Source organism: Salvelinus alpinus, chromosome 12 (genome assembly GCF_045679555.1).
Source record: "Salvelinus alpinus chromosome 12, SLU_Salpinus.1, whole genome shotgun sequence".
In the NCBI taxonomy this organism is placed as follows: Eukaryota; Metazoa; Chordata; class Actinopteri; order Salmoniformes; family Salmonidae; genus Salvelinus; species Salvelinus alpinus.
The window spans coordinates 9,448,611-9,570,506 of NC_092097.1; the positions used below are offsets into that span (position 1 = coordinate 9,448,611).

General features: G+C 43.1%; 2 protein-coding genes across 7 annotated transcripts; both read left to right on the forward strand.

The window, feature by feature from the left end:
* Positions 1–3,426: 3,426 nt before the first annotated feature.
* On the forward strand, positions 3,427–18,357 carry LOC139535460 (RNA-binding protein 5-like). Of its 3 annotated transcripts, none has more exons than XM_071334870.1 (25): positions 3,427–3,873; positions 4,106–4,139; positions 7,970–8,141; positions 8,260–8,415; positions 8,587–8,656; positions 9,084–9,157; positions 9,999–10,082; positions 10,396–10,456; positions 10,963–11,028; positions 11,140–11,300; positions 11,517–11,614; positions 12,690–12,777; positions 12,870–12,941; positions 13,041–13,104; positions 13,204–13,286; positions 13,402–13,522; positions 13,660–13,751; positions 13,873–14,052; positions 14,237–14,377; positions 14,677–14,754; positions 14,877–15,071; positions 15,223–15,297; positions 15,415–15,518; positions 15,753–15,882; positions 17,714–18,357. In XM_071334870.1, exons 2-25 carry the CDS (start codon positions 4,123–4,125, stop codon positions 17,837–17,839), a joined length of 2,508 nt encoding a protein of 835 aa, XP_071190971.1. In that variant the 5' UTR covers positions 3,427–3,873; positions 4,106–4,122; the 3' UTR covers positions 17,840–18,357. The 3 variants fall into 3 exon arrangements, with proteins under 3 accessions (XP_071190971.1, XP_071190972.1, XP_071190973.1); XM_071334871.1 differs by having other exon boundaries at positions 14,680–14,754; XM_071334872.1 differs by lacking the exons at positions 3,427–3,873; positions 4,106–4,139; positions 7,970–8,141; positions 8,260–8,415; positions 8,587–8,656 and having other exon boundaries at positions 8,704–9,157.
* A 377-nt stretch (positions 18,358–18,734) lies between these two features.
* Positions 18,735–121,619, forward strand: LOC139535474 (sodium-coupled neutral amino acid transporter 3-like). Of its 4 annotated transcripts, none has more exons than XM_071334899.1 (17): positions 18,735–18,804; positions 83,335–83,545; positions 84,318–84,338; positions 84,545–84,626; positions 86,991–87,106; positions 103,245–103,318; positions 103,792–103,884; positions 105,282–105,363; positions 111,512–111,594; positions 113,622–113,680; positions 116,241–116,423; positions 116,684–116,763; positions 117,062–117,162; positions 117,839–117,963; positions 118,295–118,439; positions 118,526–118,629; positions 118,831–121,619. In XM_071334899.1, the coding sequence occupies exons 2-17, from the start codon at positions 83,430–83,432 to the stop codon at positions 118,933–118,935; spliced, it is 1,569 nt and encodes a 522-aa protein (XP_071191000.1). In that variant the 5' UTR covers positions 18,735–18,804; positions 83,335–83,429; the 3' UTR covers positions 118,936–121,619. The 4 variants fall into 4 exon arrangements, with proteins under 4 accessions (XP_071191000.1, XP_071191002.1, XP_071191003.1 ...); XM_071334898.1 differs by lacking the exon at positions 18,735–18,804 and adding an exon at positions 59,381–59,666; XM_071334901.1 differs by lacking the exons at positions 18,735–18,804; positions 84,318–84,338 and adding an exon at positions 59,380–59,666.
* The last annotated feature ends 277 nt before the right edge of the window (positions 121,620–121,896 follow it).

Here is a 121,896-nt window from a genome sequence, read left to right on the forward strand (position 1 = left end):
TTCCAGTGCGTCTCCAGAGCCCTGTTCCTCCTCCACACACTAGCCCTGTGGTGCGTGTCTCCAGCCCATTACCACCTGTGCCTACGCCACGCACCAAGCCTCCTGTGTGTTCCCAGAGTCCTGTGCGTCCTGTTGCTGCTCCCCGCACTAGCCCTGAGATGCGTGTCTTCAGCCCGGTACCACCAGTGCCGGCACCACGCACTAGGTCTAATGTGAGTATCCAGGGTCCAGTATGCCCTGTTCCTTCTCCCCGCACTAGCCTGAAGGTGCGTGTCCTTAGCCCGGTACCTCCAGTTCCGGTACCACGCACCAGGCCTACAGTGCGCCTCAGCCGGCCAGAGTCTGCCGTCTGCCCAGCGCCATCTGAGCCATCCGTCTGCCCAGCGCCATCTGAGCCATCCGTCTGCCCAGCGCCGTCTGAGCCATCCGTCTGCCCAGCGCCGTCTGAGCCATCCGTCTGCCCAGCGCCGTCTGAGCCATCCGTCTGCCCAGCGCCGTCTGAGCCATCCGTCTGCCCAGCGCCGTCTGAGCCATCCGTCTGCCCAGCGCCGTCTGAGCCATCCGTCTGCCCAGCGCCGTTTGAGCCATCCGTCTGCCCAGCGCCGTCTGAGTCTTCCGTCTGCCCAGAGCCATCCGTCTGTCCCGAGCCATTAGAGCCGCCCGTCTGTCCCGAGCCGTTCGTCAGTCAGGAGCCGCTAGAGCCGCCAGTCAGCCAGGATCCGCCAGAGCCGCCAGTCAGCCAGGATCAGCCAGGATCCGCCAGAGCCGCCAGTCAGCCAGGATCCGCCAGAGCCGCCAGTCAGCCAGGATCCGCCAGAGCCGCCAGTCAGCCAGGATCCGCCAGAGCCGCCAGGATCCGCCAGAGCCGCCAGTCAGCCAGGATCCGCCAGATCCGTCCGCCAGCCATGAGCAGCCAGATCCGTCCGCCAGCCATGAGCAGCCAGATCCGTCCGCCAGCCATGAGCAGCCAGATCCGTCAGCCAGCCATGAGCAGCCAGATCCGTCAGCCAGCCATGAGCAGCCAGATCCGTCAGTCCGGAGCTACCCCTCAGTCCGGAGCTACCCCTCAGTCCGGAGCTACCCCTCAGTCCGGAGCTACCCCTCAGTCCGGAGCTACCGCTCCGTCCGGAGCTACCCCTCAGTCCGGAGCTACCCCTCCGTCCGGAGCTACCCCTCCGTCCGGAGCTACCCCTCCGTCCGGAGCTACCCCTCCGTCCGGAGCTACCCCTCCGTCCGGAGCTACCCCTCCGTCCGGAGCTACCCCTCCGTCCGGTGGCGCCCTCTGGGATGGTCTTCAGTCCGGGACTTGCTACAAGGGTCGCCGCTCTAGAGGCGCCACCAAAGCGGGTATTGACAATGGTGGAGTGGGGGCCTCGTCCCGCGCCCGAGCCGCCGCCATGATGGGGGCCACCCCGGACCCTCCCCTTCTATTTCAGGTTCTGCGGCCGGAGTCCGCACCTTTGGGGGGGGGGGGGGGGGGGTACTGTCACGCCCTGGCCTTAGTATTCTTTGTTTCCTTTATTATTTTAGTTAGGTCAGGGTGTGACATGGGGAATGTATGTGTTTTTGTATTGTCTAGGATGGTTGTATGGTTTAGGGGGTTAAGTAGAGTAGATGGGTTTGTGTTTAGTGTAGGTGTCTAGCTGTGTCTATGGTTGCCTGAATGGTTCTCAATCAGAGACAGATGTCATTAATTGTCTCTGATTGGGAGCCATATTTAAGACAGCCATAGGCACTAGGTTAATGTGGGTAATTGTCTATGTTGTACGTTTGTAGCTTGTGTGTGCACTTACGTCTTTAGCTTCACGATCGTTTGTTTTGGTTTCAGTTTGTTAGTGTTCATTGCGTGTTTTTTCCTTTTCTCTAAAATAAAAGAATGTATTTTGCACACGCTGCGCCTTGGTCCACTCTCTCTCAGCAAGACGATCGTGACAGCTTCTTTAATCAGAACAGTTTTCAGCTGTGCTAACATAATTGCAAAAGGGTTTTCTAATGATCAATTAGCCTTTAAAATGATAAACTTGGATTAGCTAACACAACGTGCCATTGGAACACAGGAGTGATGGTTGCTGATAATGGGCCTCATATATATATATATATATATATAAAGTATACGACAAAACACACATCACGACGAGACAACACTACATAAAGCGAGACCTAGGACAGCAAGGCAGCAACACATGACAACACAGCATGGTAGCAACACAACATGACAACAACATGGTAGCAACATATGGCAGCAGCACAACATGGTACAAACATTATTGGGCACAGACAACAGCACAAAGGGCAAGAAGGTAGAGACAACAATACATCACGCAAAGCAGCCACAACTGTCAGTAAGAGTGTCCATGATTGAGTCTGAATAAAGAGATGGAGATAAAACTGTCCAGTTTGAGTGTTTGTTGCAGCTCGTTCCAGTCGCTATCTGCAGCGAACTGAAAAGACGAGCGACCCAGGGATGTGTGCTCTTTAGGGACCTTTAACAGAATGTGACTGGCAGAACGGGTGTTATATGTGGAGGATGAAGGCTGCAGTAGATATCTCAGGTAGGGAGTGAGTCCTAAGGCCTAAGAGGGTTTTATAAATAAGCATCAACCAGTGGGTCTTGTGATGGGTATACAGAGATGACCAGTTTACAGAGGAGTATAGAGTGCAGTGATGTGGCCTATAAGTAGCATTGGTGGCAAATCTGATGGCCGAATGGTAAAGAACATCTAGCCGCTAGAGAGCACCCTTACCTGCCGATCTATAAAGTACATCTCCGTAAACTAGCATGGGTAGGATGGTCATCTGAATTAGGGTTAGTTTGGCAGCTGGGGTGAAAGAGGAGCGATTACGATAGAGCAAACCACGTCTAGATTTATGGATGACCCGCAGCCTGTTCAGAATGTCGCTCAACAGTTGAGGGATACTGATACATTGCTTGTAAATTACGTGGATTTTGTGGCGTTTATTGCGCTGCCCAAACAAACAAGAAGTTGAAGAGGGGACATAATTGTAGGTGCGGCTGAAAGGTTTTTGGGTCTGCAGGAATTAACAGCCAAAGCATTGCAGTGAAAACTGAATGAAGATGTTTCCCCCACATAAAAAACATCCCACTGTCAGTGTATATTTTTATTTATTTGTTCAACTTTGTTTATCATTTACTACCCATACAGTAGGTGGCTTATTGCACATAAAATGTGTGTGAACGCCATTAAACTATAGAAGAAGAGAACATTGTCAAAGTATTTTTATTTTTTATAATCCAAGATAAACCACAACCTGTCATTTACAATGGGCGCAAATGAATCATACTGTGCAAAACAATCAAGGAGGTGGGCAGAGCCAAGCATCTTATTGGCGCGATCTATCATATATTTGCATATTTCCATCAGGGAACGTCTATTTTGAAGTGCGCGTGTGTCGTAACTCAACTTGCCCTTGCACTCCTAAACGACGCCATTTTTTTACAACTTCGGCAAAGGGTAAAGTCCACAAAACTTTTTCCACTGTTCATAACATATTTTAGTTTTGGGAAGAGAAACTCTATTGAGCTCAAATGTGTCATCGATGAGAAAATGTGCAGAATTTTGGCCAAAATCCATCTCGATCCATCTTCTCCCACTGGGCTTCCTCTCATTCCCATATGTGGTTGTGAGTGGAAATACCAACCGGATGCTTCAGATTTATACATCCGGTGAAACATCTGGCTCATTGTGTGGCGATTTTGTTTTCCACGTCTCCGCCGCTAAGCATCTTGGGAAGAAGAAGGTGCTGAAGACCAACAACCATTTTTCCTGTGAAATGTGCAAGTACTTGAATTGTTTGCAAAACCTATTTAGCAAACAGATCATCATCGGGAATCTCCTACAGCTTTTTTAAGTTGTGAGTTAATATGCTTCTGTACAGTTGTTACGTTACTGTTTGTTCTTGAGCTAGCTAGCTGGTTCGTTTTAAGGCGTAACGTTAGCTATAACGTAACTTTAGCAATGATAGAGTACTGTCTTATGAGTCACCATATAGCTTCTGCTTCTAGCAGACAAGCCAAATAGCTAGTTAAGTTAGCTGACGATCGTAATAATGTTGTTTTCTCCCCCCCACTTCCAATCTTTGATAGTCGTGACAACCATTGAAATGGGAGCTGATAAGCGGTGAGTAACAAATTAACATAACAATATAACGTTAGTGAACTGCACTGAGGTCGGGAACACAATCGTTACATTAAAGGAAAAATCCACCCAAAACCACTCATTCCTATTTACAGTGTTACATAACACTGAATATTTTTTGTTAAATGTTTCGTTTTGTCGTTTATAATAGGGTTGGTAACATGTGGTTGGGAGCTTTGGGCCATTAATTGAAAGGTCGCTGGTTCGAATCCCTGGGCTAACTAGGTGAAAAGTCTGTAATACCCTTGAGTAAGGTACTTAAATCTAATTACTCCTGTAAGTCACTCTGGATAAGAACATCTTCTAAATTACAAAAATGTTAATTGTTGTAGAAATGTTACAGCCCAAGTCAACTACAAAACCCGCAATGCTCTGTGGGCCGGTTAGTTAGCTACCTAGGGAGGTAGCTATGCACAGTAGTACCAAAGTCAATATCAGCATTTGAAATAACTAAAATAGCCTAAACAAACCGCAAGATCAATTTAGGCGTCTACAGTCTCACCATGTTCAACCTGGAGATTGATGTGCCTGAGTGGAGTCTGACATTCGCAAAGGCACCATGCAATGCACCCTGGACTGACGAGGCAGACAAATAGGAGAAATCTGTTAGACCCTCTTAAATTACACATTTCTGGAGGTAATATCGTAAAAATAGAATCCATGGTTTATTCGAGAGAAGACAACCTCCTGCGTTGACGTCGGCCACTATTGGAACCTGCCATGTATGTTAGATGTTCTCAAAGTCGTATTCCTATTAACGTCCAGTGTCGTGATCGCAATGCTACGTCATACCGACAAAAATTCTGCCTGCTTAAACGGCAATAGCTCAGATGCCCAGGGAATCAATAGAACATCGCTCAGATGCACAAAAACAATAACATTCAAAACAGCTGTGTCTTTAAGACGATGTGGAGCCGGCACAAGAGATGGGTCACAAAACATACATCAATGGGATATGCCACTTTACTCAATTGTGCTTTTATCCACACTGCGCCGTTGAGATTGAAATATTGCTTGTTTTCCCAGAAAACACTCCTTTTTATGCTCTTTCAACCTACCAGTAGCCACTGCAGCCATTATGGGAAGGCATGTCGCGTTTCAAAATTTCAAAATGTCTGCAGTTAGTGCTAGTTAGCATGGGGATGAAAAATACAGTTTTCCAGGACAATTTGTAGTATTTAAATCTTCGATATATCAGTGGCATATCCCATCTGTGCATTGAGGTACATTTTCCCACCTATATCCAGCGTCATATTGTAACCATGATTGCGTTCTGACGTCAGTGCAGATCAGTGTAAACTAACCTCTGCCGAGTCCCCAAGGAAAATGGAAAGAGAGCCCTTCGGGGCGAGTTCAGCTTTTGGACCTTAACAAGGCGCCACTCCATCTTAACCCCCTCCTCCACATTTAATTGTTTGGTTGAACAGTGCAGAGGAGAATCTACCCTGACAGTTTATTTTCTTCTCGTCAAGACCAATATGTAGGGGGATCTAGGTTCAGGTTTTCCTTTGACGCCTACTTTGTTTGGTTAGTGTAAACAAGCGTTTTGGTAGGGTCTGTATCTTCTGGCAAGTAGCTTGCTAACTAGCTATAACATTTATAACACTATGTATTGCTTACATTACCATTCCACGGTTTACTAGCACTACAGAGTAAACAACTCCCTCCTAAAAATGCAATGAAAGACATCTGGTAGGGATGTGTATCTTTCCCTTTCAACATGAATTGATACATAGCTAGATAGCTACATGGGCTCCGATACGCGATATGATTTTGTTTAAAAGGATTCAGTGCGATTGTTTGATTAGAGAAATGAATTGATGCAATTTGGTGCGATATGATTCGGTGCCCCAACATTTATTGCATGAACACATTCATTTTCCATTCTAAATTAAAATCTGCTGCTGATGGAGTTCATGAGTTGGGTGTCTGAGCTGGATCTGTCTGAGCTGACTTCTGTGTGTGTAAATGATATGTCTATCAGTGGTGTAAAGTACTTCAGTAAAAATACTCTAAAGTACTACTTAATCTGTTTTTTGTGGTATCTGTACTATACTATTTATATTTGACAACTTTTACTTCACTACATTCCTAAAGAAAACAATTAACTTTTTTACTCCATACATTTCCCTGACACCCAAAAGTACTTGTTACATTTTGAATGCTTAGCAGGACAGGAACATGCTCCTATTCACGCACTTGTCAAGAGAACATCCTTGCTCTCTCTAATGCCTTTAAACTGCCGGACTCACTAATCACACATGCTTCATTTGTAAATTATGTTGGAGTGTGCCCCAGGCTCTGTAAAAAAACAAAATGGTGGCATCTGGTTTGCTTAATATAAAAAATCTTCAATTATATATACTTTGACTTTTGATACTTATGTATCTTTAAAACCAAATACTTTTAGACATACTACCGTAGTAGTATTTTACTGGGTGACTTTCACTTGAGTTTTTTATTTTTTATTAAGGTATCTTTTACTCAAGTATGACAACTGGGTCGTTTTTCCACCACTGACGTCTATGGTGTATGTAGGCACCTGAGCTGAGCGATAAGAGAAACTGGGCATCTACCCCCCCCCCCCCCCCCCACACACACACACTTTTGATCTGAAATCACTGTCACCCACTCATAAAAAAAAATTCAGATTAAAAGTGTTAGTAATGTATCAATATTTATCTTTAAAAAATAGCTATGGCACAACTTTGGATTTCACTCCGGTCTCATAATTGAATTGTTTCGACCGTTTGGAAGTGTTGCGCATAGCAAAAGTGATTTCAGTCCTCTTTTATGAAATTATCAACTTTACCCTATCTAAAAATGACCATTATATACTTATTGTTTAAAGCAAAACTAACAAAAGTATTGCTCATGGTGATCCTGAACAATCGGTAAAACACAATTTTCAGAGTGTTTTGATAAAAATAACCTAGCAAATTACATTGGTTGTCACTCAACTAATAAACCCGAACATTGTGCAAGCAGCCATTTGACAAACATTTGAATGCAAGAATAGGCCAACCTCTCTTTGGCTAGTGCGCACAGCGGCGCGTGCAGGTTGACTAGGCTACTGATATAGCCTGGGTTTGTTTGGCATCCAAAATGACTTGTAGATCAATGATTGTCAACATAATGACATGCTCAGTTCGACACTGAAGATGAGGTATTTTTGGAAGGTAGAAAGTAAGTCATTTTTGGAGAAGAAAAAAATTCTAGTGAACTGGCGATTCGTAACATTTCAATCGATTTTCTCACCAATGCGTGCTACATTTTGATCTGTTTTGGGTCCTGCGGACTGATGCACTCATTTCTTAATCATTTGAACCGGGACCGATGCGTATCGGTGACTCTTTACATCCCTAGCATCTGGCAGAAGTAAATTCATCCATAAAACACATATCATTTTTTATTTATTTTATGATCGGGTTTTCATGAATTTGATGTAATCGTCAAGCCCATTCAAAACACCAGGGACATGAACACTGAAGTATGGTGTAGGAATGTGTCACTTGCACAGGATATAAACTGGTTAGGTTAGGCCGTCAGGCAGAGTTTCAGTGGCATTCACAGTATAAGGAAGCAGAGTGGTTTGCAAGATACCTGACTAAATCCCACACAACAATGCAATAGTAGATTTGTTTCTGCTTGAAAAAACATAATTGTAAGGGTTATGTTGTTAAAAATGTAAATAATAGTACTTGGAGGTTATCTTGAGCCATATAATTACATTGGAACCCATTTCGTTATTCCTTGAGTGTGTCAAAATTAGATCTGCGTTTGACTATGTGTCTATGCCTGTGTGCGCACAGGGTGAGTCGCACAGAGCGTAGCGGCAGATACGGCGGCAACAATCAGGGCCGGGGTGAGAGGCGAGAGCGAGGAGACCAGGAACGAGAGCACGTCATGCGCCGCTGGGGTGAAGAGAGACGCATCGAACGCTACGATGGAGGGGAACACCGGGGGAACAGAGCCAGTCCAGAGGTATGCCTTCCGAGTCAGACGCCCAGTGACATGACTTGGCAAGGGAGTGCAGCCAAAACCAATCTTGTTGACGACTAGGAGAATACACTGATCCACGCTGTTTTATCCGCGCCAACAGAGAGACCGGAAGCAGAGGAACAACGATAGATCTGAAGAAGGCTACCACTCTGATGGAGATTACCCGGAGCAGGACTACAGGGGGGAGCCAGGGGAAGAGAAGGAGAGTAAGACCATCATGCTCCGGGGCCTGTCCCTTCACGTCACAGAGGGAGACGTAAGTTCTTCGCTCTCTGCTTTAGACCCACCAACGGTCAGTAATGTGGTTCGTGCAAAGAAGAGTAGATTATACAGTGAAACTAAAGGAGACGTTAGCAATTGTATAATGTCAACTGAAATGTGTTGCGGAACTGAGGGCTACGGATTTAAATGTTCTTGTGCCTTCCAGATCCGAGCTGCCCTGGACCAGCTGGAGGGACCCCAGCCAATAGATGTCCGGCTGATGAAGAAGAGGACAGGTGAGACCCAGGCGTTCCATGGAGTCCCTCCTTTCCCCCGCGATCTTTGACCACAGGGCCAATCTGCTTCAATTGGCTTCAGTTTTGCCATAGCAACATAAAAAATCAGATGAAATCGTTATGAATTAATGTCAAAAGCAAAGAAACAATATTTTACATTCTGTTAAGTTGTGGAGCGAAAAGGTAAGTAAGAGCATCAGCCAGTCAAGCGCTGTTTCAAATGAAAGAATAAAATAATGCATATAGGCACACTGAGGATGTATGGTCCAGTGTCATCCTGCAGGATTTCTTGCTATGGCAAAACCCAAAATGAAGGGCCCACTGTTTGCCATATTGGGTCCTGAAGCAGTTTGTGACAGAGTTTGAATGTTGTGCCCATGGACTCTGACTAACACTCCTCCCGTCTATATTTGAATGCTGTCTCTAGGTATAAGCAGAGGTTTCGCCTTCGTGGAGTTTTATCACTTGCAAGATGCTACCCGATGGATGGAGACCAATCAGGTTGCTTCACAATCGCCAAGTCTAGTTTTTACCTTGGAGATCTGGGGAAAAAAAGAGAACCAAATGGCAACCAAAGTGAACTGAATAAGAACAAAAAATGATTTGAAGGAAATGTGGATTTAAGTTGGATTTTAGTTGGAGAATACTATATTGGAATCTTAATATGGTATCCATAAAGACTGCATGGTTTTAGAGGTTTATTTAACCTTTCACTGATAATTCTTTAATCTCACTGCCCCCCATATTTTCAGGGTGTAATACTAAGGTTTTAAGACGTTCGATGTCAATAGAATTGAGCCATGTAGCCTAATTTAACGGAAACTTACCTTAAACCACTTTGAGATTATAGTACCCTACAATCTGACTGGTAAGATAACTCAGGAAGACATTTTTCTGATAAAAGATAGTCAAAGGCCATCGGGGAAAATAAGGAATTCTGTCTCCTAGCCTAGTGTCCTCTCCAAATTTGAGCACTTACTTGTCAGTTGATGTTTTTTTTTCTTTTTAGTGATTGATTCATGCTGTACTTCTTAGCAAATTAATTTGTCTGTTGGAAGCATATCCCTGGTTCTAGGGAAGCCGATCAAAGTATCTCTATCATGTTAACATACACTCTGCTCCGGCTCAGTCTGGACACTCGGGTCCCAAACACATTAAGAACCCTCTGTACACAAGCTCACATACACATCCTTCCGTCTTTCTTTGACACAAGCGCCAACCGGGGGTCCCTTTCCCCCTTCCCTCCTTGCCAACACTGCTTGTATTTTGGGTGCAGCTAGAGTGAGACGTGCGCCAGCCAGGAAAGCTTGAAATGACCAACATTTTGCCCCCCCTCTTACAGAAACTCCTGGTCATCCAAGGCAAGAGTGTGGCCATGCACTACAGCAACCCCCGGCACAAGTTTGAAGACTGGCTCTGCAGCACTGTAAGTTTCTGCTGTGGCTTGACTCCATATCCCACCCTGCCTACACTGTTGTCCCCTTCCACTCCTATCTGAAATGCTGTAGTGACAATGTTAGGCAATCAATTGTTACCTTATAGTCCAGAATGAGCTCCTGCCAAATGACTTTGAGCACATTGTTAGGTGTAGGAATGCCTGATTGCATTAGTTGCCAGTGTGAGCGTTTGGCTCAGGTAAGCACCCTGCACTGCTTTTAGTTTGCTATTCATCTGAGGCAGCGGTGTCCTAGACCTAAGTAGCTGTATTTTCAATAAAAAGTGTGACCGGTTGCTTGCAGTGCGGCCTGTACAATTTCCGGAGGAGGCTGAAGTGCTTCAGGTGCGGAGCATCCAAAGCTGGTAAGTAGTTCCTGAATCAGGAAGCCACTGCTTGCACCCATCTGGATGGTCTGACACAATACCATGGGGCTACGCACTGGTGCAGGCGCAATAGAGAATACAGATACAGGGCTCTACAGTGCGACCATTCTACTCTCATATGTGCCAAAATATTTTGCTGTGCGACCTGGAATAAAAAAAAAAAATATATATATATATTTGTCATTGTGCTACTAAATTTCTTTGTGTGGGCCTACATTTTTCAACTTAGCGCACATGTGCTCCTAGTAATAAAAAATGTATTAAAAAAGGTCCGCGTAGAGCCCTGACTAATCATATTTCTTAGTATTGTGAACAAACCAGATTTAGCTGAAAATGTACTTGAGAATTGACAGGTGGAATAGCGAGGATGTCAAATCCCTGTGGAGCAGGAACATTTTCTAACTCATGTCCTGGGCTCTGTCATGGGTACTGAGGGCGAGGTGACGCTAATGCCCTGCTCTCATTCTTCCTGCTTTTCCCAACAGAGTGTGAAACTAACAGCACCACTGGAGTCCGAGAGACCCAGCAGAGCGGAGACTACTACGGCGACAGTGAGTACCTCTCCGCCGTCATGAAACTAAGTCCTGTCAGATAACCTGAGGGGGGTCTGAGAGCCAATGGGATCATTTTATACTGAATATTTGTGTGTGTGTCCTCTCCAGCCATCATCCTTAGGAACATAGCCCCCCTTACCACTGTGGAGGCCATCATGACGGCCCTGGCCCCCTACGCCAACCTGTCAACCAGCAACATCCGTCTCATCAAGGACAAACAGACGGGCCAGAACAGAGGCTTCACCTTCGTACAGCTTTCCTCCCCTCTGGTATGCCAGCCTTTCAGCAGAGCTCAACATTTTATTTGGTTTGAGTATCTTTACAGAGCGACCTCTGTATCTTCAGTGATGTTCCCCTTTTTTGATTGTTAATGGTCAACTGGTGTTTCTCATCTTTGGCTTGATTTCGTGGAGTCTGTATACACTTTTCTCTGTAAGTTAAATGAGTATGTTTATTCTTAGTGCTTTGTTGTTTCTGCATCACAGGAGGCTTCTCAGCTCCTAACCATCTTACAAGGACTGCAGCCCCCTCTCAAGCTTGATGGGAAGACCATCGGTGTGGACTATGCCAAGAGTGCAAGGAAGTGAGTGTCCCGTCACAGCGATGTCCGTGGTTAGGTTTAACTTATTTCGGATCATTGGGACGCTAGCGTCCCACCTCGACAACATCTGGTGAAATTGCAGATTGCGAAGTGTTATACACCATTCTTTAGTTTAGAATCTTGGTAATCGAACCGCTTTGTCCGATTTACAATAGACTTTACGGCAAAAGCAAAGCATTTGATTGTCTGAGGACAGCGCCTCACCCACGTCCTGCATTAACATGAATTCATAACCTGCACAGGTGTCACACAACTCAAAAATAGCGATGAATATATCACTTACCTTTGAAGATCTTCATCTTTTTGCAATCCAAAGGGTCCCAGTTACACAATTAATGGTTTTGCTCGATAAAGTCCTTTATATCCCAAAACTGTCTGTTTATTTTGCATGTTTGATTCAGGAATCCACCTGTTCCAACTCGCCCAACATGCCTACAAAGGCATCTAAAAAGTTACCTGTAAATTTCGTCCAAACAATTCAAACAACGTTTCTAATCCAACCCTAATATGTAAATAATCAATCAAATTTAAGATGGAGTATCCTGTGTTCAATACCGGAGAAAAAGAATGAGGAGCACGCACTCATTCACGCGCACCAAAAGACCTAGAGTCCTTCTGAGGGACACTTTTTTTAAAGAAGTCTAGTGGAAGCTATATGAACTGCAATCTGGGTCCTAATTATTAGACTTTCCCATAGAAAAGCATTAAAGTCCAATGACCTCAACAACAACAAAAATCCTGGATGGATTGTTCTCGGTGTTTCGCCAAATCAGTTCTGTTATACTCAGACATTATTTTAACAGTTTTAGAAACTTTAGTGTTTAATATCCAATACTACCATGCATATGCTTATCCTAGCTTATGGGCCTGAGTAACAGGCAGTTTACTTTGGGCACCTCAATCATCCAAACTTATGAATACTGCCCCCTAGCCTTAAAGTTGAGATGTCAATGGTTAGGGTTATAGTGTTCTCAGCATAATTCCAGTGGAGGATGTTCTCAAGAGGGCATAGGGATGGAGATGTCTCCCTAATCTCTACTCTCCTTGGTCTCTTCAGGGATCTCTTGCTCCCAGACTGTAACCGGATCAGTGCCTTCTCTGCGGCCAGCACAGCCATCGCTGCTGCCCAGTGGTCCTCCAGCCAGGTAAACGCGCACAAACCCACATCTCCTCACGTTCACCGGTGACGTTTTGTTTTCCCGATGCACATGCTAACAGTCAGTGTGTTCCTTCCTAGCCACAGCAGGGTGTTGAAGGACAGCTGTCGGAGTACAGCTATCTAGAGGAGGGCTACGTTCCCTACACACAGGTACGGTGATGGTTACCCCAGTCTGTAAATACCTGGGATGCATTGTAGACGCTGCTGCTTCAATGTGTGACTTGACTGTGTGCCTTGCTGTGTCGATAGGACTACCAGGCCTACTACCAGCAGGCAGCCGGAGACCTCTCCCAGGGCAACGGAATACTGGGAGGTGAGAGGCAACATTTGCATTCAGTGTCCATGCCTTTTTAATAGCCTTCTGATTTGAGGAGAACGTGTGTAATAAAGCCTGGGTGTCTTTTATTCACAGCGGCCCCAGCTGCTACAGGAGTGGTGATCTCACAGGTTGCACAAGTCTACCAACCCCGCCTTATCAGTCACACTGCCACACAGGTGAGTCTCTGTCTTTAATCTATGGGGCTGGCAATACACACACCGTTGCCTTTACTGCACCACGGACAGTATGCTTGCCCTAAAGATTCCCCACAATAGCCAATTATCTCTGCAGGCACTGCAATTGGCCCAGCAACTGGAAGCAAAACAGACCGGCGTTCACTCGGCAGCTGCAACCATTACAGCGCCGGTTTCCACAGCAACAGCAACACTCTCTGGACTGGCCACAGACACTGGTAAGAGCCTCCCTCTCCTGACAAGTTCCAGTGCAGAATGAAACTTAGTGGAATGCTTTCCGATTTAAAATGATCTACTCTATTCAAGCCAGGATTTGATTGTTTGTAATCTTCCATACTCTTGTCTTCGTCCCCAGCTGTTCCCGACACCTCCACCTACCAGTATGACGAATCCTCGGGCTACTACTTCGACCCTGAAACTGGCCTCTACTACGACCCAAATACCCATGTAAGTACCCACACTCCGGTCAATGTTTTCTGTTGCCATTTTGAATGGTTCCACCATGCCTCGTGAGTTGACTGAAGAAGGGGTATGTATGTGTTTTTGACAGTTATCTTCTCTCCTCCAGTACTACTATAATTCCCAAACACAGCAGTACCTGTACTGGGACAGTGAGAAGCAGACGTACGTCCCTGCCTCAGCCGCCGACCAAACTGAGCAGACGGCAAACGCAGCAGCAGCTAGCAAAGAGGCTAAGGAATCCAAGGAGAGGAAACAAGAGAAGCCCAAGAGCAAGACGGCTCAGCAGGTAGGCAGAGGAGACCGGGATCGCTTCAGATGTCAAGGCGGTACAGATGTATATGAGAAAACGGGGGGGGCGTTGCCGTCTACATTCTGTTGGTACCGGGACAATGTCATGAAACCCTTGTTGCTGTCAAGGGGTGTTGTATTAAAGTGTGTGTAGTTTGACTGAGTTGTCATGCTCTTTCCAGATTGCTAAGGACATGGAGCGCTGGGCGAAGAGTCTGAACAAGCAGAAGGAGAACTTCAAAAGCAGCTTCCAGCCCGTCAGCCAGGAGGAGAGGAAAGAGGCCGCGGCCGCCGACGCAGGCTTCACACTCTTCGAGAAGAAGGTAGCCATTTTAGGTCTATCCATGACGATTAGAATCCTTTAGAGCGGCGTTTCCCCGAACTCAGTCCTCGGGACCCCAAGGGGTGCATGTTTTTGCCCTAGCACTACACAGCTGATTCACATAATCAACTAATCATCAAGCTGTGTAGTGCTAGGGCAAAAACGTGCACCCCTTGGGGTCCCGAGGACTGAGTTCGGGGAAACGCTGCTTTAGAGGACTCATGCAGTGACACTTTTGACTTGATGGCGTCAGATTGAAGAGGTGACTTGATGGCAGTGACTAGTGTTGTGACTTTGCAGCAGGCTGGAAGCTTGGAAATGCTCATGTCAGAAGCAGTGCAGCGCCCAGAGGAGCAGGCCCCAACCAACTCAGCCAAGGTAACATATTGATACTAGACTCAAATGTAAGCTCAGAAATGACAGATCATACATTTTATCTTCCAGTCTTGTATGGTACCTACTTGGTTGTATGGTAACTATCTGGTTGTGTCTTTCCCCAGGTTGGTCTGGTGGCAGCCTACAGTGGGGACAGTGACCCAGAGGAGGGAGGTGCAGCAGAGCCGGAGCGCGATAGTGGTGAGCAGGGCCAGGATCAGCTGACCGACTGGAAGAAGATGGCCTGCCTGCTGTGTAGGAGACAGTTCCCCAATAAGGACGGCCTGGTGCGCCACCAGCAGCTCTCTGACCTTCACAAGGTGCTGATCACTGACGCCCAGGAAGAACCCCACTTTAGTCTACTCGCTAAACTGTTATGAAAATGAACATCTATTATGTGAAAGAAGGAGCTTGTTTATGTATGAATTTAGTGTGAAGGGGTCTTAATCTTTATTTGTCTTCAAATCCCAGCAAAACCTGGAGGTCCACCGCAGATCTAAGCTGAGTCAGGCTGAGCTGGAAGAGCTGGAGAGGAAAGAGACAGAGGTGAGCCTCCGACATGAAGACTGTTGGTCTAATGTTACTGGTTGACTTTTGGTTAATAGAAACCCTGTTGTCAGGTTTGTTTCTACATTCATTTTCTATTTCCCTCCCTGTGAACAGATGAAGTACAGAGACCGGGCTGCAGAGAGGAGAGAGAAATACGGCATCCCTGAACCCCCAGCACCCAAAAAGAAGAAATTCACAGCACAGCCAGCACCAGTCGTGTAAGCTGCTACTGTGCTATAATCATGCTTATTCTTATTATCATTGTTACCCAATCATTTGTATACATTTTGTGTAAGAATTTTAAGATGGGCACGTTCTTTCCCCACCCCACCCCCTTTTTGCTGTGGCAATAGTATTTTGTCGGCATGTTATAAATGTACACTGTGATGTTCTGTGAAGTGAGATTGGGTAACAATGATTGTGTTGTGTCATTTCCCCCTTCTCCTCTGCAGTAACTATGAACAACCCACCAAAGACGGTCTGAACAGTGACAACATTGGGAACAAGATGCTACAGGCCATGGGATGGCAGGAAGGCAGAGGTCTGGGCCGCAACCAGCAGGGCATCACTGCACCTATTGAGGTGAATCTTGTCCAGTTTAAACCAGTAATAGTGCTGCTTCAACCCAAAAGCAAACCCTGTGAAGATATCTTTCATATACAACAAAGTCTGTTAAATTTGCTCTTTTATCTTCTCTAGGGTATGTGGGACGGTAGCGTCCCACCTCGTCAACAGCCAGTGAAACTGCAGGGCGCCAAATTCAAAACAACAGAAATCCCATAATTTAAATTCCTCAAACATACAAGTATTTTACACCATTTTAAAGCTACACTTGTTGTAAATCCAGCCAAAGTGGTTTTATGACGAAAGCACACCAAACGATTGTGTTAGGTATGAGCCAAGTCACAGAAAAAGACAGCCATTTTTCCAGCCAAAGAGAGCAGTAATAAAAAGCAGAAATAGAGATAAAATTAATCACTAAGCTTTCATGATCTTCATCAGATGACACTCATAGGACTTCATGTTACACAATACATGTATGTTTTGTTCGGTAAAGTTCATATTTATATCCAAAAATCGGAGTTTAGGCGGGACGCTACTGTCCCACTTGGCAAAAAGCCTGAGAAAATGCAGAGCGCCATATTCAAATTAATTACTATGAAAATTACTATAAAATCAAACTTTCATTAAATCACACATGAAAGATACCAAATTAAAGCTACACTGGTTGTGAATCCAGCCAACATGTCAGAATTCAAATAGGCTTTTCGGCAAAAGCATACGATGCTATTTTCTGAGGATAGCACCATTGTAAACAAAGAGATGTGCATGCAGGGTTGGAATATGCTCGACACAAAACGCAGAAATAAAAATATAATTCATGCCTTACCTTTGACGAGCTTCTGTTGTTGGCACTCCAATATGTCCCATAAACATCACAAATGGTCCTTTTGTTTGATTAATTCTGTCGATATATATCCAAAATGTCCATTTATTTGGCGCGTTTGATCCAGAAAAACACAGGTTCCAACTTGCTCAAACGTGACAACAAAATATCTCAAAGGTTACCTGTGAACTTTGCCCAAAAATTTCAAACTACTTTTCTAATACAACTTTAGGTATTTTTTTAACGTTAATAATCGATAAAATTGAAGACGGGATGATCTGTGTTTAATACAGGATTAAAACCAACCGTAGCATGCCTTCTGGTCATGCGCTTCAATCAAACAGGACACCTAGAGTGACTCGACTTCAAGATGGCCGTATTTCTTCATTACACAAAGGAATAACCTCAACCAATTTCTCTAGACAGTTGACATCCAGTGGAAGCCGTAGGAACTGCAAGCAGGTCGCTTAGAAATCAGGTCGCAATGAAAACTCATTGAAAAGACAGTGACCTCAAAACAAAATCTGAATGGTTTATCCTCGGGGTTTCTCTTGCTAAATAAGTTCTGTTATACTCACAGATATGATTCAAACAGTTTTATAAACTTCAGAGTTTTCTATCCAAATCTACTAATAATATGCATATCTTATCTTCTGTGGATGAGTAGCTTTCAGTTTAATTTGGGTATGCTTTTCATCCGAACGTGAAAATGCTGCTACCCTAGAGAAGTTAAGTGTAGAACCGCGTTGTAGTGGTAACACTCTCCTTCACATATGCACCGGAGACCAGGGTTACATTTTTGGGTACACTCTAACCACTTTCTCCCTCTTGCCTGTCTCCCCACCTAATTATTTATTCATATTTATTTACATATAATATTTATTTATATAATATGTATTTATATAATATATTTATTTATAACATATCTTTTATTTATATTTATTTATAATATATATATATTTTTTTTAAAATACGCCAGTGTTGAACGCCTTTACTTATCTCAGACATGCTGTTATCTCCCTACAGGCCCAGCTGAGGGCGAAGGGAGCTGGTCTGGGAACCAAAGGCAGCAGCTACGGCCTGTCTGCCTCAGACACCTACAAAGACGCTGTCCGCAAAGCCATGTTTGCCCGCTTCACTGAAATGGAGTGATTTGCCAAATATACCTGCCTTCCAAGAACAGCCATATCCTACTGACCTGGTGCTATGTTCCCTGTGTTTCTGTGTGGGGCAATCACCATCCCTGGGCATCTTAACATCTCTCCCTACATTCATCCATAAACAGACGCCTTGAGATAAAGGGATTGTAATGGCAGCATGGGGAAGTTGCAGAGATTACATGCTTTATTGAGGGATTGGATGGAGGGCCTTCCTTTGCTAAAAGATGTGCGTTTCTTTGGATTAATTTCTGAGTGCAGTCACATTGTGTCATCAGTCTGCTAGGGAATAGGAAAACGGAGAAAGGACTTGTCTATTGGAGAAATGTAAAATTATGTAGTTTATGATTTGTATATATTTGATTGTGTAAGAATTTTAAGATAGTCACGTTCTTTCCCCACCCCCCTTTTTGCTGTGGCAATAGTATTTTGTCGGCATGTTATAAATGTACAGTTTGTATGGTATGCGTTCTCATTTTGTACAGAAAATATTAAATGAGATTGATCAACCAATTCATGTGGACTTCATTGTGGATGCTGAGCATAATTCTATGACTTTTGCAATCAGATGTGCAATCTCTAGGTAAACGGGCTGTTCAATTGCAGACTTTGCTTTAGCTCGCACTCAAATTACTACTTTTCACAAACTTGGTGAAAAATGAAATCTAGAAGCGCATTCCAAACTTGGGTGTCGCTCAGTAAAAAAAAAACATTGGGAAACTCAGGCATTTGTTTATAGTTTGTGGGCTCTTCAGTCTACATCCATCTTGGGTCGAACTTCTGAAGCAAGGCCCCTTCATTTGATTTCAACCTAAAGTGAATGTTTTGCAGATGCAGTCGACCCCTCCCCCTGTGTTTCCTCCCACAGGCATGGCCATTCTACCAGAATTGAGATGTAGAGTACTGCAGACTACCGGCTACCCCTTTGCCATTAGGACCTCCCTGGTGTCTCACTACGAGGTAAGCAACCCGGTGGAGCTAATTTACTAGGTTTAGCATTGTTGAAAGGATGTGTTTTATTACAGCTCCCTTTTACTCTTCTGGATCTGACTAGATAGTTGTCTTTGCTTGATATCAATTGCTGTCCAATGGACTGGCTAGTGTTGCGCTGTAGTTTGTAGTCTGGTTCCAAAGACTCTAGAGGTCCCATTCTTCACACAGCTGGAACAAGAGCAGTGACAAGTGGTAATCGTTTCGAGCGAAGGCAACATTGAATTAATTACGAACTGTGCTCTATTGTAAACCTTTTTCTGACCGTCGGAATCGTCTTCTAAATAAGAGAACCATGTCTCCTTGTATGCAAAATTAATATTACAATTTTGGAGAAGTTGTCTGACAACTGTCTGCAGTAGTGGTCTGTAGCGTTCTATAGCGGACTCATGTTTACTAATACAGTTTGTAGATTTGCTTAATGAACTTATGTCATTAGTTGAAGCACATAGAACTGGTTCAGTTACTGATAAACTAAAGCCAAGTCACAAATGCACTATTGGAAACATGTAAGGAGCTGCTGGGGATACTATTTAATATTCAAAATGTAATATTCCCCCCCCCCCCCCCCCAAAAAAAAAATTATGGTAGGCATGTAATACCATTGACAGCCGTTACAAATAACCATCCCACAATAAGGAAGTGGGAGTTTAAGGTTCTGGGTCCCCCAGATGATCTCTTCCTCTTCAGCCCACTACTTTGGTGTGCTGGACCCACAAAAGCAAACTAACATAAATTGCCCTAAAAAACTACAAGAAGACAAACAGGAATTACGTAAAAAAATATATACATGCATACATACTAAAAACAACTAGATTTTTCATATGGCTGGCGATCAGGAGCACGTTTCCTTTGTATATGAAAATCTGGCCCATACCTCTTGACGAGTTATTTGGTCCCACTTATCAGTAAAATGTTGAGACCTCTTACTTTCTTTTGCAGTCAATCCTTCTAGTGTATAATAGTGTTTGACAGTTATTTTGAAAGAATCCAGTACTAACATTTGTTTTCTGAGTTTAAAAAAAATCTAACCTTCCCCAGCAGAATCGAGAGATTGTATATCGAATTGCTGCAAGTAACGGATTGTAATTATGATTTGTACATAGTGTACAAAACATTAGGAATACCTGCTCTTTCCATGACCGACTAACCAGGTGAAAGCTATGATCCCTTATAGATGTCACTTTTAATAACCTCTCAAATCACTGTAGATGAAGGGGAAGAGACTGGTTAAAGAAGGATTTTTAATTGAGACATGGATTGTGTGTGCCATTCAGAGGGGGAATGGGCAAGACGAAAGATTGAAGTGCCTTTGAATGGGGTGTGGTAGTCGGTGCCAGATGCACCGGTTTGAGTGTGTCAAACTGCAACGCTGCTGGGTTTTTCACGCTCAACAGTTTCCTGTGTGTATCAAGAATGTCCATCACCCAAAGGACATCCAGCCAACTTGACACAACTGTAGGAAGCATTGGAGTTAACATGGGCCAGAATCCCTGTGGAACGCTTTTGACACCATGTAGAGTCCACGCCCTGACGAATTGAGTCTGTTCTTAGAGCAAAAGGGGTGCTACTCAATATTAGGAAGGTGTTCCTAATGTGTTGTACACTCTGTGTAATATCCCCATACATTGTACACAGTGTTTTAAATCAAATAAAATTCCCATTATTATCAATGATTAAAAAAAAAGAAATAAGATCCCCTTTTCCAGAAACACTTTAATCCGTATATTTGAATTCAACCACATGATTAGACTCTGAATTTGTTATTCTTTCTGGGGGATGGCTGTGGTTTTGGACAGGTCTTCCCAGGTGTGTTATTAGGGAGAGAGATGGTGGGGGTCAAGATGGACCAAGCTTGAAGGAGGAGTTTACAGGTCAGATGCTGCACCTATCCCTCAGCAGACTGGAGCTACACTCTCTTATATCAAAGTAACCCAGTAAATAATCTGATCTGTCTCAAATCATTGGCTCTCAATGTAGGTGGGATTTCAACTTTGTTTGAGCACACAAATGCAGTGGTTGGTGATTTAATTTTAAGGACGAGACTGCATATCCGACTTTTCTGGACCTTCTCGACAGCTAAATGTCCCAAAGCTGCTGTGCATGTGTGGGATTCTCTACTTTACTCAGGCTCTGCTCTACTTGTAGAGAACCTCCCTTGTGCATTTCGCACTGTCAAATGTGTTTTTTTTTTTTTGTTGTGAGTTTTACCGGTGAAATGTCCGTCTGCATACCAACCATTTGATCTCAATCAGTTTCATGGGGATATGCTTTTAGATCTCCTTGAGTTATAGGCTACAGAAATGCGACCATTTGATCTCAATCATCCTAAAATCTCATAAGAAATTAGGGTGTGTTTTTTTTTTTTGTCTTAACGTTATGCTATTATATTTGGTTCTGTTATGTAGCATACTATCATTATCTGATCCTGCAGACATTGATGAAGCTTTGATCTAACTTTATTTAAAGGCCAGTGTAGCCTGTTCTCAACAAGTATAGCAGATACTGCGTAAAGTGGAGAATCTCACACATATGCAGAAGCTTCGGGACTTTTAGCTGCAGCCTGGTCTCATAGACTAGACGTAACATAGTAAATGTAAATCCGAGACACTAAAATTAGTATGATAATTAGGACAGGAGGGTGCTGAGGGCCAAGCTGGCGGCAGGGCCCAGGTGGCAGCGGTTAGTGCTCTGTAGAGAGGTCCGGTGGTGGGGAGCAGCAGGGGGCAGGGTTGCCTCTCAGACTGGATCATCCTGCTTGCATCCTGCCGCCTCAGTCTTTGGACCTGTCGGGTAAAACCAGAGGAGATTAAGAACCACGATCTCCTCTGGTCTTGACCACATGCAGCTCCCAGACAGTTACTGCATGAGGCTCACAGCCATGGTAGTTCCAGAATCCTGGTGACTGAAGTTAAGTTGCTGCCCCTTGTCATTATCGCTCAACGTTTTCTTAAGTGTCTTAATATCTGAATGTCTCATTAGTTATTTAATTTGCAACAGTTTTGCATGTATTCGCAAGAAGCCATGGCTTACTCACGAGTACAATTATTAAACACTTGTAATAACAACCTGTCTATTGCATTATTCATTGTTGATCACAAACTACCAATAGATGTTTCTTAGGGCGTATGACTACCATGACTCTTTTTGTGTGAAGATTACCCAATTTGTACAACAGGGAAGCAATGGTATTCCTTAACACTTTTCCGGGATCGGTGTCCCTTACACGGGACAGTTGAGCTAACGTAGGCTCATGCGATTAGCATGAGGTTGTAAGTAGCAAGAACAATTCCCAGGACATAGACATATCTTATATTGGCAGAAAGATTAACAAGAATTTAAGCTAACTGCACTGTCCAATTTACAGTAGCTATTACAGTGAAAGAATACCATGCTATTGGATAGTGTGCAGTTTAACAAAGTTATTAATTAACAAATCTGGCATATTTGGGCAGTCTTTATACAAAAAATTTAACAGAAATGCAATGGGTCATTTGATTTAAAACTTTGTACATACACTGCTGCCATCTAGTGGCCAAAATCTAAATTGTACCTGAGCTGAAATAATACATTATGGCCTTTTTCTAGCACTTCAAAGATGATGGTACCAAAAAAATACAAAATAATGTTTTTTTTTTTCTTCTTTGTATTATCTTTTACAATATCTATTGTGTTATATTCTCCTACATTCCTTTCATATTTCCACAAACCTCAGTGTTTCCTTTCAAATGGTACCAAGAATATGCATATCCTTGCTTCAGGGCCTGAGTTACAGGCAGTTAGATTTGGGTATGTCATTTTAGACGAAAATTGAAAAAAGGTGCGAATCCCACAATAATTTGTATAGTAATTGCCCATTTCAAGGAGGAGTGCAGTGCCAGACAATCTTTGTGATTTTGGTGTGTGTCATCGTGACACAGACAGTCACGGTTTGTCTTTTCACAGGTCATCTGGAGTGTGTGTATGTCGTGAAGACAAACTGAGAGTGAGAATTGAATAAGCTACTGAAGGTTCTCTATCAGTCAATGATGGTGTAGAGAAGGACACACAAACAAAGACACAAGTAACTTTGCCTTTTTCTTTCTCTATAATACCTCAATTGTTTTCTTTCTCCATCCCTATTCCAATAGTTACATCAGCAGTTCAGCGAAGGGGATCAAGGCTGCTTGTTTGAGTCACTGTTGTTTTTGGCATCACTCTGTGAATTTGAGAGAGCTTTCAGTTAATACGTGATAGGGCATTTTGATAAGGCATTTACTATTCACATAGGGCCCGATTCCGACTTAGAAAATGTACGCATTTCTCAGTAGTTGGTATTCAGACTTAGCTTATCAAGGTGTGTAACATGCTTTGCAGGCGCGTGGTTCCCTTGTGTACTCTGAATATATTTTAATTAAACCGCTGAAAGCCCTCCCACTTGCTGGCCAACTGATTTTTATCAGACTCACTAGAATACATAGAGAACTGTTTCAGAATATAGAGATCAATGAAAGCAAGCCATATGCATATTGGTCTCGGTTTCAGCACCAAAGGGGTAGATTTAAAAATAATGATTTATTATTATTTAGGCCCATTTTGGGGTTAGGAAATATGTTTGAATCATTACAGAAACAGGTTTGGCGAGCCTTTACACACAAAATACATTGATGAATCCAAAATGTATGTTTGATTCATCCTGAAAGTTGTCATAGTCAAGTTCAATCCATGAAATATTGGAGGTGGAAAAGGTACACTATAACCCAGGTGATTCAGCAGTGCATTGTACACTACACTATAATTCTAAATGGTAGCACATAGTGACTCTTTCCCACTTAATCCTATTGAAGCACACTGGCTGATGGAGAATGATGTGGTATTTACAGCCACATCCATATATGATTTGGATTTACCTTCCAACATAAATTGATGTCAAATTGATACATTTATGAGATGAAAATATAGAAATGTACAGTTTTCAGCAGTTATCAAACTATATATGACCTATGTCATTTTGGTTCAGTAGTTACTAGTTTTGAGCAGTTTGGTTAAGTGTATTGTTAACACATTGCAATCAAAAGTAGTGCAGTTTGCTTTTTGAGAAAGTTACTTCGATGTAAAATGTATACAAATTGAAAGAGTATTTTGGTGCACTGAACAAGTGGCCTAAACATCAATCAATTCTATGTGAACTCAGATTTTGAGGTTATCAACAGGGGCGAGATTTGGTTTGGAGACCCCCCCCCCCCCCCCCCCCCATCTACATTTTACATTTGAGTCATTTAGCAGACGCTTGTATCTAGAGCGACATACAGGAGCAGTTAGGGTTTTGTGCCTTGCTCAGGACACATTGACAGATTATTCATTGGAGGTCAGGGCTCTCACATACAGCATGTGCCCAGTTGTTTTTTGATCATGATATCTGGCTAGACCAACCCCCCCCCCCCCAAAAAAAAATGGGTTGACATGGCTAATTGAGTGACTGTTAGTGAAAGACATTACTTTTTTTAACTGTTTTTTAATCAACCCCCCCTTTGGATGACAAATCTTTTTTCCTTTTTTTCACAACTTTTCTGCTACATATACATAAAGATGAAAACCTTTCCTACGAGTATTATTTATTGACTATGGCATCGCCCAACACTGCTATTTGTAAGGTTAATTTTAAGTGTATGTTGTGATTTTTTTTTTTTTTTTTTACAATTCCTGAACTTGTCACCAGAAACAAGCTACATAGGGGCAATACCAGAATAAATGATCTATTGATTCTGTCTCTTCGCAGTAAAATCTACAGAGCTGAGATTTTTGTATGCCCTATATATACACTATTTTTTTGAGCAAAGGGAACACTAAAATAACACATCCTAGATCTGAATGAATGAAATATTCTTATTAAATACTTTTTTCTTTACATAGTTGAATGTGCTGACAACAAAATCACACAAATTATCAATGGAAATCAAATTTATCAACCCATGGAGGTCTGGATTTGGAGTCACACTCAAAATTAAAGTGGAAAACCACACTACAGGCTGATCCAACTTTGATGTAATGTCCTTAAAACAAGTCAAAATGAGGCTCAGTAGTGTGTGTGGCCTCCACGTGCCTGTATGACCTCCCTACAACGCCTGGGCATGCTCCTGATGAGGTGGCGGATGGTCTCCTGAGGGATCTCCTCCCAGACCTGGATTAAAGCATCCGCCAACTCCTGGACAGTCTGTGGTGCAACGTGGCGTTGGTGGATGGAGCGAGACATGATGTCCCAGATGTGCTCAATTGGATTCAGGTCTGGGGAACGGGCGGGCCAGTCCATAGCATCCAGCCAGAGTTGGGTCCTTCAACAGTTGGAATTTTTATTCACCCGTAACCTGCATTCAGAATGACTGACAGGGTTAGGAACATTGCTCTTCTTCTTATGTGGCGTTTTAGGGCGGACTACACCAGAAACATGTATTGCCGTCCTCTACTGGATGCTGAAAAAAGTGGAAAATCCAAAACGGAAAAGGGAATTACACAAAAACGTTTAATCCACTCAAACATCCGAATAACAAAACAAAAACATAAATCCTTCAGATCCGGTAACCTGAGAGGACAGAACTGCTGCTCCAATCAATACGCCATGGAGCTCCTCACCCGTTACATCCTTCATTCCCAAGAAGCGTTCAGCTGCAGATACAGTGATATCGATCTTTGAGTTCTCATCCACTCCTACAGTGCAGTTTATCAACATAGCAATAAATGTACTTTACAACGGTATATGGATCCTGCACCTTGCGAATAGCACCCACAGCACTGGTCTGCTGTGACTCCACGGCAACCGAACCCTTACAGCACAATCAGGGAACTCATGCTTCCCACCACCACATAATCTTCCGCAGCCAAATAATCACTCAGGCCATACTCTCTCCAAACACTTGACACCTGCCCAAACGCCTTGCAGTTGGAACACTGGAGTAACCTGAGGACAAATGCCCTCACAGAGTAACTCACCCATCTTGACATGTGTAGGGAGCGACTCATCAAAAAACAGCAACACAGATGTACACTATCTTCTCTCCATTGAACATAAGCATCAATTGTCGACCCCCAATAACTCAGGGAATTTTCATCTTGATATTCTCAGCACCAACTTCCAAAGAGACTCCAGAAATCACACCCTTTATTGTTGCCCTGCTCCTAAAATCCAAGACAGTAACCGCTTTCTCCTTGATTCTGTTGAGGCACAATGCGTGCTCCTTATGTTCTGCCGACACAAAAAAACCTGCAAAATTCCACTTCTGGTCACCCTCACAGATTCCACAGTACCCAAAACTCTCTTCACCATCTTGCCAATATCAAACGGATCTCCCAGGTACATCTTCTTATCCTCAAACCGCACTCCTACTACAAATTGTGAAGTAGTTGAGCCATGAGTAGTAGGCTTACTAGACAGCATTCTAATTTGCGATTCTAGCTCTCTGTAGTCCATCCAGTGTTCTCACCATTTTCAAGCTCATCTTTGCTAGAGCCATCAGTCATACTCAGTATCAGCTTGCACCATTCTCATGCCACCTTCATGCTCCCATGTCACCGTCTTGAATTCATCACAGCCATTGGCCTCTGCATGCAGTTAGAAAAATAGTGTGGACACTACCTAAACTATTTTAACTGGAACAACCATTTCAGGAATGGGTGCAATATATCTAACTAACTGATTGGATTAATTTACAAATTGTATTTTATTTATCTTTGTATAGTATAATGTGCGTGCAGAAACACAGATATTAAAAAGAATCCTAAAAAAATCTACCTGCAGTAGAGCATGCTGGGAAATCGGATAATGATAGGCATGGTTTTGATGGGAACGTTTTAAACCAGAGAAGAGGCAAAGCGAGCAAATAACTTTGTCCAAAATCTGTCTTCTCCAACAGGTGGTGTTCTTTTCTGTTTTTTTACTCACCAAGCGAGGACTTTTTGTATGGAGAGTCAAATTTGCTTAACAAAAAATGGCTTATTTTCTCGAATATAAGTTTTGTAATGCTTAGGTTGTTACGAGTGTACTGATATAAGTAGGACACGTAAGATCCCAGCAACTTTGAGAAAATAAACTTTGTGTCGGAGTTGGGCCTGTTATCACGGTTGTATCTGCCCTCTCATTGGCTAGAATGATTCCACCTGCTCTTGCCTCCTTCCATCCTGCTCTTGCCTCCTCCGCCTTCCATGTTTGAAGACATGTATTTTCATTGTTAGAGTAGCCAATGGAGTATCTGGTCAATATGATGATAATCTGTGGTAAAACTAACACAATCACACTCAACACTGGTTAATGTTACACTGAAAAATAAGCACTTGGTAACACTGGCCAATTTTGCTGTGCACAAATGTTTGTGCAATTTGTTTACAACCCTTCTGGACATGCAATAACATTGTCATATGTTAGATAACTCGGTCTGCAATGGCCTGTTGTGTTACGACTACACTACACATGGCAGTGAGATTAGAAGTCTTGCTATTGAAATAAACAAGACAAGTCCTGTGGAAATGAAATAAGCTTGACTAACTGTACACACTATTTAAACCCCTCAAACTCAACTCTGGACCTCAAAGCCAGTTCCTCTGTGTTTTTTCATTGTTCCTCTCTAATCAGGGACTGATTTAGATTTGGGACAACAGGTGGGTGTAAATAAGTATCAGGTAGAACAAAAAAACAGCAGGCTCTGGACCTCACAGGGTAAGAGTTGAATACCCTTGCTCTAGACGGAACATCTGCTTCTGATGATTCACATGGTATTAAAGGATGTTGTGTGAATTCAGATAATCTGGGATCCACAGAGACAACATTGTAGGCTTTGAGAAACAGTTATTAAATACATGACGGGTGGTCTGAGACAATACCTAGTCTGTTGGCATTCTAATTCTCTTGACTTCCTTTTGTGTATGCAATTGAAATGGACAGTAAAGTTAGTTGCCTTTTACACAAGTTGCAGAAGATGTTATGTACAATACAATTTGCCAGGAAGTAGGACACTGTGCATTTATGAAATAAGAGAGTTTGATGAGGATTTGGTAACTTTTTTTTAACCCCACTGAGCTGCGCATGTGCCTTTAATTCTTCCTATTGCATGACATGTAAACATTTTATGATTGCACATACTTTATATTTTAGTCATCTGATCATCTTGAGGCCTTTATTGTCTGAAGCCAAAATTATCCTACAGTGCAGTACGTGAATATGTTAAAGCAGAGCTCTCCAACCCGTGTCCTGGAGAGCTACTGTCCTGTAGATTTTCACTCCAACCCTAATCTAGAACACCCGATTCCAATAATTAGCTGGTTGCTTAGCTGAATCAGGTTAGTGACAACTGGGGTTGGAGCGTAAACCTACAAGACAGTAGCTCTCCGGGAACAGGGTGGGAGAGCCCTGGACTAAAGGAATTGACCAAGGGGATTTAGAGACTTAACTTCATAGCGAGACATTATCGTATCCTCCTCTCTATTTACTCCAGTCCACATTCCCATTATATTGTAATAGGCTCTCCTGCGTGGCTTCATTCTACCCAGAGGTCTCAGCGAGCTGTCATTGCCCGGTTTACTCTGAAGCCTGGGTGTGGTGAAGCAAGGTCACGAGGGTTCTGTGAAAACGCTCTCTTATACTCAGTCTTGGGAAACATAATAAACATATTGACTATGGAATGCACCATCCTGGGTTTCATAAAAGGGTTCAGAGGTGTAGCACTTGAGTTAGCAAGTTGATTGAGAGCATATTCACGTTTATAGTGCTCTATATTGTATTGACCCACACAAATGAGCCACGTTACAATTCCCACCAACTGGGTTATCCCTATTGGCATGTTATCCTAGCCTTTCATGCCAATGACCAGGGTATGCATCCCTGTCTCACCATTCACTGCATTCGTTTCAGAAGTGAGATGGCGGCAGTGAGGCCATCGGAATGCACAGCCGGATATGTGAGGAGGCTGAAGTGGTCATAGCACGTGCCTTTCGGTCGCAGGGGGCAGTGTAGCGATCCTCACTAATGAGCCATGTTACAATTCCCACCAAATGGGTTAACCCTATTGACACGATGCATAGAGCGTTTGCCTTTCACGCCAGCTACCTGGGTGCGCATCCCTAAGGAAATCTGCTGCATTTCCCAGAATTCAATACCCAGGCCTCAAAAATGCCTGATAAGAGCCATGTAGAACCCTGTCCCCTCTTTCACAGGAAGAGGAATAACAAGGTTTAAATATTTTCCCAGTATGGTCCCATTCAATTGTTAACCAATCAATAATCAACCCCTTCAATAAAGACATGAATAGAAAGAGCTTTTATTAGCGAAGTACCAAACAATTTGTTTGCGCAATAACCAATTGAATTGATGTCATCCTACCAAACTCTAGACATAAGCAGCTCTGTGACACCACAGTTGCTTACTAAATGTGAATATATCTATATATACAGTACCAGTCAAAAATTTTGACACCTACTTATTCAAGGGGTTTTCTTTATTTTTTACTATTTTCTACATTGTAGAATAATAGTGAAGACAAAAACTATGAAATAACACATATGGAATCATGTAGTAACCAGGTATATTTTATATTTGAGATTCTTCAAAGTAGCCACCCTTTGCACTCACTTGGCATTCTCTCAACCAGCTTCACGAGGAATGCTTTTCCAACAGCCTTGAAGGAGTTCCCACATATGCTGAGCACTGGTTGGCTGCTTTTCCTTCACTCTTTGGTCCAACTCATCCCAAACCATCTCAATTGGGTTGAGGCCAGGTGATTGTGGAGGCCAGGTCATCTGATGCAGCACTCCGTCACTCTACTTGGTCAAATATCCCTTACACAGCCTGGAGGTGTGTTTTGGGTCATTGTCCTGTTAAAAAGCAGCAGGTAGCCTAGTGGTTAGAGCATTGAATCCCTGAGCTGACAAGGTAAAAACCTGTCGTTCTGCCCCAGAACAAGGTAGTTAACCCACTGTTCCTAGGCTGTCATTGTAAATAAGAATTTGTTCTTAACTGACTTGCCTAGTTAAATAAAATGGTGTGTGATTGCAGAATGCTGTAGTAGCCATGCTGGTTAAGTGTGCCCTGAATTCTAAATAAATCACAGTGTCACCAGCAAAGCACCATCACACCACCTCCTCCATACTTCACGGTGGAAACCACACATGCGGAGATAATCTGTTCACCTATTCTGTGTCTCACAAGGACACGGCGGTTGGAACCAAAAATCTCAAATTTGGACCAAAGGACAGATTTCCGCTGGTCCAATGTCCATTGCTTGTGTTTCTTGGCCCAAGAAAGTCTCTTCTTATTATTAGTGTCCTTTAGTAGTGGTTTCTTTGCAGCAATTTGACCATGAAGGCCTGATTCACGCAGTCTCCTCTGAACAGTTGATGTTGACGTGTCTGTTACTTAAACTCTGTGAATTTATAACTCTGGGTCTGCCTTTCCTGTGGCGGTCCTCATGAGAACCAGTTTCATCATAGCGCTTGATGGTTTTTGCAACTGCACTTGAAGAAACTTTCAAAGTTCTTGACATTTTCGGGATTGCCTGACCTTCATGTCTTAAAGTAATTATGGAATGTTGTTTCTCTTTGCTTATTTGAGCTGTTCTTGTCATAATATGGACTTGGTATTTTACCAAATAGGGCTATCTTCTGTATACCACCCCTACCTTGTCACAACACAACGGATTGGCTCAAACGCATTAAGAAGGAAAGAAATGCCACAAATTAACTTTTAACAAGGCACACCTGTTAATTGAAATTCCAGGTGACTATCTCATGAAGCTGGTTGAGAGAATGCCAAGAGTGTGCAAAGCTGTCATCAAAGCAAAGGGTGGCTACTTTGAAGAATCTCAAATATAAACTATGTTTTGATTTTTTTAACACTTTTTTGGTTACTACATGATTCCATATGTTACTTCATAGTGTTGATGTTTTCACTATTATTCTACAATGTAGAAATAGTAAAAATAAAGAAAAACCCTTGAATGAGTAGGTGTGTCCAAACTTTTGACTGGTACTGTATGTGTGTGTGTGTATATATATATATATATATTTTTTTTTAAACAGTTAACTTTTATTAAAGTTTTGCAATCACTTTTATTTGGTCAAACCCTGGAACACGTGACTCATGTGACAAGTCACGGTCCATGTTTGGGGAGCCCCTTGTTTGTAAGTTGAATTGTAAGTTGGGAGAGAACTACTGTTGACTTTACTCTTCTATCATTGCTCTCTGGGTTTCTGAGATCAAGGTCTGTGTTTGTGCGTCTGTTTGTGTGTTAGAGATGGGGAGAAAAAGGAAAAATGGACAGATGGACAGAAAAGGAGGCAGGGACAAGATTCGACATGGGCTCTCGTAATTCTTGAGTTTGCATTGACAAAATGTAACTCTTGGACGGCTATTTAAAAATATTTGAGTAGAATGACAGTTCACACGTGACACGTAGGTGGTCTTGGAAGTCCCGATGGGCTGCAGATATCCTTCTGATATTACTACTTCTCAGGCACAAATGTGCTGACTTGCTTCTCAGCCCACCCTGGGGTTTTCCATATCTCTTTATAATCAGTGGTCTGTTATTCTTTCTCCCTCCTTCTCTCCCTCCACATTCCCAATTCGAGGAAATATTACAAGAGGACGGTGAGCCATAGAACCTTTTCCCATCTGCCTATTAAAAATGTTTGAAGATACTCTACACTGCCTTATTTCTCCAAACAAACAGAGTGAGATTGAATGGCATGGACTCTGGTCCAACTCTGGTCCAGGTTTGAAGCAGCAGGACCTGGCCAGGGTGTGGGGGACACATGGCCCATGTGAGGGAACAGCAGGTAGGCGCATCCCGGAGAGACCTGGACAAAGAGCCTCTCTGTTCACCATGTTGGTTTGCACTGGGGACGAGGAGCCACGTCGGGTAGGACGAGGGGTGTGTCTGTTTTCCTAAGGATCTAGATAGAAGAATCGAGAATGGTTGGGTTCCTACGATGCATCTCCAATAGCTTTCAAAGTTTTCTTGTTTATTCTGCTTCTATACTGTTTCCTGTACTACTGTAGTATGACAGAGATGAACCCAAAGCCGTCAGTGAACTCAACACCACAGTGCATGGCCACATGATGATTAAGCGATAGGCTTTCCAATTTAGCAAATTTTCTATACAGTCCTCACCATACAGGATGTAAAAATGTTTCTACTTCATGTTCATCCTCTCCAGCACCACCCCAACATCAACATATGTATATTGTGAGTTTCTATGTTTTGTAGTAAAGAAGATAGAGGAAAATAAGTGTTTCCAATGACATCATCGGTCTGCAGCGTGTGATTTTGACCAATTGTGAGTAGGCATGGCCTACTATTTGTCTACTAATTGGTTGACGATGTCATAGGAAACGCTTATCTTTATCTTTTTTTCCTACAAAACATAGAAACGTGCCATTTTCCTATATGTTGATGTTGGGGTGGTGCTGGACATGATGAATATGAAGTTGAAATATTTTGGCATGTCCCTTCAAGCTAGGCGAGACAACATATCACAGTCAAATATACAGGATGTAAACATTCCATTGGAGTATACCAAACTTTAGGGACACCTTAAAAAGAGTCATATTTTACACACACATCAGCAATCCTTTCTGATGAAAAAACACAAACATGAAAATTGGTGTATGTATAATTTTGGAAATAAACTCATCAAACACTAACCTGAAAGAGTGATTGCCTCTAAAAGGCAACTTCTTGTTTGAAAACAGCCTACGTGGCATCGATATAAGTCCGAAACATTTATTATTGTGTCCTAAATTGACTATAAAGTATAAATAGGATATTTTTTTATCATAAAGTCAGTCTTGTCCAAAACGGAGATTTGAGAGATGATAGGAAAACATGGTATGTCACGGAATGAAGGGTACCGTAACAGTTTTCCTCGGGTTGGGCTTGTTTCAATCCTGCCTACATGCCCACAGCTGGCAGGACCCAAGTAATCATCAATTCGGCGAGTGCAGCTGCATGCGAACTGATAAGGATAAGTATTTCGAATGTCAAACTAAATTGACCATGAACATTTGATATTTTTATCCTTATCTACAATGTACATAGGACAATATTTGAAATGGTCAATAGCTCCAAATTTCAATGACTTAAAAACCTCAAAGCAATTATAAATTGTAGAAATTCATATACAAATATTGAACACATTTTGTAAGACAAAGAAAAGATGTGAACATTAAAATATTGTTCCATTTACATTGTGTAGTTTATTGACGGTCCCTAACGAGCCTATCCAAAGACAAACCAACTTTGCCATGATTCCACACCTGTTTATAAAAGTAGTTCTTTATAATGTTGAAATAAACATGTCTCCAACCCCATATCACACACAAACTGAAAATATCTGTGTAAATTCAATTGGTGAGGTAGCCTAGCGGTTAGAGCGTTGGGCCATTAACCAAAATGTTGCTGGTTTGAATCCCCAAGCTGACTAGGTAAAAAAATCTGCTGATGTGCACTTGAGCAAGGTACTTAACCCTAATTGCTCCCGTAAGTCGCTCTGGATAAGAGTTGCTGCTAAATTTCTCAAATGTGAGAGAGAGACTCACATACATTTGTACATATCCACTGTATACATGAATTGTGGCAAAGTTGTTTCAGTCGCATTTTCATTTGCGTGGGTCAAACAAAACACCCTAATGATTGGTTGACAAAAGAGCCTCCCACAATGAAGGCGATGGATGCAGGATGAGATGCGGTCTAAGGCACTGCATCTCAGTGCTAGAGGCGTCACTACAGACCCTGTTTCGATTCCAGGCTGTATCACAACCGGCCCTGATTGGGAGTCTCATAGGGCGGCCAAGCGTCGTCCGGGTTTGGCCGGGGTAGGCCGTCATTGTAAATAAGAATTTGTTCTTAACTGACTTGCCTAGTTAAATAAAGATTAAATAAAATGTGAAAAAATGACAAATTCAGCATGATCACTCAGTGGGCACGTTTGAGTGGTAAGGCGAAAGTAGACTGTAGACTGTAGACGGAAGCCGAAGAGTAATGTTGGGAGAGGTACATATGCAGCGACAGCAAGTCTGACAACTTCTGCTGTTTCTAGGAAACGCGACAATGGCATTCACCTTTATTATTGCCGATGAAGTAGATGGTATGTAAATTCCACTTCACCTACAATATATATTCAATTGTATTCACAATTAATAGAAAATCAACCAATTGGAATTTGTTTGGTGAAAATATCACAGACAAGACAAACTGTAGGCTATAACATCAGACACAACGTTACAGTAACATCTAGATAAATACATTAGCTATATTATTCGCAAGTAGGATATTTCATTGATTTATGTTAGAACTGTGGATCACATGTAGCCTATGTAATTAGATTGGAAGGATGTAAGGATGAAGATGTATTTAAGCTCTAAATAGTCATCCACCCCAAAAAATATACATGCATTGATAACCAATGATAGGTGGTGACATCAATCATTTATGAGCATGTAGTGCCCTTTGCTTCCCAAAAAAACAGGTTGTCTCCCACAATGCTTTGTAATCCATAGGTTATTACATTAAAAAAGACCCAGCAGCTGGGTCAAACCAGCATGAAAGTGAATAAAAACCCAAATACCCAAACCCATGTTTGGGTAATCCAAAGGTGTGGCCTACTGGGGCGTGGCTTTCATATAGCTCTTTTTGGCCACCCCATGAAAGTACATGTCATTACTGGTCATCATGTTAATGACATCAACAACACAACCTGGTGCTTTTAAAAAGAAAACAGCCCAACTAAGTGACCCAACAACTGGGTCAAAATAACAATGTGTATTCTGTCCAATATTTACCCTAATTGTGTTGTTTTCAACCGATAATTTTTGTGCAGGCTTGGCTCCATCGCTTAGAGGCAGAGGAAATTGTTTCTTTGCCTGGATAGACCAGAAAATGTGACACATCACTCCCTGACACTTCAAGTCAGCTCCACTGACAGAGTGGTAGCAGAGAGCAGACAGATGGGGCTTTCTGGCACTATAAGGCACTGGACCCTGCGACTTTCACAGAGCGCTCTTTACACCAAAATGTCCGTCGGAACCGGTCCAGAAACGCTCAAAATCTTAAGTTCTGGAGCTTTATATCCAGGCAAGGCATGCTTTTTTAAGGCTTCACTGATTGGCTACATCCAGAGTGGCATGGCTGGTGCTTGGCGTTCCATGGAAGATCATTCCCCTCTTTGTGTGATGGTTCCTTCCCCTGCTGGCACCACAAGGCTTTGTGTAAGCCCCTGTGAGATTGGTCCAACACTAAGACAGAGCGGAGATCAGGGAGGTCATCGGGTACACAGAGTGAGGATGTAATTAAGTCCCTTAGTACAATCATATTACTACAATTAAAGTTTCCATGATGATTTGTCAAATCTCAATTAAGACATCAGTATGGTGATGCCGCATGGTTACACATCTAGGACTTACGTTGGAGTCTGAGATTCATTTAATCTGGCAGCAGGTCAAGAAGTCAACTGTCAAATTCAATCAACACTTTACGTCAAGGTTTATTTAAAAAACATTCATAAAGAGGTTTATAAGTAATTTATAAACTGTTAATTATTAGTTTATAGATAGTTCATGAATATGCAATAAACTGTTAAATACATTGACTGAAATTGTTACCTCAATCAGGCTATTTGCATTGCTGACAAACTAAAACATACAAAGATACAAAGTACAGTGAAATACTACATAAGTCAATTACTGTACTTGATAGGGAGTTAATTACTGTCTTCACAATAGGGACGGACTGGCCATAGTGCAATTCTGGCAAATCCCAAATTGGCTGTTCCCTCTTTAGCCCAGTGGGCCTGTCAATTGGGCGTTTTGCACACAATTATCATTATTTGGCTAATTAGGGATTTGATAGGAAAATATTTGGCCAATTTGGTGCCTCACATCTCTGACTAATTTCCACATTCCTTCAGCAGCCACTTTCAACACTTTCATCTTGTTTACAGTAGTCGGGATTGGTCAAATCTTGGTGCCTAGCTGACCCAGTTAGTTAGTAATGCATGTACTGTATGTACAGTAGCCTTCAGTTCAGCTTTCCAGGTACAGAACAAACATGACATAGTGAGCAAATAAAACCAGTCATTATGAGATAAAAGAACGATTTGACAATGTAGGGTGACGTAGGGAGAGGGACTTACGTTACAGCGCTACACTTTAAAAAAATGCTGCATTAAAAACAACCCAATTTGGGTTATTTGGTAACCCAGCGCTGGGTACATATTGGACAGAACACATGCTGGGTTATTTTGACCCAGCCAGTTGGGCTCTGTGAATAACCCAAAATGTTGGGTTGTTTGGATTACCCAAGCATATTAATTTAACCATCAGTTGGGTATTTTTTACTTTCATGCTGGGTTGACCTAGGATCTGGGTCTTTTTGAAGGTAATACTTAGCTTGTTTTCAGGCGATTTGGATTTGAGATAAATCTTAATGGCAACCCGTGAGAGTAAATGTAATTCCTGTTCATCATTCTAAGTTTACATACGACAAACGTATGTATTCCTTCATTTGTTTAGCATTTTACACATTCTTCTAGAATGTTATGATTATTAATTATAATAAGGTTTATCACCATATTGCATCCCAACAATTGGCTTTACATAGGCTTTTAGGGAACTCACACAGTTCTCTAAGCCTTATTGAAGCTACAAAATTGTCAATGTTTGACCTTAACAGATGAACAGGAATGACATTTGCTCTCACCGGTGGCTAAAAATAACTATCTGAAACCCACGGCCCTTACTAAACTACGCTTCCAGTCGTCTGATCTGACCCCATGGGTCATAGCTCAATAACCCAGCAACAATAACCCAGCATCAACAACCAAACATTGCTCTTTTTAAAGAAAACAACCCAACTAAGTGACCCAACGCCTGCAACCCAGCAGTTGGGTCAACCAAACAACCCAGCATTATTTCGAGTGTACGTACATTGGCTGAAGAAACTCAACGACTCTTCACAAGAACCAATTTGGGTGTTGAATCGATTTCAATATGTTAACTCTGTGTAAGGTCCTATTATGGATTTATTTAATACGAAACAACACAGAAGTGAGATTTTCCTCACCAATAGTCGAATGGAAGTAAAATGAAACAAGAGTTTGTCGATTTTTGTATTCATTTAAATTCAAATGCTTAAAAAAAAGCAGTAGGATAAATACACATGTAGGTAGAGACATTTCATTCTAGTTCTTTTTGTTATCTGATGTTTTTTTCTCAATGGTTCTTGTTTTTTATGCTCAATAATGTGCCGTTTTGGAGGGTTCGAAGAGTGGAACGTCAACAATAATGAAAGTTAAGACCAGACAGAGGCAGCATACAGGAGCAGCTCTACAAGACGTGACATAACAGGCAACCACAATCTCCCTCACTGCTAGCTGTTGGGCAGGCGAGCAGTGAGTACTGGATGGTCCACCTGTCTGAAATTTCATTACCAATGAATACTTTTACTTGTACTTTACTTGACTATTTATATTTTTAACAACTTTTACTTTTACACTACTACATTCCTTAAGAAAATGTTAACATTTTACTCCCATACATTTTCCCTGACACCCAAAACTACTGGTTACATTTAGAATGCTCAGGCAGGACAGCAATATGTTCCAATTCACGCACCTATCAATATAACGCGTTGTAATCCCTACTGCCTCTGATCTGGCGGACTCACTAAACACAAATACTGTGTTTGTAAATGACGTCTGAGTGTTGGAGGGTGCTCCTGTCTGTCCGTAAATAAATAAATAAAATCATGCCGTCTGGTTTGCTTAATATAAGGAATTTAATGCGTAGAATTTACTTTTACTCAAGTATGACAATTGAGTACTTTTTCCAACACAGTACTTAAGTACACCTAAAACCAGATACGTTTAGACTTTTACTCAAGTAGTATTTTGCTGGATGACTTTCACTTTTACTTCATTTATTTTCTATTAAGGTATCTTTACTTTTTCTCAAGTATGACAATTGAGTAGATTTTCACCACTGCCAATAGTATTTGCCTACACTGTAAACTCCAAGGCATTTTAAACTAAAACACTTATAGTAAGTTGAACTCAAAGTCAATGAAGAAGTCACATCAACTGAATTTTTAAAAGTTATGACAACAAATGTACTTTTTTCACAGCATGCCCTACTGCAGGTAGATTTTTGGGAATTATTTTTAATATCTGTATTTTCACATGTACATTTAGTGATTGATTAATTAATCTAATGCAACACAAATATAAAAAACATACTTTTTTCTAAACTAATCCAATCATTTAGTTAGATTCTTTGCACCCGTTACTGAAATGGTTGTTTGCGTTTAAATGGCGTAGGTAGTCTCCTCACAAGATTCCTAAGCCTGGCAGTCATTATGAACTCTGGATGGATTCCAATAGGAATTACAAATCACTTTGCAAGCCAGGAAAATGTGGTTTGCTGGTAGGGTTGCAAAAATCTGGCAGGTTTTTCAGAAATCCCGGCTGGAAGATTCCTGAACATCTTTCAACCATTTTGGGAAAGTTACTGGAATTTTGCAACCCTATGTGCAGGCCTGGTGTGGCCTGTAAACCATGAGTTTCAGACCACTGTGTTAGGGTAAAGCTAGGCCATAAAATAAGGCCTTATGAGATATGTAATAATGCATTGTCATAAACAGTTTCATTATAATGATAACATTAACCTAGGACTTCACTTGGTGATGTCCACAGGACTGAAAATGAACAAATTCAACAACCATGTCTTTGTCACTATCAAATACAGTCATGTGGTAACTCCACAATTCACTCGCAAAGGCAAGGCACGCAGGGAAATTATATTTGAGGCGTGGCTTAGTGGAGGGCGTTACTCAATATTTTCAAGTTGATACAACTCAAATCTGGACCCCCTACAGGATCAAAGTGACTCTATTGGTTTGAGTAATGACTACAAAATCCCTTTAAGTAACTGTTCTTAAAAAAAATGTGAGTAATGACAACATATTGGGGTTTACAGTATACAGTACAGTCAGCGTAATGGTGTCATCCATCATATGTAATCCATTACAGTTGTTGGATGGTTCCATGTTGAGAGGAGAAAATGTATGATCTAACCAATTGTCCCTTGGTGAGGGATTGATTAATGGGCTAAAATTCACAGAATCACTCTGTTGTTTCCTTTTCTTATCCTATAATAGGCTCTGATCAGATTAAATTAAGATATTTCAATATCAAGTATTCTCACACCTTTCCTGAAGTGCAGTTGGCTAGACTGCTGGGAAAACAATATTCGACATTAAAATACGTTGTTTAATACAATTTCTCAGAGAAAAGTCAGAAGCATAACTCTAACTCTGCTGTGGGCTGGTTGGATGGCGGACCATTCTTGATACACACGGGAAACTGTTGAGAGTGAAAAACCCAGCAGCATTGCAGTTCTTGACACACTCAAACCTACTACCGTACCCTGGTGTCGTGACTTTACTTTCATTCATCTGATGACTGTTATTTACTGAATCAACTATATTTAATTGTTACCCGATTCAATTAATCATGTAACAATTAACTCATTAGGAATTTGGGTTACCACGAGAGCGGTTGTTTACCTAGCACATCCATAAAACAGTCAACGTATTAATCATAACCTCGTATCATATCATCATTCTGAACAGTCGTAGCCTCCTGCATCTACAAAAACCCCAGCCTTATGATTCAGTACTACACAAATTGGTTTAATTATTTATTTACTAGCTAACCAAATGATAATACAGAATAAACATACACAATTAATACATTAAAACAGGTCCCTAGCGGACTGACACATATGGCGGCTTTTTACAAAGGAGATGGGAGGGAGAGAGAGAGAAAGATACACTTATTGTTGATACAGTTTAGGAACTATTCTCACAGTATTTATATACTTTGCACACAAACCGCCACCCATTTGGAGTAAGAAATCATGAATATATTTACGTTTAAATGCCTTCGTTCTCCGTGGATCTCTATCGGAACCAGCCCGCCTTAGGAATGGTGTTGCGCCTTTCAACGGCACGCTTATAAGACTCTGATTGTCCTCAGGCCTCCCCCATGTTCTATTGTTGTTCACTCTGGAAGATGCTCCTTGGAAGATAGGCCAGCCAGCCAGCCGTGTCGACGGTTCCCATTGCTGATGGGAGTAGTAGAATACGGTGATTTGAGAAGAGTAGTAGAATAGGATGGTCTGAATAGTATAATGGTCCCACTTAAATTCACTGTTGAAGAGATTTCACTTAGGACAGCTAATCACCCGTACCAGTGATTTTCCGGGAGGTGAGCTTCTCGCCTCTTCCTCGTGTTGATATTCAGAGTTCAAACCATTTTAGACATCCGCTGCAGCTCCCTGTCTTTCCTGGTCTAAATGTTAATTTCTTTACCAATCCTTTTATGTACTCTGGTCGAAAGGGACGGTTCCGTCAGGCCGACACTCTCTAAACTCCCTCGGGGCGTGGCTACTCACTGTGCAAAGTTTATAGGAGACAATTATCTCTTATGGCTCCTAAATCACATTCCTATCTTAACAAAAATACTTTCATAACTGTTAATATTTCATGCACAACGTAAAGGATGGAGACTTCATACATGTAGTGTATATACTTTCAAGTTATAGTATTTCCTTAATACCTTTATAATGACATCACAAAATAACAACCCATATGACATTATTATTCTTTAGATCACCTCTGACCATTCCCCACATTCTTATGTTAGAAATAATGTTCCAGTATTCGCTTTTGAACGTGGGAAAGTTTCTTGAGACAAAGCACATTCCTTTGTGGATTTTGGAGAGGGAAACCCAAGATCTCCTCTCCTTTACGACAGGGTGTGAGCTGTCAACCCCCCACCAGCTCCCTCCTCCCCCCCTCTGTGGTTGAGAGAGGGTCTGGTTACTGTCAACCGTTGCCAAGCTGATCTGACCCATTTGGATCCTCACAGGACAGTCAAGACACTGGTCAAAGACACTTAAAACTTTTGTCTTGCCCATTCACCAATCCATGTCTCAATTGTGTCAAGGCTTAAAAATCCTTCTTTAACCTGTTTCCTCCCCTTCATCTACACTAATTGAAGTGGATTTAACAGGTGACATCAATAAGAGATCATAGCTTTTACCTGGATTCACCTGGTCAGTCTATGTCACATGTACTTGATTGATGAATTAAGGTCACTAATTAGTGAGGAACTCCCCTCACCTGGTTGTCTAGGTCTTAAAACAAAAACCTGCAGACACTCAGCCCTCCGTGGAATGAGTTTGACAACTCTGGGCTATGTCATGGAAAGAGCGGGTGTTCCTAATGTTTTGTACACTCAGTGTATATCAAAGTACTGTAAAAGAAGAACAAAACATCTGCATTCCATGTTCTCATAGAATATAAATACATGTCTCTATTTGTCGCAACCCGAAATTAACATCTGGATTTCAATTTTCTTTGCTGACCGTATTGGTGTGGTGTATCCAGAAGAAGGGCCTCTCATGGGGCATACAAGGGCCCTTGCTGTTCAGACAAGTTGACTTTGGTGCGTTTCTGCGGTCTTTGGCAGGACAATCAGTCTCTCACAGTACAAGATGAAGCACTACTCCTGTGCCAATGAACAAGATCCAAGTGGAAGTGGTTCAAATAGATGTCCTGGATCATTGACCTCCACAGTTCCTTACCTTCCCATTTTGATTGATATTTCAGTCAAGGGTTTGGGGTTTGTTAGCCCATAACCTACAACAAATACCACAGACATGTCTTCCATTCCTATTATCATTGACACTTGTGTATCATTTGATCTGTCTTTCAGACATGTCAGTTAATATGGGTAAGACATCTTCCGTCTGACTGCTTGTCAATGTCCAAACCAGTGAAAAGTATCTGATTCAATGGATAGCTGTAGTTGATTTTGTCCTGTACAATCTCAATCCGTTACACTAACACCAATGGCAATGATCGATAAACCGGGAATGGAAAACTGGATCCCACTGAAGGATGGAGACAGAGGCCAAACTCAAACACTCATACTGGATGATTATTTACTTCTTTCAAGCAGACATAATAGGAAGCGCTATCACATCAAGTATAATACTTTTCCCATAGTAAAATAGAGCTCAACAAGACAAACAATTCCAATCAAGAATTCTGAAACAAATATTCAGCGGTCATTATTTCATCTAATTACACACATTAAAACCACATCAACAGCACAGCAATGTCTAAGCTCTTTGTCTGGAGAGCTTTTGGCTCTGGGGTCTAAGTAGCCCCCCTACCAGACATTCTCAGCACACACACACACACGCACACACGCACGCACGCACGCACGCACGCACGCACACACACACACACACACACACACACACACACACACACACACACACACACACACACACACACACACACACACACACACACACACACACACACACACACACACACACACACACACACACACACTAGTATGTTTTAGGGTTGTTAACCAAAATAACCTACAAGTGCAAGTGTGGCAGCATAATCCAACCAAGCCTGGTGCGGAACCAATCAATTAAATCCAATTCATTAGTGAAGTGTCACACAGCCAGACTATTCATCTGTCAGCCCAAACGGTGATCTCTCCACCTCTGGCTCTCTAGCCTTATTGTTCTCTCTCATATCTCACCATGAGGCATCTGCTCCACTTCCTGTTCCAGAGACACAGCATCCTCACATCAGAGACCTTGGTGTCAAATCTCTCTATGGTACTGTACGGTAACCAATTAGGCTTGCTGATGTGACTGGCAAATATGGGAGTAGTCGGCGTGCCTTCCAGGTCCAAGTCCATGTGCCTTGCATGAAGAGTAAGAATAAAGTTTTGGGAAGATATTGCTTTCCACCCTATGGAACCCTTTCCCGCCACCCCAACATTTTTCAAATGTTGATACTATCTCAAAATGTCTAGATACTATCTAAACATTTTGACATATTAAGTCAACATTTTTGGAGGGGGTATTTCGTGTTACTAACTCTACATTTTGAGATAGTAGACCATACTTATAAAATATGTTAATTAATTTTTTACCCCTTTTTCGTGATTTTTCGTGATCCAATTGGTCTTGTCCCACCGCTCCAACTCCCGTACGGACTCGAGAGAGAGGCAAAAGTCGAGAGCCATGCGTCCTCCAAAACACAACCCTGCCAAGCTGCACTGCTCGCTTAACCTGGAAGCCAGCCACACCAAAGTGTCAGAGGAAACACTGCACAACTGGCAACCAAAGTCAGTGTGCATGTGCCCGGCCCGCCACAAGGAGTCTTTAGAGCGCGATGGTACAAGGACATCCCGGCCGGCCAAACCCTCCCCTAGCCCGGATGATGCTGGGCCAATTGTGCACCGCCTCGTGGGTCTCCCGGTCGGCTGCAACAAAGCTTGGGATCGAACCAGGGTCTATAGTGACACCTCTAGCACTGCAATGCAGTGCCTTAGACCGCTGTGTCACTCAGGAGGCCATGTTTATTCATTTGTAACACTGTGTGATGATTCCAGAGGTGGCACCACAGGAGTGTTTTCCTGGGGCCCAGAGTTATCCTGGCTAACCTAACCAGATAAAACTCCGAACCCTACTCTCAAAGAAATGCTGGGTTTAAAACATCCCAATTTGGGTAAATACAGTAGTTGCTAGAACACATGTCAGATTATTTTGACCCAGCAGTTGGGTCACTTAATTGGTTTATTGAGCTATGATCCACCGGGTCAGATCAGAAGACTGGAGGTGTGGATTAGAAGGAGTGTGGATTTCAGATAATTATTTTTGTCGTTCCAGTTCATGTTCTGTTGTATCTCCATCACATGTTAAGGTTGAGCACTGACATCTTTGTAGCTTTTGTGAGCCTTACACAAGAGTATGAGTTCCTCAAGTGCCTATGCATATCCAAATGTTAGGATAGTTACCACTTTGTTATCATTTTTTAATAATGTTATTAAAATATGTAATGTGCAACATTATTGAAGGACAATTTAAATTTGCAGTATTCAAATTTAACATGATGAACAGGAATGACATTTACTCTCACATGTGCCCGAACAATAACTAATTAAAATAACCAGATTATCCAAACATGGCTTAATTTAACCATCATTTGGGGTTTTATTCACTTTCATGCTGGGTATTTTTTAATGAGGCGTTGGGGGTGTGGCTTTCAGATAGTTATTTTTGGCCACCCATAAGAGTAAATGTCATTCCTGTTCAATATGTTAATTTTCTACACTTCAAACATCCCCTTAAATATTTTTGCACAATACATATTTTAATGTACATTTAAAACATTATTGTTTAAATATTATAACAAAAGTGGTAACTATTCCAACTTTGGGCTAAGCATAGGCAGTTGAGGAACTCATACTCTTGTGTAAGCCTCATTAAAGCTACTAAAAAGTCAGTGCTCAAACTTAACATGTGATGACTATACAACACGTGAACTGGAATGACATTCCCTGTCACAAGTGGCCAAAACAACCCAACTAAGTTACCCAACTGGCTGGGTCAACTGTTGCTTTATACAGGGTTGCATTGTGTAGGTCTTTGCATCTGTAATTAAAAAGTTACTCACACAGTATGTCATCACAATTGTGTTGCTTGATTAATTGGACCATACAACACACTGCTGGTTCACTCATACTCCCTTCTATTCTCCTACTCTCTGCTCAATAAAATCACAGAAAATACTAATTTGAAAGGCAGAAATCATGGCTAAGATATCAGATATGTTAGTACTGTATATGTAAAATGATTTAGGGGATACCAGATACATGCACAAATATTCAATTTTCGCCTAAAATGACATACCCAAATCTAACTGCCTGTAGCTCTGGACCTGAAGCAAGGATATGCATATACTTGATACCATTTGAAAGGAAACACTTTGAAGTTTGTTGAAATGTGAAATGAATGTAGAAGAATATAACACATTGGATCTGGTAAAAAATAATTTTGTTCAATCATCTTTGAAATACAAGAGAAAAGCCATCATCTGACTTAGGACACTAGGCGCTTTTAGATTTTGGCCACTAGATGGAAGCAGTGTATGTGCAAAGTTTCAGACTGATCGAATGAACCATTGCATTTATGTTCAAAATGTTGTATCAAGTCTGCCCAAATGTGCCTAATTGGACAATACTTACATTTTCAAGTACATAACTCTCCTCAAACAATAGCATGGTATGTTTTCACTGTAATAGCTACTGTAAATTGGACAGTGCAGTTAGATTAACAAGAATTTTAGCTTTCTGCCCATATAAGATACAGTTGAAGTTGGAAGTTTACATACACCTTAGCCAAATATATTTCCTCAGTTTTTACAATTCCTGACATTTAATCCAAGTAAAAATTCCCTGTCTTAGGTCAGTTAGGATTACCACTTTATTTTAAGAATGTGAAATGTCAGAATAATAGTAGAGAGAATGATTTATTTCAGCTTTTATTTCTTTCATCACATTCACAGTGGGTCAGAAGTTTACATACACTCAATTAGTATTTGGTAGCATTACCTTTAAACTGTTTAACATGGGTCAAACGTTTCGGGTAGCCTTCCACAAGCTTCCCACAATAAGTTGGGTGAATTTTGGCCCATTCCTCCTGACAGAGCTGGTGTAACTGAGTCAGGTTTGTAGGCCTCCTTGCTCGCACACACTTTTTCAGTTCTGCCCACAAATGTTCCATAGGATGGAGGTAAGGGCTTTGTGATGGCCACTCCAATACCTTGACTTTGTTGTCCTTAAGCCATTTTGCCACAACTTTGGAAGTATGCTTGGGGTCATTGTCCATTTGGAAGACCCATTTGCGACCAAGCTGTAACTTCCTGACTGATGTCTTGATATGTTGCTTCAATATATCCACATAATTTTGCCTCCTCATGATGCCATCTATTTTGTGAAGTGCACCAGTCCCTCCTGTAGCAAACACCCCCACAACATGATGCTGCCACCCCTGTGCTTCACGGTTGGGATGATGTTCTTCGGCTTGCAAGCATCCCCCTTTTTCCTCCAAACATAACAATGATCATTTTGGCCAAACAGTTTTGTTTCATCAGATTAGAGGACATTTCTCCAAAAAGTGTGCAGTTGCAAACCGTTGTCTGGCTTTTTTATGGCGGTTTTGGAGCAGTGGGCTGAGCGGCCTTTCAGGTTACGTCGATATAGGACTTGTTTTACTGTAGATATAGATACTTTTTTACCTGGATGGATAGCTGGAAATAAATGGCCACATAACACTACAAATTAAGAAACATATCCTATATGCAGGGGTTAAAGCAAAAAGAAATCCCATGACTAAAACTTAAGTCGATCTCAGATTGAATGTCTGTGGCCAAGTTAACGTCCCCTTTTATGTAAGAAAGTCATGACCATCATGATTTTAGGGAAAGAGGATACTTTTATACATGTATTAGTTTGACCAATTCCAGTCCTCTTGCTTAGGGGTTCTGGATCCTCCCCGGGATACGTTTTATGTAGAAGGACTGAGAAGCTCAGTTCTGGTTACTTTTTAAAAGGACATTATACTACAAAATGAATGAAAATAAAATGATGCTGACACCATCTAAAATATTATTTCCACCTCCAGAAATGAATCCAATAACATACTGGTAAAAATGATGTTTTTAACATATTGGACCATGCTTATAGCCTTTTCCTGGTCTATATGATCAGATGTTCTATTAGCAATAAGCATTATCACCTGATGAACTGATGTAGCATAGTGGCTATAACATGTACATAGGCTGAAGCATTGGGTTTGTCCATCTGCATTTACCCAATTGTCGTCACATTTTGCGATTGGTTTGCGAGGCTACGTCAGCCGATGTAGGCTACGTCAGCCGATGTAGGCTACATCAGCCGATGTTCGGCTACTTCAATTGCAGCGGTGTATTTGATCTGTGCACGTGCCAGCACCAGCAGCGCAAGCCTCCCTTTACGCTTATGCTTGAGCAAAGTGAGTTTGGAAAAACTGAAAGTATGCATCTTAATAGATTTCACATACAAACTTTGCATGTCTGAACTCAGAATCAAAAATGCTTCCCAAACATAACATGGCAGAATGTTGCATGATTTCAAATGTGTCATGTAATGATTATTATCCCTCTACTGCACACATTTAGTTTTTTCATAAAATAAATATTGGCACTGGCAGAACTTTGTCGGGACCTATGACCGGAAATAGTGGTACTTAATTGGCAGACCTAGACCTGTCACTCTGAATGAGCCAAGACATCTGACAATTGTTTACGCCCCAAGAACATTTTGTCTGGGATGGCAAAATCGTGGCATAAGTCGGCTAAAACCGGACAGTCTGTGCGGGCCTCAAATTCAAATTCAAAATCAAATGATGCGGGATGCAGAGTCTAAAAAATATAATGAAAATACAAATAGGGTAACACTTACCTTTAAGGGGTCCTAATTAAAGTGTAATTACACTGTAACACTTATTGTAGTTAACTGTAACAACTGATAACTACAGTGTAAAAATATGTAACTGGTAGTAATTGCGTCCTGTAATCCTGTGTAACAATGAATGCTTGTTACCATGCTTGTTACAAATGGGCGGAGTCACTGGCTGACTAGTGCTCTTCCATGCCGTCCCTAAGAGGGGTGCGTCACGTCGTGCCAGGATTTTTTTTACTATACTCGATTTGAGTGGGTTGAGTCACTGGCGTGATCTTCCTGTCCGGTTTTGCACCACCTCGGACTTGTGTGATGGAGGAGATCTTTTGTGGGATATACTGAGCCTTGTCCCAGGGTAGTAAGTTGATAGTCTGTTGATATCCCTCTAGTGGTGTGGGGGCTGTGCTTTGGCAAAGTGGGTGGTGTTATATCCTGCCTGTTTGGCCAGAGTGTCCCCTGACCCTCCCTTCTCAGCCTCCAGTATATATGCTGCAATAGTCTAGGTGCCGGGGGTTAGGGTCAGTCTGTACTATCTGGTGAAATTCTCCCAGACCTGCTGTTTTCGACCCTCCCTCTCCCTTCCTCTCCCTCTCTCTCTCACTCTCTCTACCGCACCCCCTGTCTTGACCTCTGAATGCTCGGTTATGAAAAGCCAACTGACATATACTCGTTAGGTGCTGACCTGTTGCACCCTCTACAACCACTGTGATTAATATTTGACCCTACCGGTCATCTATGAACGTTTGAACATCTTGAAGAACGATCTGGCCTTAATGGCCATGTACTCTTATAGTCTCCACCAGGCACAGCCAGAAGAGGACTGGCTACCCCTCAGAGCCTGGATCCTCTCTAGGGTTTTTCCTAGCCACCGTGCTTCTACATCTGTATTGATTGCTATTTGGGGTTTTAGGCTGGGTTTCTGTATAAGCACTTTGTGACATCGGCTGATGTAAAAAGGGATTAATAAATCAATTAAATTTGATTTGTCAGGTTTCCACTACATTCTCCAACTTATTGTTTCGCTTCTTCTCAGCTGCATCCGATTCATTAACAACTGTGACAAAGGTTGGGTTCCCTTGTGGATGCATGTCTGAGAGATTATAGCCAATGGTCAATAGGCTCCAATTACTTAACCATGAATGTGCACTGCTCAAAATATATCTCCAGTCAACGTTGTTGCTAGCACTTGCTAGCAAAATATAGCGTATCGTCTGGGTTAACATGGTTGACTTTGCGAAAACAAATTTAATACGAGTGTAGTCCCAAATGAGGAATACGACACTATTTCAAAGCATAGTACATGTAATGTTTTCTTAAGTAGAATGTAATTACTAGTTGTTACACAGGAGTTAGCTAGTTAAACTGGAGTGTATCTTGAGTGGTACTTGTAATGAATGTGTAATTTGTTCTTAACTGACTTACCTAGTTAAATAAAGGTTATATAAAACATATTAATTAATACTTATGCAGTACATTACCCATCCTGACAACCTGGCCCTCATTTTTTAAGTCTCTGGAAATGCCATCCAAGTGGAAGAATACACACGCAAGTACACAGTAGAGTACATGTAATATTTGCATAAGTATAATGTAATTACTATGTGTTACACAGGATTTAGCTAGTTAAAATAAAGTATATACTTACTTGTAATTCTAGTGTACATACAAAGTATGTTACCCCACCTGACAATCTAATCGTCAGCTTTTGAAAGCGAAATCCATGTGATAAATAAACACACTAGTACACCACAGAGTACATGCAATATCTGCATAAATACAATGTAGTTACTAGGTGTTACACAGGATTGATCAATTTCTATATAATTAGTTACAGTAGGCCTAGAACACATTACAAAGTGAAAATGCCAACAAACAATAGATGAGCTTCTACTTTAGTAAACTTTATTGCAACATGTAAAAATACCTTACATTTCTTACAAAATATATTGTTAGATTAATAATGTGATTAATCAGATCAATAACACAAAAAATAACTATTCTAGTGGTGACTCAAATCTGTCGCCTATAGAATGGTGAGTAGCCTAGATAGCTAATTTAGAAACAAGGGATTGTCTTTTTCTCCCAATTTTAACATTACAAGTTACAATGGAAATCAACAACTCTGTCTTCATATGTTTCTTTCTTGTAAGCAATTTCCCATCCTGGAGTCTGAGACCTGGTGGAAATCTGTGGTAAAGAAGAAGAATGCTTGGCAATTTAGCATTAGACACTAAGTTACTCTATACTTGTTATCATCATCATGCTTTCTATAGTTTAGGCCTATAGCTAGCTCGGCCTAGCTAGTTACCTAGCTAGTTCTTGTGTTATTCAGCTAGCTATAAAAGTGCATGCTAACACCAAAGATTTTTTATAACTAAGTCAAGGTAAACCACACCCTTTTGTTTCCAATGGGAAGCTAGTGAGTCAAATGGGCAGAACAATCAAGGAGGTGGTCAGCGCCAAGCATGAGCTAGCAAGATCCTATTGTCACATTCTAGCATGTATTTGCATATTTCCATTAGAGAATACCCAGTCTGTGAAGTGCACGTGTGCAATAACTCCCTTGCACACCTTGCACTCCTTCTAAACATCGCAATTTTTAAAACTTTGGCAAAGGGAGTCCACTCTGTTCGTAAAATATTATCAGTTTGGGGACAGATAACTGTATTGAGATCAAATGTTTCATTGAGGAGAAAATCATCAGAATGTCAGCCCAGTTTCATCTTGCTCCATACTCTCCCTATGCTTCTGAGCTTCCTCTCCTCACCATATTTGGCAGGAAAAGGAAACTCCAACCTATTGCTTCACATTTATATTTCCAGTGAAACATCTTGGCCATTGTTCTATCTGTGCTAACACTAATAAATTAGCTAGTGTTTAGCTACATTGAATAGGAACACGTAGATGTAACGTTAACATGCTAGGTGTGCTCCGTCTGAGTCACTTTCAATTAGAGGTCGACCGATTAATCGTAATGGCGATTAATTAGGGCCGATTTCAAGTTTTCATAACAATCGGATATCGGTATTTTTGGACACCGATTTGGCAAAAAAAAATTTTACACCTTTATTTAATCTTTATTTCACTAGGCAAGTCAGTTAAGAACACATTCTTATTTTCAATGACGGCCTAGGAATGGTGGGTTAACTGCCTCGTTCAGGGGCAGAACGACAGATTTTTACCTTGTCAGCTCGGGGGATTCAATCTTGCAACCTTACAGTTAACTAGTCCAACGCTCTAACCACCTGATTACATTGCACTCCACGAGGAGCCTGCCAGTTACGCGAATGCAATAGAAGCCAAGGTAAGTTGCTAGCTAGCATTAAACTTATCTTATAAAAAACAATCAATCAATCAATCATAATCACTAGTTAACTACACATGGTTGATGATATTACTAGTTTATCTAGCGTGTCCTGCGTTGCATATAATCGATGCGGTGCGTATCGTTGCTCCAATGTGTACCTAACCATAAACATCAATGCCTTTCTTAAAATCAATACACAGAAGTATATATTTTTAAACCTACAGGCAATATTAACCAGGTGAAATTGTGTCACTTCTCTTGTGTTCATTGCACGCAGAGTAAGTGTATATGCAACAGTTTGGGCCGCCTAATTTGCCAGAATTTTAGGTAATTATTACATAATATTGAAGGCTGTGCAATGTAACAGAAATATTTAGACTTATGGATGCCACCCGTTAGATAAAATAAAGAACGGTTCCGTATTTCACTGAAAGAGTAAACGTCTTGTTTTCGAGATGATAGTTTCCGGATTCGACCATATTAATGACCTAAGGCTCGTATTTCTGTGTGTTATTATGTTATAACTAAGTCTATGATTTGATAGAGCAGTCTGACTGAGCGGTGGTAGGCAGCAGCAGGCTCGTAAGCATTCATTCAGACAGCACTTTTCTGCATTTTGCCAGAAGCTCTTCGCTGTGCTTCAAGCCTATCAACTCCCGAGATTAGGCTGGTGTAACCGATGTGAAATGGCTAGCTAGTTAGCGGGGTGCACGCTAATAGCGTTTCAAACGTCACTCGCTCTGAGACTTGGAGTAGTTATTCCCCTTGCTCTGCATAGGTAACGCTGCTTCGAGGGTGGCTGTTGTCGTTGTGTTCCTGGTTCGAGCCCAGGTAGGAGCGAGGAGAGGGATGGAAGCTATACTGTTACACTGGCAATACTAAAGTGAAAAGAAAGCAGACGTATTTCTCAGTGTTTTGGGTCCAACTGAGTATGGATTGCTGAAAGGTCTCATTGAACCAATAAAAGCAGTGGAGTTGACCTATGCAGAACTGACTGATACTCTTTCAAGGCATTTCAAGCCTAAGCCAATTCTCATTGCAGAACGTTTCAGATTTTACCAACGTCACCAGAGTCAAGGGGAAACCGTGGCAGACTACATCCTTGCTTTGAAAAGGCTGGCAAGTACATGTGAGTTTGCACAATTTCTTGATGATGCTCTTAGAGACAAGTTTGTATGTGGTCTCATAGGTGAAGCATATCACAGAAGGCTTCTGTCAGAGAAGGACCTGACCTTTCGGAAAGCCTGTGATATCGCACTTGGACTCGAGCTTGCCCACAGGGATACTATTGAGCTATCGGGATATGCAGAACGTCAGAAAGGTGTTCATGCCTCCCGGGTGGCGCAGTGGTCTAGAGCACTGCATCGCAGTGCTATGCTGCGCCACCAGAGTCTGGGTTCGCGCCCAGGCTCTGTCGCAGCCGGCCGCGACCGGGAGGTCCGTGGGGCGACGCACAATTGGCTTAGCGTCGTCCGGGTTAGGGAGGGTTTGGCCGGTAGGGATATCCTTATCTCATCGCGCTCCAGCGACTCCTGTGGCGGGCCGGGCGCAGTGCGCGCTAACCGAGGGGGGCGGGTGCACGGTGTTTCCTCCGACACATTGGTGCGGCTGGCTTCCGGGTTGGAGGCGCGCTGTGTTAAGAAGCAGTGCGGCTTGGTTGGGTTGTGCTTCGGAGGACGCATGACTTTCGACCTTCGTCTCTCCCGAGCCCGTACGGGAGTTGTAGCGATGAGACAAGACAGTACTTACTAGCGATTGGATACCACGAAAATTGGGGAGAAAAGGGGATAAAAAAAAAAGATTTAAAAAAAAAAGAAAAAAGAAAGGTGTTCATAAGGTCAGTGATGCACGTGGTGAAAAAGGCTCACAAAAGTCACACTTTTCTCAGTCCCGTCCTCAAGGTTACACAAGAACAAAGCAGCCCACATCTCAAAGGTCTAAGCCAAGTTGCTACAGATGTGGGGGAGATAATCATCAGCACAGTGAATGTCGATTCCAAAATGTAAAGTGCCACAATTGTGGAAAGGTTGGACATTTACAGAAAGTGTGTAAAGCCTCAAAACGCACAGCAAGAGCGCACAAAGTGTCAGACGCAGCACAAGAAGAGGAAGGTACAACTGAAACAGTATTGGAACTGTTCACAGTGTACACAGCTCAACAACAAAAAGATGGAATCTATCTCAACATGGAGTTAGCGGGAAAACCGGTAAAAATGCAGCTGGACACCGGAGCGTCTGTATCTCTGGTTCCAGAGAGACTCTACAAAGAAAAACTGAAAGAGTGCCCTCTTCAGCCAGCGTCCATCCGCCTTTCTTCATACACTGGTGACACTATTCCTGTGTTAGGGCAGATCCAGGTACCAGTCCAGTATGAGGGGAAGGAGTGGACGCTACCGCTTGTCATTGTTAAAGGAGAAAAATCAGCCTTGCTAGGCAGAAACTGGCTACAAAAGATCAAGTTGAACTGGGGAGAAATCTTCAGTCTGAGAAAGGACAAACCAGTGAGTCAGGCTACACTCACTAACATGCTGGAGAAGCACAAAGAACTTTTCAAAGATGGCTACGGCGAAATACAAGACTTCACAGCAAAAGTCAGAGTGCAAGAAGGAACCAAGCCTATCTTTCACAAACCACGTCCAGTTCCCTATGCTCTTAAGGAAGCAGTAGAGAAGGAACTGGACCGCCTACAGAAGAATAACATAATCACGAAAGTAGCGAGGAGCGACTGGGCCGCTCCTATTGTTGTAGTCCCAAAGAAAGACAAGACCGTCAGAATGTGCGGTGACTACAAGGTCACAGTAAATCGCTGCATACTACCAGAGGAATATCCACTACCAAACGCTGAAGATCTGTTTGCCACTCTAGCTGGTGGGAAGGTTTTCAGTAAGCTGGACCTGGCATTCGCTTATCAGCAACTGAAGCTGGATCCGGAGTCAGAACAGTATCTGACCATCAATACACACAAGGGGCTATTCAGATTTAATCGCTTGGCCTATGGAATCTCGACAGCTCCAGCGATATTCCAACACACAATGGATCAGATCTTGGACGGTATAGACAACGTTGTGTGCTTCATGGACGACATCCTCGTGTCAGCACCAACCATTGGAGAGCACCTTATATCTCAGAGCTGAGGTCATTTTTGGGGCTCCTGAACTATTACGGAAAGTTTGTAGCAAACTTGTCCACATTGTTGCATCCGCTTCACCAACTGCTGCAGGCCGATACAAAGTGGAATTGGTCCCCACAATGCGAAGAAGCATTCAAGACTTGCAAACAGCGTCTGCTAAAGAGCAAGTGGCTTGCCCACTACAACACAGAGATGAAGCTGAGACTCGCGTGTGATGCATCTCCATACGGAGTAGGAGCCGTCATCTCACATGTTCTATCGTCAGGTGAAGAACACCCTATTGCATTTGCATCACGGACTCTGTCACCAAGTGAGAGAAATTATGCTCAAATTGAGAAGGAAGCCCTGAGCATAATATTCGGAGTGAAGAAGTTTCACAAATACCTGTACGGAAGGAAGTTCCAACTGCTGACAGATCACATGCCTCTGTTGGCCATCCTTGGACCAAAATCAGCTATACCAACCCTTGCTGCACTCCGAATGCAACGTTGGGCTCTGATATTGTTAGCCTACGACTACGAGATTGAGTACAGACGATCCAGTGATCACGCAAATGCAGATGCACTATCAAGACTACCATGCAATAGTGACTCCGACAGTGAAGATGATAGAGCAGTCTTCCAGATCTCTCTCATTGACGAACTGCCCATATCTGCTTCAGACATAGCAGAGGAAACAAGGAAAGATCCAGTGCTTTCCAAAGTCTTGGACTTAACATTAGGAGGTTGGCCAAACTTCGTAAATGACGATAACCTTCGTCCATTCATCGACAAGAAAGACCAGTTGTCCACTGATCAAGGATGTGTTCTGTGGGGATCAAGGGTGGTGGTACCTCACAAATTCCAGAGGAGACTGCTATCTGACCTGCATGAGGGACATCCAGGGATCACTCGAATGAAAGCACTCGCTCGCAGTTATCTGTGGTGGCCTGGACTGGATCAGGACATTCAACAGCATGTAGGCCACTGCTCACCTTGTGAAGCTGTTCGCAACAAGCCTGCTGCTGCACCTCTTCATCCATGGTCCTGGGCTGCGACACCTTGGGAACGCATCCATGTGGATTACGCCGAGATTGACAAGCAACATTTCCTTGTTGTCGTCGATGTCCATTCCAAGTGGATGGAAGTGTTCCCTACTCAACTGACCACAGCTGAGAAGACCATCAATCTTCTCAGACACCTGTTCGCATCCTTTGGACTAGTCAAGGAGCTCGTATCGGACAATGGCCCTCCTTTCACGTCAAACGATTTTGAAATGTTTCTCAAGAACAATGGAGTAAGGCACATCCTGTCACCACCTTACCATCCGGCATCAAACGGAGCAGCGGAGAGAGCCGTGCAAACCTTTAAGAAGGCCTGGACTAGACTCGAGGTTCAGTCTGTGCCCACCCAACAAAGGCTTCCCCGGTTCCTGTTTACTTACCGTAACACACCACACACAGTAACGGAATGTACACCAGCTGAACTGTTTCTGAGACGCCAACCACGTACCCGCCTGACATTGTTGAAACCAGACTTGTCAAGCACTGTGGCAAAGCACCAGTTACAGCAGAAGAAAGCTCATGACAGACACTCAAAGACTGTCAGAGAATTCAAAGAGGGAGAGAGGGTGATGGTACGTGATTTCAGACACCCCAAGAGCCTGTGGAACTCAGGTGTGATCTTGCAACGCAAAGGACCTTTGACTTACCAAGTCCAAATTGGTCATCGCCAGGTCAACGTTCATGTGGATCATCTACTACGGTCCAACGCCCCAGCAGAGACACGCCGAGAGAACAAGAACAATAACGACCCCCAGGACTATTCTCCTGACTGTGGACGTACGGGAGAGACAGAGCCTGACCTTCCACCCGAACCTGGCCCACTACCGGAAGCCCAGGAGGAGCGGAGATATCCTATTCGACAGCGAAGGGCACCTCAAAAGCTTGACCTGTGAGTTGAGCTGTTTAAGGTAACAGACAGTAAAACAAACAAACACTTTAATATGTCCTAGATAAAAGGAAAGAAAAAGGACATTACCTGGGTTAGTTATTAGGACACAAACTCCATCTTCGGGGCAGAATAATCCCCTGGATTTGTGCTGGGCTCTGAAAAGTCTGCTTCAACCCAGTAGTTGAAAAATGTTAAGAATGCATTGTTCAGATATTGCATTAGTAGTTCCCTAACATATTTACCTTGTTCTCTGGGAGTTAAAAACTATGGGGGAGGAGTGTAGTATCTGGGATCTACATCTGTTTATATTAGTTACTATGCTGTTACTAAGCGGTGATGTATTACGACAGTGTTACGTTACTACACCTAATAGGAAATGCACATGCGCACTAGTGTGCCCGGGAACTGTAGAGCACGAGAGGTTTTGACTAAACGAAGACTAACTGTACTCCCGTCTCCTGCCTGATCATTTCTCCACAACACAAATATTACATAGAACAGATTGGATTCGTAACTTATCTTACGAATTGCACACACAATTTTCTTTTTGCAGGATGTAACATATCATACAAAATGGATGACGTAGTACTTCATTTGACGACGTAGTAAGCAAAAAATGGTGAACTTTTGTCTCATGAGTACCACTTCAAAACTACTGGCTGAAATAAAATAACAAATTGAGAGTGCATCTTCAACTAAAACAACTTAAGTTGTTTTTTTGAGTATCTGTCCTTTACTACTTTAACATTTCCTCCACTACAGTTCTAAAGAAAATAATTTACTTTTTACTCTCAATACATTTTCCCTGACACTCAAAAGTAGTCATTACATTTTGAATGCATAGCAGGACAGGAAAATGGTCCAATTCACTCACTTATCAAGAGAACATCCCTAGTCATCCCTACTGCCTCTGACCTGGCGGACTCAGTATATATTATAGTAGTATATATATATTATATTTGTTTATTGTTTTATTGTTCCGTCTGGTTTGCTTAATATAAGGAATGTGAAATTATTTATAGTTTTACTTTGATATTTAAGTATATTTCAAACAAAATACTTTTAGACTTTTACTCAGAGTTTTTTACTGGGTGACTTTCACTTTTACTTCAGGGATTTTCTATTAAGATATCTTTATTTTTACTCAAGTATGACAATTGCGTACTTTTTCCACTACTGGCTATCAGTACACTATAATTACAAGTAAGTACTCTTCAAGATAAACTTCATTAAAATTAGCTAAAACCTTTGTAACAACTAGTAATTACATTGTACTTATGCAAATATTACATGTAATCTATGGTGTACTAGTGTGCTTTCCCTCCCCCCCTTGGATCGTACTTCCAGAACCTTTAAAATGAAGGCCAGGTTGTCAGGATGGGTAATGTACTGCATAAGTATTCTTTTTTTTTTTTTTAATTGAACCTTTATTTAACTAGGTAAGTCAGTTAAGAACAAATTCATATTTTACCTTTGATGGCCTACCCCGGCCAAACCCTGCCCTAACCCGGACGACACTGTGCCAATTGTGCGCCGCCGTATGGGACTATCAATCATGGCCGGTTGTGATACAGCCTTGGATCAAACCAGGGTCTGCAGCGATGCCTCTAGCACTGAGATGCAGTGCCTTAGACCGCTGCACCACTCGAGAGCCTAAGTGCACATTAGTTACAAGTAAGTACCCCTCAAGATGCACATCATTAACAAGCTAAATCCTGTGTAACAACTAGTAATTACATTGTACTTAGGCAAACATTACATGTGCTTTGAAATTGTGTTTTATTCCTCATCTGGGATTACATTCGTAATAAATCTGTGTTCGTAAACTCAACCAAATTTTATACAATGGGTGGGTCTAACCCTGAACGCTGCTTGGTTAAAACCGCATTCCAGCCGGTGTCTATTCCACAAGTTTCCACCAGCTAAATCTATAATGTTAAAATGCCTATTTACTCTGTTCAATCTGACTGTGCAATCCACTGTCTCAGCCCAGCCAGGCAATTTATAAACTTGAACTCCACTATAAAAAGCATCTAGACATTATCTTAGATTTATTTTAAACTAACATTTCTGAGATTTGTATAAACCTTGCTGTCTGTCTCTCTGACATTTGCAACATTGTTTCAATATTCAAATTTGATCTCCTGCTGTCCAAATAGTAATGAACGTGTCAGGAGTCGGGACGAGATAGATAGGCAGGCAGCATTTCTCCGCCAGTCGAAATCATGAATCAGCTGGAATTATTTTTATGGGTATATACAAATAAATATAAATTGAAAATCAATCAAATGTATTTATAAAGCCCTTCTTACATCAGCTGATGTCACAAAGTGCTGTACAGAAACTCAGCCTAAAACCCCAAACAGCAAGCAATGCAGGTGTAGAAGCACGGTGGCTAGGAAAAACTCCCTAGAAAGGCCAGAACCTAGGAAGAAACCTAGAGAGGAACCAGGCTATGAGGGGTGGCCAGTCCTCTTCTGGCTGTGCCGGGTGGACATTATAACAGAACATGGCCAAGATGTTCAAATGTTTATAGATGACCAGCAGGGTCAAATAATAATAATCACAGTGGTTGACGAGGGTGCAACAGGTCAGCACCTCAGGAGTAAATGTCAGTTGGCTTTTCATAGCCGATCATTCAGAGTATCTCTACCGCTCCTGCTGTCTCTAGAGAGTTAAAAACAGCAGGTCTGGGACAGGTAGCACGTCCGGTGAACAGGTCAGGGTTCCATAGCCGCAGGCAGAACAGTTGAAACTGGAGCAGCAGCACGGCCAGGTGGACTGGGGACAGCAAGGAGTCATCAGGCCAGGTAGTCCTGAGACATGGTCCTTGGGCTCTGGTCCTGCGAGAGAGAGAAAGAAAGAGAGAAAGAAAGAGAGAAAGAAAGAAAAAAAGAGAGAGAGAATTAGAGAGAGCATACTTAAATTCACACAGGACACCGGATAAGACAGGAGAAGTACTCCAGATATAACAGACTGACCCTAGCCCCCCGACACATAAACTACTGCAGCATTAATACTGGTGGCTGAGACAGGAGGAGTCGGGAGCAGCTTAAGAGGTCGAAAACAGCTTAAACAAATGCAAATGCAGCTACTTTGCTGTTATTTTGGGGTTTTGACGTGACTGTAAGTTAGCCGTAGTTGGCTAGCTAGCAAGCAAGGGATAAGAACATTGCCAGTCATAGATACAGAACAAAACGACTGAACGACTGGGTTGTGTCTCTAGCAACCCTAGATTTGTGTTGGGACTATATCTTGTGGAAGGATGAAATAGTATGAATAAATTAATCAAAATAAAGTTTTTAATTAAAATATGTCAATCATTATTTGAATATGTTGGTAACCCCTTGTTATTGTCTAACAACACCTGTGCCAATATATCCTCCAAACACCGGCTTCCCTGGCATTATCACTTAAGTATCTATGAGTTGTTACTGTTAACTACAATACTCGCTACCGTGTAATTACACATGTAATTACACTGTAATAAGGATCCCTTAAAAGGAAGATCAATGTGCAGGGGTACGAGGTAATTTAGATATGTGGCCTACATGAAAGCAGGGTAAAGTGACTAGGCATGGGGATAGATAATAATAAGAGTACAATAAAGAACAGAGTAGCAGAAGCATACGGTGAGTGTAAAATTGTGTGTATGTTTTGTGTGCACGTGTGTGTATGTGTGTTCGTGTTACAGGCAGAACATGAAAGTGAAGTGATGAGCGAAATGAGAGCCAATTTTCCGTAGTCCACCGCCGGTATCATTTTCTCACCGCGCGCAGAGAGTGGGAAGCATGAACGAACAGGATCTAGGGAAGGAGGCGGAACTTAAACGAGGCCCACAGCTCAGCTATACAGTAGATCATGTACAAATGCCGTTAATATCTCAATAGACAATTTTCTGTTAGGCTACTACGAGAGATAATTGAGTGCGCGCGATTACCGAAGAGCTTATACAGAGAAGAGACCTAGGAGTCAAGAAACAGAAGAGGAAAGTATCGAGATAAGGTAGATGTGTAAAATGTCTCATTAATCGCGGAATTCATTCGAAACCAGCGTGGCACTCGACTCAACTGGTAAGATTTTAGCATATTCCAGTGTTTCATATTCCTGTGATTTGTGAAATGTTCGAAAGTTTTGATCGATTGTTCCACAATTTACTAGCCAACATAATTAATACAAACTTTTTTTTTTACATCTTCAAAACTATAGCGCGAGAATTGCATTCATGAAATAAACCCAAGTGAGCGTCAACACATTGTTAAAGACAGTAAAACATTTTTTAATAACCATTCCTTATTCACATGAATGAACAATGCCTTGATATCATATGTACGATTTAATTTGTCTATTTATCCTTATTGTATTTATTTTGATCATCTTCATTTGCCGTGACGCGTAAATTTCACCACCATCTGCTTTCTTCGAAGGAGTCAATTGTAAGTTCATTTCATTGTTTGTAATTGGAAGACTACATAACACTCCCATTTTCATTTGATATAGCCACCTTTCACAATATCTTTTGTGCACTCCGTGTGTGATGACTCAAGTTTAATTGTCGGATAGCAAATGCTATGGTCCCTGATATTAACAAAATAGCACACTGTGAAAATAGAAAGACCCAAAACACCATGATTGTGTAATGGAACCATGAACAGTAGTGCACCTCTCCTGATATTTGGTGTTTGGAGGGGTGTTTGAATCTAAACCCAATGTATGTGTTGTGATACACAGAAAGTTAAAAAAAAACTGAATAGAAGTACTCTGAAACATCCAAAATGGTTCTTCAATCTGAATATTGTTGTTTTTAAGCCTTGTGAAAGTGAGTGTAAAAGGCAGGATCAAAACACAATATATGTTTTTTTTTTAATGTCAGACTGTGTCGCTCCTACAATCAAATGATTAAGAGATGCAAATGGTTTTTCGTCTAAATATTGATTGGCGATATGGAGAATGGAGAATTCTCTATTCTCTATGAAATCTCTATTCTCTATGGAGAATATTTTTGGGTGGAATTCCACCTTTTTCTATGCTTTATAGATTACAGTGGTGTAAAGTACTTAAGTAAAAATACTTTCAAGTACTAATTAAGGAGTTTTTTGGTATCTGTACTTTACTTTACTATTTTTTATTTTTGACAACTTTTACTTTTACTTCACTACATTCCTAAATAACATAATGAACTTTATACTCCATACATTTTCCCTGACACCTAAAAGTACTCGTTACATTTTGAATGCTTAGCAGGACAAGAAAATGGTCCAATTCACGCACTTATAAAGTCATCCCTACTGCCTCTGATCTGGCGGTCATCCATACTGCATCTAATCTGGAGGACTCACTAAACACAAATGCTTTGTTTGTAAATTATGCCTGAGTGTTGGAGTGTGCCCCTGGCTATCCGTAAATAAATCAAAAACTAGAAAATGGGGCAGTCCGGTTTGCTTAATATAAGGAATTTGAAATGATTTATATTTTTACTTTTGATACTTAAGTACATTTTATCAATTACATTTACTTTTGATACTTAAGTATATTTATAACCAAATACTTTTGACTTTTACTCAAGTAGTATTTTACTGAGTAACTTTCACTTTTACTCAAGTATAACAATTTTCCAACTTTTTCCACCACTGATAGATTAGGAACAGGAGGAGATGGAGAAGGAGCAGTGGCGTGTATTCATGGATGCCAAAAACATATAAAATAATTTACAGTGGCTTCGGAAAGTATTCAGACCCCTTGACTTTTTCCACATTTTGTTATCTTACAACCTTATTCTAAAATGTATGATTTTTTTCCTCCTCATCAATCAAGAAATCTTTGCAAATTTAAATAAAAAATGGAAATATCACATTTACATAAGTATTCAGACTCTTTACTCAGTACTTTGTTGAAATACCTTTGGCAGTGATTACAACCTTGAGTCTTCTTGGGTATGACGCTACAAGCTTGGCACACTTGTATTTGGGGAGTTTCTCCCATTCTTCTCTGCAGATCCTCTCAAGCTCTGTCAGGTTGGATGGGGAGCATTGGTGCACAGCTATTTTCAGGCCTCTCTCGAGATGTTCGATCGGGTTCAAGTCCGGGCTCTGACTGGACCACTCAAGGACATTCAGAGACTTGTCCCGAAGCCATTCCTGTGTTGTCTTGGCTATGTGCTTAGCACACGTTGTCCTGTTGGAAGGTGAACCTTCGCCTGGGTCTGAGGTCTTGAGAGGACTGGAGCAGATTTTCATCAAGGATCTCTCTGTACTTTTCTCCGTTCATCTTTCCCTCGATCTTGACTAGTCTCCCAGTCTTGCCGTTGAAAAACATCCCCGACACCATGATGCTGCCACCACCATACTTCACCATAGGGATAGTTCCAGGTTTCCTCCTGACATGACGCTTGACATTTAGGCCAAAGAGTTGAATCTTGGTTTCATCAGACCAGAGAATCTTGTTTCTCATGGTCTGAGAGTTTTTAGGTGCCTTTTGGCAAACTCTGAATGTATCTCACTAGAGAAAGCATCCGAGCCAGCGAAACAGCGCCCCTCTGTCTCTATGTGTAGACCATCTGTCTAATTCTGTCTGGTCAAAAACAGTATGACATTGTTGCTGCCGGTAGCATTTGGCCTTCCTTGATACACCCCCCCCCCCCAACATTAATATCCAATCAGCGTTGAGCTAAACTGAGTGTGCTCAGTGGCAATGGAAACAAGTTTGAATTTGGCTTCAAACCAATCCCAGTACATCAAGCCAAACGTCATTGACAGAAAAAAACTTGAATTGTTGCATCTCGTTGTGTTGTTGTCCTCTGGTGGCTAGCTAGCTAAAATGGACCCTTTCCCAAATTGGCCATGGATGGATTTGGACTTGTGGTTTTAATGAATTATCCATACTGGCCAATGATTATAACAGCAGTTGTGATCCAACCACAAATTCCTACATTGTGCCTCTGGCCTGAGAGGATGGAAGTAGCTAGATGTAGACTAATGTCAACCAGCTGGCCAATTGTTGCACATGAAAGGAAGTTAGGGTAGTGAGCAGGCATTTTAGCCAGGTAGCCCAGGACAACAAAAACCTAAAGCGTGTACTGTATGACAGTCATAGACTTTTTCGGCAACATGAAAGAGAGGGGAGGGCATTGGAGTTCCTCTACAAGTAGGGTGAGTCAACATGTTTTCTACGCATACACACACACACACACACACACACACACAGAAATCAGTACCATGGGAAGCCACATCATATTTACCTTACATTGATTGGACTAAATTGTTTTTGGAATCTTTTAGTTGTCACTGTATTAGGCTAAGCATAGGTGATGTAATGATGTTCAAATGTTGACGTTGAAATGGTGCTAGTGGTGACAGCTCCTGATTTCTTTGCGAGTTGCGGTAATTCTCCGCTGTTCCAAATCAATAGTTGTTTAGTAGTCCGAATATGTCGGAAACATTAACTTGATTGACCATGCACCTTAAAGACCTGCATAGGACACAGAGAGAAAGAACCAATAGTTACTGACTGGACATTTTGTCCTGCTTTGGTGGAATTCTCGCCTCTGTTGCCTACATTCCTCTCTTGCGTTCTGTTTCACATATTTATTGACATGGGCTATAGCAAATAGGAACAGGCAAATTACTCGGAATGTCATTTGTGTGCTGCCCTGCAGTGCGCTGCGATACTCCGTTCTTTACTGCGTAGCACCAGTCAATTTCAAATAGGCTAAACCATCGTCTGTCACATAATAATGTCGTTACCACGATCACTGTCAATCATCGTCAATGGACGATGCCATCATAATATTGCCCTACCCTAGCATCCCGTGGTATTGTCATGAAGAAGGCAACAAGTAACCTAGAGACCATAAAACAGTGCATGCTGGACATCAAGCACATATCCCGAAATGAATGTGGTAATTGACACTAATGGTACACTAATGCTCGCGCCACTTAGGTTAGTTTGAGCACAGTCTGCCACGTGTCAAGTCTTCCTAATTACTGCCACTGAGATGACCATTGAAAGGTATTTTTTTTACATAATCTGTTGATATGACATTTCAGTACATCTCAGTTTGGACCAGTAGATTTCCGTTGAAACTGACAAGTGTTTCTGGCCAGCTGGGGCACATATTTCCTTTGGTGGAGTTTGACTCTAGACCTGCATGATTTCCCGGGATAGGAGCTGGGGTGTGATGCTTTCGACTTTGGCCTTTATCTAAACACTACTAACCAACACGAGGGGCAGGGCCAGGGTTCATGAGGCTGGAGAACAGGGCAGATAAGCAGGGCCACGGTCAATGATCCCCCAGCTAGGGCATGACGGATTGGATTAGATCAGTGGTCGCCAACCTTTTCTGAGTCAAGATCATTTTCTGAGTCCAAAAGCAGGCCGCTCAGATTACATTTTTTTAACAGATTAAATTCAAAGAACATAAGCCTATGCAACATTAACCTATTAAAAACAGTTCTGTAGCAATGAGGTTTGTGCAGTAGGCTCAACCAGGTCACCCATTATACAAGTCAGTATTAGAAGTCCATCCAATTCTGAGGATATCGGGAAATGACTTGGAAATTGGCCACTAGGGGCAACACTGAGCGATGTTACATTCAAGTAGGTTTTGGTTTTGCTAGAGTGTTGTGGATGTGGATGGGTGTAAGCATCTGCCTCTGGTGCAAAAGGTTGCATGTGTTTGAATCCAGCAATAGAAAGTTGTTTTTGAGATTTTTGTTTTAGCCTATCCCAAACGTTAACCCTTGCCTTAAAACTTCTTATGGCTGTGATCCCGTTAACAGGATCGATATGACAACAGCCAGTGAAAGTGCAGGGCGCCAAATTCAAACAACAGAAATCTCATAATTACAAATATTCAAACATACAAGTATCTTATACCATTTTAAAGGTAATCTTGTTGTTAATCCCACCACAGTGTCCGATTTCAAAAAGGCTTTACAGCGAAAGCACCACAAACGATTATGTTAGGTCACCGCCAAATCACAGAAAAACACAGCCATTTTTCCAGCCAAAGACAGGAGTCACAAAAAGCAGAAATAGAGATAAAATGAATCACTAACCTTTGTTGATCTTCATCAGATGACACTGATAGGACTTCATGTTACACAATACATGTATGTTTTGTTCGTTAAAGTTCATATTCATATAACAAAAATCTCAGTATACATTGGCGCGTTATGTTCAGTAGTTCCAAAACATCCGGTGATTTTGCAGAGAGCCACATCAATTTACAGAAATACTCATAATAAATGTTGATGAAAATACAAGTGTTATGCATGGAACTTTAGATAAACTTCTCCTTAATGCAACCGCTGTGTCAGATTTCAAAAAAGCTTTACGGAAAAAGCAAACCATGCAATAATCTGAGGTCGGCGCTCAGAGCCCAAACAAGACAAAAAGATATCCGCCATATTGTGCAGTCAACAGAAGTCAGAAATAACATTATAAATAATCACTTACCTTTGATGATCTTCATCAGAATGCACTCCCAGGGATCCCAGTTCCACAATACATGTTTGATTTGTTCGATAATGTCCATCATTCATGTCCAAATAGCAACTTTTGTTAGCGCGTTTGGTAAACAAATCAAAACTCACGAAGCGCGTTCACTAGTTGCAGACGAAATGTCAAAAGGTTCCGTTACAGTCCGTAGAAACATGTCAAACGATGTTTAGAATCAATCTTTAGGATGTTTTTAACATAAATCTTCAATAATGTTCCAACCGGAGAATTAATTGGCTTCAGAAAAAGCAAATGGAACGGGAGCTACCTCTCATGTGAATGCGCGTGACTAGCTCCTGGCACTCTGCCAGACCTCTGACTCAATCCCCTCTCATTCAGCCCCCCTTTACAGTAGAAGCATCAAACAAGTTTCTAAAGACGGTAGACATCTAGTGGAAGCCTTAGGAAGTGCAACATGACCAATATCCCATTGTATCTTCAATAGGGGCTGAGTTGAAAATTGACCAACCTCAGATTTCTCACTTACTGGTTGGATTTTTTCTCAGGTTTTTGACTGCCATATGAGTTCTGTTATACTCACAGATATCATTCAAACAGTTTTAGAAACTTCAGAGTGTTTTCTATCCAAATATACTAATAATATGCATATATTAGCAACTGGGATTGAGGAGCAGGCAGTTTACTCTGGGCACCTCTGGGCACCTTATTCATCCAAGCTACTCAATACTGCCCCCAGCCATAAGAAGTAACCATTTAGAGTTAATGCCTAACCTTAAGATTTTGGAGTTAATGCCTAAACTCCCCTTAAACACTTCAAAATTTGACGTTTGGAACAACTTCAAAATGTGACGTTTAAGAAACATGGATGAACATCTAATTCTGACCTGAGACTGTGAGAGCTTGTTGGTAGGCTATAGGCCCAATTCATTATCACACCATTTTGGCTATGCTTGAATTGCCCTGCCAATGTTGTTCTTCTCAGATAATGTAGAAATTATTTCCAAATTCTAGGTATATGATCACACTGGTAATAGATCATTTGTTGTATTACTTGTGAGGCACAACTGAGTGAGCGTTATAATTAGCTTTTATTTTATTTTACTGGACTGATGGCCTGCATCTGATGGTCAGTCTGAGGGGAGGGAGGAAGGGAGAGAGCAGCATTGAGTCTGCATCGGTGAGGCTGTCTAACCTTCCCTCCGCTGTCCCTCCCTCCGCTGTGGAAAGGGGACACAGTCTTCCAGCTGATGGCGAAACTCAAGTCGCACTGCATTATTTCTGCCTCATGCACCAATTCATGTTGTTATTCATATGACCAGAGAAAGTGAAATATTCCTTGATATTAATAACAACGCAAGCTTATCGGAACACTTTGCTGTACTCATTCAGTGCTGGTTGTAGTGTGAGTGGAAGTAGGGAGAACAAGCATTTTATGGCTTATAAAATTGTTGAACAAAGTGTTGACAGTGTTTAATAACAACTTAAACATGAACTTACTTATAAAAACAGCAGCTCTTTGTTGTATTCATTGAGTCTCTGTCAAGTCAAGGTTTTAAATGTTTTGAAATCTCACAGTATCAATTTTGCTGTGCGCTCAAGGCTTCTTTTTACAGCCTATGGCTCGGGAAAACTGTGCAGACACGGTGGTCTGAGCTATCTGATTGCCCAGCGGTAGGCCTATAGGTGCACTTGATTTGCTCTCTGGGCCTGCCGGGTTTGCAGAGTTATACCTTCAGACACATGAAATGGTTAAAAATGGAAACACTTTGTCATCCCGGTGCTAGGGTAGCTGAATCAAGTGCACCTACCGCCAACAGCACTAAAAGGAAAAAATAATAATACAGAATTGTTTGATGATCGACTAGGAATGCCTCGCGATCGACCGGTTGGTGACCACTGGAGTAGATGATTGGTTGACCTGGCTCAGTATTCAAGATGTGATTGGTGGGTGGCTGGGGACCAGACTGGATGGGAAAGGGGCCCAGCTGTGCTCTCCTGTCAGTCTTGAAGTGAAAAGCCCTGTGAATAGTTCTGTTTGAGCCAAGCATCCGGCTCCGTTAAAGTGGAGTTTATTCTTATCCCAATCCTTTCTCTATCTGGGCCAGACAGGCCCCCTTCAGATCTGACCTTGTCACATTCTGTATTAACATACACTTCCGTTCAAAAGTTTGGGGTCACTTAGAAATGTCCTTGTTTTTGAAAGAAAAGCACATGTTTTGTCCATTAAAATAACATCAAATTGATCAGAAATACAGTGTAGACATTGTTAATGTTGTAAATGACTATTGTAGCTGGAAACGGCTGATTTTTAATGGAATATCTACATAAGCGTACAGAGGCCCATTATCAGCAACCATCACTCCTGTGTTCCAATGGTACGTTGTGTTAGCTAATCCAAGTTTATAATTTTAAAAGGCTAATTGACCATTAGAAAACCCTTTTGCAATTAAGTTAGCATAGCTGAAAACTGTTGTTCTGGTTAAAGAAGCAATAAAACTGGCCTTCTTTAGACTAGTTGAGTATCTGGAACATCAGCATTTGTGGGTTCGATTACAGGCTCAAAATGGCTAGAAATAAAGAACTTTCTTCTGAAACTCGTCAGTCTATTCTTGTTCTGAGAAATTAAGGCTATTCCATGCGAGAAATTGCCAAGAAACTGAAGATCTTGTACAACGCTGTGTACTACTCCCTTCACAGAACAGCACAAACTGGCACTAACCAGAATAGAAAGAGGAGTGGGAGGCCCCGGTGCACAACTGAGCAAGAGGACAAGTACATTAGAGTGTCTAGTTTGAGAAACAGATGCCTAACAAGTCTTCAACTGGCAGCTTCATTAAAAGGTACCCGCAAAACACTAGTCTCAACGTCAACAGTGAAGAGGCGACTCCGGGATGCTGGCCTTCTAGGCAAAGTTGCAAAGAAAAAGCCATATCTCAGACTGGCCAATAAAAATAAAAGATTAAGATGGGTAAAAGAATACAGACACTGAACAGAGGAACATTGGAAAAAAGTGTTATGGACAGACGAATCTAAGTTTGAGGTGTTCGGATCACAAAGAAGAACATTCGTGAGACGCAGAAAAAATGAAAAGATGCTGGAGGAGTGCTTGACGCCATCTGTCAAGCATGGTGGATGCAATGTGATGGTCTGGGGGTGCTTTGGTGGTGGTAAAGTGGGAGCTTTGTACAGGGTAAAAGGGATCTTGAAGAAGGAAGGCTATCACTCCATTTTGCAACGCCATGCCATACCCTGTGAACGGCACTTAATTGAAGCCAATTTCTTCCTACAACAGGACAATGACCCAAAGCACAGCTCCGAACTATGCAATAACTATCTAGGGAAGAAGCTGTCAGCTGGTATTCTGTCTATAATGGAGTGGCCAGCACGGTCACTGGATCTCAACCCTATTGAGCTGTTGTGGGAGCAGCTTGACCGTATAATACTTAGAAGGGCCCATCAAGCCAATCCAACTTGTGGGAGGTGATTCAGGAAGCATGGGGGAAATCTCTTCAGATTACCTCAACAAGTTGACAATTAAAATACCAAAGGTCAGCAAGGCTGTCATTGCTGCAAATGGAGGATTCTTTGACGAAGCAAAGTTTGAAGGACACAATTATTATTCCAATAAAAAATTGTTATTTATAACCTTGTCAACGTCTTGACTATATTTCCTATTCATTTTGCAACTCATTTCATGTATGTTTTTGTGGAAAACAAGGACATTTCTAAGTGACCCCAAACTTTGAACGGTAATGTAGTTCAACTCACAGGACAGTCTTTGTTGATGTTTTTAATGTATTGTTCCAGCCACTTATAGGGTCACTATACAGTATTTTTTCTAGGTAGGCTAGATGAGAACAAGTTCTCATTTACAACTGCGACCTGGCCAAGATAAAGCAAAGCAGTGCGACACAAACAACAACACAGAGTTACACATGGAATAAACAAACATACAGTCAATAACAAAATAGAAAAAGTCTATATACAGTGTGTGCAAATGAGGTAAGATAAGGGAGGTAAGGAAATAAATAGGCCATAGTGGCGAAATAATTACAATATAGCAATATTGAAATGGCTGCTGGTGTTTGACTGGAGTTGTACTGTAATGACCTGTTGAGGTTTCCATCCCAGAATATCACAAACGATACCATGGAATGCCATAGCCAAAGGAATGCCAAAGGAAGAAATGCTGATAGTTATGACTGTATAATTCTCGTTACAGGACTGTAGTACTGCTATTTTGCTATTTTGCTAAGATCATCATGATCTTCCATGGTGAAAAACTAACAAGATAACTGCTGATGTATCAAGCAGCTCTAAAGATCCTTACTGGAGACTCACAGAGACACTCACTTTCTTTTCCTGGCTGCTGCTGTACAATAAATTCTGATGTACAGGTAACTGCCAGAATAAAGAAAACACTTGAGTAAATGAGGTATACAAAGTATATTGAAAGCAGGTGCTTCCATACCGGTGTTGTTCCTGAGTTAATTAAGCAATTTACACAGTGGCATGTATTCATTGATGCCAAGGGAAGCCAGGCTTCCCAAAATATTCCGTCAATTCTCAAGTGGCTGAATCTGACCGGAGAAATCATCCAAGCGAGGGAAACAGCGCCCCTCTCTCTCAGTATGTGTAGCCCATGTATCGGATTCTGTCTGGACCAATAGATTATAACATGTTGCCGCCGTAGCATTTGATTGATTGATGCCAGCAAGCATTTGGTCTCCCTTGATAAAAAAAAATATAAAATAATTAGGCAACTGGGTTGCCCTGCTGTAGCAAATGCCTCCAAGGGAGGCCAGTTTGGATTTGGCTTCACACCAATCAAATAAATTCTTACGCAAAAAGTCATTTTCAGAGAAACGTGTCTGTTTCTGGTCTGCTTGTGTTGATGTCCTGCAGTAGCTAGCTTGCTAAATCTGCCCTTTTTTAAGCCATGGATGGAGATGGGGATTTGTACTTGTGGTTTTGACTTAATTCTCTTTACAGGCCAATGATTATGACGTCAATTAAGATCTAACCATAAATTAATGTATTGTGCCACTGGCCTGAGACGATTGAAGTTTAGTATGTAGCCTAGATGTAGCCTAGTACTCTCACGTTAACTAGCTAGCTAACTTAGCGGGTTCATTGTTACCCATGCAAGGAAGTTAGGCTAGCAAGCATTTTAGCTAGGTAGCCTATAATTTAACACAAAAAAAGTGTACTGAATGAGCCATTGACCGTTTTGCCAACATGAAAGAGAGGAGCATGGCATTGGCATTCAACTAGTCTACAAGTAGCGTGAGTTAATAAAAATATTTACTTGCGCATGCACACACATACAGACAGAAATCCTTGCCATGGACAGACACATAATATTTAGCGCAATTGATTGGACACATTTTTTGTATCTTTAAATTTGTTTTCAATATATTAAACAAAGCATATAGCCTTGTTTATTTGATGTTTAAAGGTTTAAGTTGAAATGTTGCTGGAATTGCTGGAATTGTTGTCTTTGTGTTGACTTGCGGTACCTCTGTGGTTCTAAATCAGCAGTTGTTTAGTAAACTGTCAAACGGTAACTTGCTTGACCATACTGCAGGTGATATAACTGTTTGTTACGTGCAATATTTGCTTTGTGGGCTTCACCGGACAGATGTTGCTCTCCGGTTTTGTGATGAAACAAACGTATGTGTAGTTGACTTTATCCCGCCACTGTGTCACTGTTGTCTTTTTGTTGTCACGGCCTTATTGTATATCACGGTGGCGTATGAACCAATGGGCTATAGAGCAAACAAATATCACAACATACTGTAGGTTGTAATATGGCTTTTTTACTGGCTTGGCTTCCTCAGTGATTTTACCCACACACCGCTACTGAATTTACATCCCATTAACATGCTTAGGGTAATGTATAAAAATGCTGGCCAGGCCATTGTTTTGTCTACCATGGCTCAAATCAAATGTTATTTGTCACATGCTTCATTATCAACAGGTGTAGACTAACAGTGAAGTGATTACTTACGGGTCCTTTTCCAACAATGCAGAGTAAAAGAAAATATACAAAAATGCAAATATAAAATAGAAATAGTGAATAAATAACAATAACAAATAAAAATACCATGGCTATATACAGAGAGTTCCAGTACCGAGTAACAGCTTCTACCCCAGTACCGGGGGTAGAAGCTGTTCAGGGTCCTGTTGGTTCAAGGTTTGGTGCACTGGTACCGCTTGCCGTGCGGTAGCAGAGAGAACAGTCTATGGCTTGGGTGGCTGAAGTCTGTCAATTCTTTGGATGACAATGCCCCGAGTGGTCACTGAATTGTTTGCTGAGCATGAAAACGATGTAAACCATCTGCCATGGCCGTCTCAGTCATCAGATCTTAACCCAATTGAACGCTTATGGGAGATTCTGGAGCGGCTGCCTGAGGCAGCGTTTTCCACCACCATCAACAAAACACCAAATGATGGAATTTCTCATTGAAGAATGGTGTTGCATCCTTCCAATAGAGTTCCAAACACTTGTAGAATCTATGCCAAGGTGCATTGAAGCTGTTCTGGCCCGTGGTGGCCCAATGCAATATTAAGACACTTTATGTTGGTGTTTCCCTTATTTTGTCAGTTACCGGTATCTGTTCATTAAAACACAACAACCACTGTAATGGATGCAGGTGTTTATTCTGACAGGGGCTTTGAATAAGGGGAGTAAATCAGAGTGTTGCGCAGTGAAAAGTCAATGTGAAATGTGAATTATTATGTCGATTTATAATTAATGGCAAATTTTGTGTGGGTTGATACATTTTTCGTAAGGGAAAAACAAGTCCAACATTTCAAATTACAAACTTCGGAAGCCATTTTAAATATACTACAAGTTTTAGATTTCCTGCAACAGGGTGATCAAATTAAGATCCTACATCTGTAGTTTGTAGTGATGGGAACTTCAGTTAAAATAAATAATATTTTGACTAATTTCATTCATTAGAGTCAGTAATGCCCAGAGCACTCAGGACCCCCCTACCGGTGAACGATGAACTAGCCTCTCGTTCACATGTCGTTCACCATATGGGACTTATTTAAGCTGTCATTTGTGATAGACTCGTAAACGTGTGCTTTAAACAATGTACAAGTGTTCATTGCTAGGCATACAAATACGATTATTTCTTAATAGATTTCAAACGACAGACCCTGGTTCGACCCCGGGCTGTATCACAACCGGCCGTGATCAGTCCGTAGGGTGGCGTACAATTGGCCCAGCGTCGTCCTGGTTAGGGTGTGGCTGGTGTAGGCCGTCATTGTAAATAAGAATTTGTTCTTAACTGATTTGTCTAGTTAAATAAAGGTTAAATAAAGAATGACAAAATAAACAAGGTCTAGTTGTGGCCACAATTGAACTAAATTGTGAGCGACTGTTGACGGAATACATTGCTTGACTGCCGCGAGGCTGATAAGCAAAGTTGTTCGCGAACTACAGCCCCCAAAACGATTTGTTCTCGACTTTGTTGAGCAGAGGCTGTGTATGTTTTGATTCTACAAAGCTGTGTCCATCATAACATTCAATTGGCAATTCATTTGATTTATTCTTGCAACATGTGATCAATTATCAGTTCTAAACATGTATTTTTCTTCTTTATGCTCATGATCTATTTCCCTGCACGCATATTACAGACAGTTGGCACTTGGTGGTTGGATCATGTCTCTGGATCCGCTGAGCCTGGAGGAGCATGATTAATCCTGCTGTAGGACTCATTGCGGCCAGCACTAGCAGGTCAAATGAACGACTAAATTCAACGAGTCTGTCAGAAAAATAAATCATAACTCTCCAGTCAGTAAGGAGTCTTTCATAAAGAATGAATCGTTCGCAAACTGCACATCACTAGTAGCTTGTGAAGTCACAAGTGTAAGCAGAGCCAATGGAGCCATCCTGACCTGGGCTCAGACCCAAAGTTGTGCCTCAAGTGTCAGGAGAAGCGAAGTAGCGCCTGGAGCCTAATTGCAAAGTGGCTCTGTGGCTAACACTCTGTTACCAGGCTGTTACCAGGCTGTTACTTAGAGCAATGTTCCCTCTATGTAACCTCTATAATGAAGTCAGCTCGGGAGGTTTATTTCCTTCATAAGAATTCTCAGCTGGGTATGTGTTTATTTCAGTGCCACTGACATTTTATTTTGCGTACCTGTCCTTTCATGTAGGTTGATTACTCACTTTGCAGTAAGTTGACATTTCGCCCCTGTTGCTTCCAAGAACAATGTTTCAATGTTTTCCTCACGACTCCCTCGGGCTGAGGGATTTTCTTGTGCCTGCGAAATTGGTTTTGGCTCTATGTCCAAACCAGACCATTGAGGAGAGGGGGAGTTTGCATCACTAAATGTTTTGCGTTGGCTTTGCTTCACCAGGTTTGGAAAGAAAGGGGTTAATTTGCGTAAAACCATTTTCACGTGTTTTGTTTTTACCGTGTTTGAAAATGCTTTGGTTGCTCTGTGTCTGCTTGGTTTCTGAGGTTGAATAAATTCAGTTGTGCAACTGACTAGGCATCCCTATTCTAGGGATAGTCTAGTCTTATGACGCTCTGCCTTTTCTAAACCTACTGCGGGTAGACTTCACGTTCTATACAGTGTGCTGTCACAGAGCTTTAGCCATTAGGGGGTGTGTCATTACACCATTCTATCTAATGGTCTATGGAAAGTATCATGGTTTTCCATTACAGTGGGACCACTGTGTTACATATCAAATATCACCGCGGCTTCAGTGCATTTCAATGGTTTCCAGCAAGCTATAACGATTGTCGCCTGACGTGGCTGAATTTGATGAGATGTGGTGTAACTGAGTGGAACAGCTGCACTTGAGATTATCAGCTCTATATCTCAACGTGGACTGACTGCTCATGGCACAGAGGCACCCCGTTCCCGCCGGCTCTGTCGCTAGATTCAGTCCACTTTGCCGTGCTCTCTGTGTATGTATCCCCATGCACACTTCTTTGGGTTCTCTCAGCCCCTGGTACTGTGAGAACGGGATGGAGGATCAAAGATGAAATGGTGGTCAAAACGTCCACGGCACTTTTGTTTTGTGGGAAAACATTTCTGTTCCACTCTTTCTTAATTACAAGGTAACAAACTAGTGAACAACTATGAACAACAAGATTATATTGTGGCCAATAGTAATGAATGGTAACTAATGTATTGTCATTTTGGGGTCATTTTTAATATAATATGTAAACACTTTTACAAGCATATTCTATTCTTATTTACAATAAAAATGATTGAACATGTATTTCAATATGATTGAAATAGGCTTATAGCCTACTGCCCTTAAACTCAACACTGGACCTTGAAGCCAGTTCCACTGCATTTTTTCATTGTTCCCCTCTAATCAGAGACTGATTTAGACCTGGGACACCAGGTGTGCAATTAATTATCAGATAGAACAGAAAACCAGCAGGCTCTGGACCTCATAGGGTAAGAGTTGAGTACCCCTGGCCTACTGTTTATATTTTAATGCAGTCATCTCGGTTTTTATTTGAAGCATATTGTTATATGTCACTTGTTTCTATCAAGTGCAAAGACATTGGAAACTTATTTTGTACTGAAGTTATCGGCGGTCACAGAGAGATTCTATGTATAGCGGAGATCTTCTATTTTTGTTCAGTGTACATACAGTACCAGTTAAAAGTTTGGACACACCTACTCATTCAAGGGTTTTTCTTTATTTTTACTATTTTCTACATTGTAGGATAATAGTGAAGACATCAAAATTACGAAATAACACAAATGGAATCATGTAGTAACCAAAAAAATTCTTCAAAGTAGCCACCCTTTGCCTTGATGACAGCTTTGCACACTCTTGGCATTCTCTCAACCAGCTTCGTGAGGTAGTTACCTGGAATGCATTTCCATTAACAGGTGTGTACCTTGTTAAAAGTTAATGCATTTGAGCCAATCAGTTGTGTTGTGACAAGCGAGCACTTCCAGGCTGTCTGTGCTGGTATCTTGTGGTGGCAGCTCCTGACGTACCGACACACGGACTGGGCAGTGGGCATCTCTCCACGTGTGCCCACTGCCTGCTCCGGCTCTGTGCCCGCCCTGTTTCCCCCCCCCCTGGCCAACAGATGGAGACTCTGAGTTCAAGAGAATGGAACTAAATTGGCAGCATGCTACACTGATGGGTTAAGATTAAGACATCAACCAAGTCATAGAATAAAGAATGTAAAAAGCTAACACGCTGAAGTGTTTTCCAGACAGATGTGGCTAGGGGACAAGGTGTTTATAGTAAGGTTAGTCACATTGAGGATGGCTATAGGATCCGCTGTACACTAATAGAGCTGACGGACAGTGAAAAATAGGTTGGCGAAAATGCTTCCTTCCACTCGGCCTGTTTTTACTCACCTCACACCTGGCAACACTTTTCAAGGGGGTTTATTTTGAGTCAGATTGAGACGGCAACAAGGAGCTCTCAGGTGTTTGTGTGGCTAATGGGTTACATAACAGCACCATGGAACCGTAGGTTAAAGGATGACCCTGCTGTGTAGCATGGTGTGACACGTGTGGTCATACCCTCTGTAGCTGGAGATACATACTGGGGTGAGGGCAGGCGTGTGTTATAGGAAAACACCCCACCCCCCCAACTGCCCTCCAACCACCCCCAAACACCCCCAAACACCCCCAACGGGCCCCAACCGTCCCCTGCCTGTAGAAGTGGATGAGGAGCATGGTGTGGAATGCACACCCCTCCTGAAGCGGATGTGGTACATGGTATAGTATGTCAGAAGGTATTGCTGGCTATTTAAGACATCTGGGACAGGAGCTTCAAAAACCTGAACACATGCAGTAATGCAGAGACAGCAGTTGATGCCTCTATCAATATAGTTAGGGTATCCTGAGTGGCGCAGCGGTCTAAGTCACTGCATCACAGGGTGTCACTATAGACCCGGGTTCGATATTGCGCTGTATCACAACCAGCCGTGATCGGGAGTAACATAGGGTGGCGCACAATTGGCCCAGCGTCGCCCGGGTTAGGAGAGTGTTTGGCCGGGGTAGGCCGTCATTGTAAATAAGAATTTGTTCTTAACTGACTTGACTTCCCCCGGGCAAGTCTTACACTAAAGTATAATTCTAAACCTGCCTCATATGAAGATTACAGGCCGTTGATGGTGTGTCTTTGCTGCTTGACAGGACTAAGTCACCTAAACTTGGGCTTTCTATGGTTGTAGGCCTCAGCGGCCTGGCCCTGTCTTACTAATATGGCCTCCTCCTCTCACTCTGTTCCTCTCCCAGGGTCAGCAGCAGCTGTATGGCAGGGTGCTGCTGATGTTTGTTTGTTATGCCATGTGGCTCTGTGTGTCACCAGAGCCGGTGAAAGTGTTTTACAAGTCACCAGAGCAGGTCAATACTGTCTGATTAACTATGTTGACTTTGGGGTAAAAACAGAAGCTACCCACGGCCACTAATGGTCCCCACTCACCTTCATTCCCCCCTGCTTAACAGGAGTAAACTCAGGGATGCCATTGTAGAATACTAGTAAAACATCTTCCAACAGAAAACGTTTTGCAACTAAAACAAGCATGTCTGGGGCCTCCCAAGTGGCGCAGTGGTCTAAGGCACTGCTACGTAGTGCTAGAGGCATCACTACAGACTCGAGTTCGATCCCAGACTGTGTTGCAGCCGGCCGTGACCGGGAGACCCATAAGGCGACGCACAATTGGCCCAGCGTCGTCCGGGTTAGGGGAGGGTTTGGCCGGCCGGGATGTCTTTGTGCCACCGTGCTCTAGCAACTGACCGGCCGAGTGCATGCACGCTGACTCGTGTCGCCAGTTGTACGCTGTTTCCTCTGAAACTTTGGTGCGGCTGGCTTCCGGGTTAAGCGAGCAGTGTGTCAAGAAGCAGTGTGGCTTGGCAGGGTTGTGTTTCGGAGGATGCATGGCTCTCGACCTTCGCCTCTCCCGAGTCCGTATTGGAGTTGCAGCGATGGGACAAGACTGCAACTACCAATTGGATATCACGAAATTGGGGAGAAAAAGGGGTAAAAAGTACAACAACAAAAAATGGCTTATTAGACAAGTTTAAGTTAGTCCCTTCACGTTTCAGCTGTTTGCTTCGGTTTGGTTCCTAGTAAATACACTCCTGGTCTGTGTGTTGGATTGGGTTGGGTAGGGCGGGCACAGTGACACATACAGTACAGAGTAAATAAGGGGTTATAACAACCCAAGATAAATACACGAACATTGAAAGATGTGTGTGTGTCTGACTGTGTAAAAATGGAAGTGGACTCTTCTAACAAGTGGATTCTGTGAGACGTCTTACCGTTGGACCCATCTCAGTAACAAGAGGACTACAAGTAAAGGACATAGACAGGTTGTACAGCCAGCTGCTCTATAAATACACACACATAATGATTCCATGTGCGTTCATATTCTCCAGAGTGCAGAGCTTTCTGGGAACAATTCACCAAATCCAATGGGACAACGTGATTGAAATTGATTCAGAAAAGCCTATGGCAAACGCTTGTATGATTCAGAAAATCAATTACGATGTACTTACTAACAATGAGTCACAGAGAAAGGAACGTGTTGCTTTTATAAGCCATAGTCAATGATTACGGTTGTAAAGAGTGGACGCTACTCCATTAGTGCAACGGTAATAAATGCATGTACTGGGATCTTCCTGACGTAACACCCCTATCCAATCATATAATTTTCATTTAATACAGTGTTTACGTTGGGAAATAAACTCCATACGTATTCAAATATTTACATTGGGCCTGACAATGAGAACCGCATCTGTAGCCAGAGAGCATCGAGGAAGTGAATGAGAAGAGAAAATGAGCCAAATAAAGTATAGAGACAGGAAATGCACACAGTGGCCATACAGAGACTGGGGGCTAAAGGTGCAGAGCAAGAGAGACAGCAGTATGAGAGAGTCTACAGAAGCCTGAGATACCGTGAAACGTTCTGGAACAAATTCAGACAGTGACAGGTCGGATAATAAACATTGCTTTAATATTCCCATGCTCAAAATGAAAGATGAGGATACTTTGGTAATTAGAGTGTATTTGATGTAGTGGGATAATATATCTTGAACTTGAACTCAACTATAATGTTATTTCTGTCCCCAGGGACACTAAAGTGGCCTAGCAACTCAGCAGAAGCAATATGCTATTATTGAGGGAGATCTTAGCACTACACATTCCATAGACTACTTCTCACCCACAAGGGGATAGGTACAGTCCATGTGTATTCTCTGTGTGTCTCGCTCTTTGTCTGTGTTTATCTGTCTAGTGGAAATTGGGTGTCGTCTTTTCTTTGACCCTGAACTGACCATGTCACGTCTTCCAAAAAGTGTGGTCTGCCAGTGTCCTAGATCATCAGCCAAGGCCATGGATATAAAACGGGGCCTAAATAGACACAGGTATAACATATACAGCTGGCCTTCTGCTGACTCATCTGATCTTTAATAACCTTTGATAGAATAAATCCTGGATCTATCTCCTCACTGCTTGATCCAGCTCCTGCCAGGCAGCACTGCACCCCACCAAGGCAGAGAGGAAACATGAAAGATTGATCTTTTGCAACCTTTCAGATTCGAATTAATGAGTGATGTTACATTTGAACCTTTACTCGCATGTCCCTCATTTCGAAGCCGCTGAGAGACATTCAAGGTCTCCAATGAACCTCACTGTGGCTAGGTTTCCTTATGTTAATCACATATTGTAATGTTCACTTTAAAACTGGAGTGGTGTTGGGTGATCCATTACCAGCTGTGTGGAGAGCTGCGGCTAAAGATGCTCTGCCGGGCAGGGTGACACTTGTTGTGGTGACACAATGGGGCTGCTGTCTTCTCCCAGGAAGCAGCTAGATAACGACAACAGCCCATTGTCTGTGGAACGGACTCCTCCGGGGCCTCTGATCTCACAGAGGAAATTGGAAATGGGGTTAAATCGGTGTCACTGAGGTCATGCAACCCAGTGGGGAGTAACTACACCATCATCGTAGAAAAGTTAACTCCCGCACATAATTAAATATTTGTTATTGGTCACATGCGCCGAATACAACAGGTGCAGACTTTACCATGAAATGCTTACTTAAGAGCCCATTCCCAACAATGCAGAGTTAAGTAAGACAAATATTTGCTGAATAAAAAAGGAAATAGTAGCACAATAAAATAACAATAACAAGGCTATATACAGGGAGTACTAGTACCGAGTCAATGTGCAGGGGTACGAGGTAGTTGAGGTGTAGGTAGGGGTAAAAGTGACTAAGCAATCAGGATATATACCACTGATCAAAAATATACACGCAACATGCAACCATTTGAACGATTTTACTGAGTTACAGTTCATATTAGGAAATCAATCAATTGAAATAAATAAATTAGGCCCGAATCTATGGATTTCACATAACTGGGAATACAGATATGCATCTGTTGGTCACAGATAACTTTTTAAAAAGGTAGGGGTGTGGATCAGAAAACCAGTCAGTATCTGGTGTGATCACCATTTGCCTCATGGAGCGCGACACATCTCCTTCGCATCTAGTTGATCAGGCTGTTGATTGTGGCCTTTGGAATGTTGTCCCACTCTTCTTCAATGGCTGTGCAAAGTTGCTGGATATTGGAGGGACCTGGTACACGCTGTCGTACACGTCGATCCAGAATATCCCAAACATGCTCAATGGGTGACATGTCTGGTGATTGTGCAGGCCATAGAAAAACTGGGACATCTTCAGCTTCCAGGAATTGTGTACAGATCCTTGCAACATTGGGCCTTGCATTATCATGCTGAAACATGAGGTGATGGCGGCGGATGAATGGCACGACAATGGGCCTAAGGATCTCGTCACGGTATCTCTGTGCATTCAAATGGCCATCGATAAAATTCAGTGGTGTTCGTTGTCCGTAGCTTATGCCTGCCCATACCATAACCCCACCGCCACCATGGGGCTCTCTGTTCACAACATTGATATCAGCAAACCGCTCACCCACAGAACGGCATACACACTGTCTGCCATCTGCCTGGTACAGTTGAAACTGGGATTCATCTGTGAAGAGCACACTTCTCCAGCGTGCCAGTGGCCATCGAAGGTGAGGATTTGCCCACTGAAGTTGGTTACGACGCCAAACTGCAATCAGGTCAAGACCCTGGTGAGGACGACGAGCACGCAGATAAGCTTCCTTGAGATGGTTTGTGACAGTTTGTGCAGAAATACTTTGGATGTGCAAACCCACAATTACATCAGCTGTCCGGGTGGCTCATCTCAGACCATCCCGCAGGTGAAGAAGCTGGATGTGGAGGTCCTGGGCTGGAGTGTTACATGTGACCTGCGGTTGTAAAGCCGGTTGGACATAATGCCAAATTCTCTAAAAAGATGTTGGAGGTGGCTTATGGTAGAGAAATGAACATTAAATTATCTGGCAACAGCTCTGGTGGACATTCTTGCGGTCAGCATGCCAATTGCACACTTGCTCAAAACCCGAGACGTCTATGGCATTGTGTTATGTGACAAAACTGCACATTTTAGAGTGACCTTTTATTGTCTCCAGCGCAACGTGCACATGTATAATGATCATGCTGTTTAATCAGCTTCTTGATATGCCACACCTGCCAGGTGGATGGATTATCTTGGCAAAGGAGAAATGCTCACTAACAGAGATGCTCACAGAGATGTGAACAAATTTGTGCACAAAATGATTTGAGAGTAATAAGCTTTTTGTGCGTATGGAACATTTCTGGGGTCTTTTATTTCAGCTCATGAAACATGGGACCAACACTTTACATTCATATTTTTGTTCAGTATAATAAACATAGTAGCAGCAGTATATGTGAAGAGTGTGAAAGCGTTTATATGTGTGTGTGCATCAATAGCATCAATATGCATGTATGTGTGTGTGTGTGTGTTTTATGTGTGTGAGTGTATGTAATGTGTGTGTGTGTGTGTGTGTGTGTGTGTGTGTGTGTGTGTGTGTGTGTGTGTGTGTGTGTGTGTGTGTGTGTGTGTGTGTGTGTGTGTGTGTGTGTGTGTGTTGGAGTGTGCAAGACAGTCAAAAAATAAAGTAAAATAAATACATAAATAATAAAGGGGGTCAATGTAAATAGCCCGGGTTGTCATTTGATTAACTGTTCAACAGATGGTTTGGTTTGAACCTCGTGATCACCCTTACAAAAATGTACCTTGATAGTACAATGAAAAAAATACCATGGTTTTGTACTAGCAGCATGTAGTGAAACATGAAAGCATGGTAGTTGTTTCCAATGTATTATCATGATTGTCTGTGTCCCACTATTTTTCAGGTAAAGTGACCAAAAACATAGTATATGGTACTATACTGGTCACATAATGGTCACATAATGCAACATTGACTTCTCGCTCTGCAATGGCAAAGCGTAGGCAGTGGTGGGAAAAGTACACCATTGTCATACTTGAGTAAAAGTAAAGATACCTTAATAGAAAATGACTCAAGTAAAAGTGAAAGTCATCCAGTAAAATACTACTTGAGTAAAAGTCTAAAAGTATTTGGGTTTAAATATACTCAAATATCAAAAGTAAACAAATTGCTAAAATATACTTAAGTATCAAAAGTAATAGTAAAAGTATAAACCATTTCAAAGTCTTTATATTAAGCAAACCAGATGGCACCATATTTTTTAAATATATTTTTTTCGGATAGCCAGGGGCATACTCCAACACTCATTTACAAATAAAGCATTTGTGTTGAGTGAAAGCATTTGTGTTGAGTAACGGACTCTTATAAATGAGTTAAACTATCAAAACATCATTAAAAAAATTACAATAATATATTATCACTCTGCTTAACTTGGTGTTTCATATCCTATGCTTTATAACTCGCTCACTGTGAAGAAAAGGTTTAAAATAATCGTTTTATCTGGTGCTTCTCTCTTCAGTTTTCAGTTGTCTCTCTCGTTCAAATGACTCCTTAGGCGTGTTCACACTGCACATTAGTCCAGGGCTAAGTGCCTCCTAAACGAGTGTTCATACTTACACATTCTAAAGTAAGCTAGCACCATCCTTAGCCCAGGGCTAGCTGGCTCTGCTCCAGAGCAGGGTTAGCACTGACTTTTCAGGGTTAGTCCCATAAACACAGTGCCAAAATAGCCAGTGTGAAACGGGGTCAAAAACGATTATGTAATGTCTGTAATGTGTTCTGCACATTATTTTGATAAGAAAATTCATACTATTTATTCCTTCCATCTGAGGACAAAAACCAAAAGACTTAAATCCGTGGAAAAGCATAGGCTTGCAAAGGTTAGGCTACCATACTGTATATTTCACATTCTCACACACTTCTGGTTGGCAATTCAGGGAACCCAAACATGAGCAAAAAACAATACTATTAATACAGTATTACCCCTTTTTTGACAGCAACTATTCTCTTTTTCATTGATGTTACAGACAACTAGTGGCAGCCTAATGCCTCTTATCAGAAACGTGCCTATACTGGTATATAAATGCATCAGTATAATACCAACCAACCTCTTTTGACCTTGGTGGGTTTATTTATCTAATGCATTATACTGCCATTGTACCATAGTAAGCCACAATTAATAAAGATGGTACCATATAATATTTTTTTGGTACCATTTATCATAGTTGCACGTTACCATGGGCTACCGAGTGGCCCAGCGGTCTAAGGCACTGCATCTCAGTGCTAGAGGTGTCACTACAGACCCTGGTTTGATTCCAGGCTGTATCACAACCGGCCGTGATTGGGAGTCCCGTAGGGCGGTGCACAATTAGCCCAGCGTCGTCCGGGTTAGGGTTTGGCTGGGGCAGGCCGTCATTGTAAATAATAATTTGTTCTGAACTGACTTGCCTAGTTAAATAAAGGTTAAATTAAAAATACATTAAAAAAGAATGTAGAATGCAGGTTAAAGCCATGGTATTTCCATGATCCACATCTATACCATGGTATAAATGATGCAATACCATGGTATTATATAGGTTCATGGAAGTACCATCATACCTTAAAGCTATATTTGTAAGGGCAGCTCAGAAATGGGCTTCCTGTGTAAACACAGCCAATGTATGCAGGAAATGTTTGAAACAGGTCATATCTTGGGTGTTGAAGTGAAAGGTTTACTGTGTAAATAAGAGTAGCCAGATAGTCATTAGCAGAGAGAGAGAGACTCGCTGTTCAGGTGTATTGTGGAATTCAGTTGGATGTATTTACAGAAATGCAGTATTAACACACTCAAGTGTCCCCAAATGGTCGTATCCAGTAGAAACACAAGAAGATAAACAGAAGAGTAGCTATGGGATCTGTGTCAATGAAATACGTTCTGTCTCTCTCCTCTAGATACAGTATCTGAGGGAGCTGACTGAGAGGACCACACCCAGTGTACACACACCACACGAGCCAAACAGACTTCTGGGATAACTGCTGACTAGAGTATGGAGCCGGCCCAATCAGAGATGAGCATCTTGGGATGCTCGCCCAATGGGAAAGGTCACAACCTAGGAGATGACAAGTATGTGCCTATGAAGACCATGCCAGAGGAATTAGACACGTGAGATTCTTTTTGCTGTACCTATACATTATTATCACATAATTGTATTGTTCAACAACCACAACTAATCAGAATCAAGGCTGTGCATATCTGTCCGATAAGCATCTGAAAAGTTCTATACACTCACCTGATTGTCTTTGTGCCTCTAAACCACAGAAACAATACAATACAATACAATGAATTTCATTCCAATTGTTTTTGAACTGATGCTTCGATATTATTATTGCATAAGGGCGGTGACATTTAGCCCGCTGTTGTGCCCAGCCCAATAGACTGGAGAGAGTAATGGGTTTTGTGCTGTGTTGTGTTAAACTGTGAACGTGTCATGTGTTGTCATCATTTACCTGCCAGTATGGAAACCAAAGCCCATTTAACAGTCTGTAAATGTCATCTGTGTTTTTCTAAAATACAGGAGCCTGTATTCATCAGGGTTTGGGGTCAATTCCTTTTCAATTCAATCAATTCTGGAAATAAACTGAAATTCTAATTTCAACCCTGATATTCATCCACATGATTCTATCCAAAAGCGGGTAACTTACCCTCTAATACAGACACCATTTTACAGACAAAACCCGGTTTCTATTTCCGCCATGCAAATTGTGTTTCGCTCGCCCAGTCCTCCTTGCTAATAAGTGTATGACATCAGCAATGAGGATGAAGTGTGTATACGCCGTGAATGACGTCTGAACAGACAATATAACTGATATCCTAAGTGCATGTTTGCCCTGTTTTTGTCCCATCGTCGCCCTTGGATCCTTTGTTTGCCACACAGAAATGGTACTCAAAATGCCAGGTATGTTTATACTTCAGATACACAGTCACACAGACACAATCTCTATCTAGTAGGCTCACTGACTATGTAGCATCATTACCACACAAACAATCCTTTAAGTGAAGCACGTTGCCACTGTTTTGACATGAAACTCCCTTCTATCTGTGTAGCTTGAGTCCCTCGTTTTAGTGACTATCGATTGTAATGTCCTTTTCTGTTTCGCCCAGGTTTGATGATCCCGATGGCATCCTGGAGAGTGAGGAGTTTTTGCCCAACGAAGATGGGAAGAAGCCCATGCGCTTCACAGATGTTAGTGTGACTGACTTCACTATCGCCACAACTGAAACATTACTCACTGGGCTGTTTCCCAAATGGCACCCTATTCCCTATGTCGAGCCCGTATGACAAGTTGACATGGCCACATTTGTCATCTATTTCTTGTTATGATGGATGTCGCTCATAGCCTACATGTCTTTTTGTCTTTGTTAAAGCACATAGATGTGCATGAAACTGGAAGCAAAAAAACATATGCAGAAATGTGCCTTTCTGCCTTTTTAATTTAGTTTAACGTCAGTGGGTCTAGTCAAGGAAGAATCATGTACAGTATATTGGCCACACTCCACTTACCAAGACCATTGCCAAATGAGGAGCACTGTCACCGGCTTTTATAGTAAGCCCTGAGGTGGTGTAATGAGCCTACAGTGGTACCGCCCAGCATATCTAGAAGGGAGTGTATTTCATACCGAATTCCTCCCTTGGGATGATGTAGAGGCACCTTCTCAAGGTGATTTCAATGGTAGAGTTGAACCGCTAGGGCCCTCAAACTCAACTCAGGACCTCAAAGGCAGTTGCACTGCTTTTTTTCATTGTTTCCCTCTAATCAGGGACTGATTTAGACCTGGGACACCAGGTGGGTGCAATTAATTATCAGGTAGAACAGAAAACCAGCAGACTCCGGACCTCTTGGGGCAAGAGTTGAATACCAATGCGCTAGGGCCAAAAAAGAGCTAGATTAACTACTAAAATACCAAATATATCACTTTTGCAACAAACTGTCAAAATGAAGACTAGAATTGACGTGTTTCACTAAAACTAAGCCTAAAACATCTGGTTTTCGATTATTATTATTTATTTTTTTACATGACAATTACTCTTTAAATTCGTCTGTGCCCATAGGATAACCCTTTGAAGAACCCTTTTTGGTTCCATGTAGTACCCTTTCTACAGAGGGTTGTACATGGAAACCAAAAGGGTTCTACCTGAACCCAAAAGGGTTCTCCAATGGGGACAGACGAAGAACCCTTTTGGAACCCTTTTTTCTAAGAGTTTACCCAGCTAGCACATTTGGTTCCTTGGAAGTTGTGGGAACATAACTTTTTGGTTTCCCTTTGGTTCTGGGAACGAAGCAATACGTTTCCTGACCAGTAAAACAGAAAATGATTTCAACATTCTTGAACTCCAAACACAGATAGGACACATGGAAATTAATCATTAGTCATGCAATCACAATTTTTTTTCTTGTGGCACGGCATCAGTAAGATTCAAACCTATATTCTGTTATCTATCCATGGAATTAGTCCACTGTACCACCAGGATGGAACTAGCATACCATATTTTTTTTATCACTTGTACAAAACTGTTCATTTTAGTCTATTCAAACAGACCCCATGTCAAAGGAAACAAGCATTAATTAACATTAGGTGTGGCCAATTAGTGGGCGAGGCTAACATACCTGAACTCACAAGATCAAGGATAGATAGTTTTGTTGAAGCTGAGAACAGAATATATATTTTTTTCAATAACATTCTTAGAACGTTATTTGTACATTACTAATGTTTTCTTGTTTTTTTATTTTTATTTAACCTTTATTTAACTAGGCACGTCAGTTAAGAACAAATTCTTATTTTCAATGACGGCCTAGGAACACTGGGTTAACTGCCTTGTTCAGGGGCAGAACACCAGATTTCTACCTTGTCAGCTCGGGGATTCGATCTCGTAACCTTTCAGTTACGAGTCCAACACTCTAACCACGAGGCTACCTGCCACCCCGCCCCATGGAAAGGGTTCTTAATGTTCTGAGAACATAACTTTAGATAGAGCCATGAGTAAACCTGCAGAAAACGTTATGCTGATGTACTGAAATTCCCACAAGGAGAATGTTGTTTCTTAACGTTCTCTGAACTATTAGAGAATATTCCCAATGTCAAACCAGTTGGAGAACGTTCCTAGAACATTACCCAAATGTAATTAAATCTAACCATGTTTGAACGTTTAGTAATAGTTCTGTTAAAGTAATGAAATACCAAGATCAATAACGTTATTTTTGTAAAGTTCCTTAAATGTGCTGAGAATTTTACAAAGCCAAGCAACTATCCTGTACCATTCCCAGAACGTTCTTGAAAGGTTGTATGTAAAATAACCATAGGACAACCACACTCACACCAAGCTCTAAGAAACATATGGTTATCAGAAAACTATGTGCTAGCTGGGTAGAGAATAGGGTGTCAATGGGGTGCCATTTGGGAAGCAGACACTATGCTAATGACACATTCGGCTTGTCACATTGCACTTGATAAGAACATGAGTTTTGAAATGTAAGGAAATCTGAACTTTTCAGCTATACATTATTATTGAATGAACTGAATCTGAGATTGTTCTATTTGTTTTGATCAGTTTGAGGGAAAGACGTCTTTCGGCATGTCTGTGTTCAACCTGGGGAATGCTATCATGGGCAGTGGAATCCTGGGACTGGCTTATGCCATGGCCAACACTGGCATCCTCCTCTTCCTGTAAGTCAAACTGTCAGCTTTCTACATGTCTCTACATGTCTGTAATAATGACTGTAAGTCGCTCCGGATAAGAGCGTCTGTTTAAAATACCAAAATGTCAAATCCTGCCCATGCTTCCTAACGGTCTCCTAGTCTTTCCGTTCCCCACTTGGCTTAGTGTTTTTGTCCTTCCTCTTCTCATAAAACCCGGGAAACTGCAATAAGACACACTGACTTTCAAATCACTGACACACTGAGCACAGACACAGTAGGAGTCACACATTAGCTATTGGTTGGTCTCTGTTGATAGTAGCGCTGCAAGCTTGTTGTGATATGATATCCCTTTGCTTAACAAGAGAGCCTGTAGAGAACGTGCTCCCCAGTCCCAGTTATAGCCTTTCGGTTGCACATAGAGTCCACACAGTGGAAAGGGCCAGGGTGGGGGTTGAAAATAGCCACGACCTTCGCTTGTAGGAGGGAGCTGGGACAGCCAGGAATGCTATTTGCCCAGAGCCCCAGCCTGCCTGCCTGCCTCAAGAAGGGTCCTGTGCCTGGGTGGGGTGATAAGGGGCCAGGGTGGGGCTGGAGGCAGGGTAAGGGTCTGTGGTGACGTGACACTTCTCATGGCATGATCCACACTATCCCCTCCCTCCCATCCTCCAGTATTCTCCAACCCTTGTCCCCGCCCCTGTGGACACATACAGGCCCCAGAAAGGCCACAGCCCAGAATAGCCCCGCCTGCCAGTCCCCACGCCACTGGCCCCCTCTGTAGCGTTGGACATGTCCTCCCCTCTCCTTGCTCTGTCCCTCCTCCCTCTGCCCCCCTGTCCATCTCATGGAAACATACAGCTTCTCATGGAAACATACAGCTTCTCATGGAAACATACAGCTTCTCATGGAAACATACAGCTTCTCATGGAAACATACAGCTTCTCATGGAAACATACAGCTTCTCATGGAAACATACAGCTCCTGTTTATCGCTTTTGTGACTCCAGGTTATAGTACAGGAGAGCTTAGGTTCAAAAGGTTTAGACAGATATATTTGTTTGGACTTTGAGAAGCGGGAATCAATTCACATGGATTTGTTTTACTGTGTATTCTGCCCCATGGATGTTTCTTTCCATCCAAGTACAGTATTATCGACTTTGGACTCAAAGTATTGTCTTCTGGTAAAAGTAAGCTGATAAGTCTAGATTCCTGTAGCAAGCTAAATGTGATCAAATTTCCAAGTCCTAGTTCTTTTCCGATGGAAAAACAGACCATGTTATATTAGCAACTATATTGGATATTGGTTGCATTGTGGGTGTGACCGACACACAGCCTTCTTTGTCTCTCAAGGGTAACATACGGTAAAAAATACAGGGTTTCTCAAGGGAGACCTAAATAGATGTTCTCTGCCTCCCTCAGCATATTATCACACCCTAGCAGTTCCAATGGGATGTGGGGAGAGCTCTGAAAACGTCATTTAAACACGAGACCTGAGAACTCAGATTCCACGCTCACAACGTGACATTTCCTGGACAATGAACCAAACCAACCATTAAGCAACTCATAATGGCTCTCGTGACTCCTGCACTCTAAAGAATGCTGGTTTAAAAAGCAACCCAGCACTGGGTAAATAGTGGGCGGAACACATGTCAGGTTATTTTTGACCCAGCACTTGGGTCACTTAGTTGGGTTATTGAGCTATGCTCAGATGGGCAGTATTTCTGTTACATTTATTTAAAATTCATATTTGAATTACGTCTGAGTATTTTGTATTACACTGGGCTGAACTACACTCCAATGTATTTTGTGACAAGATAGTTTTGAAAGCTGTAATTTGTATTTTCAAAATTCTATACCATTTCGCTATAGTGGTTCACAATTTTGTGGCCCCTTTTCACCCTAAATTGGTATTAGGAGTCTGATCGGACTATGGTGTTGATAAGAGTGTCTGCTAAATTAACTAAATATAAATGTATATGTAAAAATAAACAATTGCAAAGCATGCCAATGTAAAATCCGAATGAGTTCCGCTCCGAAACAAGGCTAATGACAATACCCAGTGTGCTTTGCATTTGCTCATTTTCACATATATATTTTGGCCATTTAGCACAGGGTTTCCCAAATTCGGTCCTGGGGTCCTCACCTGGGTGCACATTTTGGTTTTTGCCCTACCACTACACAGCTGATTCAAATAATCAAAGCTTGATGATGAGTTGGTTATTTGAATCGGCTGTGTAGTGCTAGGGCAAAAAACAAAACATGCACCCAGGGGGGCCCCAGGATTTAGCAGAAACCCTGATATAGCAAATGCTCTTATCCAGAGTGACAGTGCATTCAAGGTAGATAAACAACATATCACAGTCATAGCAAGTAAGATGTTTCTGTAACCGTTATCTTCTTTTTATTTTGATACATTGTCTTTAGGGTAATTTATAGTTGTAATTTGTAATTTAAACCCATCCCTGGCTATTACCCACCGGGTCAGATCAGAAGACTGGAGGCATGGCTTAGTAGGCGTGTGGCATTCAGATTGTTATTTTCGTCGACCCGTGAGAATAAATGTCATTCAGTATTGTCAACACAATTGAGTACTGACGCTTTTGTAGCTTTAATGAGGCTTACACAAGCGTATGAGTTCCTCAAGTGTCTATGCATATCCCAATGTTGGGATAGGTACCACTGTTATAATGTTTAAATAATAATGTTATTAAAAAAAATCAAAAAAACAAATGCATTCAATAAAAAAACAGGTAGCAATAATCAGTCCATCAATTAGTTAATCAGTCAGTCAGTCTGTGGGAGTGGATGACGGTGTGTTAGTACGGTGTGTTAGTGTCTTTGTGCTGTGGGAGGGGAAGTGGTGGGGACTGGGCTGGCAGTTGCTGGATGGATGTAGTAGTTGTGGTTGGTCGGTGCTGTGTCCAGGGTTGTTGCTGGTGTTAGGGCTGTGACTGGGACCGGGAAAACCTGGGTTGGTGTTTGGGCTGGGTTGGATATAAGGGGGTGGTGCTGGGACTGGGGAAAACAGGACCGGTAACCAGGAACTGGGGCTGGTGCTGGGTCGGGATCTGTAGAGGGGAAGAAGGAAAATCTGAGGAGCGAGTAGACACACAATGGAGCCTTAGACCCAGAGGTCAATGGTGGTACTTCCCTGTGGGCTGCTCGGCTGAAGATATTTTGTCCCTCCTCCATGCCTCGTTTGGTGCTGGGACTGGATCTGCAGAGGGGAGGAAGGACAACCTGGGGAGCAAGCAGACACCCAAGGGAGTCCTAGACTATTGTGGCACTCCCCTGTGGTCTGCTCGCTTGGTCCCTCTTTTCCGTGTCTCTGCCGGTGTCCTGTTGCTGTGACTGGGTCTGGTGATGGATCTGTAGAGGGGAGGAAGGACAACCTGAGGAGCGAGCAGACACAACTGGAAGTGATGGTACCCCCACTGTGGCTTTCTCACATAAGTCTAGATCTTTGGTCCTTCCTCTGGTGTGGTGATGACTGGTTCCTGATTCTGGTGAGAGGGATAAGTGTAATCGGAGAAAGGGGGAAATTAATGGAGAGGGATCAGAGGGTGGGGGTGATGGAGGGTATGTTCATCAGTCTGGGCCGGTGTTGGAGGAGGAGCGGTGTGGCGATAAGGCTGGACGCTGGAAGACAGAGGGAGCAAAAAGGGCCCACACCCACCTGTCCACGGAGCACTCCCAAACAGCTGGTGGGTGTCTTCAGTGCGAGCGCCAACGTAGGGGCAGTTCTCTGTACGTAGCTTGTGCCGTCTGTAGATGGATTCCCTAGTGGGGAGGCAACCATGAACAGCCGTCTGAGGAAAGTACTTCTGTTCGGAGTGTGTTGTGAGGGTCATGATGATGGGTTATTGGGGGGTCCAGGTCTGATAATTTAATTACAGATTAGGACGAGGGCTTCTGTTCGGAGTGTGTTGTGAGGGTCATGATGATGGGTTATTGGGGGGTCCAGGTCTGATAATTTAATTACAGATTAGGACGAGGGCTTCTAGCGGGTCGTTTGTGTTGTTAAGTAGGTTCTTGGTTGTTCACAGGTCTTGCCGTGCCTCCCCACTGACTACCTGGTGGCCCTGGTGGTTCTTGGAGGGGTGAAGGCGGTTTGGAGGGTCCGGTTCGGAGGGTCTGTGGGGTCTGGACTGAGGCTGGCTGGCTTGCTGCTGTGCAGGATCAGGGGTGGGGAGGGCTAAGGGAGGTGGATCTGGGTCACTAAGTAGTGGACGGAGCATAGCCTCTGTTGTTTCCTAGCGTGATGGTACTGGGGAGGTTTTGGATTCCGCCCACTCCGGTTGGGTCCGGTCTTAACAGGACCAGCCATTTTCATGCCCCAGTCCAGACGTGGTCTTTGTCCAGGACCCTCCTAGCTACTGACTTGAGGGTGGCTAACCTGCTTAGCCAAACTTCTATTTCCTAGTTCTGGATGCATTCCTTGTTAAACTATACTGTAACTATTTTTATTTTTTATTTCACCTTTATTTAACCAGATAGGCTAGTTGAGAACAAGTTCTCATTTACAACTGCGACCTGGCCAAGATAGAGCATAGCAGTGTGAACAGACAACAACACAGAGTTACACATGGAGTAAACAATAAACAAGTCAATAACATAGTAGGGGGAAAAAAAGAGAATCTATATACAATGTGTGCAAAAGGCATGAGGAGGTAGGCAATAAATAGGCCATAGGAGCGAATAATTACAATTTAGCAGATTAACACTGGAGTGATAAATCATCAGATGATCATGTGCAAGTAGAGATACTGGTGTGCAAAAGAGCAGAAAAGTAAATAAAATAAAAACAGTATGGGGATGAGGTAGGTAAATTGGGTGGGCTATATACCGATGGACTATGTACAGCTGCAGCGATCGGTTAGCTGCTCAGATAGCAGATGTTTAAAGTTGTTGAGGGAGATAAAGGTCTCCAACTTCAGAGATTTTTGCAATTCGTTCCAGTCGCAGGCAGCAGAGAACTGGAAGGAAAGGCGGCCAAATGAGGTTTTGGCTTTAGGGATGATCAGTGAGATACACCTGCTGGAGCGCGTGCTACGGGTGGGTGTTGCCATCGTGACCAGTGAACTGAGATAAGGCGGCGCTTTACCTAGCATAGCCTTGTAGATGACCTGGAGCCAGTGGGTCTGACGACGAACATGTAGCGAGGGCCAGCCGACTAGAGCATATAGGTCGCAGTGGTGGGTGGTATAAGGTGCTTTAGTAACAAAACGGATGGCACTGTGATAAACTGCATCCAATTTGCTGAGTAGAGTATTGGAAGCTATTTTGTAGATGACATCGCCGAAGTCGTGGATCGGCAGGATAGTCAGTTTTACTAGGGTAAGTTTGGCGGCGTGAGTGAAGGAGGCTTTGTTGCGAAATAGAAAGCCGACTCTAGATTTGATTTTGGATTGGAGATGTTTGATATGAGTCTGGAAGGAGAGTTTGCAGTCTAGCCAGACACCTAGGTACTTATAGATGTCCACATATTCTAGGTCGGAACCATCCAGGGTGGTGATGCTAGTCGGGCGTGCGGGTGCAGGCAGCGACCGGTTGAAAAGCATGCATTTGGTTTTACTAGCGTTTAAGAGCAGTTGGAGGCCACGGAAGGAGTGTTGTATGGCATTGAAGCTCGTTTGGAGGTTAGATAGCACAGTGTCCAAGGAAGGGCCAGAAGTATACAGAATGGTGTCATCTGCGTAGAGGTGGATCAGGGAATCGCCCGCAGCAAGAGCAACATCATTGATATATACAGAGAAAAGAGTCGGCCCGAGAATTGAACCCTGTGGTACTCCCATAGAGACTGCCAGAGGACTGGACAACATGCCCTCCGATTTGACACACTGAACTCTGTCTGCGAAGTAGTTGGTGAACCAGGCAAGGCAGTCATTAGAAAAACCGAGGCTACTGAGTCTGCCGATAAGAATATGGTGATTGACAGAGTCGAAAGCCTTGGCCAGGTCGATGAAGACGGCTGCACAGTACTGTCTTTTATCGATGGCGGTTATGATATCGTTTAGTACCTTGAGCGTGGCTGAGGTGCACCCGTGACCGGCTCGGAAACCGGATTGCACAGCGGAGAAGGTACGGTGGGATTCGAGATGGTCAGTGATCTGTTTGTTGACTTGGCTTTCGAAGACCTTAGATAGGCAGGGCAGGATGGATATAGGTCTGTAACAGTTTGGGTCCAGGGTGTCTCCCCCTTTGAAGAGGGGGATGACCGCGGCAGCTTTCCAATCCTTGGGGATCTCAGATGATACGAAGGAGAGGTTGAACAGGCTGGTAATAGGGGGTGCGACAATGGCGGCGGACAGTTTCAGAAATAGAGGGTCCAGATTGTCAAGCCCAGCTGATTTGTATGGGTCCAGGTTTTGTAGCTCTTTCAGAACATCTGCTATCTGGATTTGGGTAAAGGAGAAGCTGGGGAGGCTTGGGCGAGTAGCAGCGGGGGGGGGAGCTGTTGGCCAAGGTTGGAGTAGCCAGGAGGAAGGCATGGCCAGCCGTTGAGAAATGCTTGTTGAAGTCTTCGATTATCACAGATTTATCGGTGGTGACCGCATTACCTAGCCTCAGTGCAGTGGGCAGCTGGGAGGAGGTGCTCTTGTTCTCCATGGACTTTACAGTGTCCCAGAACTTTTTGGAGTTAGAGCTACAGGATGCAAATTTCTGCTTGAAAAAGCTGGCCTTTGCTTTCCTGACTGACTGCGTGTATTGGTTCCTGACTTCCCTGAACAGTTGCATATCGCGGGGACTTTTCGATGCTATTGCAGTTCGCCACAGGATGTTTTTGTGCTGGTCGAGGGCAGTCAGGTCTGGAGTGAACCAAGGGCTATATCTGTTCTTAGTTCTGCATTTTTTGAACGGAGCATGCTTGTCTAAGATGGTGAGGAAGTTACTTTTAAAGAATGACCAGGCATCCTCAACTGACGGGATGAGGTCAATATCCTTCCAGGATACCCGGGCCAGGTCGATTAGAAATGCCTGCTCGCAGAAGTGTTTTAGGGAGCGTTCGACAGTGATGAGGGGTGGTCGTTTGACCGCGGACCCGTAGCGGATACAGGCAATGAGGCAGTCATCGCTGAGATCCTGATTGAAGACAGCAGAGGTGTATTTGGAGGGCAAGTTGGTCAGGATAATGTCTATTAGGGTGCCCATGTTTACGGGTTTAGGGTTGTACCTGGTGGGTTCCTTGATGATTTGTGTGAGATTGAGGGCATCTAGCTTAGATTGTAGGACTGCCGGGGTGTTAAGCATATCCCAGTTTAGGTCACCTAACAGAACAAATTCTGAAGCTAGATGGGGGGCGATCAATTCACACATGGTGTCCAGGGCACAGCTGGGAGCTGAGGGGGGTCGGTAGCAGGCGGCAACAGTGAGAGACTTATTTCTGGAGAGATTAATTTTTAAAATTAGAAGTTCGAACTGTTTGGGCATAGACCTGGAGAGCATGACAGAACTTTGCAGGCTATCTCTGCAGTAGATTGCAACTCCTCCCCCTTTGGCAGTTCTATCTTGACGGAAAGTGTTATAGTTGGGTATGGAAATCTCAGGATTTTTGGTGGCCTTCCTTAGCCAGGATTCAGACACGGCAAGGACATCAGGGTTGGCAGAGTGTGCTAAAGCAGTGAGTAAAACAAACTTAGGGAGGAGGCTTCTGATATTGACATGCATGAAACCAAGGCTTTTTCGATCACAGAAGTCAACAAATGAGGGTGCCTGGGGACATGCAGGGCCTGGGTTTACCTCCACATCACCCGTGGAACAGAGGAGTAGTAGGATGAGAGGGCGGCTAAAGGCTATCAAAACTGGTCGCCTAGAGCGTTGAGGACAAGGAATAAAAGGAGCAGATTTATGGGCGTGGTAGAATATATTCAGGGCATAATGTGCAGACAGGGGTATGGTGGGGTGCGGGTACAGCGGAGGTAAGCCCAGGCACTGGGTGATGATAAGAGAGGTTGTATCTCTGGACATGCTGGTTATAATGGGTGAGGTCACCGCATGTGTGGGAGCTGGGACAAAGGAGGTATCAGAGGTATTAGGAGTGGAACTACGGGCTCCATTGTAAACTGAAACAATGATAACTAACCCGAACAACAGTATACAAGGCATATTGATATTTGAGAGAGACATATAGTAAGGCATAAAGTAATCGCAGGTCTTGATTGGGAGAGCTAGCTAAAACAACAGGTGAGACAATAGCAGCTAGTCAGCTAACACAACAACAGCAGGTAAAATGGCGATGACTAGGCAGAGAGGGTCGGATTAACTACACACAGAGCCTGAGTTCGCGGCTGGGGCCGACAGATAAACACAAATAAACAGAATGGAGTACCGTGATTAATGGACAGTCCAGCAGGCATCAGCTATGTAGCCAAGTGATCATAGTGTCCAGGGGGGAGCAGTAGATGGAACAGGGAAGCCGTCACCACGCTAGCATGCAGCGTTTAAAGTTAGTAGCGGGGGTGGTCTGCTCAGCCGTGTCGACAGAGAAACCAAGCCAGATGGCGAAAGAGGTATTGTAGAGTTTTGTTTGCTAACTGGTGCTAGCTTCGTGGCAGTGGCGTTAGCCACTATAGCCAATCGGTATCAGTGGTGATCCGGTGTCAAGGTCCAGAGTTAACAGCAAGGATCCGGTGGAGTATTGGGCTCTAGTCGTGTATGAGTGGGGTTCGGGTAAACAGCTGAGTAGGCCGGGGTCGGCCTCAGGGATAGCTTCGGTACTGGGTGCCACGGAGGGTGCAAGCCAGCCAGCTGTGAGCTAGCTAGCTGTGAGGATCAGAAGTACTGGCTCAGGGATTACGGCAGGAATCCGGCGTTGTTGTGGAGAGACAGTCCGATGCTGGTAGATTGGCGAGTAATATCCAGGCTAAGAACAGGGCTGGTGTCTGTGCATAAGGTAAAAGCCGCTAGCAGTGGCTAAAAATGACTAAATAGCTTGTAGCTGATAGCTTGTAGCTGATTAGCTGGTTAGCTACTGGAGGTTCTTGAATGCATTCCAAAGTTAAAAATAACTATCTTCGATTCTGTGGCAGAAAGTGGGTATGCTCAGAGTGTAATGTTCTGTATTTATTTTCTAAGTCAACCTTGTGTTCGGTTTCGTTGTGTTCTTGAACGTAGCCCTGTATCTTTGTGTTCTTGAACGTAGTCCTGTGTTTCATTTTTGTTCATTGATTTCACCTGTGTCAGTTAGTTCACCTGGTCACTCAGCTCATTTAGTTCAGTTCACTCTGTTTGTGTCTTTGTGAGGTATTGTTTGTTTTGTCTCTACCAAGCCTTTTCCTAGCTCGTTTGTGAGAACCAGTTATAGCCTTCAGTTTTAGTTTTGATTAACCTGCCTGTTTGCCTACCTGTGTATAACCATTGTCTGCCTGTGACCACGATTCCTGCCTTCTGCGAAGGTGAAATAAACACCTGCCGCGCTCTGCGCGTGAATCTACACCTTTTTCTCCCTGAGTATTCATTACAGAATACCTCGCTTAAAAACGGAATGGATTCAGCGGAGCTACAGCGGCGCCTAACCCAGCAAGAGGAGCGTATGGAGGAAATCTTCCATCTTATCCGCCAGCCTATCCCTACTCCTCCGATGCCAGGTATCGTAACCCATAGCCCTCCTTCATTCATACCCATGCCTGGAAAATATGACGGTTCACCTGGGATTGTCTGGGATATCTGATGCAATGCAGCAAATACATTGAGCACAACCCCACTATCTTCGCCACCGACAAGAGCAGGGTGGATTTTGTTGTGTCTCTACTCACAGGCAAAGCCCTGGATTGGGCCACCGCCATATGGACTGCCAACAGCACAGAACTCAGATCCGAGACCCATTTCCACACCCTCTTCAAAGAGGTATTCGATCACTCTCCTTCCGGTCGTCCTATAGAAGACCTCCTCATAGAACTTCAACAAATACGCAATTCAGCTGCCGAGTATGCCCTCGAGTTCCGCACCATGGCTGCAGGGAGTGGATGGAATGAGGCTGCTTTACTTACCGTCTACTGAAGAGGGCTCAACAGGGAACTTCAGGCGGAGCTGGCCTGTAGAGGTGACCTTCAGGATTTAAATCAATATATTCTTATGTCCATCTCCATCGACCACCTCATCGCCGATGAACTCTGCCACCCAGGAACCCGAAACCTTGTCTTTCCATGATTTCGTCATCCCATCCGAGTCTTCCAGAGCCCATGCAGTTGGGCCATGCTCCTCTCCCGTGTATCGAACGTCAAAGGCGGATCCAAGAAGGGCTCTGCCTATACTGTGAAGGGAAAGATCATCTACTCAGCCATTGCCCTGTTCGCCCCCCACGGAGAGATGAGAAGGGTCCCTCCACTGCCATGCAGGTAGGAGTGTCCTTATGTCTAAATATCTACCAGAAGCAATTCTCCATCCCAGTATTGCTAACCATTGGGCCTCATTCCGCACCTGACACAGAGCGTCACCCTCCGGATTGGAGTCTTCCACACCGAAACCATTCAACTCATGGAACTCTCATCCCCCAAACAGCCACTCATCCTCACACACCCCTGGCTTTGTTGTCACAACACTGCCATCTCGTGGCGACAAGGTGAACTACTGTCCTGGTCTTCTACCTGCTTCACCAGTTGTCACCAGTTGTCTCAGCCTACCCTGCAGAGCCACCACCATTGAGGACTCTGCCTCTGCAGTGCCACCTACCATACCATCTGAATACTCCCAGTACAGCAATGTCTTCAGCAAAATCAAAGCCTCCACTCTGCCACCACATTTCCCAGGGGACTGTGCTATTGACTTATTCCCTGGAGTGTCCCTACTGAAGGGCCGTGTTTACCCCCTATCTATGCCGGAAAATGAGGCAATGGAGAACTACATTGATGAATCACTCAAACGGTTTCATTCATTCTTCTTCACCGGCTGCCTCCAGCTTCTTCTTCGTTGGAAAAAGGATGGTGGTCTCCGTCCATGTATTGATTATCGTTCCCTGAATGACGTCACGGTCAAGAATCGTTTCCCTCTTCCTCTGATCCCAGCAACCCTTGAACAAGTGGGCCGCGCCAACATCTATACAACTCGACCTGCGAAGTGCATATAACCTTGTCTGTATACGTGAAGGCGACGAATTGAAGACGGCTTTTATTACCGCACTAGGGCACTACGAATACCTGGTCATGCCCTACGTCCTTACTAACGCCCCCGCTGTCTTCCAATCCTTTATGGCCAAGGTTTTCCAGGATATGATCAACCGCTTTCTCATCGTCTACATTGATGACATCCTGATTTACTCCCACTCCCTGAAGGAACACATACAGCATGTGTAAAAGGTTCTTCAACGGCTCCTTGACCATAACCTTTATGTGAAGACTGAAAAGAGCACCTTCCGTGTAACCTCGGTGAACTTCCTCGGTTTTTTACTGACACCTGGAGGGGTCAGCATGGATGAGAACAAAGTCTCCGAAGTAGGAGCCATGCTGTCTGTGGGTGGGAACACCTCCAAAATCACATCCCTGTGCCGCCTTCTCCAGGAAGTTATCTTCCGCTGAGAAGAATTACGATGTGGGAAACAGAACTCCTCGCCATCAACCTGGCCCTCGGAGTGGCACCACTGGTTGGAGGGCGCACAACATCCCTATCTCATCCTAACAGACCATCATAATCTGGAATATATCAGAGGGGCCAAGAGGTTAAACACCAGACAAGCCTGCTGGGATCTCTTCACACGCTTCCATTTTCATGTTACTTACATCCCTGGGAAGAAAAACGTAAAAGCTGATGCTCTCTCCCGCCAGTTTGACCTTCCGTCCAGTAACTCAGACCCTACACCCATTCTTCCTTCCTCTTACATTATGGGACCGGTACAGTGGGAGGTTCACTCGGCCATACAAGAAGCCCTAACCTCAGACCCAGCTCCTCCTGAGACACCAGCTGGGAAGAGTTATGTACCAGCAGCTGTTAGACCCCAACTGATGCAATGGTATCACACGTCCTTGGGGTCAGGACATCCGTGCATTACACAAACCACTGAACTTCTAGCCCGTAAGTTCTGGTGGTCCTCACTGGCATCCGGCGTAAGGGATTACGTACTCTCCTGTCCAGTCTGCGCCCAAACAAAAAGCCCCCGTCATCTCCCTTCTGGTAAGCTTCAACCTTTGCCAATCCCTCAGACCCTGGTCCCACATAGCTGTTGTCTTCATCACAGACATTCCTGAATCCTCTGGTAACACCACCATCCTTGTCATAGACCATTTTTCAAAAATGTGTCTGATTCCTCTTCCTCATTTACTTAACGCCATGGAATTGGCTGAGTTTATGTTCCATCTGTATGGGATTCCGGTAGACATCGTCTCTGACCGTGGGCCCCAGTTTGTCTCCCGGGTGTGGCGAGACTTCTGTGACCGACTGGGGGTCGCCTTCAGCCTCTCCTCCGGGTACCATCCACAGACCAACAGGCAGACAGAACGCCTGAACCAAGAAATAGGGAAGTACCTCCGCCAACAATGTTCTGCCTCTCCGCACAACTGGAGTCGGTATATGGCCTGGGCCGAATACGCTCAGAACTCACCCATGCATTCGTCGCTCCGCCTTACATCGTTTCAGTGTGTACTTGGTTACCAACCCCCCATGTTTCCCTGGGAGCCGGAGCCTGGTACTGTCCCAGCTGTCGACAACTGGTTTCGGCGTAGTGAGCGGGTACGGGAGACCACTCACCGGCGTCTGCAGGAAGCCTCTAATACCCAGAAACTCTTTGCCGACAGACGCCGCTGACATATGCCACTCTTTCACCCCGGACAGTGTGTGTGGCTCTCTACCAGAGACATCCTGCTCCGCCTCCCCTGCAAAAAGTTCTGTCCTCGCTTCATTGGTCCATTCAAGAGGGACCAATGAGGGTAGGTACTGTAAGGTTCTGTATTTATTTTCTTAGTCAACCTTGTGTTTTGTTTCTTTGTGTTCTTGAACGTAGCCCTGTCTTTCATTTTTGTTAATTGCTTTCAACTGTGTTAGTTACTCACCTAGTCTCTCAGCTCCTTATTTAGTTCAGTTCATTCTGTTTGTGCCTTTGTGATGTATTGTTCGTTTTGACTCTACTAAGCCTTTTCCCAGCTTGTTTGTGAGAACCAGTTATAGCCTTCAGTCCTAGTTTTGATTCACCTGTCTGTTTGCCTACCTGTGTATAACCATTGTCTGCCCGTGACCACGATTCCTTCTGTGAAGGCGAAATAAACACCTGCCGCGCCCTGTGCGTGAATCTACCAGTTTTTCTCATTGAGTAATCATTACACAGAGTTTGGTACACAGGGCTGAATCTTTGCACTTTCTAAATTATGACCCAACTTCAAACCTTGGGGCCTTGAAACTAACTTAATTAAAATTATTCCTGTGGCCTTCACCAGGCAGTTCAGGTTAGACGGCACAACGCCCATACGGCTCTGGATAACTGCCCTACTCTTGTGTAAGCCTTATTAAAGCTACAAAAGTGTCAGTGCTTAACCTTAACGTTGTTGACAATACAACAGAAAAGATTAACAGAATATTACATTTACTCACAGGTGGCCAAAAATAACTACCTAAATGCCATACCCCTACTAATCCACACCTCCAGTGTTCTGCTATGACCCGGTGGATCATAGCTCATTAACCCAGCGTCAACAACCCAACTTAAAGAAAACAATGGGTTGTTTGTGACCCAACTGGCTGGGTCAAAATAACTCAATGTGTGTTTGGTCCAAAATTTACCCAAATTGGGTTGTTTTCAACACAGCATTTTTTTGAGTGCTGGAATGTCAGGGCTCAACCTATGTGCCCACACTGTGGCCAGATGCTAGGATCCTTACCTCTACTGTGGTCAGTAGTCTAGGGGCCTCCATCTGGCTGCAGAGGCCGGACTCTGAGGTCTGGGAAAGGTGACGGTACTGGGAGCGCCCTCTGACCATCTAGGAATGCTGACTGGGGAATGCTCAGCTCCCTTCCTCAGGGGTCAGTGCTTCTGTAGGCAGACTGCGGCTCCTCTCTGGTCTCCCTTTCGGCACAGGGGTCTAAGAGGGAGGTGGGTTGTGGGGAAACGCTCTTTCCCAGATTACACTGGGCCAGGATTGCTGGAAGGAGAGTTAAGTCCTTTGTTATAGCCCCTCCACACACACACACCTCGCTATTGAGTTCTTACTCCAACATGATCTTCTCAGACTGTTGGCAACATCAAACATTATTAGCATTTTCATAACATTTAGAGTCTGCTGAGAAAGCACTTGCCTTTATTAACTCTCTATGCTTGAGCCCTGAGATCACATGGCTACAGTTGGTAGTTAGCCAGCCAGTCGGCTTTGTTCTAGCTAGTGTACTTCACTTTCCCTTCATGATACAATTAATGCCTTTTCAGTGAAACCTTAACATGTTTCTTTTTGGAATTATACTGAGGCAGTAATCTCAAACTGTAATTTATTTTGGTTTTATTGGCTCAAAGTCAAGCCACTAAGTGCAAGGGTTTGTCATAAAAATGTGTGTGCGCTATTCTTACATATTGATAGAGAGGAGCTGAGGCCTTCACTACTACAGTTAGTTCTGAGCTTGTTAGTTGCTATGCTCAACTAACCTCCTTTTATTGCATTGAAATGAGGCAATTACATGTCTTATTATGTACAGTTGAAGTTGGAAGTTTACATACACCTTAGCCAAATACATTTAAACTCAGTTTTTCACAATTCCTGACATTTAATCCAAGTACAATTCCCTGTTTTAGGTCAGTTAGGATTACCACTTTATTTTAAGAATGTGAAATGTCAGAATAATAGTATAGAGAATAATTTATTTCAGCTTTTATTTATTTAATCACATTCCCAGTGGGTCAGAAGTTTACATACACTCAATTAGTATTTGGTAGAATTGCCTTTAAATTGTTTAACTTGGATCAAATGTTTCGGGTAGCCTTTCACAAGCTTTCCACAATAGGTTGGGTGAATTTTGGCCCATTCCTCCTGACAGAGCTTGTGTAACTGAGTTAGGTTTGTAGGCCTCGTTGCTCACACACACTTTTTCAGTTCTGCCCACACATTTCTATAGGATTGAGGTCCGGGCATTGTGATGGCCACTCCAATACCTTGACTTTGTTGTCCTTAAGCCATTTTGCCACAACTTTGGAAGTATGCGTGGGGTCATTGTCCATTTGGAAGACCCAGTTGTGACCAAGCTTTAACTTCCTGACTGATGTCTTGAGATGTTGCTTCAATATATCCACATAATTTTGCTTCCTCATGATGCCATCTATTTTGTGAAGTGCACCAGTCCCTCCAGCCCCTGCCGTGCTTCACGGTTGGGATGGTGTTCTTCAGCTTGCAAGCCTGCCCATTTTTCCTCAACATAATGATGGTCATTATGGCCAAACAGTTATATTTTTGTTTCATCAGACCAGAGGACATTTCTCCAAAAAGTACGATCTTTATCCCCATGTGCAGTTGCAAACCAAAGTTTTTTATGGCAGTTTTGGAGCAGTGGCTTCTTCCTTGCTGAGCAGCCTTTCAGGTTACGTTGTTATAGGACTCGTTTTACTGTGGATATAGATACTTTTGTACCTGTTCCTCCAGCATCTTCACAAGGTAGTTTGCTGTTGTTCTGGGATTGATTTGCACTTTTCGCACCAAAGTACATTAATCTCTAGGAGACAGAACGCATCTCCTTCCTGGGCATATGACGGCTGCGTGGTCTCATGGTGTTTATACTTGCATACTATTGTTTGTACAGATGAATGTGGTAACTTCAGGCATTTGAAAATTGCTCCCACGGATGAACCAGACTTGTGGAAGTCTACAATTCTTTTTTCTGAGGTCTTGGTTGATTTATTTAGATTTTCTGATGATTTCAAGCAAAGAGGCACTGCGTTTGAAGGTAGGTCTTGAAATACATCCACAGGTACACCTCCAATTGAATCAAATTATGTCAATTAGCCTATCAGAAGCTTCTAAAGCCATGACATAATTTTCTGGAATTTTCCAAGCTGTTTAAAGGCACAGTCAACTTAGTGTATGTAAACTTCTGACCCACCGGAATTGTGATACAGTGAAATAATCTGTCTGTAAACAATTGTTGGAAAAATTACTTGTCATGCACAAAGTAGATGTCATAACCGACTTGCCAAAACTATAGTTTGTTTACAAGAAAGTGTATGTAAACTTCCGACTTCAATTGTTCTCTTTCCCTCCTTCCTCCAGGTTTCTTCTGACTGCTGTGGCGGTCCTCTCCTGCTATTCCATTCACCTGCTGCTCAAATCCTCTGGCATTGTGGGTAAGCTGGCCCTCGTCTTCAATTGACCTCATGCTTCAATAGTGCATGTGTAACAACACTGTAACCCGTAGAGATGGGTCACACTTGCTGAACCATTGAGAGGAGATGATGGTATTACATATTGAGGGCTGCTGCAGTGTCAAGTCACAGGGATTGGGCCAGATGGAGAAAGATATTATGGCTTGCATATTTGCCGCATTAGCATGTCTTGATTATTTTGGTATTTCCCTGTAATTCTGTGAATAGTTCCCCAATGGCCCAGCATTAAGAAAGTTTACTAAACCTTATATATTGTCCTTCATATTCAGCTATAGGGGCCTAGCATGGAAATAGAGGCCCGGCATGAAAAACCTGTAAATGAACCAGGAGATTCTACACTGACTATCTAACTAAGTGTTGTTTAACTTACTACCTGGGTGTCCCCCTGTAAAGCTGTGTAATGATGATGTTGCGCAACCCACTTCCTGTCCCAGGAATCCGAGCCTATGAACAGCTTGGCTACAGGGCCTTTGGCACCCCGGGCAAGATGGCCGCCGGTATCGCCATCACACTGCAGAACATCGGAGGTGAGAAGTCACTGTGGTCACTGGTCTAGTGTCCCACAACACAAATCTCTGTGTGTTTGTAGAGGCTTTGGTGTTATTATAAATCACAAAGCTCAGCAGCAGACAGGCAGACTGTCTCGTCTTCCCGGCCGTTCGATTCACCTAAAACTGTTCACTGGGAGTGCAGCCCTTCACATTACCCACCTATACTCCAGTCCATATTTACATAGCGCTAATACAGCCCTAACTTAACCCTTATGGTTTCAATATGCTGGTCTGGGAAACATGACAGAAGACATTTGTGGAAAATATCTCTGTCTGTCTCCCTCTCTCTCCCCATTTCTAGTCTCTCTGTATGATATAGGGGAGTATTAGGACCTAAGGCCAGCCGTCTAGTATATATTATATATTTTTTTTATTTAACTAGGCAAGTCAAACAGTCAAACAGCTGCTGCCGTGGATGTGGTGGTGTGTTGGCATTGGTTAGACTTCCCTCACACTGCTAACAACCACTGAACAGTGCAGTGGCTGCCTGCCTGGCTGGCTGCGTGTGTGCGTACTTGGGCAAATCCCTAGCTGTGACAGACAGTCAGCAGTAGTCAGAAGCCATGTTACCAATCTTTGATTTGTTTTGGGACCTGATAAATAGCTTTAAATTGTTCAAAATCTATTTACAACTAATGCCTTTTGAAACCCCCTTTCCACACCGTATTATTTTCTGTAAGTATTTCTTTCTCGCTCGCTAGATAAGGTGGGATCTTTTTGTGTCTGTAAAATTAAGAATGCAAGAAATGGATATGGAAATGCCTTTATGTGCAAATATTGGTATAATAACCATCATATCATGAGATGACATGTTGTGTGGTCCTCCCACCACGACTCGGGAAAGCATACAGTTTCTTAGGCTACAGATGAAATAAGTTATGATTAACTTTACAAGGTTGTGAAAGTGAACGCGGTGATTGATGCTCCTTTCCAATAAATGTCGAGGGTCTTATTCTGGAGACATGACGATCGATGCTTTGCTGGCGTTTGACCAATAAAAATATTATCGCTCGTTTGTCCATAATAGTCTCATCATGTAGGCTATCCTACCCACACTGTATCTGCCAGCTGTTGGGTCGAGTGCCAAGACCAGAGTGGGCACATACGCAATGTAACGCAACCATTTTTTTGGACCAAACCATCAGTAGAGTTGGTTTGCAATGTATTATATAAGTTATTTTAATGTGCAATATGTCACCACGCACAGACTTTTATCCCCAACAAGTACATTTGTTGGGGAAAAAATTCAGGAGGGAAAGTTTGCATATTTCATGCGGATTGTAGGATTCACATGAAAATCTGTTGCCAGTTGAATGGAAACCTAGCTACTAACTGTGTCACTCATAGTTCTGTCTGTCTCTATTCCCTCACAGCCATGTCCAGCTACCTGTACATCGTCAAGTCTGAGTTCCCATTGGTCATCCAGTCCTTCAGTAGAGCGGACCCCACGGCTGAGTGAGTACTCATTGGTCTATCCACTAGATCTACCTGAACATTTCTCTACATTCCAGTGCCACGTTTAGTAGGCAAATGTTTGCACATAGAAAATGCATGAGTAGAGTCAATGTGATTCCTTATTCTACATGTCAGAGGCATGTTTGTTCTATAAAGTATATTTATATCTGAATGTTCCACACCGTTGTGCTCTGCTGAACATTCAGATTTAGGCCACTGCCTAGAGACTGCCCTTTCTGCCTTGTGTAGCTTTAGCTGGTAGCTGAGCTTGTACCATTACCCAGGCTCACCTGGCATGGGCTGTGGGGTGGCGTCCTCAGAGGTTGGTGCAGTGTACAGTGGCCTGGTGGCCTTGGCCTAGTATTACGGGGGAGGGGTGGGGCAGGGGCGTGAGTCTGCTATTGGCTAGACAGAACAAAGGGGATTGTCAGGAATGGCTAGCACACACCTCTTCTCCCGGTCCAACCCCCAGGTTGAGGTGACAACTGCTCCAAACAGCACTATTGTGGTGATGGGGGTGGTGTGTTGGGGCGCAACTGCGGTCTCTGGCGGTAAGAAGGGGATTCCTACTCTGCTACTCCCCCTGGCCGGATCTGTCAGGCATGGTTGTGTCACGCCCGGACCTTAGAGAGCCTTTTTATGTCTCTATTTGGTTTGGTCAGGGTGTGATTTGGGGTGGGCATTCTATGTTTTGTTTTCTATGATTTTGTGTTTCTATGTTTTGGTTCTCAATCAGGGACAGGGACAGCTGTCTATCGTTGTCTCTGATTGGGAACCATACTTAGGTAGTCCTTTTTCCCTCCTTTCAGTGGGTGGCAGGGCCTTGTGTTTTGTGTGCATGTGAGATTCACGCTTGGTTTGGTGTGTCTAGAGGTCTACCAACCAGCCTGCTAGTTGCAGTGCATCAGCTAGTTGCATTACCTGGTATCATCTGACAGAACTACCCACCACCAAGGGACCAAGCAGCGTGCACCAACCTGGAGGACGAGCTGGACCGGGGAGGAGAGAATGGCAGGGGACAAGACCCGGTCACGATGCCCGAGAGGCAGCTCCAAAAATGTTTTGGGGGGGAACACGGGGAGATTGGCAGAGTCGGAGTTTAGATCTGAGCATTCACAGGCCGGTGTGCTCTGTGCCAGCATCCCGCATTTGCTGGGTGGAAGTGGGCATCAAGCCAGAATGGGTAGTGCCAGCTCTGCGCTCGAGACCTCCAGTGCGCCTCCACGGCCCACTGTATCCGGTGCCAGCGCCAAGAACCAAGCCTCCAGTATGTCTCTCCAGCCTGGTGAGTCCTGTGCCTGCTGCCAGAACCAGGCCTCCTGTATGTCTCCCCAGCCTGGTGAGCCCTGTGGCAGCTCCACGTACCAGACTGCCCATACATCTCCTCACTCCAATGATGACCCATAGCAAGAAGCCTCCAGTGATGATCCATGGCACGAAGCCTCCAGTGATGATCCATGGCACGAAGCCTCCAGTGATGATCCATGGCACGAAGCCTCCAGTGATGATCCATGGCACGAAGCCTCCAGTGAGGAGTCATGGCACGAAGCCTCCAGCGACGGCCTCCTGTCCGGAGCCTCCAGCGACAGCCTCCAGCGACGGCCTCCAGTCCGGAGCCTCCAGCCCGGAGCCTCCAGGGACAGCCTCCAGGCCGGAGCCTCCAGGGACGGCCCCCAGCCCGGAGCCTCCAGCGACGGTCCCCAGTCCAGAGCCTCCAGCGACGCCCGAGGCCATAAACAAATCCCTACCAACCTTTGTAGGAAAACTGGTGCATGCAAGGTTTAGTCTTTTCTGTGCGCACGCACCAGTTTTCCCGCAAAGGTTGGTAGGGGTTTGTTTATGGCCTCGGGCTCTTTAAATAGAGTTGGGTTTACAGTGATTCATACAGTGTGTCTGACGGCTGGATTAGGGCCTGTCACGCGCACACACACACACACACACACTTGTTTTACTATCCTCGTGTGGACCAAGCAATTTCTTCCCATTCAAAATCCTATTTTCCTTAACCTCAAAACCCTAAACCTAACCTTAATTCTACGCCTAATTCTAACCCCTCGGCCTTTTGAGTACCGGTGAAATGTTCCCACTTGTCCGAATTGTCCTTGTTTTACTGTCCTTGTGAGGACCCCTCACTGTGCCACCTAGCCACTGTGCTTCTGCCTCTGCATTGCTTGCTCTTTGGGATTCTAGGCTGGGTATCTGTAAAACACTTGGTGACAACTGCTGGCTTTATAAAATACATTTGATTTGATTTAGAAGCATGCACAACACAGCCAATAGGAGTTTCAGGAGTTGAATGGGTAGAGGGCTACATATTAAGGAAGAGCAGTACAATAGGTAATAGGCAGCTGGATAGAACAGGAGAGGGTTTGAATACAGGGAATAGAATGCTGTATGTAGAAGATGAATATCACTGTTGAACGGTATTGGTGAAATGAGGTGTTGAGAATCTGAAACACTCAGAGTGAGACAGAGAGGGAGATGGACAGGTGGCTCACACTATGGGACTGACAGAGGGTCCAGGACACCCTAGACCCTGATCTTTAACGAACTGGACTCACTCAGTCACGGTCTGTGCTTCCTGCTTTCTAGGGACTCTCTAAAGTCCGCCCCCCCAACCCTCCTCCCCACCCACGCACACACCCACGCACACACCCACGCACAGACAAAGGACAGTGCATTAAGCCCACTGTAGGCCATGGACCAGACAGCCCTGTCTGTTGTATGGTCTTGCTTGCAGAGAGGGTTAAGAATAACAGCCTTAGCAGCTTAACCAGGAGCCTATATGTCTGAAAGAGCCTCTCATACCCAGGTTGTAGGATACAATGTGCTGTAACAAGGGCTCAAAGACCCTCTCGCTGAAAAGCGTGTCAGGCTGTGATTGTATTTTGGTGTACCATTAAGCCGTCCAGCTACTGATTTCACCTTGGTGTTAATGTAACTACAGTAGCTTGTTCACAGCAAAGTGGCAGCAGCACTTGTTGCACTGATTGATGGCCAATCAGGCCTGAGGTGTTTCACATTAAAAGACAATTCGATTTCAGGAATGGTTCTCTCAGACTGAGCCCAGGGTATACAGTAAGTGGCACTCAACCTGTCCCAAGCCACCATGTGATCCGACCATGGGGTAAACCCTGTATCCAACATTCTCAACACTGAGCATGCAACATGTAACACATCTCAATGCCTGGTGACGTGCACAAATGCATGAAGTGCACATGTGAACACGTGCAGACCATTATAGGTACAGTATGTACTGTTTATGGCTATTTAGGACCCTCGAATCCAATTTTTTATGAGAGGCAAATCACAGTTTTGATGGGAGGACGTGTGTTTCCCATATACTGTATGGGAGATGCATGTAGAGGGGCCTGGCCAGTGTTTGGCTGAAGGGAGGAAAAGGGATGGAGGTGGAGTCAGGCTAAGAATAGGATCTCCCAGCCCAGACCTGCTCCTCACTCGTACTGGAGCATTGTTCAGGCCAAGGCCCTGTGGAAGGAAAGTATGTTTGGGTCAGGGGAGGGGGTGGGTGTGTGGGACTGGGGGGTTGAAGTGAAGTGTGTTTGGGTTGGAGGGGTAGTTAGTACTTGAGGGTATTTTGGTTGGGGGGGGGGTGATATGAGGAGAGAGATAGCTGCCAAAAAGCAAGCGGGATGGCGTGGGAACACGGCGATTCTCACTCATTGAGAAGTTCAACCTCCGTGCTGTTTAGGTCCCAATATGCCACCCTTATTGGAACTGTAAACTTCAACATAAATCAGTAGCCTTACATAAGAGAGTGGCTTAGACCCGCGTGCCAGATGAAAAGAGCAACGTCTCGCAGCAACAACGGTTAGAAATGGACATATTTTCCCAATAAGCGCTACAGGCATTCTACTGTAAATCAAGGCTGTTTCTATGGCTCTCACAGAACAGACCAGAGCAGAGTATTATTCAGACTGGCAGTGACTCAGTCGACCAGTCAGCACATGCCGTCATCAGATGAATGACAATGGAAAGTAAAGGAATCAACATTTTAAAATGAATAGATTTGGTTTACAGTTTCATTATTATGACCTCCCCCACAGTGCATTGGAAAAGGAAGTATAAACTCTAACATCTATTTGCTAGAAAGATATCTTGGCAGCATAGATAAAATGTTTCAATTTTGAAGCTCATTTCCAGTAATTCTACACAGTTTGGCATGGTGATAAGAGACAATTTTGCAGTTGGTTAATGGGCATGTGCTTTAAATGCCCGATTTCTCCCTGACTGTCTAGTTTTGATTTGATTGATAGTTGTCAAAGATGGTATTGTTTAAATATATATATATATTTATATATATATATATATATATATATATATATATATATATATATATATATATATATATATATATATATATATATATATATTAGTTCAAAATCTTTTGTATGCTTTCAATCTGGTTTTGGTCGTTGACACTGAAATAGTTTTTCTATTCTGAGAATGACCACTTAGATGGCCCGCAGAACAATTTTCTATACAGAAAAAACCCTTTAATTAACCCTATTTCTCTACTTCCCCAGAGTCGGATGAACAGGAACAGCTAGCATGCTAACTGTTCAAGTAGACCATGGATCATCATCTAGATTCAGCCGCGCACCGTTTTGTTTCCTGAAGTCAGGGGGCCGGAACATAATTGAAAATAATTTGTAGACTGCAAATTTGAAAAATCATATTTACATAAGTATTCAGACCATTGTCTCATTACTTTGTTGAAGCACCTTTGGCAGCGATTACAGCATTGAGTCTTCTTGGGTATGACACTACAAGCTTAACACACCTGTATTTGGGGAGATCAGGTCTCTCAGTTTTTTTTATTTTTATACATTTGCAAAAAATTCTAAACCTGTTTTTGCTTTGCCATTATGGGGGTTTTGTGTGTAGATTGAGGGAAAAATAAATGGAATCAGTTTTAGAATACGGCTGTAATGTAACAAAATGTGGAAAAGTCAAGGGGTCTGAGTACTTTCCTTCTGTATATATACAATGCCTTCGGAAAGAATTCAGACCCCTTGACTTTTTCCACATTTTGTTACGTTACAGTCTTATTCTAAAATTGATTATCCCAGATGGGATAGGGTAGTGTGCAGTGCGATGGCAATTGCGTCATCCTTGGATCTATTGGGGCAGTTTGCAAATTGCAGTGGGTCTAAGGTGTCGGGTAAGGTGGAGGTGATATGATCCTTAACTAGCCTCTCAAAGCATTTCTTGATGACAGAAGTGATAGTCATTTAGTACAGTTACCTTTGCTTTCTTGGGTGCAGGAATAATGGTGGCAATCTTGAAGCAAGTTGGGACAACAGACTGGGATAGGGAGAGATTTGGCCGCATTGTGAGGGTTAACATGCTTAAATGTCTTACTCACGTCGGCCACGGAGAACGAGAGCTCACAGTCCACGGGAGCTGTGGTGGCCCAGGTCGGCGGCACTGTTTCCCTAGGAAGCAGGCGAAGAAGGTGTTTAGCTTGTCCGGGAGCAAGACGTCAGTGTCCGCGACATGGCTGGTTTTCATTTCATAATCCGTGATTGTCTGGAGTCGTGTCTGAGCCGTTGAATTGCGACTTCACTCTGTCTCTGTACTGACGTTTTGTGGTGGTATGCACTTTCAGTTTTTGCGAATGCTGCCATCTACCCATGTTTTTCGGTTTGGATAGGTTTTAATGACTAAAACATAGTAACTTCAAACCTTGCTTACATTTGTATATGATCACATATATCTCTCTATGCGTGGGAATACTTTGGAACAGATTTCCAAAATTAAAATCACTTGGAGCTGATTTGCTGGTGTTTTTAGTCTTATGTCCAAAAATAAAAAGAGAACTGGGGTGCAAATAAAATCAACTGTGGGCCGCAAGTTGGGGAACCCTGCTGTAAACTGTCATTACGCTAATTCTAGCTATCATTGGCTCGTGAAACTACCTCTAACTTCCTTCATACTGGACCCGGAGACATAAAAACAGTATCCAGAGTGGTATTTTGTTGCAGCTAGCGATATTAATAATAAAAAATATATTCCCCCCCCAAAATAAATACATAAAGTAATTTGTGGACCCCAGTTTGAAAACCCCTGCTGTAAGTAACCTCTCTCCTCTGTCTTATTTTCCCTCCCTCTGCTCTCTCACTAGTTTGTGGTACTTGAATGGGAACTACTTGGTGGTCATGGTCTCTATTGGCATCATCCTACCATTGGCCCTGATGAAGCAGCTCGGTAAGTTGCACCTCTTCTCCTCTAACCTCTTTGTTTTCCCTCAAAATAACATCAACCTTGTATGTGTCACCAACCAGGTAACAAACCTGTGTTTACACAACTCAATACTGTTTTACTTAACAGAGCTAAAGCCAAGCCGTTATGCTCTGGGAGATAAGGTCTTAAGGTCTCCAGCAAGGTTACTAATCAAGTTCCCCCGAATCACCACTACAAAAGTACACACACGGCTGTCCAAAAGTTCATTAGAGTTACCAGCCTCAGAAATTGCAGCCCAAATAAATGCTTCACAGAGTTCAAGTAGCAGACACATCTCAACATCAATTGTTCAGAGGACACTGTGTGAATCAGGCCTTCATGGTCGAATTGCTGCAAAGAAACCACTACTAAAGGACACTAATAAGAAGAAGAGACTTTGCTGGTGACACTGTCTCTGATTTATTCACAAATCAAGGCACACTTAACCAGCATGGCTACCACAGAATTCTGCAGCGATACGGCATCCCGTCTGGTTTGCGCTTAGTGGGACTATCATTTGTTTTTCAACAGGACACAGCTCCAGTCTGTGTAAAGGCTATTTGACCAAGAAGGAGAGTGATGGAGTGCTGCATCAGATGACCTGGCCTCCAGTCACCCGACCTCAACCCAATTGAGATGGTTTGGGATGAGTTGGATCGCAGAGTAAAGGAAAAGCAGCCAACAAGTGCTCAGCATATGTGGGAACTCCTTCAAGACTATTGGAAAAGCATTCCAGGTGAAGTCAGTTGAGAGAATGCCAAGAGTCTGCAAAGCTGTCAAAGGCAAATGATGGCTACTATCTGAAATATAAAATATATTTTGATTTGTTGAACACTTTTTTTTGGTTACTACATGATTCCAGATGTGTTATTTCATAGTTTTTATGTCTTCACTATTATTCTACAATGTAGAACATATTCAGAATAAAGAAAAACCCTTGTATGAGAAGTTGTGTCCAAACATTTGACTGGTACTGTATTTATGTACACTACCGTTCACAAGTTTGGGGTCACTTAGAAATGTCCTTGTTTTTGAAAGAAAAGCACGTTTTTTTTGTCAAATATCAAAATTGTTCAGAAATACAGTGTAGTCATTGTTAATGTTGTAAATGACTATTGTACGCCTACGTCTTCCAGCTACAGAGGCCCATTATCAGCAACCATCACTCCTGTGTTCCAATGGCACGTTGAGTTGTGTTTATCATTTAATGATAAACTTAGATTAGCTAACACAACGTGCCATTGGAACACAGGAGTGATGGTTGCTGATAATGGGCCTCTGTACGCCTACGCCTACCAGCTACAATAGTCATTTACAACGTTAACAATGTCTACACTGTATTTCTGAACAATTTGATGTTATTTCAATGGACAAAAAATGTGCTTTTCTTTCAAAAACAAGGACATTTCTAAGTGACCCCAAACTTCTGAACGGTAGTGCCAAACTTCTGAACGGTAGTGTATGTGATTTAAATGATGAGGTGGAGGAATAGAGGGGTGTGATAAGGTTCCCATTGACATGTGGAGGTCCTGACAACATTGACAACACTCATGGGTCGTGTAACAAGGCAGCCTATCAGACCCTCACACCGCTCCCTCTCTCCTGTCCTGGTATTGGTGCTGCCATGGAAACGTGTCTCCATGGAGCTCAGAGACATGGAGTAGACAAGCAAAAGACAACACTAACACAGAGAAGACCTTGCATCACACACACATTGCATGCACTGGCAATTATGGTGGCTCCATGCACCTGCAGCACACTGATTTCAAGAAATGAAGCGCATCAATCCCCTCCTTTCACTCTACACTGGTATTCATGTCCATGTTAAAGACATGTAATCAGAGGTGGCCTTTCTCCAATTCTAGTGTAATCACCCAACTCCATATAACACTGTAGAAAACCTCCCTGTAAATTACAGCTCCAGGAGTCAGATGTGGGTTGAACGGCAATGAACTCACAATTCTATTCCATTGTTTCTTATATAACACTTGTCGTTGTTTTGTGCTCTACAGGCTACCTGGGCTACACCAGTGGTTTCTCCCTTAGCTGCATGGTCTTCTTCCTCAGTGCGGTAGGTTTGCTTCTTCTCCATCCTCTCTCTCCATTCATTCAGTTCATCTTATTAAGTGTCATTTTTTTATGTCACGTGCACAAGTCCAGTGAAATGCCATTCTTGCTAACTCAAAACCCAACAGTACAATAATCAACAACAATGTATTACTAGAAAAAAGCACACGAGAACTAAGAGCAAGAAATATGAAATACACAAAGTATGCATACTAAACTCAGCAAAAATAGAAACGTCCACTCAGTCAACTGCGTTTATTTTCAGCAAACTTAACATGTGTAAAGATTTGTATGAATATAACAAGATTCAACAACTGAGACATAAACTGAACAAGTTCCACAGACATGTGACTAACCGAAATTGATTAATGTGTCCCTGAACAAAGGGGGGGTCAAAATCAAAAGGAAGTCAGTATCTGGTGTGGCCACCAGCTGCATTAAGTACTGCAGTGCATCTCCTCATGGACTGCACCAGATTTGCCAGTTCTTGCTGTGAGATGTTACCCCACTCTTCCATCATGGCACCTGCAAGTTCCCAGACATTTCTAGCGGGAACAGCCCTCACCCTCCAATCCAACAGATCCCAGACGTGCTCAATGGGATTGAGATCCGGGCTCTTCGCTGGCCATGGCAGAACACTGACATTCCTGTCTTGCAGGAAATCATGCACATAACGAACAGTATGGCTGGTGGCATTGTCATGCTGGAGGGTCATGTCAGGATGAGCCTGCAGGAAGGGGACCACATGAGGGAGGAGGATGTCTTCCCTGTAACACACAGCATTGAGATTGCCTGCAATGACAACAAGCTCAGTCCAATGATGCTGTGACACACCGCCCCAGACCATGACGGACCCTACACCTCCAAATCGATCCCGCTTCAGAGTACATGCCTCGGTGTAACGCTCATTCCTTCAATAAACACGAATCCGACCATCACCGCTGGTGAGACAAAACCGCAACTCGTCAGTGAAGAGCACTTTTTGCCAGTCCTGTCTGGTCCAGCGACGGTGGGTTTGTGCCCATAGGCGACATTGTTGCCGGTGATGTCCGGTGAGGACCTGCCTTACAACAGGCCTACAAGCCCTCATTCCACCCTCTCTCAGCCTACTGCGGACAGTCTGAGCACAGATGGAGGGATTGTGCGTTCCTGGTTTAACTCGGGCAGTTGTTGCCATCCTGTACCTGTCCCGCAGGTGTGAAGTTCGGACCGATCCTGTGCAGGTGTTGTTACACGTGGTCTGCCACTGCGAGGATGATCAGCTGTCCGTCCTGTCTCCCTGTATCGCTGTCTTAGGCGTCTCACATTACAGACATTGCAATTTATTGCCCTGGACACATCTGCAGTCCTCATGCCTCCTTGCAGCATGCCTAAGGCACGTTCACGCAGATGAGCAGGGACCCCGGGCATCTTTCTTTTGGTGTTTTTCAGAGTCAGTAGAAAGGCCTCTTTAATGTCCTATGTTTTCATAACTGTGACCTTAATTGCCTACCGTCTGTAAGCTGTCACGAACCGTCTCGAAGTCCGTAACAAAAAGGGAGACAACGTGGAGATTAGGAATAATAAAATATATATTTTTTAACTGAGGTAACTTAAATACAATTAACAATGGTGTGTGTTGTCAGTAGTGTAAGTGAGTGGTTGCGTGCATAAATGTGATAATGAGGGGTGTTGAAAGGTGCCAAAGCAAGCAAACAAACAAAACGGTCACAAGAAAAATGCCACAACCAAAATCTAACAGTGTGTCTGCATGGAGAGAATCTCCTCAATAAATGGGGACGAGGTGTATTTATCCCGGGACACATCCGGGTGCAGATGTGTCCCATGTCCCATGTGTCCCTCCCAGCTCCGCCCGCCGACATCCTAATAAGGAAAACAAGAGTAAAGAGAGAATACGGCAGACCGAGTGGGAGGGTCGTCACAAAGCTGTTAGTGTCTTAACGACCGTTCCACAGATGCATGTTCATTAATTGTTTATGGTGAGCATGGGAAACAGTGTTTAAACCCTTTAACAATGAAGATCTGTGAAGTTTTTTGGATTTTTACGAATTATCTTTGAAAGACAGGGTCCTGAAAAATAGATGTTTCTTTTTTTGCTGAGTTTATATACAGGAACTATTTAAAAAGTCAGTTCACATCATCTGAGTGGATGAAGGTTTATGTGATTTGTCACTCATAACTTGGCAGATCTCCTTATCGGTTCCACTCTCTCCCTGTATCTATTTTCATAGTTATTTCATATATGGGAATGGTTTGTGTTGATGGCAGTAAACACATCAAAGGGAAAGAGCTCAACCAAAGTCTTTAGACTGACTCATTCTAATCTACTGTGAAATGGCTTTTCTGGGCTCTGTGATACTCCCTCTCCTTCCCTCCTCATCCCTCCTTCATCTCTCCTTCCCTCCTTCTTTCCCCATCTTTCTCATCCCAGTCTTCCTGTTTCTTCATATGACACTGATCTCTGAGACCTGTTGCGGCATTGCTTGACGTGTATCCCACCTCTCTCGTTCTCCCTCTCTCATCATCCTCCTCTCTCGCCTTCCCCTTCCTCGCTCTCCCTGCAGGTGATCTATAAGAAGTTTCAGATCCCCTGTCCCTTCGAGGAGTTCTCGGCAGCCAATCACACAGTGTCTCACCTCGACATTCACCTAAACATCACTGACAACCACGCTACCCATGATAATGGTCTGGTACATGAGATGGATGACTCCCACTGCGGTGCCCGTATGTTCACCATGAACTCTCAGGTACAGCACACCAGACTCGAGGCCCAATGTTTCACCATTACCCTCGTTCCCTTTGTCTGTGTCCCAAATGGCACCCCATTCCCTGTGTTGTAAAGTACTTTTGACCATAGCTGGTACTACTTGAAACGCAGCCTTTGCTCACCTATGTACTGCAAAGGTGCAGGCCATGTAAGTCTAGTAGATGAGTAAATGAGCGGTCCCTCTGAGGTAGGTCAGTGGTCTATGGTAACACTGGGCGTTTGTGTGCGTTTCCTTTACAGACAGCGTACACCATCCCCATCCTGGCCTTTGCCTTTGTGTGTCATCCTGAGGTTCTGCCTATCTACACTGAGCTCCGCAAGTGAGTATGCCTGCCCTTTCCTGCCCTGCTCCGTCTGTCTCCACACAGTGCCTCCCTAGTGTCAGCACGAAACCTCTGTTCATAGGCTCCCGCATGTATCACAGGAGGCTGCTGAGGGGAGGACGGCTCGTAATAACGTCTGGAATGGAGCGAATGGAATGGCATGACACGTATATAGTATATGCGGCTCATGTGGGATTCAAACCCGCAAAGACCTTGTTGCGAGCACCAACTGAGCCGTTGGATTGTCAGTGCTGGCTGTGACGTTAACCAGTGTGTGTGTGTGTGTGTTATCCAGCCCTACTCAGAAGAGGATGCAGCACGTCTCCAACCTCTCCATCCTTGTGATGTACACCATGTACTTCCTGGCTGCTCTCTTCGGCTACCTGACCTTTTACGGTGAGCACTTTCACTTCACCACCCATGAACTTTCCTCTGCCTTAAATATCCCGTACTCATGACTATGTGTGCTAGAGCCTCGGAGACCCAGGCTTCTCACGTTACGTTCGAAAGCCCGGGGAGGTTCTCCTCAGAAGGTATTCTAACGTGGGTCGAATATCTAGATGGAAACCTATCAAGTATTTTGCATGGGTGGAGTTCCAAAGAGACATTGTGTTTTGAAAAATAAAATCTGACTTGCAACAAGCTAGCATGCATAAGATACAAAACAAATGCCACACTGTGTGTGCAGTAACGTATAATTGAACAGAAACATTTTATCCTTTTGGGATACTCCCCTGTGCCCTCATGAACATATTGAATGCTATTGAACAGTTGCAATGTCAGTTTTGTTGAATGGAAATTACAATAATAAATTATTGTTACCCAAACACTTGTTTGCAGCGAGTGGCCTCAGTCTATTGGAAATAGGAGCATAACTCTCCCTTGGGGTCATTATGTAGTACTGCACACTACACTGTACTATTATGTTATACCTTGTGACACGTTGGATTATGTGTTTCAATGAGGAACAGCAGTCATCGATGTCTCAGTCAACACAAGTACGGCTTAGTTTGGGGGGTTTTAGTGTATAATACTGTACCTCTTGACGTTCCCCCTGATGTTACCTTTACAGGTAAGACTGAGACAGAGCTGCTGCACACATACAGCAGGATCGACCCTTATGACACGCTGATCCTGTGCGTGCGATTGGCTGTCCTCACCGCTGTCACACTGACCGTCCCCATTGTGCTCTTCCCAGTAAGTTACACCCCCCCCTCCACTATACACTCTTCCCTCCTCTAAAAGACAGGGAACTGATATTGTATACTAGCCGTTGGGGTGGGATTGGCGTGGGGTCTGAGGGGGGTTAGTAGGTGGCTTTTGACCAATCATTTGGATTCCTCATGTCTTAATCTGAAATGATGGGTGTAGTGGCTTGTTGAACTGAGGTGCTCATTTGAAGTGGAATGGCCCCTGTTGTTTCTGAGAGTAGCTCACGGATTCCTTTACTGACTTCCCCCCTCCGGATCTCTCTCGCCCTCCTTCGCTCTCTGCCCCTCTCCATCTCTCTCACTCTCTATCCCCTCAGGTGCGGAGGGCTCTGGATCAGATGTTCTTCGCCAGTAAGTCGTTTAACTGGCTTCGCCACGTGGCCATCGCCGTCATCCTACTCTCCTTCATCAACATGTTGGTCATCTTCGCCCCCAACATCCTGGGAATCTTCGGCATTATCGGTTAGTTGCACAGATTAAACCTAGAAGTGTTAACTGTAGCCCTGCTCTTCATCCCCCCCTCTTCCTCCGTCCTCTCCCTCCTCCAGGTGCCACATCTGCCCCCTGTCTGATCTTCATCTTCCCTGCTATCTTCTACATCCGCATTGTGCCTAAGGAGCAGGAACCCATGCACTCCATCCCCAAGATACTGGTGAGCACATATCTCATCCTCTCCCCTGTCTCACCCTAGCCACACGCTATATCACCATATCGTGATGGCATCTTTCCAAGCCTCTCCACGATAATTGTAATATGATCTTTATGATTAGTATTGTGTCCTTATGGTTACTGTATGGTTATGGTTACCCCATTAAAATACATTCTAATGATGGTGTTTCCTCTGTCCTCCCAGGCCGCCTGTTTCGCTGGTCTGGGGGTCGCCTTCATGATCATGAGTTTGAGCTTCATCATCATTGATTGGACAACGGGGAGCAGCAACTCTGGCGGTGGCCACTAGAGGCCGCCCTCTGCACTGTGCAGGCCGGGGTCGGAAATGGGCTGGCAGGGGCTTTGAGGGGATGCCTAGGAGTGTGTGTTTTTAGAACTGTTTCATGTAATTGATGCACTATCCCCTCTGTGGTAGCGTAAGGGTTAAAGGTTAAGGGACAAAGATGACTGGGGTAGGGAGGGGGAGACAGAATCAACCTGCTGGGCAAAACCATGCTGAGCATTTCAGTCTTCTTGAGACTCCGACAAAACAGTCTGTACTACTGTAACGCAGTATGTAGCCCCGCACAGAGGAGTGCTTTTATATGAATCATCAGCACTAGACATGGTCTTTTTAAAATCATGATAACATGTATTATTTATGAGTGGGATAGTGCATCCAAGTCAATCCATAATGGAGAATCCTGAAGAAACTCACGATGGCTTCCCTTCCTTTCCCCCCTCCCTTCATCCATCCATCCTCCCATCCTTATTTATCTCTTTTCCATCCGCCCGTTTCTTTCCCTCCGACGCCTTAATTCATGTCAACTGCAGCTAGTACTGTACAGAAGAAGCACAGATGGAGATATGGTTGAATCGCTATGTAAAGGAAGGGAAGGAAAGCACATGACTATACATTATATGTCATTTGGCATCTTTGTATGAGATAATCTGACATTTTGTCAATAGAAGAAATAGCTACATCTATAGATTAGGTGAGTGCTGTAAAACAGAGTCTGTGGCTGTCTTGGTATCCTGTCTATCACTTTGTGCCAGTAGCACTCAACTTAACCATCGAAGGGTAGTAGGCCTTTCCAAATATTCTATTGGCACGAGCACACAAAGATACAGTATATTTTCCCATGTTTTCGCACAAGAGTGCATTTAGCCTGAGCTGTTCTATGTGCCAAAGCTAAGGTTGAATGTGGTTTGTGGTTGTTGGGCTTAGTGCAGGCTGATGTCCCATGATGCATTATGGTGTTTAACTCTTGCTGTATCCCTGGTACATACAGTACACTCAGATAATGGACGAGTGGCGTTCAACCAACCACACACATAGTCTTTTCGTTGAAACAGTAATGTATATTTATTTAACTAGCTATATCCATGTTTTTTAATTTCACAAGTGAGCTAATGGACCTCAGAACAAAGTATTTAACTATATGATCAGGTATCTTGATAGACCTTATAGATGGTATGCGCAGTCTATATTCGGTGATTTTGCATATTGGAGGGTTTAGGTGACAGTTGAATGTGTAGGAGGTGAGCTATAGGGCACTGAGCTGATTAAGAGAAAAAAACACATAGAGCCTTTTGCATTCATGTTAGTTAGATGATCAACTGACATCCTAGATACAGAATTGACTGATTTTATGATCAATTGTGTTTTAACTTAAGATCAACAACTTAAACTTGCCTCTTTAACACGAATAGCTCATATTTCACTCGCACTTATATTTCTACAATTAATTTGTAAACCCTTGTTTAAATTCAGTACAGTTCAAGTGAACCCTTTCAGTTACTACGAATGGTTAAGCTTACTGTTTTTGGCATGACAAAATATGGAGGAAACGTGTTTTAGTTATGTGTTGGTTGTGACATACGGTCCGTCCATGTTGTTGAACTACTCTTTATTGTATTTTAATATCTATTTTCCACTTGTTTTGTGATTGATCTTGTGGTTGAACTTTTAGTGAAGGAAAGCTGATGTGTCACCTGTCCAGTCTGTCTGGTGATTGGCTGATTAATTCATTAATTTACCATAAGTACTGTGATATTCAGTCCATAATACGTTGATGTTTGAGCTCTATTTCCAAAACGTATCTGGTCTCTAACAGTGAGGTCTTGTGATCAAGTACAGTTTGACAATTAAGTGAATTGTGATTGTTAGATTTAGTCTGATTCGATAGCCCGATGCCCCTTCTTAAGGCTTCTCAATTGTGTAGTGGAACATTCAACACTGTGACATCGTATCTCTCAAAAAACCTAAATAGCATTGTAATAACATTGTTACTAATATATTTTGGCAAGTCCTACGTATGTATGTAAGACAATTGTTCCTTTTTTATTTTATTCTAAAACACTGCAGCCGGTGTTGCTTTCTCTTGTGTACATTAATTGATTTTTAATTTATAATCAATAGAATGTTGTTGAGCTGTTTCTTTTACTCATCAACAGCTAAAAGGTTATTGCATGTATCTGACTCAACCCTATATTTCTCCTGGTCTTGCTGAGGCAGTAGTTGTGGTAAAAAGGAATGACTGGTCAAGACCAGTCAAGGAGGGAACAGCTTGCCATAGACTGAGATTAGGCCTCTTCTGTCTGGGATTGTGTCTATATATCTAGCTACTACCTAAATGTTTCTCTCTGAGAGGCCTTGCTCTTCAACTTTAGAGCTTTGCTACCACTATTATAATGTCAGAGGCAACATTCTCAACATTTTGCCTCTTTCTCTTGTACCCAAACCAAACTATGCCAGCCAGTTAACCTGTTGTTATAGCTCTTGTTTTACCTTTGCAATTTATTTCTAAGGAAATTAAAGGACTATGAGTGAATAACAAGTTATATATGAATTTTGGGCTTATAAAGTGGCTTATATAAATAATGTATATAAATGTAAACCCTTTATATTCTTGATGCATATCTAGCTTGTATAGTGTAAATACCTGGGACAGTTTTAGTCTGACAATTAAAAAACAAATGTAGAAGTTTTTACACCTGTGTCACTTCTGTCCTTAGTTTGTTTGTCGTCGTCCCCCCCGTCTACTATAGCTACCCTAAGTGTTCCTGCTCCATGATCCATGGACCTGTACAGGTTAGGCAAGGACAGGGGCATAATAATCTAGTGGAAGTTCAGCATTGCCTTGACCAGCATGGCAGACAAGAGGAACATGCACTACTGCACAGCTGAACTTGGCCTAGATCATTACTGATAATCCTTGCTTAACCTGTACAGGTAGTATCAACTCAAATGTTTATGGGACAACTAGGG

Coding starts and splice junctions, on each gene's coding strand:
- LOC139535460 (XM_071334870.1), top strand. Junction 10,083..10,395: donor AAGACTGGCTCTGCAGCACT/GTAAGTTTCTGC, acceptor GGTTGCTTGCAG/TGCGGCCTGTACAATTTCCG. Junction 10,457..10,962: donor GTGCGGAGCATCCAAAGCTG/GTAAGTAGTTCC, acceptor TTTTCCCAACAG/AGTGTGAAACTAACAGCACC.
- LOC139535474 (XM_071334899.1), top strand. CDS start 83,430: ATGGAGCCGGCCCAATCAGAGATGAGCATCTTGGGATGCTCGCCCAAT. Junction 87,107..103,244: donor ACTGGCATCCTCCTCTTCCT/GTAAGTCAAACT, acceptor TCCTTCCTCCAG/GTTTCTTCTGACTGCTGTGG. Junction 117,163..117,838: donor CGGCTACCTGACCTTTTACG/GTGAGCACTTTC, acceptor TTACCTTTACAG/GTAAGACTGAGACAGAGCTG.